The sequence below is a fragment of the Oncorhynchus tshawytscha genome, linkage group LG11 (assembly GCF_018296145.1).
Source record: "Oncorhynchus tshawytscha isolate Ot180627B linkage group LG11, Otsh_v2.0, whole genome shotgun sequence".
In the NCBI taxonomy this organism is placed as follows: Eukaryota; Metazoa; Chordata; class Actinopteri; order Salmoniformes; family Salmonidae; genus Oncorhynchus; species Oncorhynchus tshawytscha.
Window position 1 is genome coordinate 8,012,007 of NC_056439.1, and position 144,179 is coordinate 8,156,185.

Here is a 144,179-nt window from a genome sequence, read left to right on the forward strand (position 1 = left end):
AGGTCACTAAGGTCATTTACATATTCTTCAAGAAGGAATATATCTTGGACCTCCTTTTTTGATATTTTCAGTGGTATTTATTGTTAACAAACACTGCCCCGTAAAGAAAATGAGAATTTAAACAATTTCGACGTGATCTTGCAGATCACTGACTGGCTCTCGTTCAGGCAAATGAGAAATAAGTGCACTCAGGCTATCCGGAAGGCCAAAGTTAGTTACTTTAAGGAGCAGTTCTCTCTCTGTGGGTCTAACTCCAAGAAGTTCTGGAAAAAAGTTAAAGACCTGGAGAATAAACGCTCCTCCTCACAGCTGCCCATGTCCCTTAAAGTTGAGGATGTGACTGTTACTGACAAGAAGCACATGGCCGAGCTCTTTAATCACCACTTCATTAAGTCAGGATTCCTATTTGACTCAGTCATGCCTCCTTCCCCGTCTAACATTTCCTCATTTCCCACCCTTTCTAATGCGATTATCCCTGATGCTTCTCCCTCTTCTTCCCCTGCCCCACTACAAAGTTTCTCCCTGCAGGCAGTCACTGAGTCCGAGGTACTAAAGGAGCTTCTTAAACTTGACCCCCAAAAAACATCTGGGTCAGATGGTTTAGACCCTTTAAGGTTGCTGCCCCTATCATCGCTAAGACTGTCTCCAATCTTTTGAACCTGTCTCTTCTTTCTGGGGGAGGTTCCCATTGCTTGGAAGGCAGCCACAGTTTGCCCTTTATTTAAAGGGGGAGATCAAGCTGTTCCTAACTGTTTCAGGCCTATTTCTATTTTGCCCTGTTTATCAAACGTGTTGGGAAAAACTTGTCAATAATCAACTGACTGGCTTTCTTGATGTCTATAGTATTCTCTCTGGTATGCAGTCTCGTTTCCACTCAGGTTATGGATGTGTCACAGCAACCTTAAATGTCCTCAATGATGTCACCATTGCCCTTAACTCTAAGTGCTGCTATTTTTATTGACTTGGCCAAAGCTTTTGATACGATAGACCATTCCATTCTTGTGGGCTGGCTAAGGAGTATTTGCGTCTCTAAGGGGTCTTTGGCCTGGTTTGCATACTACCTCTCTCAGAGTGCAGTGTATAAAGTCAGAACATCTGCCTGTCACCAAGGGAGTACCCCAAGTCTCGATCCTAGGCCCCACGCTCTTCTCAATTTACATCAACAACATAGCTCAGGCAATAGGAAGCTCTCTCATCCATTTATATGCAGATGATACAGTATTATACTCGGCTGGCCCCTCTCCGGATTTTGTGTTAAATGCTCCACAACAAAGCTTCCTTAGTGTCCAACAAGCTTTCTCTATCCTTAACCATGTTCTGAACACCTCCAAAACAAAGATCATGTGGTTTGGTAAGAGGAATGCCCCTCTCCCCACAGGTGTGATTACTACCTCTGAGGGTTTAGAGCTCGAGGTAGTCACCTCATACAAGTACTTGGGAGTATGGCTAGACGGTACACTGTCCTTCTCTCAGTACATATCAAAGCTGCAGGCCAAAGTTAAATCTAGACTTGGTTTCCTCTATTGTAATCGCTCCTCTTTCAACACAGCTGCCAAACGAACCCTGATTCAGATGACCATCCTATCCATGCTAGTTTACGGTGACATAATTTATAGATCGGCAGGTAAGGGTGCTCTCGAGCGGCTAGATGTTCTTTACCATTCGTCCATCAGATTTTCCACCAATGCTCCTTATAGGACACATCACTGCACTCTATATTCCTCTGTAAACTGGTCATCTCTGTATACCTGTCACAAGACCCACTGGTTGATGTTTATTTATAAAACCCTCTGAGGCCTCACCTCCCCCTATCTGAGATATCTACTGCAGACCTCATCCTCCACACACAACACCTGTTCTGCCAGTCACATTGTGTTAAAGGTCCCCAAAGCACACACATCCCTGGGTCGCTTGTCTTTTCAGTTCGCTGCAGCTAGCGACTGGAACGAGCTGCAACAAACATTCAAACTGGTCCGTTTTACCTCCATCTCTTCATTCAAAGACTCAATCATGGACACTCTTACTGACAGTTGTGGCTGCTTTGCGTGATGTGTTGTTGTCTCTACCTTCTTGCCCTTTGTGCTGTTGTCTGTGCCCAATAATGTACCATGTGTTGTGTTGCCACCATGTTTTTGTCATGTTGTGTTGCTACCATGCTGTGTTGTCATGTGTTGCTGCCTTGCTATGTTGTCTTAGGTCTCTGTTTATGCAGTGTTGTCTATCTTGTCATGATGTGTGTTTTGTCATATATCTGAGAGAGGCTATTTGGTAGGCTGTCATTATAAATAAGAATTTGTTCTTAACTGACTTGTCTAGTTAATAATGAATATAACTCATTTGAAAGTAAACAAATGCACCAATCGCAGACTAGCTTTAATTTATGTATTGATGTTTTTTTTTTAAATCAAAAGGCAAAAAGCTAAGCTAGTGGGGGAAGTCTGTGAAAGTGACACCTAAGACAGTTTTTCAATTTCACCAAGACTCTTGTGGAATGGATGGGCATAGAAAGGGGTGCACATGTTTCACTAGGCTAGTGTTTCACTATAGGCTAGTGTTTCACTATAGGCTAGTGTTTCACTATAGGCTAGTGTTTCACTATAGGCTTTACTTCAAGAGTTCTAACAGTGAGCAAAGAAAATACACATTTATGGAAAACTACCTTCTAAACACAATTCATATTTTCTATGACTGATAATTGCATAATTGTCTATTACAATACATTAGTATAGCTTCTGTCTCCAGGCCATCAGACTGTTAAATAGTCACCACTAGCCGGCCTCTGTCCAATACCCCGCCCGGAACTTAGTCACTGTTACGGTACTCTACCCTGCACCTTAGAGACCGCTTCCCTATGTATAGTGACAGTCATTGAACACTGGTCACTTTAATAATGTTTACATACCATTTTTACCCACTTCATATGTACAGTATATACTGCATTCTAGTCAAGTCAAGGCTCATCCAATACAACTACTGCTGTACACACCTTTTCTATTCATATACTGTCTATGCACACACACCATCAAATACATACAGTATATATTCATTTTCCAGACTCTGACATTTCTTAATTTCTTTCTTTACATTTTGGGGATTTGTTTGTATTGTTAGGTATTACTGCACTGTTGGAGCTAGAAACATAAGCAATTCGCTGCACCTGTGATGACATCTGTAAAATATGATTACGTGACCAATACATTTGACTTAAGTAACATTTTCAGTACACCTCTGAGCATAACGGCATGGAGAAAGTTACTACACTCGGTTGGTGGTGCCCAGGGTGATGCGGAGCCTCTGGTGGAAGGCGGGCACCCTCTCCCTCTGCAGGGGCCAGTTGAGGAGGCAATGTGGGCGCAGCATTACCCCTGCGCAGGAGCAGACAGCGGGACAGTCCTGCAGGAAGACCAGCACCACTGCTGTCCTCAATCCCATGGTGCAGGGTGTGGTGGGCCATGAACCTGGGGGGGAAACGGAGAGGAGAATGGTGGAAGGTGAGGGGAGGGAAAGGAAATGGGAGGAAGGGGTTTTAAGGGAGAGGAGGGGAAAGGGGAGAAATGTGGAAAGACAGAAGAGGGCATTTGTCAGAGCGCAAGTAAACGAGGCTCTAAGTACAGAAGCAGAACAGGAATTACATTTCAGATCTCAAATCATACACATGTAATTGACACTTTTATCTAGAGAGATGTGCAATCAAATCAATCAAAAGGGTGAAACGTGATCAGTGATAGAATAAAATAATACAATAAAAGTTTTTTTTTTTTTTTTTTACTTTATGGAGTTCAGAATTAATTGCATTTTACAATTATGTCATTTTGCAGACACTTTTGAATTATTATTAACATTTTTTTAATGAATAAATTGTTGTCCTGATGCTAAGAGAATTTTAAGTAGGTAATTTCAATTGTTTTGTACACTTACTTGAAAGTTAGAATTTTGTTTAATAGAATATGGTTCAACAAAAATCTCTCTTTGCATTTGTCTCATGACATCTAGTGTTGATTTGAAGGCATTCTTGTTTTTTGGAGCGTCTGTTCCCCCCCATCTGTATGCTATTCAGCATGTTTTCAGTAAAGTTGGGTTCTGACATTAGTCTTTACTTCAAAACTTTGTGAAAAAATAATCAAACTTAAATCCTAAATCATGTGCCCTCAAGCGGGTCGCGAAAAGATAGGTTTTAAACGTGACATTCTCCCATTATTTTTTAGGGAGACTTAAGGGAAAGTTAAAAAAAAACAAAAAAGCCTGACAAAAACTAGCCAGCTCCTGGCCACATCCTTAAAACTGACTTCTAACAAATGGCACAGGAACTATGGGACCCTGAAAGTAAGCCGTTGGCATTTGGGGCACTTAAAACGTTCCTTAACTTGAGTAAAAAAAGGACAGGAATAACTAAACTTTGCTCAATTAAAGAAAGAGGAAGGAGGCTTACTTCAAGGGTTTGTGGATTAAGAAAGGGAAGAAAAAGGGATAAACTCTGTCCTTTCTCACTCGTGTTGGATTTATATTAGCTACAACCTCATCCACAGGCTAATTTCTACCGAGATACAGCTGGTAGATTAACCTTCTCCCCTGGTTCAATTGATAATGAACACTCCCACTGGGCACAAACCTCATTTTCAAATCTAGTTTTGATTAACAATTGTTTTAGTTGTCAACGTAAAATCATTAAAAACAATTTCACCATGTCATTGGTTTTAGGTTCAAAGTTGGGTGGAAAAAAAGAAAATCCAAGTAGTATTCTGTGTTGGTTTGGGTGGCAGGTAGTGGTTAGAGTGTTGGACTAATAACCAAAAGGTTGCAAGATCAAATCCCCAAGCTGTCAAGGTAAAAATCTGTCTTTCTGCCCCTGAACAAGGCAGTTAACCCACTGTTCCTAGGCCATCATTAAAAATAGTAATTTGTTCCCAATTGACTTGCCTAGTTAAATAAAGATAAAATTCATTCAATGTCGTCACAGAGTTTTGGTGTTGAAAGGATGTGGAAACAACATTGATTTAACCAGTTTTTGACCAGTGGGCTTTTAGTTACACGATCATGTTTTCAATTCATAAGCAGTCAGTAATTCATCAGTTCTGTATTATACTCTACATGATTGTGTTACATGATACTACCCCATTTATATATGCTTAGGGACACACATGGGATTTTGGGGGGGGATTTTTACAAAGTTTATTTATTAGGATCTCTTTAAGCCCACCAAGGGCTAGTCTTACAAGAGTTCTTTACGCATATTAGAAACGCTTGGAAATAGTATAGAGCATGGGTATTCAACTCTTCCCTCCCGAGATCCGGAGCCCTGATGGTTTTCTGTTTTACCTGATAATTAATTGTGCACACCTGGTGTCCCAGGTCTAAATCAGTCCCTGATATAGAAGGGAACAATGAGTTGTCTGAGGGGTATAGAGTACATCCTAAGAATGAAATGTTCCCTTGTGTGATATCATAAAGTACTTCGAAGAGGTCTGGACCTTAAAACCTTAGCAGCACAAATGATGCTTACGCAGCAGAGTTGCTAGTTCAAGCCCAGATCCAAGGCCTTCATTGGAAGCCCACCCTATTGGTTTTGGGGATTGCCCCTTTACCTGATATACTTTTTCAAGCTTCAATCATAGCTCTCCCCCCTTCATTTGCTACAAAAGTAACACCCCTTTTTTAAGGGCATCTCACTGTGAATTGGCAAGGGGGCCCGCATCCTAAAAAAGGTGACGACTGTATTAGTAGCCTGCTATTGTGGCTCGCTTCAGGGGTACTCGTAGGGGTAGCCTACCCGATTCTCCCTGAGGAGCATTACATGGTCAGTGGTTGGACATCTTTCCATAATTACACAGAACCTTTTGTCTGCTATTGCTAAAGAATGAGACCCCGAAGCAAATGTACATTTATGAGTCAATATTGGACCACCGCCTAACTAACCAAATGAATATCGGTGAATTGCTGAGTGGGTCGATCGTTTTGGTCTTACTCCTTACTCCTGACCATATATGAAAGAAATAAAGCTGAAAGCAATAATTCTCTACTATTATTCTGACATTTGACATTCTCAAAATAAAGTGGTGATCCTAACTGACCTAAGACAAGGACTTTTTTTTACCAGGATTAAATGTCAGGAATTGTGAAAAACTGAGTTTAAATGTATTTGGCTAATGTGTATGTAAACTTCCGACTTCAACTGTATATGTAGAGAGAGAGAGATTTTACATGTGTTCATTTGGGTCCATTTTACATTAGAAAAACAAATTCATTTTTTTCATGTTTCTATTATAATGCATGCAGTAGAGGGTTAAGTGTTTTTTTTGAAAGAGAGCAGAGATAGGTAATTGGGAGAGACGGTGTGGGAAGTCTAATTAGAGGAGCTGGACGCATTACTGCTAGACAACGGGCCTCTGCAGGAGGCACTTGGTAATTATAACCCTCTAGTTTACCGTCGCTATTCCTGCTTCTATCTTGATTTCTCTGCCTGGGGCCTTTCGGTTCTCTTCAATGCTGACTCTCGTTCAAATCCTTCTCTCACGGGTTAGAGTTCAACCACAGTCACCCCAAAGTGGTTCTGTGGCATATCAAAATGGTTTGCTGTATATACAGCAGTAGTTCCTAATCCCCCCCCTTATAGGGTCGGTAAGGGAATTGTGAGGGTCCCAATTTCTGTCCCCCCCATTCACCACAGAACTTTCATAATGGGGTGTAACATGCATTCTTTTACCCCAGTGCTCAGATGAGTCTGACCGGCCAATAAACACAGAGGATCTGGAGAAGCTGCGCCATCTGGAGTGTGTCATCAAAGAGTCCCTGCTCCTGTTCCCCTCCGTCACCTTCTTCGCCCGCAGGATCTGTGAAGACTGCCACATCAGTGAGTGACATGAATGACACATTCTTAACCATTTCAGTCTGTCCTTCATTTTCAAACTGATTTAAATGTACAGGATTAGGTATACACTGTCTTTAATTTATACTAATTCTTGTACATGTTCACATGTTCACATTCACAATCTGGGTCTGTAGTGATGTCTCTTGCCCTGCAATGCAGTGCCTTAGACCGTTGCGCCACTTGGGAGGCCTCAGATTGTGGCTTCTATCAATGTAATTGTCTGCATCATTTCCAAATTGCTATTTTTAAAACAAGCCATTGAAAGTTGGTTGCCATTTCAGTTTAATTAGCCAGAAAAGACAGAACAAACATTACAACATATATTATGATTAAACTCAAATATACTATTTGATTAGAAAAAAAATGGAAAAACTCTTTAATCATTGTAAATTATATCATAAATAGTAATCGTGGAGTTGTCACACGTGCAGCTAACAAAAATATATGGAAATATATGGCAAGTGGAAGGGGGAGAAAGTAATGAACTGTCCGCCGGCCCTGAATTAAAGACCAACATTCTTTAAAGAAAATTGTGATACATAAAAAGGTATGCCAGTTTAATTTAAGGACCAAAAAATTGACAGATGTGCCATATAGATTGCAAAATAGTTTGGAAGAGATTTTTGATGTACCGATTCCATGGCACATGGTTTATGAACGAATACACAAAATGCCAGAATCAAAACTTAGCGTTTAAACAAAATTCTTGAAACCAATAGATTGTTATACATTATATATGGGGGGGGGACACAACCATCCCAGCTCTGCAGATTTTGCTGCGAAGAGACAGAATCATCCGATAGTTTGTTTTGGTACTGTCCACATGAAGCTTGTTTTTGGTCACAGGTTGAGAGATGGCTGAAGAACTGCAACATTTACCTGGATGTAACTGTGCAAATATCACTGCTGGGTGATCTGAAAAGTCAGTCAATCGATTAATAATATAATAATAATCGTAGCAAAAATGTTTATCTTTAATTTACATTCTGTAGAAACTATGAGAATAGAAAGGTTGAACTTTTGGGAAACATCACAGCACAGTTGAACAAAACCGGATGGTCTTCAGAGATAGATGGTAGGGGTTGAGAGGAGCTGAAGGTTGGGACTAAAAACAAACAAAATATAACTAATGTAAAGTATACTGTGTCCATAAAATGGATATAGAATGTAGAAGCCTAAGTGTTGTTGTCCATTAGTTTACTCCAATTAGGGGAGGGGTGGTAGGGTTAGGGGGAAATAGTGAAGGAAAAACAAAGGAAAAATATAATGTCAAAATATAACTTTACACAGAACGTGGTTACCATGTTCTCAGAATATTCAATATTAATGTTCATATTCTATATTCTGAGAACATGGTAACCACGTTCTGGGTATGTTTGTTGTGATGCTGATAGAATATTCTCCTACCTATCAGAAAACTGAACACATTAATGTTCTTGAAATGTGTCTAGAACATGAATATCTTATATTCTGAGAACATGGTAACCGTGTTTTTTGTGACGTTGATAGAATATTCTCCTACCTATCAGAAAACTGAACACATTAATGTTCTTGAAATGTGTCTAGAGCATTAATACCTAACATTCTGAAAACATGGCAACCATGTTCTGTGTATGTTTGGTGTGATGTTGATGGAATATTCTCTTAACCCTCAGGAAACTGGACTGGAATATTAATATTGTAGGCTATATTCTGAGAACATGGTAACCACATTCTGGGTAAATCCTGCTTGACGTTAAAATCATTTCCTCCTACCTCTAAGGCAAAAACATTCTAGATAGGTTAGAGTTCAAGTGGTTCTTCGCGGTTCGGCAATAAAAAGGGAAAGGAAGGGTGCTCAACAACGAAAGAAATCACAAGAATGGCTTACCAAGAAAATGACAAAATTACTAATTCGAGCTAATAAGGAGTTGGAACACTCACCAAAAAAAAGGCAGTGATTCATTTTTGCTCACTATAATCCATTGTACATGTGACTGATGTTTAGGCATCAAGCTAACGTCTTCCTCAAGTTAGTCCTCTTCAAAGTTTTTATTGGTAAGCCATCCACATGCTAAATAGGTTCTCAGGAGGTTTTTGCCAACACACAAAGAATGTTCCTGTAGCTAACGGCAAAATGGACACTCAAACATCATGGAAAAATAACAGGTAACACAACAACAAAAAACGTTTTATCTCCCTAGAATTGTTAGTTGGTCTGTGCCATATTGAAGATGAACCTACGGTGTATCCAGCGCCCTTTCCATTTCAGTCATCTCGTTTTGCTATTTTTTGTTTGTTATTTGTGTTCATTTATCCACCTATACATTTTGTGGACCTAATAGCCTAGCTTGTGTTTCACTGTTGTACCTGTAGACGGGTTCAAGGTTCCCAAAGGTTCCATCGTCATGCCCTACTCCCTCCACCGTGACCCGCACCACTTCCCCCAGCCAGAGGTTTTCCCACCCGGAGCGCTTCCTGCCGGAAAACTGCGTCGGGAGACAACCTTACGCCTTCGTTCCCTTCCCCGCTGGACTCCGCGATCGCATTGGTCAGAATAGGAGACATTTAATATATTCAATTAAAGTAGCACTTAAAGTAGTACAACATTTTCGAAAATTGGTAAATCAACATCATTCCATTTGAGGGCAATTTTCAACTTGAAGCCAAAATAAAAGATTTGAAAATAAAACAAGGATTGGGTTGTACAATGTCACAGGTATTGATCAATGTTTTATCAGCTTGAAAGTGGACTGTCCACTACAGTGGGCCTGTCCAACGAAGATGCTTACAAGCTATCACTACCTTAATGATAGTGACAAACTAAAGTTTAACTTCAGACAACAACAAAAAACAAGACATAATTAAAACAAAATGGAGGATTAAAAGTGTGTATCCTCACATGCTCTTGTTACACCCGTGCCCCCAGGTCAGCACTTTGCCATGATGGAGGAGAAGGTGATCCTGGCATCCATCTTGCGCTACTTCAACGTGGAGGTTGTGTCAGAAGCGGGAAGACCTCCGTCCACTAAGGGAGCTCATCCTTCGCCCCCGAGAATGGCATCTGGATCAAACTGGAGTAGAGGAATCAGCATCAGCACTCACAGGATGCGTCCCAATGATATCTCATTTCCCCTGAAGGGCACTTCACTACTTCCTACGAATTTAAAAGCATTGGATTAATGGAGACGTGGGCTAGAGGGGAGTTTCTACCATGTTTCTTACACCAGTCATTTCCTTTTCAATCAGTGAAGGAAAGTGAACAAGTGCACACTTTGAGAGGAAGGAGAGATAATTGGGACATGGCCATAGAGATGTACTAGAGAGCTCATATCTTTGCATATCTACCTCGATGTGAAAGCAATACATTTCTTCTTCTTTGACTTTAACAAGTGTATTGGCAACAAATGTTCAGCAAAAGTTCCCAAATAATATAGGCAGAACTTCAGCCTCTTCCAGTCTAATCAGTCTCCTATGGGGGCTCTAGATCTTTCTTTGATGACAAATTGGTTATTAGTGACTAATTGGGTTACCCATAAAGCAAGGTGGTGAGCCAATCAGAAAATTGCATGTTGCCGCCTGATCTATGGTCAGTTTTGCATTGCCCCCCACCTAAATCCTAGATCTAGAAAAAGCCTTGAAATGAAGACCTCTCACAGTGACAGAGTTATAAATGTATACGCGATGAAGATTGCGATGAAACAAAAACATCTCACCGACATCAAACGACGTGTGTCCTGACATATTCGTGTCCGACAACACAAGTGTCCTTGTTAGGACTCAGTTATTGGAAGCTATTATCATTTCTCGAGAAGATGTTATGATGTTCAGTATGTTATTATCTGAGAACATATTGAAATAGTACTGATAATGGAGGCTGTGGATGTCAGGTTCATTGTTGCATGTGATGTGGTGAAAAGGGACCTACTGTTTATTCTCCACAAGGGGGTGATAGTGGTCCTCTTTTCCCTCCTGTTATTGACAGGGAGTGTGTATGTGTGCCCACGCATGTCAGTGACAGTCTCACGATGTGTGTTAGTGTGCATGTCAGTGGTTGTTTGTGTGCGAGTGTGTGTGTGCGTGTGTCCACATCAGTGGCTGTGTGGTGAGTGTATTGTCTGTATGCTACATTTGTTGGGGGTATGTTCACTCTATGAATGGGTGAGCACTCAAGGACAAGACACTGCCACCACCTGCCCTGCAATCTGCACGACCACAACGAACCACATCGTCAGAACAACAGAAGAAATAAAAAACACCCCAGAGGGCTGCCAAATCTGAATGAGAGAACTTTGATGTGGCAACCCTCCCATCTTTTTTTCAGACTCCTCCTTTGCCTCTACCTCTCTCTCCATCTTCCTCTGCCTCCCTCTCACTCTTAGCTCCCTCTCCCCTCCAGCTCCAGTCATCTCCCTTTTAAAGAGAATCTCAGATGCCGTATTCACAAACTGTCTCAGAAGTGGTGATCTAGGATCTGTTTAGTCTTTTGCTCATTATGAATACGTTTAGCTGATTCTAGAACGAACCTGATCCTAGATCAGCACTCCTACTCTGAGACACCCAGAGCTCCGATCAATGCAATCGACCTTGTGTTGCGCTCCCCCAAACAATAGCTTTCAAAGACAGGGAGCGAGCGGCAAGGGAGAACGCCTAACCACTATCTGCAAAGGCTGTTGTTAAATGCCCCAAAGAGGATGTGTCCAAAATACAAATAAGAAATAGTGCTGGATAGCAGGGAGGGAAGAGAAGGAAAGAGGAAAGTATTGATCGTTTATTTCTGAAGAGTGATAATGTTGAGGTGGGGGCAGGGGGTGTTTAGGGATGATGGGCATTCTCTTGTCCTTTCTTGTGGTTCCACATCTGTGGAGGCTGGTGGGAGGAGCTATAGGAGGACAGGCTCATTGTAATGGCTGTAATGGAATAGATGGACTGGTATCAAACAGATTAAACATATGGCCACCACGCAACCGTCCTCCTATAGCACTTCCAACCAGCCTCCACCGTTCCACATACTCCATGGGGTGTGTGTGTGGTGTGCATGTGTGTGTACGAGCATATGCATATGTTTACAAGCATACTGTATATATGAGTTCCTAAAAAAAAATGTTAAAACAGCAAAGCAAGGGAATTCTGTCGCATCGCCTCTCGGACTTCGAATCAAACAATCTCATTGGTTCGTGCTGAGACATACCTCTCAAAATACACAGGGACGGACTTATAAATAACCCTCGCTCTCAGCCACATTCTCTCTCACACACACACACACACACACACACACACACACACACACACGCACATACCACCAGTGATCGCTTCATCCCTCTGTCTCACAGAATACACCTCTCTCTCGGGCTCCGGGCTCTCCAGTCACTGTGGTAACCTACGAAAACAAGACAGTGGCAAGTCAACTACAAAAACACCAGGGAAATAGTAAAGCTCGCCTCTGGACCTCTGTACCATGCTTCAGAGCACAGTGATGCGAGAGAGAGAGAGAATAGGGAAAGAAAGAGCAGGAGGGAGAGAGTAAGTGAGGAGAATGAGAGAGGTTGAGAAATTCATCACCTCTCCATCACTCCCTTCATCACCTCTCCATTACCCTCTTCATTACTCCCTTCATCACCTCTCCATTACCCTCTTCATTACTCCCTTCATCACCTCTCCATTACCCTCTTCATTACTCCCTTCATCACCTCTCCATTACCCTCTTCATCACTCCCTTCATCACCTCTCCATGACTCCCTTCATCCCCCCTTCATTACTCCCTTCATCACCTCTCCATTATCTTCATCACTCCCTTCATCACCTCTCCATTACTCCCTTCATCCCCCTTCATTACTCCCTTCCTCACCCCTCCATTACCCCTTCCATCCATCACTATCCTCCCTTCATCACCCCTTCAACACCCCTCCATCACCCCTTCATCACCCCTCCATCACCCCTTCATCACTCCCTCCATTCCACCCTCTTCCTTACTCCCTTCATCCTTCCATTACCCTCTTCACCCCTTCATCACCCCTTCACTCCCTTCCCATCTCCATTATACTACCTTCATCACCTTCCATTACCCTCTTCCTTACTACCTTCATCACCTCTTCATTCCCTTCACCCCCCTCCATTACCCTCTTCATCCTCCCTTCTTCATCATCACCTCTCCATTACCCTCTTCCTTACCCTTCATCACCTCTCCATTACCCTCTTCCCTCCCTTTCATCCATTACCCTCTTCCTTACTCCCTTCATCATCACCTCTTCATCACTCCTTCATCACCTCTTCATTACTCCCTTCATCACACCTCCATTTCCCTCTTCATCACCCCTCTATCACTCCCTTCCTCACCCCCTCACCCTCTTCCTTACTCCCTTCATACTCCCCTTCATCACATCTCCATTACCCCTTCCTTACTACCTTCATCACCTCTCCATTACCCTCTTCCTTACTACCTACTCCCTTCATCACACCTCCATTTCCCTTCTTCATCACCCTCTCATCACTCACCCCCTTCCTCACCCCTCCATTACCCTCTTCATCACCCTCCCCCTCCATCACCCCTCCATCACCCTCCCCCTCCATCACCTCTCCCCCTCCATTACCCTCATCACCCTCTTCATCACTCCCTTCATCCCCTCCATTACACTCTTCATCCATTCCCTCTTCATTCACACCCTCCATCACCCCTTCTCCATGACCTCCATTTTTATCACCCCCTTCATCACCTCTTCTCACTCCCTTCATCACTTCATTACTCCCTTCATCACACCTCCATCTTCTCAAATTAACAGTTATGCATCACCCCCTCCATTGCATTCAGAAAGTATTCAGATTCCCTCCTCCTCCATCATTCTAAAATGGACACATCTTCTCAAATTAAAGTTGTGCACATTGCCCCCTTATTCTAAAATGGATTAAATTGTCCCCCCTCATACATTTTTTAAATATGAAATATGACATTTACATAAGTATTCAGACCCTTTACTCAGTACTTTGTTGAAGCACCTTTGGCAGTGATTACACCTTAAAAGTGTTCTTGGGTATGACGCACCAAGCCTGGCACATCTGCATTGGGGAAAGTTTCTCCCATTCTTCTCTACAGATCCTCTCAAGTTCTGTCAGGTTAGATGGCGAGTGTTTCAACACAGCTATTTTCAAGGCTCTCCAGAGATGTTAGATCGGGTTCAAGTCCGGGCTTTGACTGGGCCTCTCAAGGACATTCAGAAACATGTCCTGAAGCCCACTCCTGCGTTGTATTGCCTATGGGCTTAGGGTCATTGTCCTGTTGGAAGGGGAACCTTCACCCCTGTCTGAGGTCCCGAGCGCTCTGAAGCAGGTTTTCATCAAGGATCTCTCTGTACTTTGCTCTGTTCATCTTTGCCTCGATTCTGACTAGTCTCCGAGTCCCTGCTGCTGAAAAATGCCCCCACGTCATGATGCTGCCACCACCATGCTTCACCGCGGGGATGGTGCCAGGTTTCCTCCAGATGTCCACAGAGGAACTCTAGAGCTCTGTCAGAGTGACCATTGGGTTCTTAGTCACTTTCCTGACCGATGCCTAGCTCCCCTGATTACTCAGTTTGGCTGAGCGGCCAGTTCTAGGAAGAGTCTTGGTGGTTCCAAACTTTTTTCATTTAGGAATGATGCTGCATACATTTTTTGGTACCCTTCCCCAGATCTGTGCCTCGACACAATCCTGTCTCAGAGCTCTACAGACAATTCCTTTGACCTCATGACTTGTTTTTTTGCTCTGACATGCGCTGTCAACTGTGGGACATTATATAGACAGGTGTGTGCCTTTCCAAATCATGTCCAATCTATTTGAATTTACCACATGTGGACTCCAATCAAGTTGTAGAAACATCTCAAGGATGATCAATGAAAACAGGATGCACCTAAGGTCAATTTCGATTCTCATGGCAAAGTGTCTGAATACTTATTTAAATAAGGTACTTCAGTTTTTGCTTTTTCAATACATTTGCAAAAAATTCTAAAAAACGATTTTCACTTTGTCATTATGGGGTATTGTGTGTAGATTGCTGAGAATGAGTATTTATTTAATCAATTTTAGAATAAGGCTGAAACGTAACAAAATGTGGAAAAAGTCAAAGGGTGCGAATATTTTCTGAAGGCCCTGTACAGAGTTATCACTGAATGGAACTCTTTACCAACTCATATTTCCCAAGCAAAAAGTACATTTACATTCAAGAAAATATTTTTTTTAAATCTTTGAAACCAGATGGACCATGTGACTGGACAGATACTGAATCTGCTTATTGAATGTTACATTTTACCTTTCAGATATATAAGATGATAAATATTTGTTAAAGTTGGTAAATGTACATGTACATGTCTTTTTTGTTAGTGTTTTTGGGGCACCTATCTGCCCCCTCTGACACCTAACCCCAGAGCTATGACTCTCTTGTGCCTGTCTAGCTCCCATATCCTTCCTGTCCAGGGAGTTTCTCTCTCTCCGGTCTCTCTCTCTCTCTCCGGTCTCTCTCTCTCTCTCTCCTCTCTCTCTCCGGTCTCTCTCTCCGGTCTCTCTCTCTCTCTCCGGTCTCTCTCTCGCTCTCCAGTCTCTCTCTCTCTCCTGTCTCTCTCTCTCCGGTCTCTCTCTCTCTCTGCGGTCTCTCTCTCTCTCCGTCTCTCTCTCTCTCTGCGGTCTCTCTCTCTCTCCGGTCTCTCTCTCTATCTCTCTCTCTCTCTCTCTCTCTGCCTCCCTATTTGCACGTCTCTCTCTTTCATGTCTCCCTTCATCTCTCTCTCTCTCTCTCTCTCCGGTCTCTCTCTCTCTTTCATGTCTCCCTTCATCTCTCTCTCTCTCCCTCCATCCCACAATCCCATCTCTTCTCTTTCAAGTGAGGGTTGCCCCCCACTGAAATCCCAGTAATCCCAGTCTATGGAAGTATTGCAGCAACAACTGTTAGGTAATGCAATCTGGTGAAGCTCCAACAAATATCACCCACCCAGGTTGTACTGTACTGAGTGTCCCAGAGTAAGAGTAGGATCAGTTTTACCTTTTGGAAGATAATGAGATTAGATGGACAGGAGGGACCTGATCTTAGATCAGCAGTCCCTTCCTTTTAGAGGCCCAGGAAATAAAAGAGGGCCCAGAGGCAGTGGCGTCATGCCTGTATCTGTTCTCTGTTCTAGGAACTCAGTGAAGTCATACAGTAATCTGAGTAGACCCGACGAAATAGGCAGCCTCTCCCTTCCTCTCTCTCTCTCTCTCTCTCTCTCTCTCTCTCAATTCAATTAAATTCAGTTAAATTTAAGGGCTTTATTGGCATTGGAAACACATGTTAACATTGCCAAAGCAAGTGAAATATATCATAAACAAAAGTGAAAAATACTGTATGAAATTAACAGTGAAAATTACACTCACATAAGATCCAAAATAAAAAAGACATTTAAAATGTCAAATTATGTCTATATGCAGTGTTTGTAATGATGTGCCAATAGTTCAAGTACAAAAGGGAAAATAAACGTAAATATAGGTTATATTTACAATGTTGTTTGTTCTTCACTGGTTGCCCTTTTCTTGTGGCAACAGGTCACGCATCTTGCTGCTGTGACGGCACACTGTGATATTTCATCAAGTAGATATGCGAGTTTATCAAAATTGGATTTGTTTTTCGAATTCTTTGTGGGTATGTGTAATCTGAGGGAAATATGTGTCTTTAATATGGTCATACATTTGGCAGGAGGTTAGGAAGTGCAGCTCAGCTTCCACCTTAATGTGTGGGCATTGTGCACATAGCCCGTCTTATCTTGAGAGCCAGGTCTGCCTTCTGTACATATTCAAATATTACCTTAAGTTTGGGTCAGTCTCAGTGGTCAGGTATTCTGTCACCGTGTACTCCCTGTTTAGGGCCAAATAGGATTCTAGTTCTCTAGTTTTTTAAATAAATTCTTTCCAATGTGTCAAGTAATTATACTTTTGTTTTCTCATGATTTGCTTGGGTCTAAATGTGTCTTTGTTCTGTGTCACACACACACAGTCTGTCTCGCCCCCCTCCCTCTCTCTTGCTCTCATTCATTCAGAGGTGTGTGTAGTGTGTTTCCCTTACGTCTCTGCTCACTTCAGTGCCTTTGTATTTTATTCAAACCATAGATTTATCAGTGATTGGTAACGCAGCAGAACCATGTGTGTAACGATCCTCTTCGGGAGAAAGAGAGGAGGACCAAAATGCAGCGTGATGATTATCCATTTTTAATGGGAACAACGAACAAAAACAATGAACCAACAAAAAAAGAACAAAGACGAAACAGTCCCGTACCGTGACTAGGAACACTGGAAACAGGAACAATCACCCACACCCCACAAAACAGGCTACCTAAATATGGTTCCCAATCAGAGACAACGACTAACACCTGCCTCTGATTGAGAACCATATCAGGCCAAACACATAGAAACAGACAAACTAGACAAACAACATAGAATGCCCACTCATATCACACCCTGACCAAACAAAACATAAAAACAAACAACGCAAACTATGGTCAGAGTGTGACAATGTGTATGATTCTGTTTTTTTTGGGGGGGGTTGCTTTGTGAGATTCACTTCCACTGTGACTAGGATTCTTGTTTGGACTAAAAAATTTGGATGCATTGGTTTCCTCACTCATTCTCTATTGTCTGAAATAGTTTGGTGTTTGGGTTTGGTTGGCCAGTATCAGACCCAAAGAGGATGATAGAAAACTCAAAGATCACAACACTGTCAAAGGGTCTCAAAACTCAGAATCTCTCTCTCCCCTCCCTACATCTCTCTCTCTCTCCCCTCCCTACATCTCTCTCTCTCTCCCTCCCTACATCTCTCTCTCCCCTCCCTACATCTCTCTCTCCCCTCCCTACATCTCTCTTCTTCTTGCACTCTCTCTCTCCCTCCTTCTAGCTCTCCTCCCTCTCTGCCTTCCTCTCTCAATTCAATTCAATTCAAGGGCCTTTATTGGAATGGGAGATATATGTTTACATTGCCAAAGCAAGTGAAATGGATGAACAAAAGTGAAATAAACAAACAGTAAATATCTCCCCCCCCCTCTCTCCCTCTCTTCTTCTCTCTGTCTGTAGTGTATCATGAGATTAAGCAGTAAAACATAGGGGTAGGGTTGTAAGAGAGTCGAAGGTACCATGAATGTAATATGAAACCTTGGGTGCTGGCTTAAGGCCGGTAGCAACCACTACAGAATGTCCGATCAAAACAAGGATGAGGCGGATGTCGAACGGAAGAAGATGTCCACATTTTCACACACACACACACACACACACACACACACACACACACACACACACACACACACACACACACACACACACACACACACACACACACACACACACACACACACAAACATCACACACACACACAAACATCACACACACATCTGACCTCTCATGGTTCAGATAACTGAGGATCATGTCCAATGAGAACTGACATGAACTATGTGGTGGTTCGGATGCACGCACAATTAAACATCAGACAAACAGGGACTCAGTCCACAGAAGGATAAGTTCAGCAGGAGGGAAACCTGTGGAAGTGCTCATTAGGATGGGGAAAGCACGTTTCTGACCACACAGCGTTCTGGGGTCATTTATTATTTGTAATGTAACCTTTATTTAACTAGGCAGGTCAGTTAAGGACAAATTGTTACTTACAATGACTGTCCTACCCCAGCCAAACCCTGACGACGCTGGGACAACTGTGTCTGGATGTGTGCGTATGCGAACCCGTGCCTGACTATGTGTGTGTGTGTGTGTATCATGCAGGGGCCATGTTTTTTTGGAGTGACCTTTGCCCTCTCTTCAACTTAACTCAAGTCTATTCCTGGTTCACTAACAATTTAGTCTGGATAATGTTTTTTACTACCACACATGGACACATTACAACCTTATGACAGGTGGTAATGGGTCTAACTTCATATTGGCTTTCAGGGCAATATGTTAACATTTTTTGACAAGCTAAAAAAGCATGGTGGACATACAAAGTAGCCTCATATAGTAGCCGTGCTGGGTCAGACACAGTGTTTGCATCGCAAACAGCGCCCTGTTCCCTTTTGTGCACTTCAGGGCTCTGGTCAAAAGTAGTGCACTATATCGGGTATAGGGTGCCATTTGGGACAAAGCCCTGTCCCGTCCAAACTGAATTACTTGAGTAGTGCTCAATCAATCAATCAATCAATCAAATTGTTTCTATATAGCCCTATGAACAAGATGTCAAAATGAAGCTGCTGCTATCGTGAACAAGTGGCTTTTGCTAAATAGATTTGATCTTAATGAGACTAGCCTGTAACCTCCTACAACCACCCAGAAGTCTTACGGGTTTACATTCTGTTTTGCAACACGGATTACATCTGGCTATGGGTGGAAGATGTGAGCTTGGTGCGCTCACCGTTTTGTCGGACCAATCAGCGTCCATTGATGAACTATGGGGGTGGTTTAGTTGATGGCGAAACGCGAAGCGCCACTGTTGACAGGCACCATTGGGCTTTAGTTCAGTTGGCATTTCTTGGCTGAAGCCAAGGCAGTAAGTAGATAGCTATGTTAGCTATAATGCTTTTGCAGCCAGGTCATCAGGATGCAAGTCCGTATTCAACGTCCATCCATGTCCAAGGACGTCGGGAGATGATGTGGAAACCGGCCCCTAGGGGCAACCGTGAGTGCAGTTAACTTAAATGGGTTTTTTGTTTTGCTAGGGCGTTTTGCTAAGCATCTGCCTCTGATTCCAAAGGTTGCAAGTTCGAATCCAGCGATAGAAAGTAGTTTTTTGTGATTTTTTTTCAAGCCTATCCCAAACCTCAACCCTTACCTTAACCATGCTGAGTTAATGCCTAACTTTAAGATTTTGGGGATAACGCCTCAACTTAAACCCTAACCTTAAAAACTCTAAGCTAATGCCTAAACTTAACCTTAAACACTACAATAATATACTTCGAAAGTTGATGTTTGAGAAAGTTGGACGAACGTCTAATTCTGACGTGAGACTGTGAGACCTAGTTGGTTTATGTCTTGGTACTCGATGTGCCTTTCTCTGCAAAAGAGACAAGTGCTGGTTTTACTTCTGCAAAATGCGGCGCTGTGGCATCTGTTTTCTGACTGGTTGAATATGATCCAATTACTTTTAAAATGGGTTTTTCTGCAACACCACTCGGGCAAAACGGCTTCAATGGTATCTCTTCCAGAATGATAGTGCAGCGGTAATCAGTCTGATAATTAGGATCCTAATTTACTTGTATTAAACGATAAATATGCTGACAATAACCAAGCCTAGAGCCTAGGGTTTGGAATTAGCCCTTAACAACGTTAATCCAACACACAAACTGCTGATGTTCTGGGTTGATTATAAAGGTAATTTGAACAGATGGACCTACCTTCTACTGTGAGACAGACTATTTTGAGTCGGTGGTCTGGCTCACGGCATCTGGACTCACTCACTGAGACACACACACACACACGCACACACACACACACACACACACACACACACACACACACACACACACACACACACACACACACACACACACACACACACACACACACACACACACACACACAGAAGGATAATGGGGAGAGGGAGAGCTGGAGGGAAAGAGAGTGAATGAAAGACAGAAGGGGAGAGAGAATTAGAGAGAGAGAGAGAGAGAGAGAGAGAGAGAGAGAGAGAGAGAGAGAGAGAGAGAGAGAGAGAGAGCACATAGCCCACACAACCTTTTTAATGAACTGCCATACTCACAGCAGACATATTAGTGGGATGTCTCCACATTAAAGTTGCGTTCGCATGGCAGAGGAGGTTTGGGTGACAACCCCTCAACAGTGTGTGTGTATAAGGGGAGGTGGAAGTGTAAAGTACCTGCCATGTGCTGACATTTGTGTGTGTCTGTGTGTGTGTGCTTGTACGTGCGTGTGTGTGGGCATTTGTGCAGAATAAAGCGATCATAAATGTACTTATAGGTCGCAGGGGCGCAGTTTCCTTTGGTAAAATAAATGTAACCTAACCGCGTGTTGCCGTTTCGAGTCAGTTCCACTATATTTCCCCAGCTCAGCTACAAGCAGTCTCCTCAACCTGTCTCTATAAGTCTGCACATTCCCATATAGTGCACTACTTTTGATCAGATCCCAATGAGCCTTGAGCAGAACTAGTGCATGGGGTACCATTTGAGATGCAATTCATGTTTCTATGTCAGAGTTTGTAGTTTCATCTTGATATTCTGTGGTACTAATCATGTGGATTCTGCTTTGCAACACATACACACAGAGAGAGAGAGAGAGAGAGAGAGAGAGAGAGAGAGAGAGAGAGAGAGAGAGAGAGAGAGAGAGAGAGAGAGGAGAGAGATGCACATGACATTATATTCTCTCATCCTGACCTATATATTGTGATCTAACATATGTCTGGATTTACATCCTTACATCTGTCTAAATCTTTCTGTCTCTCCATAACAATTGTAAATATGTTATTTGAATAAATAGTACTTTCTCTATCATAGTAATTGGAATCAATTCCAATAATTGATATTAAGCATAATCATTAGGATCATTTTAATAATGCAATAGGCTAGTCAACATTCTTATATCGACATGTTATAAAAGGTGCATGCTATCTGCTTCTTTAAGTGTGAATACATCGATGTGGGAATGGATAAAATATGAACTATTCCTCAGAAATAATGATCAACGAACGCATGAATAAATGAACGAGTCGGTGGAAGCAAAGCAATAATTGCGAGGAGAGCTCGCAGCCAGGCTTCAAAACACACCCGGGAAAAAAAGGAGTGCCGCCGCGTGCCGTCCACTGTTTTTCCCTCTTTCGGGCGCTGAGAGGCAGCATTAGGCTACCACTTACCCGTCACCACCCACGACAGGCTCACTGTAATAACACAATGTTAACATGGGAAGGTTTGGAGTTGCCTCTGAATGTCACATACCAACAATGTGATGCGTACACATATAGCCATGTACGTCTAGACTCTGACACGCGAGCATAGTGACTGGAAGGATAAACAGAAGGTTGTCTACGGGAGCTATAAACCGGCAATATGGAGAGGAGGAAAGCCACGCGAGAATATCACGGCATCCCTGTATCCAAAATGTAGACTACATTTTATGGGACGGGCGGCACGTTTACTTCGCTAATTGGAAAAGTTACAAAATATACAATGATTATCAATGGGTCTTATCTGAACAGGTCGTCGCTGGACCCGTACGAGGAAGTGCTGAATCGCCCTCCGTGGGTTACTACAACTTTGGGGTGCTTCCTCATATTCACTATAGTGGTTGATATTTTGGGCAACCTTTTGGTGATATTCTCTGTCTACCGGAATAAGAAGCTAAGGAATGCAGGTGAGTAATATTGTGCATGAGGTCGGAGGAGCCAAAGTATTGTATTGTGTTTATAAACACGTTTCAAAGTGTTGGAATTGACACAACATTGTTGTTTTGATACATTTGAGTCCGAAATATGACAACAATAGACCTGCGTTTGGGTAAATCTGTGTACACTTCGCGCGCAATTGTCGAAATGAACAAGAAAAGTAGGCTTATTTGGGATTCAGAAATTGTGATAGGCGTACTACATACATCGATGAAAATCAATAAAGCGCATTGGTCTATCCCAATTCATTTAGCTTGGGTTTAAAAGCTACGGTGAAAGTAATGTCCCGTTGCCATTTGGAGGTAGCTACCCGAGCGTTATAGAGGATTCCATGTCAATGTTGGTAGCCTGATTTGATACCTTATGATGTTATACCCCAAACAATGTATGTTATATACCGGTAGGTTTTATATAGGCTAGTCAAGGATGCCTAAATCGGCATGTCATGAAAGTTAGATTATCGCCCTCGTATTATAACCGTGTATGGACGCGCAAGCTGCTCTGACCAGACCGAATAACCATGTCTAATTTAAACACGTCTCTGTTTAATCTCCGAGCGAGCAAAGACGAAATAATAACCAGAGAGTGTCAACGAATGAGGCTCTTCCTAGAATGAAAAATAGACTGCGGGGATTGATTGACACGCGCCGCCCGAAGCCACTCAAGAGAAACTACAGAATGGACAGCAGTGTATTTTAGGAAACATTTGCGCCACAGCCTCGGCATGCTTAGCTGGGGATTGCGTTTCACATCCTATCAATAGCATGTAACTAAACTTGGAAGTTGAATGAGAACGTCTTGTACTATCCGTTTTATTTTTCAATGGAACATTTGGATTTAGGTGACGGAACATGCGTCACGTGCGCACTTCGGTTTTATGAATTGGGATCGGAGTGTGGCTGCTGTGTCTCGACCAGCCCATTAACACCAGATATTATATAATGTAGCATAATGCTGTTTATGGGATAATGTTGTATGTTGTGTAGTGTGGATATCTTAAATTCGTTATAGTATTGTACTGTGGCGTGATTATTTACCGTGGTGTTTGGATGATTATATTCCAGTGATTATATTCCGAAGTACTGTACTGCTGTAACCCTGTGATAAGAACCTATGGCATTATTGTGTGAGAAAACGCAATAATATACACATCATAAAAACGAAGTACATCGTGATTTGATAAGCTACAGATAAAATGTGCGCCAGATAGAAGTTAGGCTGTTGAGAAAATATACATTTTGTCCTACATTATTACAGACTGGTGTGTTCTCCAAATACCAAATGGACATGCTTTGCGCTCCGGTGCCGCTCTGGCCATTCGATGACAGATTGGAATTCTAGACGAGCCCACATTGTAGATAGATTTGAGTGCTTTATCGTTTACTGGAATGTGTATCTAGCTAAATCACTATTTTTTTACCCCCCAAATTAGTTTTATTTTCTTTGATGTTTCATGTTATTAGTTGCGTTTGTTTGTCACAGCCTAGAAATAATGTCAAACGCAGAGGATTTGTTTTGTGAATTAAGCCAAATGGATTTGTGCCAGTCAAATTAAGGCCCTCCCCCTAATGTGATGAATATGGTTATTATAAAGACTTCCTGTAATTCCTCATCCCACCCCCCTCTCTATCTTTATTTATCCTTGTAATCACTTCCATTTGAAAAAACATACACCAAATTGCACAATCGCTGTGTCCTGGATATGAGCTTTTAATAGTTTATACAGTAAATAGAATCGAAGATACCTTCAGGTGCAGAGAAAATAGATATATATATATTTTTAAATGTGATATTACAAGTTTGATGACATTTTATGCTGCCCAGTCTGTGACAAACACAGATACTTATTTAGGGAGCACATCTTTGATCTTTGAGTAGGGGAGGTCCGATTCATTTAAATGTAAGTGCACAGAGTTCAATTGATTTATCAAGTGCAGTCTCTCTGTTCATCTCAACAGTCTGACGCGGTTCCTTCTCCTTCTTCTGAATCAATAATGGCTGCATCTCAACAGTCTAAAGTGACGCCAACTCCTTGTCTCATGTCCTTCATTTGCACTGGTTTGAAAGTCCTAATTGTAGTCCCGAATTATTAAACTGCTTCACCTGTCCAGTCCAGCCCTGCCCATTCACATCAGTGCAGATGAAGGAAAGGAGACAAGTCGAGGAAGCAACTTTAGACTATTGATATGAAGCTGTTTTTTTTCCCAGTTCAGAGTAGCTGAAGTAGCACTGCTTAAAACTAACAATATGTTAAGTATCTAAGATGTGCCAAATCAATTATCTCCAGTTTAGGTCTCCAGCTAGGCATTTGGTTTGCTAACTTGCTGGCTAAGTGGCTAACTTGCTAGATCAAGCGTCTTGGTTACAGCCGAGACAATTAATCCCGTCCTCGATTAAGATCCCCGCTGCCTTGCTTTTATATTAATTTAATTTAAAAAATTATGCTTGGAAAGAAATAGCGCCCCTTGTCTGCACTGCTGGCAATACTGTATACCCCGGTATGGTCCAGGGACGGTATGAAGGTATGAAATACCGCCCAACCCTAGTTAGAATATTTTCTTTCTATGAAACCATTTACAGTACATTGACATTAATATCCATTCAGTCTTTTGTCAGCTTTCTACACAACAATAATTGGCTTTGTATGATGTCATTAATAATGGACACAGGCTTTTTTCACGTGAGTCACGTGAAAAAAATTATTTCTCTCTCTTAACACTGTTTCCACAACAGCATTTGGCGAGTACTAACATCCCTTAAGCAGGCCAGCCACCCGGTTTCCCTGGTATCCTTAGGTTCATGCCTTTCAGGAGCGTTTGCAATTTCTCAGCCCAGTTCCCAAAGATGGTGCCTGTCCTTCTATTCAAGCCAAAGAAAAGGAGAAACCCTGCATTGGCAAATCGTATATCTCATGGCGGCCATATTGATTGACACAGAAACTTTTCTTTTGTACTTTCTAGGTCTATCTGCCCATGTGGCCTGCCCCTCTGCCAGCGAACAGAATGGCTATGCCGGCAGGATAGTGTGTGTGTGTGTGTGACTGCACATTGAACTCTGATCTGAAGCACTCTCTCTCAACCCAGCGATGTTGCATTGTTTTCCATCCTTTCAGAAGCAGAATGTTGTTTGTGTGCCAAAGTTTTGTATAGACACTACATGCACGTACACGCTTGTGTGTGTGTTTGTAGTACACCAGGCACAACAACAGTGTTTACTTGTCATGTTGTGTGTGGTTGAGGGCAAGTCATTCAATTCAATTCATCATTCAGGTTGTAACAGACAGTACATCTTGGCAACAGAGAACTTGAAGACATGACATACATGTAAAGTGCATTCGGGAATATTTTCAGATCCCTTGACTTTTTCAACATTTTGTTACATTACAGCCTAATTCTAACATGGATGAAAACAAACATGTCCTCATTAATCTACACACAATTACCCATAATGACAAAGTGAAAATAGGTTTTTATATTTTTTTGCAAATGTTTTAATAAATACAAAACAGAAATACCTTATTTAGATAAGTATTCAGATACTTTACTATTAAACTCGAAATTGAGCTCAGGTAGATACATCCTGTTGCGGTTGATCTTCCTTAAGAAGATCCTTACCTGTGGTAAATTTAATTGATTGGACATGGTTTGGAAAGGCACACACCTGTCTATATAAAGGTCACATTTGACCGTGCATGTCAGAGCAAAATCCAAGCCATGAGTTTGAAGGAATTGTCCGTAGAGCTCCGAGACAGGATTGTGTTGAGGCACAATATCTGGGGAAGGGTACCAAAACATTTTTGCAGGTCCCCATTCTTAAATGGAAGGTTTGGAACCACCAAGACTCTTCCTAGAGCTTGCCACCCGGCCAAACTGAGCAATCGGGGGAGAAGGTTCTTGGTCAGGTAGGTGACCAAGAACCCGATGGTCACTCTGACAGAGCTCCAGACTTTCTCTGTGGAGATGGGGGAACCTTCCAGAAGGATAACCATCTCTGCAGCACTCCACCAAACAGGCCTTTATGGTAGAGTGGCCAGATGGAAGCCAGTCCTCAGTGAAAGGCACATGACAGCCAGCTTGGAGTTTGCCAAAAGGCCCTTTGCCAAAAGACTCAGACCATGAGAAACAAGATTCTCTGGTCTGATGAAACCAAGATTGAACTCCTTGGCCTGAATGCCAAGCGTCACGTCTGGAGGAAACTTGGCACCATCCCTACGGTGAAGCATGGTAGTGGCAGCATCATGCTTTGGGGATGTTTTTCAGTGGCAGGGACTGTGAAACTAGTCAGGATCAAGGGAAAGATGAACGGAGCAAAGTACGGAGAGATCCTTGATGGAAAACCTGCTCCAGAGCGCTCAGGACCTCAGACTGGGGTGAATGTTCACCTTCCAACAGGACAACAACACTAAGCACACAGCCAAGACAATGCAGGAGTGGCTTCGGGACAAGTCTCTGAAAATCCATGAGTGGCCCAGCCAGAGCTCATACTTGAACCCAATACAACATCTCTGGAGAGACCTGAAAATAGATGTGAAGCACCGCTCCACATTTAAATTTTTTTAAAGTAAAGATATCTTAATAGAAAATGACTCAAGTAAAAGTGAAAGTCACCCAATAAAATGAAAGTATTTGGTTTTAATTCTACTTAAGTATCAAAAGTCAAATTCACTTCAAATTCCTTATATTATGCAAATCAGATGGCACCATTTTCTTGTTTTTGAAAAAATATACAATAAGCAAGGGGCACACTCCAACACTCAGATGTAATTGACAAAGAAAGCTTTTGTGTTTAGTGAGTCCGCCAGATTATAGGCAGTAGAGATGACCAGGGATGTTCTCTTGATAATGTGCGAATTGGACCCTTTTCTTGCTTAGCATTCAAAATGTAACGAGTACTTTTGGGTGTCAGGGAAAATGTATGGAGTAAAGAGTACATTATCTTCTTTAGAAATGTAGTGAAGTAAAAGTTGTCAAAAATATAAATAGTAAAGGACAGATACCCCCAAAAACGACTTAAGTAGTACTTTAAAGTCTTTTAACTTAAGTACTTTACACCACTGGTATTTTTACCTGTTTTTCAAAATCTGATTCTACTGCTTGCATCAGTTACCTGATGTGGAATAGAGTTCAATGTAGTCATGTCTCTATGTAGTACTGTGCACCTGTTCTGGACTTGGGGATTGTGAAGAGACCTCTGGTGACATGTCTTATGGGGTATGCATCATGGCTTTCCTGGCTGTAAATACATTAGAACTCACTCCCAGATGCCTTAGTTACCTCACAAGGGCAACAATCATAACCACATAACTTCATATAAAGTTACTTTGAAATGATTTGTGCATGCAAAAAAAATAGTATAATATCCTCAGATTGTGTTTTTCTGTCTCTGATGTGGAATGGAACGTTTTCTGTGTTTACCCTCATGAGAACACTTCCTTCACTATGGCCTGACAGAGCTTGAGAGGATCTGCAGAGAAGAATGAGAGAAACTCCCCAAACACAGGTGTGCCAAACTTGTAGCGTCATACCCAAGAAGACTCAAGGCTGAAATCTCAGCCAAAGGTGCTTCAACAAAGTACTGAGTAAACGGTCTGATTACTTATGTAAATGTGATATTTCCATTTTGTTTCAAGAAATTCGGTAATATTTCTAAAAGCCTGTTTTGCTTTGTCATGATGGGGTATTACAGTACCTGTCAAAAGTTTGGGCACACCTACTCATCCCAAATTTGTTATTTATTTTTACTATTTTCTACATTGTAGAATAATAGTGAAGACATCAAAACTATGAAATAACACATATGGAATCATGTAGTAACCCAAAAAGTGTTAAACAAATCAAAATGTATTTTATTGAGCTTCTTCAAAGTATCCACCCTTTGCCTTTAATGACAGCTTTGCACACTTTTTTTAACCCCCTTTTCCTCCCCAATTGGTAGTAGTTACAGTCTTGTCTCATCGCTGCAACTCCCGCACGGACTCGGGAGAGGTGTAGGTCGAGAGCCATGCGTCCTCCGAAACACAACCTAGCCGCAATGCTTCTTGACACAATGCACATCCAACCTGGAAGCCAGCCACACCAATGTGTTGGAGGAAACACTGTACACCTGGTGACTAGGTCAGCGTGCACTGCGCCCGGCCTGACACACGAGTCGCTAGTTTATGATGAAACAAGGATATCCTTGCCAGCCAAACCCTCCCTAACCCGGACGGTGCTGGGCCAATTGTGCGCCGCCCCATGGGCCTCCCGGTCGCGGCCGGCTGCAACAGAGCCTGGGCCCGAACCCAGAATCTCTGGTGGCACAGCTAGCACTGCGATGCAGTGCCTTAGACCACTGCGCCACCTGGGAGGCCAGCTTTGCACACTCTTGGCATTCTTTCAACCGGGTAGCCATTTACAGGGAAACAGGTCAACATACACAAGGCTGTGGGGCCAGACGGATTACCGGGACGTGTGCTCCGGGCGTGTGTTGACCAACTGGCAGGTATCTTCACTGACATTTTCAACATGTCCCTGATTGAGTCTGTAATACCAACATGTTTCAAGCAGACCACTATAGTCGCTGTGCCCAAGAACACGAAGGCAACCTGCCTAAATGACTACAGACCCGTAGCACTCATGTCCGTAGCCATGAAGTGCTTTGAAAGGCTGGTGATGGCTCACATCAACACCATTGTCCCATTGTCCCAGAAACACTAGACCCACTCCAATTCGCATAACGCCCAAACAGATCCACAGATGATGCATTCTCTATTGCATGGCACACTGCCTTTTCCCACCTGGACAGAAGGAACACCTACCTGAGAATGCTATTTATTGACTACAGCTCAGCGATCAACACCATAGTACCCTCAAAGCTTATCATTAAGCTAAGGATCCTGGGACTAAACACCTCCTTCTACAACTGGATCCTGGACTTCCTGACGGGCCGCCCCCAGGTGGTGAGGGTATGTAGCAACACATCTGCCACGCTGATCCTCAACACGGGGGCCCCTCAGGGGTGCGTGCTCAGTCCCCTCCTGTACTCCCTGTTCACCCACTACTGGATGGCCAGGCACGACTCCAACACCATCATTAAGTTTGCTGAAGACACAACAGTGGTAGGGCTGATCACCTACAACAACAAGACAGCCTATCGGGAGGAGGTCAGAGACCTGGCTGGGTGGTGCCAGAATAACAACCTATCCCTCAACGTAGCCAAGACTAAGGAGATGATTGTGGACTACAGGAAAAGGAGGACCGGGCAAGCCCCCATTCTCATCGACTGGGCTGTAGTGGAGCAGGTTGAGAGCTTTAAGTTCCTTCGTGTCCACATCACCAGCGAACTAGAATGGCCCAAACACACCAAGACAGTCGTGAAGAGGGCACGACAATGCCTATTCCCCCTCAGGAAACTAAAATTATTTGGCATGGGTCCTCAGATCCTCAAAAGGTTCTACAGCTGCAACATCGAGAGCATCCTGACTGGTTGCATCACTGCCTGGTATGGCAATTGCTCGGCCTCCGACCGCAAGGCACTACAAAGGGTAGTGCATACGGCCCAGTACATCACTGGGGCTAAGCTGCCTGCCATTCAGGACCTCTACACCAGGCAGTGTCAGAGGATTACCCTAAAAATTGTCTAAGACGCCAGCCACCCCAGTCAGAGACTGTTCTCTCTACTACCACATGGCAAGCGGTACTGGAGTGCCAAGTCTAGGACAAAAAGGCTTCTCAACAGTGTTTAACTCCAAGCCATAAGACTCCTGAACAGGTAGTCAAATGGCTACCTGGACTATGGCTGGCTACCCAGTTGAAATGGCTACCCCCCCAACCCTTCTTTTACACTGCTGCTACTCTCTGTTTATCACATATGCATAGTCACTTTAACTATACATTCATGTACATACTACCTCAATTGGCCCGACCAACCAGTGCGACCAACCATTGTGTTCCGCCACCCACCACCTGCCAAACCCTCTTTTATGCTACTCTCTGTTTACCATATATGCATAGTCACTTTAACCATTCCTACATGTAGCTACTACCTCAATCATCTCGACTATGTAGCCTCGCTACTGTTATAGCCTCGTAACTGTATATAGCCTCTCTACTGTATATAGCTTCTCTACTGTTATTTTTCACTGTCTTTTTTACTGTTGTTTTTATTTCTTTACTTACCTATTGTTCACCTAATACCTTTTTTGCACTATTGTTTAGAGCCTGTAAGTAAGCTGTTGTATTCGGCGCACGTGACCAATAAACTTTGATTTGATTTGTCCAAACTTTTGACTGGTACTGTATGTGTAGATTGACGAGGAAGAAAAAAACATTTCCTCCATTTTAGAATACGGCTGCAGCGTAACCAAATGTGAAAAAGTCAAAAGGGTCTGAATGCTTTCCAAATGTACAGTATGTCTATATCACAGAGTCCGACTATAGAGTCTGGTGTAAAAGCTATATCAGGTCTACAAGCCATCTGTGTAAATTTCAAATTCATGTCTTTTCATGTATGCACATTACAAGTTTCAATGGTGTTACGGTAAACTTCAGATTCAATCTTCAAGTCCCAATGAAGTTCCTTAGCTCAAAGCACGATTAGATTTGCTACCGGATGTCCCCAAAGTTTGTTTTCATTTCATTAATGTTATTTTGGATCCTCATAGAATCCAAACCCCACTGCCCCTCCAGAGTCTGTTGCTGTAGCTCCAAGCGTAATACATGATTTCTAAGCATATAATACGGCATTAAGTGCTTTGCGTATGTCTCCATTTACGACAAGCGTTTATGGCCCCTAAACATCCCACTGGCTTTGTTGTTAAACCTCTTTAAGGTAAATTGGCACACAGCGCAGTGGCGTCAAATTAGAGAGCTCAGTGAAAAACAAAAGACAAATCCTCATTTTGGAGGGAAATTGATATATTTTAATTGCAGTGATTCCCCCCAGGGTCCTGTTTGATTTTCATCTAGAGGGAAACCATTTTATATCCCAATTAAACTCTGGATCAAACAAGATTGAGGTTTGTACTTTTGGGACTATTCCATTGTACTAGTCACGCCTAACCAACAGCCACTCTAAAGTATAAGAAAGTATTAAAATATTTCGATTAGCAAGATTGAGGTTTGTACTTTTGGTACTATTCCATTGTGCCAGACACACCTAACCAACAGCAACTCTAAAGTATAAGAAAGTATTCAAATATTTTGATTAGTTTAGATAGTATTTTATTGTGTGTTTTCACAGAAGTGTCTATTATATACAGAAATTGCACTGCGTTCAAAGAGATTCCACAACAAAAAGAGAAACCTAATATAGTCACAACATCAGACATACAAATTCATGAATTTATTCCTATTTGACACAGGTCTGGTATTTACTAATCATCTGGATGGTCAATGGACAGCCTAGCATGTTTGAGTGACAGGAAAATACATGGGTGTTGTGAACAAAGCTTTTGTCCAACTCTGACAATCTGCTGCTCAATATCTGTCATTGGAGTGTACCAGACAGAAGGACAGTCCCATTTTGAACCTGTCTTGTGAAGTGCAATGTTCATTTTGCTGTTCATGTTCATTTGCAAAGTATTACCAGAATGTAGTGTGTTGTATTTACTTCACGAGGTTTGGAATGAGTACATTTTGGCACCGGGTCGATTTGTTAAATCCAGTTGCATTAGTCAACTTCTATTGCGTAATCGAAACAATATCAAAGTGAGCTGTCATGCTGTTCCATAAAGATGTCAACACCACCTGTTTTCGAGAGACACCCTCAATAGGCTTGGGCACTATACCGTATATACCCTATACCGCGGTATTTTGAAATACCAACGGTATGATTTTCAACAGCGTAAAAAAAAGGGAGAAATAAATGATCTCCAGCTCAGGGCTTCAGCTATGCATTTGGAAGCTAGATAAGTGGCTAGCTTGCAAGATCACGTTTCTTGGTTACAGCAGAGACAATCAATCTCCTCCTGGATCAACATCCCTGCTGCCTAAATGAGCTTTGTGCGCCCCCCCAAAAGAAATGGATTAACCCGGTATGGTACAGGAACGGTTATGAAAATCTGGATACTGTCCGACCATAGCACTCAATACCCATTAAAGGCCCTTGCTGTGTAGACTGCCTGCTTGGACAATAAATTGTGTAAAAAAATCAAAAATTGCTTTTACATTGCACAACCTTCAATGTTATGTCATAATTATGTACAATTCTGGCAAATTAATTACGGTCTTTGTTAGGAATAAATGGTCTTCACACAGTTCGCAACGAGCCAGGCGGCCCAAACTGCTGCACATACCCTGACAGAACGCAAGGGAAGTGACACAATTTCCTTAGTTAATATTGCCTGTTACCATGAATTTCTTTTAACTGAATATGTAGGTTTTAAAAAATATACTTGTGTATTGATTTTAAGAAAGGCATAGATGTTTATGGTTAGGTACATTGTTGCAACGACAGTGCTTTTTTTTGTGAATGCGCTTGTTAAATCAGCACCCGTTTGGCGAAGTAGGCTGTGATTCGATGATAAATCACTGCATTGATTATTTGCAACGCAGGACAAGCTAGTTAAACTAGTAATGTCATTAACCATATGTAGTTAACAAGTGATTATGTTAAAATTGATTGTTTTTTATAAGTTTAATGCTAGCTAACAACTTACCTTGGCTCCTTGCTGCACTCGCGTAACAGGTGGTCAGCCTCCCACGCTGTAACGCTCGTCTGAAGAAGTGGACCAAGATGCAGCGTGGGGTAGGTTAATCATATTCCTTAATGATAATGACCCGAAAAACAAGAAAGAGAGAATACAGCCTTGTAGGGCTCAACAGCAACAATACAAGGACAAGATCCCACAACATAGGTGGGGAAAAAGGCTACCTAAGTATGATTCCCAATCAGAGACAACGATAGCCTCTGATTGTGAACAACACTCGGCCAAACCCAAAGAAATACAAAACATAGAATTTCCCACCCGAGTCACACCCTGACCAAACAAACATAGAGAACAAAAGGATCTCTACGGTCAGGGCGTGACACACGCAGTCTGGAGTGCAATGTAATTGGCCATAATCGGCGTCCAAAAATGCTGATTACCGATTGTTATGAAAACTTAAAATCGGCCCTAATTAATCGGCAATGAATCGGTCGACCTCTAATATAAATCCCAACAAGCGTTCAAACAAAGCAGCAACAGTTCCGCTCTTTCTTCTGTAAGACTTGCCTGGACCCCATTTTGACTTCGCTTTTTCTGTTGGCTTTTTCTGTTGGATCAGTGCAGCTACAGGTGATTTGAATGTGGGGTGGAGTGTCACACACCAGGTGTCCACTGCTATGTGGAATTGAACAACGGCTGGCTGATATGTTTGAAATGCCCCACCACTGTGAGCGCTGCTACATCTGACATATTGTTACTCAAACACGGTGCTTCCTCGCTTTCTCCTCTGGCTGCAGGGGAGAAGCTATCATTAACTATGTCCTTGAAACCCCTGTTCCCATTTCTACAGAGACATCGTAGACACGTTGGTCGTATAGACTGTATTGTATACATGAGACATCACTCAACCTTGCAAGGTGAATACCAGTAATCTGCTTCTGCAATCTCTCTGTAGACACAGTTCCTGTCTTCTTTAGTTGCATAACTGTCTCAGTTGGATATGTCTAGCCTTGGTTGATATGCTCAAACCTTTCATCATGTCTGTCAGAGTTTCTACAAAACCAACAGCCGAGAACCAGTCTTTTACCAAAGAGTTTGCCTCGCTACACTACACAAAGCACAACTTTCCTATCAAGGGAATTGGTACCATTCTTTCAGTATAAGAACATGTTTAAAACAACACCTCAGGGCATCAAAACGATATCCAGGAAGTCACATTGCGATCAACATCTTTGTCAACTCTTACATGTGAACATTGGCCAAAAAAAGCTGCATGCTCCTGTTGACGTCCGTTGCCGCGGGGCGCTGACCACACTAGGAGTCAAGCAGTGGCGGAGGGATAGGGCACATTATCAGGACCGTTATCAGGATGGTGGGTAAACTCAGGTGACTCAGGTGAGAGTGGCCGTGGGGTTGCATGACATTGGGGTGCCTTCGCTGTGTGTATGTGTGTTGGTGGCTTCCCTGAGTGTATGTGTGTGTGTGTGTGTGTGTGTGTTGGTGGCCTCGCTGTGTGTGTGTGTGTGTGTGTGTGTCCAAGCTGCATAAATTAATAATGTGTTGGGAAGAAGTGGATTAGAGAGCAAGGCCTGGCTAAGCAACGTTCTCCTTAGTTCTCATCATAACCCACTTAACATCGGCCGTAAATCAGTCTTAACATCACCACCAGTCAACTAGGGCAATAACAAAAAAAGTGGAAGTCGTCAATACCTCTTCAAGTAGGCTTGCGTGTGTGTGTGTGTGTGTATTTTGTATTTTATTAGGATCCCCATTAGCTGTCGCGAAAGCAGCAGCTACACTTCCTGGGGTCCAACCAAAGCATGAAACATGACGTAATACAGAACATTAATAGACAAGAACAGCTGTGTGTGTTTGTACCTTTCATGAGTTACGCCAACAGTACTATTCTCTGTGACACTGTGGTCTTTTCTGGTGATCTGTAAATTGGCCAATGTGAATTCTATTGGTGTGCCGTCAGGTGCATGTGTCTGTCAAGCCACCCTGGAGCAGTGAGCAAACCTAATGAAAGGTTTGGATTGTGTGGTTTGGTTATAAGTCTGCTGTTATCCTCTATTGTGCTAACTCCCATGGGGATGGACAGAGTGGGGGGAAAGAGAGGTAGAGAGAGACTAATAGAGAGGGAGGGATACAGAGACATTTCATCTTTTGAATTTGTTAATTGAAGATGAAAATATAGCAATTTTCTGGGTCCCTCTTTTTTTGCCTATTCCATTCCCACGGCACAGATGTCAAGTCAACGTCTATTTCTTGTTTGTTCAGCATATTTGAACTGAAATGGCGTGGAAACAATGTTGATTCAAGCAGTGTGTGCCCAATGGGTTGCTATGTCTCTCTTTCTCTCTCTCTTCAATACTTTCACAAGTACCTTAAAAGCCCCTGTGCCCATCCCCCACCTCTTCCTTCCTCATCTTTATCCCCCACCTCTTCCTTCCTCATCTTTATCCCCCACCTCTTCCTTCCTCATCTTTATCCTCCACCTCTTCCTTCCTCATCTTTATCCCCACATCTTCCATCCTCATCTTTATCCCCCACCTCTTCCTTCCTCATCTTTATCCCCCACCTCTTTCTTCCTCATCTTTATCCCCCACCTCTTCCTTCCTCATCTTTACCCTCCACATCTTCCATCCTCATCTTTATCCCCCACCTCTTCCTTCCTCATCTTTATCTCTTCCTTCCTTCCTCTTCTTTATACCCCACCCCTTCCTTCCTTCCTCTTCTTTATCCCCCTCCTTCCTTCCTCTTCTTTATCCCCCACCTCTTCCTTCCTTCCTCTTCTTTATCCCCTTCCTTTTCTTTCCCCCCCACCTCTTCCTTCCTCTTCTTTATCCCCACCCCTTCCTTCCTTCATTCCTCTTCTTTTTCCCCCACCCCTTCCTTCCTCTTCTTTTCCCCCACCTCTTCCTTCCTCTTCTTTATCCCCACCCCTTCCTTCCTTCCTTCCTTCCTTCCTTCCTTCCTTTATCCCCCACCTCTTCCTTCCTCTTCTTTATCCCCCACCTCTTCCTTCCTCTTCTTTATCCCCCACCTCTTACTTCCTCTTCTTTATCCCCACCCCTTCCTTCCTTCCTCTTCTTTTCCCCACCTCTTCCTTCCTCTTCTTTTTCTCCCACCTCTTCCTTCCTCTTCTTTATCCCCCACCTCTTCCTTCCTCTTCTTTATCCCCACCCTTCCTTCCTTCCTTCCTCTTCTTTTTCCCCCACCTCTTCCTTCCTCTTCTTTTTCTCCCACCTCTTCCTTCCTCTTCTTTATCCCCACCTCTTCCTTCCTTCCTTCCTTCCTTCCCCCTTCCTTCCTTCCTTCCTTCCTTCCTTCCTTCCTTCCTTCCTTCCTTATTTCCTTCCTTCCTTCCTCTTCTTTTTCCCCCCTCTTCCTTCCTCTTCTTTTCCCCCACCTCTTCCTTCCTCTTCTTTATCCCCACCTCTTCCTTCCTCTTCTTTATCCCCCACCTCTTCCTTCCTCTTCTTTCTCCCCCACCTCTTCCTTCCTCTTCTTTTTCTCCCCCACCTCTTCCTTCCTCTTCTTTATCCCCACCTCATCCTTCCTTCCTTCCTTCCTTCCATCCTTCAATCCTTCCTCTTCTTTTCCCCCACCTCTTCCTTCCTCTTCTTTTCCCCCACCTCTTCCTTCCTCTTCTTTATCCCCACCTCTTCCTTCCTCTTCTTTATCCCCCACCTCTTCCTTCCTCTTCTTTATCCCCACCTCTTCCTCTTTCCTTCCTCTTCTTTTCCCCCACCTCTTCCTTCCTCTTCTTTTTCTCCCACCTCTTCCTTCCTTTCTTTATCCCCACCTCATCCTTCCTTCCTTCCTTCCATCCTCAATCCTTCCTCTTCTTTTCTCTTCCTTTCTTCTTTTCCCCCACCTCTTCCTTCCTCTTCTTTATCCCCACCTCTTTCTTCCTCTTCTTTTCTCCCCACCTCTTCCTTCCTCTTCTTTATCCCCTTCCTCTTCTTTTCCCCCACCTCTTCCTTCCTCTTCTTTATCCCCTTCCTCTTCTTTTCCCCACCTCTTCTTCCTCTTCTTTATCCCCACCTCTTCCTTCCTCTTCTTTATCCCCCACCTCTTCCTTCCTCTTCTTTTCCCCCACCTCTTCCTTCCTCTTCTTTTTCTCCCACCTCTTCCTTCCTCTTCTTTATCCCCCCTCTTCCTTCCTTCCTTCCTTCCTTCCTTCCTTCCTTCCTTCCTTCCTTCCTTCCTTCCTTCCTCTTCTTTTTTCCCCTACCTCTTCCTTCCTCTTCTTTATCCCCCACCTCTTCCTTCATCTTCTTTATCCCCCACCTCTTCCTTCCTCTTCTTTATCCACACCTTTTCCTTCCTTCCTTCCTTCCTTCCTTCCTTCCTTCCTTCCTTCCTTCCTCTTCTTTTTCCCCCACTTCTTCCTTCCTCTTCTTTTCTCCCACCCCTTCCTTCCTCTTCTTTATCCCCACCTCTTCCTTCCTCTTCTTTCCCCCCACCTCTTCCTTCCTTTTCTTTATCCCCTTCTTCTTTTCCCCCCACCTCTTCCTTCTTCTTCTTTTTCCCCCACCTCTTCCTTCCTCTTCTTTATCCCCACCTCTTCCTTCCTCTTCTTTATCCCCCACCTCTTCCTTCCTCTTCTTTACCTCTTCCTTCCTCTTCTTTACCTCTTCCTTCCTTCTTCTTTATCCCCTTCCTTCCTTCCTTCCTTCCTTCCTTCCTTCCTTCTTCCTTTTTCTTCCCCCCACCTCTTCCTTCCTCTTCTTTTTCTCCCACCTCTTCCTTCCTCTTCTTTATCCCCACCTCATCCTTCCTTCCTTCCTTCCTTCCTTCCTTCCTTCCTTCCTTCCTTCCTTCCTTCCTTCCTTCCTTCCTTCCTTCCTTCCTTCCTTCCTTCCTTCCTTCCTTTTCCCCCACCTCTTTCCTCTTCTTTATCCCCACCTCTTCCTTCCTCTTCTTTTCCCCCACCTCTTCCTTCCTCTTCTTTATCCCCACCTCTTCCTTCCTCTTCTTTATCCCCCACCTCTTCCTTCCTCTTCTTTATCCCCCACCTCTTCCTTCCTCTTCTTTATCCCCACCTCTTCCTTCCTTCCTTCCTCTTCTTTTCCCCCACCTCTTCCTTCCTCTTCTTTTTTCTCCCACCTCTTCCTTCCTCTTCTTTATCCCCACCTCATCCTTCCTTCCTTCCTTCCTTCCTTCCTTCCTTCCTTCCTTCCTTCCTTCCTTCCTTCCTTCCTTCCTTCCTTCCTTCCTTCCTTCAATCCTTCCTCTTCTTTTCCCCCACCTCTTCCTTCCTCTTCTTTATCCCCACCTCTTCCTTCCTCTTCTTTTCCCCCACCTCTTCCTTCCTCTTTTTATCCCCACCCCTTCCTTCCTCTTCTTTATCCCCACCTCTTCCTTCCTCTTCTTTATCCCCACCCCTTCTTTCCTCTTCTTTATCCCCACCTCTTCCTTCCTCTTCTTTTCCCCCACCTCTTCCTTCCTCTTCTTTATCCCCTTCCTCTTCTTTTCCCCCACCTCTTCCTTCCTCTTCTTTTCTCTTCCTTCCTCTTCTTTATCCCCACCCCTTCCTTCCTTCCTCTTCTTTTCCCCCACCTCTTCCTTCCTCTTCTTTATCCCCACCTCTTCCTTCCTCTTCTTTATTCTTCTTCCTTTCTTTTCCCCCACCTCTTCCTTCCTCTTCTTTATCCCCACCTCTTCCTTCCTCTTCTTTATCCACACCTTTTCCTTCCTTCCTTCCTTCCTTCCTTCCTTCCTTCCTTCCTTCCTTCCTTCCTTCCTTCCTTCCTTCCTTCCTTCCTCTTCTTTTCCCCCACCTCTTCCTTCCTCTTCTTTTTTCCCACCCCTTCCTTCCTCTTCTTTATCCCCACCTCTTCCTTCCTCTTCTTTCCCCCACCTCTTCCTTCCTTTTCTTTATCCCCTTCCTCTTCTTTTCCCCCACCTCTTCCTTCTTCTTCTTTTTCCCCCACCTCTTCCTTCCTCTTCTTTATCCCCACCTCTTCCTTCCTCTTCTTTATCCCCCACCTCTTCCTTCCTCTTCTTTATCCCCCACCTCTTCCTTCCTCTTCTTTATCCCCACCTCTTCCTTCCTTCCTTCCTTCCTTCCTTCCTTCCTCTTCTTTTCCCCCACCTCTTCCTTCCTCTTCTTTTTCTCCCACCTCTTCCTTCCTCTTCTTTATCCTTCCTTCCTTCCTTCCTTCCTTCCTTCCTTCCTTCCTTCTTCCTTCCTTCCTTCTTTTCCCCTTCCTTCCTTCTTCCTTCCTTCCTTCCTTCCTTCCTTCCTTCCTCCTTTTCCCCCCTCTTCCTCCTCTTCTTTATCCCCACCTCTTCCTTCCTCTTCTTTTCCCCCACCTCTTCCTTCCTCTTCTTTATCCCCACCTCTTCCTTCCTCTTCTTTATCCCCCACCTCTTCCTTCCTCTTCTTTTCCCCCACCTCTTCCTTCCCCTTTATCCCCACCTTCCTTCCTTCCTTCCTTCTTTTTCCCCCAACTCTTCCTTATCTTCTTTTTCTCCCACCTCTTCCTTCCTCTTCTTTATCCCCACCTCATCCTTCCTTCCTTCCTTCCTTCCTTCCTTCCTTCCTTCCTTCCTTCCTTCCTTCCTTCCTTCCTTCCTTCCTTCCTTCCTTTCCTTCCTCTTCTTTTCCCCCACCTCTTCCGTCCTCTTCTTTATCCCCACCTCTTCCTTCCTCTTCTTTTCCCCCACCTCTTCCTTCCTCTTCTTTATCCCCACCTCTTCCTTCCTCTTCTTTATCCCCCACCTCTTCCTTCCTCTTCTTTATCCCCCACCTCTTCCTTCCTCTTCTTTATCCCCACCTCTTCCTTCCTTCCTTCCTCTTCTTTTTCCCCCAACTCTTCCTTCCTCTTCTTTTTCTCCCACCTCTTCCTTCCTCTTCTTTATCCCCCCCATCCTTCCTTCCTTCCTTCCTTCCTTCCTTCCTTCTTTTCCTTCCTTCCTTCCTTCCTTCCTTCCTTCCTTCCTTCCTTCCTTCCTTCAATCCTTCCTCTTCTTTTCCCCCACCTCTTCCGTCCTCTTCTTTATCCCCACCTCTTCCTTCCTCTTCTTTTTCGCCCCCCACCTCTTCCTTCCTCTTCTTTATCCCCCCCTTCCTTCCTCTTCTTTATCCCCACCTCTTCCTTCCTCTTCTTTATCCCCACCCCTTCTTTCCTCTTCTTTATCCCCACCTCTTCCTTCCTCTTCTTTTCCCCCACCTCTTCCTTCCTCTTCTTTTCCCCACCCCTTCCTTCCTTCCTCTTCTTTTTCCCCCACCTCTTCCTTCCTCTTCTTTATCCCCACCTCTTCCTTCCTCTTCTTTATCCCCCACCTCTTCTTCCTCTTCTTTTCCCCCACCTCTTCCTTCCTCTTCTTTATCCCCCACCTCTTCCTTCCTCTTCTTTATCCCCCACCTCTTCATTCCTTCATTTTCTTTATCCTGCTTTTTCTCCCTCATTTCAGGGCTGCATTTAATCATTTACAATACTATACAGTACAAACCTCTTTCTGCTTGATGTGCACTGGGGATGACGCAAATTGGCGGGCTCAATCAAGTATAACCTAATGCTCGTCCGTGGGGAACCGTGCACAACATATGCATACAGTAGTTTATGCCGGGTTAGAGTATAAGAGATGTTGTGAACATGCACACACACACCCACGCACACACACTTAAAATTAATGTCATCGGTTCAGAGTTTGTTTTGATATTTTAACGTGCGTGTTGTGATCGCGTGTGGTGTAGGGTGACAAAATACATTTATGCACGATGGCGCACGCGCGCAGCCGGTTTGGGTTCCGTGTTACGCCTCAATTACACTTACAGCGCCATTGCGCAAAATGGTGTGCAGCATCATCATGAAAATTCAACATTCAGGTTCTTTAAAAAAAAAAAAAAAATGTATTGAAAGCAAACAATATACTTGCAGTGAAGCCGCTCAACAACTACATAACATTAGTCATCTAACAGACTCCACATCCAGAGCGACACACAGAAGTAACCAGGGTCAACAGATCTCCCACAAGGTCAAAAAAACGGGGACCTGAACCAGCGATCCATCAGCCACCAGCCCAAGCTCCCAACCGCCAGCCCTCCCAAGATCCCACCCACAGTTCCCCAAGAGCTGCCTCTCAACCATCCGAGACCCTCCCCACAGCCCCCCCCCCCCTGAGAAAATGTAATTATAATAATGAATTATAAATAATTATAATAATGACAAAAAAATCCATTCCCCCACTCCCAAGACCCCCCACCCAATGCACCAACAACCAACAAAATTAACAAAAGAGAAAAAGAGAAAGACAAAGGAAAACCAGAAATAAACTATGCAAAAACCAACAAAGACATCAAGGACAACAACAATCACAACAGCAAGGTCAACTGAATATGTTTGAGTGCATGTATGGCACTATTTACCTGTGTGTGTGTCTGTGTGTGTGTCTGTGTATGTGCACATGTGTGCATTTGAATGAGTGTGTTCTGCTACCATTTATGTCAAGCCGTCTACACATACGTTTGATAAATGCAACGCATGCGCCACACTGAACACACTGCAGCTGCCTCTGACACACACAATGCTGCGAGGCAAACACAGGGTTCCATTGGAAATGAATGTGCTTCTGGTGTGTCAAAATGCAATGACACTGTATGTGTGATCAAGGCGTTACTGGGAAGCTCTACCCTCCGGTGCGCCTGTCTGTTTCCCCAAAAGAGCTCGGGCATGATACACTTATGTTTGTGACATCGTGGTCAGGTTTTATATGCAGATTGTGAAAGGACGTTCTTTCGACATCTGTCTAGAGACCAGAAAAATGGATCTGTGAAATCTACGACCAGAAAACCAATTTACAACCAGAAAATGTCATACATCGCATAACACATTTGGCCTTCTGGTTAAACTCAGGAATCATTACTACATTAACTTTGGAACTAGTGAACAGTTGTACAGTTGAAGTCAGAAGTTTACATACACCTTAGCCAAATACATTTAAACTCAGTTTTTCACAATTCCTGACATTTAAATCCAAGTAAAAATTCCCTGTCTTAGGTCAGTTAGGATCATCATGTTATTTTAAGAATGTGAAATGTCAGAATAATAGTAGTGATGAAAGTAGTAATGATTTATTTCATCTTTTATTTCTTTCATCACATTCCCATTGGGTCAGAAGTTTACATACACTCAATTAGTATTTGGTTGCATTGCCTTTAAATTGTTTAACTTGGGTCAAACGTTTTGGGTAGCCTTCCACAAGCTTCCCACAATAAGTTTTGGCCAATTCCTCCTGACAGAGCTGGTGAAACTGAGTCAGGTTTGTAAGGCCTCCTTGATCGCACACGCTTTTTCAGTTCTGCCTACACATTTTCCATGGGATTGAGGTCAGGGCTTTGTGATGGCCACTCCAATACCTTGACTTTGTTGTCCTTAAGCCATTTTGCCACAAGTTTGGAAGTATGCTTGGGGTCATTGTCACGACTTCCGCCGAAGTCGGTCCCTCTCCTTGTTCGGGCGGCATTCGGTGGTCAACGTCACCGGCCTTCTAGCCATCGCCGATCCACTTCATTTTCCATTTGTTTCGTCTTTGTTTTACACACCTGGTTTCAATTCCCCAATTACATGTTCATTATTTACCCTCTGTTTCCCCCATGGTTTTTGTGCGTGTTTGTTTATTGTAAGTTCGGTCCGATGTTTGTGGGCCTGGTGCTACTTCATGTATTTTAATGTTTTTAGTAAAGTTCCTTGTGTTACTCATCTCTGCTGTCCTGTGCCTGACTCCTCTGCACCAGCTACACCCAGATCCTTACAGTCATTGTCCATTTGGAAGACCCATTTTTGACCAAGCTTTAACATCCTGACTGATGTCTTGAGATGTTGCTTCAATATATCCACATATATTTCCTGCCTCATGATGCCATCTATTTTGTGAAGTGCACCAGTCCCTCCTGCAGCAAAGCACCCCCCCACAACATGATTCTGCCATCCCCGTGCTTCACTCCAAACATAACGATGGTCATTATGGCCAAACAGTTCTATTTTTGTTTCATCAGCCCAGAGGACATTTCTCCAAAAAGTATGATCTTTGTCCCCATGTGCAGTTGCAAACCATAGTCTGGCTTTTTTATGGCGGTTGTGGAGCAGTAGCTTCTTCCTTGCTGAGCAGCCTTTCAGGTTATGTCAATATAGGACTCGTTTTACTGTGGATATAGATACTTTTGTACCTGTTTCCTCCAGTATCTTCACAAGGTCCTTTGCTGTTGTTCTGGGATTGATTTGCACTTTTCGCACCAAAGTACATTAATCTCTAGGAGACAGAACGCGTCTCCTTCCTGAGCGGTATGACGGCTGCGTGGTCCCATGGTGTTTATACTTGCGTACTATTGTTTGTACAGATGAACGTGGTACCTTCAGGCATTTGGAAATTGCTCCCAAGGATGAACCAGACTTGTGGAGGTCTACAATTGTTTTTCTAATGTCTTGGCTGATTTTTTTTTTTTCCATTGATGGCAAGCCAAGAGGCACTGAGTTTGAAGGTAGGCCTTGAAATACATCCACAGGTACACCTCCATTTGACTCAAATTATGTCAATTCGTCTATCAGAAGCTTCTAAAGCATGACATAATTTTCTGGAATTTTCCAGTGTTTAAAGGCACAGTCAACTTAGTGTATGTAAACTTTTGACCCACTGGAATTGTGGTACAGTGAATTATAATTGAAATAATCTGTCCGTAAACAATTGTTGGAAAATGTACTTGTGTCATGCGCAAAGTAAATGTCCTAACCGACTTGCCAAAACTATAGTTTGTTAACAAGATATTTGTGTGTGGTTGAAAAACGAGTTTTAATGACTCCAACCTAAGTGTATGTAAACTTCAGACTTTAACTGTGTCATAGATGAACGTGAACAAGAGACTCTCCACTCACCCCAGTCTTCAGAGTTATTAACTGATTCACTATGTACGTCCCAAATGGCACACTATTCTCTAGTGAACTTCTTTTGACCAGCGCCCATAGGGACTTTATAGAGAATAGGGTGCCATTTTGGGACAAACCCATAGTGGATGATAGACACATAGGCACTTTAATGTTCTTCTTTAATATCCACTGTGAACACTTGGTCCCCTTCAAGCTTTATCTGAACGCTGCCTCTGCGTTTCCTTGTTATTATTAGATTGGCAGTTACATTTATTACAATCAGAACTCACATAAGTAAGAGAGAGAGAGAGAGAGGTGGAGAGAGGTAGAAAGATGGAGAGAGTGAGGTAGAGAGAGAAGGAAAGGTAGAGCGAGAGGGAGAGAGAGAGGATGAAGAAGAGCAGCGAGGTAGGAAAAGAGAGAGAAAGAAGGAGAGAGAAACAGAGTGAGAGAGAGGGATGGAAGGAAGGAAAACAGCATGACATATATCCAGAAACCAGCAAAGGATGACACGAGGTGATGAAACATCACTGTTGTCTTTGTGTGCCAGAGGAAAAGAGCAAGAGAGGAATACAAGCCAAAATATGAAGAAAAAACCTAAAGAAAAAATCATATCTGATGTGCCTCTTTTTATTTTGGGCAACAGATTTGTTGGAAATTATAAAGTATCACGATGCTCAAAGTGTAATTACAGAGACAAACTTTTATCAAATGGGTATTTGTGCTCAGCAGGATAGAAAGAAAGCCAGTTCCACCCCAAGGCGAGATGCGTTGACTTCTTCCATGTGATTAAGACAATTAACCTATTGTTTTTTTCTTCTTGTGCTTGGATCAATTACGGTATCTGGATTTTCAGCAGGGGTTGGAACTAAAATTATTTTCCATTCTGAAAATAACCATAATAATTTTGGTTCCGTTCCTCTCTTACGTCCAGCTAAATAAAGTTCTGATCCGGTTCGAACCCCAAAAAAGAAATGGTTAATATTGTTCCTTTCTGTTCCTTTTAAACGTCTGAAATTGGATACAGCCTCGTATTTAAACCTCTGAAATCAATTTTGTACGTTTAGCTCGGCAATAAATTACTTCACCAATCAGTGCAGATAGAGCAGCTTGCTATAGAGCAGGCACGCTATTGTTTACATGCATTGGACAGACAAATGTAGGGCGTGTGATGCGGTTGACATTTTGTGGGTGGGGAGAGAGCATGAGACTGTGGAGGAGGAGGCTTGGTTTGAAGCGCTGGGCATCTTGTTATGACATGCATGATCTGAATTAGGCCCACAGAATTATACCTATGGAGGAGTGGCTTCCATGAAGGAACTTTGAATGTCTTTGAACTTCCCAAGGTTGGTTTGATGTTGGACCAGAGCTAGCTAGCTAGCTTCCACAGCTACTATACCTTAATTGAAAATTGAAAGTAAAAGTGAAAGTCACCCAGTAAAATACTACTTGAGTAAAAGTCTAAAAGTATTTGGTTTTAAATATACTTAAGTATCAAAAGTATAAGTATAAATCATTTCACATTCCTTATATTAAGCAAACCACCATTTTCTTGTTTTTAAAATGTATTTACGGATAGCCAGTAGGGATGACCAGGGATGTTCTCTTGATAAGTGTGTGATTTTTTCTGTCCTGCTAAGCGTTTGAAAATGTAACGAGTACTTTTGGGTGTCAGGTAAAATGTATGCAGTAAAAGTACACCATTTTTTAAAAGAATGTAGTGAAGTAAAAGTAAAAGTATTTTTACTTAAGTACTCTTCACCGCTGGTGCAGATCGGCACCAGAATTAAAATAAAACACATCTTACCTTTTTGTAGTTAATAAATCCAATTTGAAACGTGATGACTATACTATCCTTAATTAGCATTGAAAAAGTTAATCCATTCTTCTCTAATAAAAATCTTTCTCCCATATTTCTGAATCACACTTGTAACATCAGTAGGCTACAGTAGCCTATGCTTCGGAAGGGAGAGGGGCAGGCAGCCTACACACGCACGAACACTGGTAAAGATTTTCAGCTAGCAGGCAGACACCAGAATAAGCTTCTGAGAATATGTTCACCAGAACGTTATTAACCGGTTCTCATGCTTTTAAAATAACGGTTCTGTTCCGGAACGGTATAGATTCACTTTCTTTCTCGGTTCAGATTCTGGTCCTAGAAAAATATAGTTATTTTCCGGTTTTCTGTTTTGTTTACCCTGGAATCCTAGTATTCACCTAACACTGAAGGTGTTAAAGGGCTGGTTCTGTGAACCATGTTCACGTGACAAGTAACCTTGCCTGAGACTTGAAGACTTGCATTAGCGCTCAGAGCTAATGCCTAAGCTTTAGCTCAGCGGGATAACAGTCTTGTGGTACACAGTTGACTCGGTTTCTAGCCCAGACATCCCATTTCAACATTGCTACATGGTCATTTCTCTCCTTAAAGAAGTGAAAGTCTTATCACACTGTCAACCTCAATGCAGTGCGGATTACAAGGGCCAAAGACATGAGACGAGTATGTGTAATATCATTTAGCTCTTCTTTCCAGAAGGACTTACAATGAGCGCATACAATTGTTGTATATGTGACCCAGTGGGAATCAAACCTACGGCCCTGGCGTTGCTAGAGCCACGTTCCTATAACCTAAGGAGGTTATAGAGGACCAGCGAAACCACGTAGCTGTGAACTGCCAAGATAAGCCATTTAACGTACCTGTCCTCGTCACACGATATGCCAATATTACCCGATAGGTTTTCCATAGCCACCCCATTGTACTGACCAACCGCTAATGGCTTGTATTGTTGAGGCCTGATGATGTGGTAACACATGCATCCCAAATAGCACCTTATTCCCTACATAGTGCACACATTTTTAACCAGGGCCCATAGTAGTGCACTATGTAGGGAATAGGGTGCCATTTGGGATGTAGACATTGTGTCAACGACCGCAGTTGTACTTCACAGTACTGTATGTGTGACTATTGTGACAGGGCCGTCCCGTCCATGTACCAGAGGACATTGGTGTCAGCTTCTCCCATAGGGCGGTATACATTCCCTTGTCTGGATGGACAAGTAAGCACCCCCTCTGACTTCTCCTCCATTGTCATTGTCACATAGTGAGAAGCTTTTGACTTGTTATAAACAGCTATAGCAGCTCATGGCTCTGAGTAACAGCCTATATTTTCAGCAAATGCATCAATGAGGCCTTCATTATGAATGAATGAATTGCGCTACATATAGAGATTGTGTAGTAGTAGCAGATTGTGTTGCCAAACTTTCTAAGGTTATTTATACCTCCAGTATGTGAACTGTATGTCCCAAAACCGCAAAGACATCTCTTGTAGAATTGTATATATTGTTTTAGAATTTGCCATTGACTTGCAAGGATGGGGGATGAAACAGTAACTTTCCATTCGCTAACGCCAATATGAAAGTGGGTGCAAATTGTTTTCCTTCCAAGCTGAAATTGGGTTAGGGTTAGGGTTATTTCATAGACTTTCAAATCCGTTACACTCTCCCTCCGCCTGCCTGGCTGCTCAGCCCTTGTCCAAGCCAGCTAGTCCAGAGCCGTCCCCCGTGCACTCCGACGGCGATGAAATGGCATTTGAAAATGATGCAGTAGGAAATAAGATGATCTCGACCATAAAAAATACCCGCACGTCCAAAACTCGGCCGAGCCGTAGTTTCTCAGAGGCCTTGAGCCTGTCAGAAAACGCTTTTGGATGTGTTATGAATCCAAAGGAGTGACTGCCGTGCTAATGTGGTGGTGAAGACAGCCTGGCGTTTGTCTATAATTGATATCACCTCTGGTATTTTAGGGGAAAAGATAACATTGATAAGCATTTGGCGGTTGGAAGGTGGCTGCATGGGTGTGGTTCACTGATATTTTTCCTCTGTCAGAAATGGTGTGGCTTCCAATTTGAGTGAGCTGCGCTCTGTATCAAATGCCAAATCAGACCGTAGCAGCTTTGCTGTCGTTACCTTGTGGATTATCCCACATTTCATTCTGCTGCTCATAACAGAAGGAAATAGAGAGTGAGAGAGGAAGAAGAGAGAGAGAGAGAGAGGGGATGGAGAGAGAGAGAGAGAGGAGTGGAGCGGAGGGGAGGGAGGGAGGAAGAGAGCGACAGGAAGGGACAGAGACAGGGACAGAGACCGGAAGGGAGGCGACAGAGAGATAGGAAGGGAGAGTCAGAGAGAGAGAGAGAGAGAGAGAGAGAGAGAGAGAGAGAGAGAGAAGGAAGGAAGGAAGGATTATTTACCAAATAAACTAAAGTAAAAAAAGTAACACAATAACATAACAATAACGAGGCTATATACAGGAAGTACCAGTACCGAGTCAGTGTGTGGGGGTACAGGTTAGTTGAGGTAATTTGTACATGTAGGTAGGGGTGAAGTGACTATGCAAAGATAATTAACAGCGAGTAGCAGCAGTGTAAAAACAAATGGGGGGAGGTGGGTGGGGTCAATGTAAATAGTCCGGTGGCCATTTTATTAATTGTTCAGCAGTCTTATGGCTTGGGGGTAGAAGCTGTTAAGGAGCCTTTTGGTCCTAGGCTTGGCGCTCCGGTACTGCTTGCCATGCGGTAGCAGAGAAAACAGTCTATGACTTGGGTGACTGGAGTCTCTGACAATTTTATGCGCTTTCCTCTGACACTGCCTATTATATAGGTCCTGGATGGCAGGAAGCTTGGCCCCGGTGATGTACTGGGCCGTACGCACTACCCTCTGGAGCACCTTGCGGTCATATGCCGAGCAGTTGCCATACCAGGCGGTGATGCAACCGGTCAGGATGTTCTCGATAGTGCAGCTGTAGAACTTTCTGAGGATCTGGGGACCCATGCCAAATCTTTTCATTCCCCTGTCGTGCCCTCTTCTCGATTGTCTTGGCGTGTTTGAACCATGATAGTTTGTTGGTGATGTGGACACCAAGGAACTTGAAATGCTCGACCCACTCCACTACAGCCCCGTCAATGTTAATGGAGGCCTGTTCGGCCCGCCATTTCCTGTAGTCCACGATCAGCTCCTTTGTCTTGCTCACATTGAGGGAGAGTTTGTGGTCCTGGCACCACACTGCAAGTTCTCTGACCTCCTCCCTATAGGAAGTCTCATCATTGTCAGTGATCCTACCACTGTTGTGACATCAGCAAACTTAATGATGGTGTTGGAGTCATGTTTGGCCAGTCGTGGGTGAACAGGGAGTACAGGAGGGACTAAGCACATACCCGTGATGGGCCCCAGTGTTGAGGATCAGTGTGGTAGACCTGTTGTTGCCTACTCTTACCAGCTGGGGGCAGCCCGTCAGGAAGTGCAGGATTCAGTTGCAGAGGGAGGTGTTTAGTCCCAGGGTTCTTACCTTAGGGATGAACTTCGTGGGCACTATGGTGTTGAACGCTGAGCTGTAGTCAATGAACAGCATTCTCACATAGTGCGATTGAGATTGCGTCATCTGTGTATCTATTGGGGCGGTATGCAAATTGGAGTGGGTAAGGGTATCCGGGAGGATGCTGTTGATGTGAGCCATGACCAGCCTTTCAAAGCACTTCATGGCTACCGACTTGAGTGCTACGGGGTGGTAATGATTTAGACAGGTTACCTTCGCTTCCTTGGGCACAGGGACTATTGTGGTCTGCTTGAAACCTGTAGGTATTACAGACTCGGTCAGGGAGAGGTTCAAAATGTCAGTGAAGACACTTGCGAGTTGGTCCACGCATGCTTTGAATACACGTCCTGGGCTTTGTGAATGTTGACCTGTTTAAAAGTTTCGCTCACATCGGCTACCAAGAGCATTATCACACAGTCATCCAGAACAGCTGGTGCTATTGTGCATACTTCAGTGTTGCTTGACACGAAACGAGCATAAAAGGCATTTAGCTCATCTGGTAGGCTGACGTCACTGGGCAGCTCACGTCTGGGTTTCCCTTTGTAGTCTGTAATAGAGCCGGTGTAGTAGGATTCAATCTTAATCTTGTATTGTAGCTTTGCTTGTTTGATGGTTCGTCTGAGAGCATAGCGGCATTTCTTATAAGCGTCTGGATTAGTCTCCCGCTCCTTGAAAGCGGCAGCTCTAGCATCTAGCTTGATGCTGTTGTTGCCTGTAATCCATGGCTTCTGGTTGGGATAGGTACGTACATGGTCACTTTGGGGACAACGTCGTCAATGCACTTATTGATGAAGCCGATGACTGAAGTGGTATAGTCCTCAATGCCATTGGATGAATCCCGGAACACATTCCAGTCTGTGCTAGCAAAACAGTCCTGTAGAGTAGCATCCGCATCATCTGACCACTTCCGTATTGAGCGAGTCACAATTACTTCCGGCTTTCGTTTTTGCTTGTATGCAGGAATCAGGAGGATAGAATTATGGTCAGATTTGCCAAATGGAGGTGGGGGAGAGCTTTGTGTGTGGAGTAAAGGTGGTCTAGAGTTTTTTTTCCCTCTGGTTGCACATGTGACATGCTGGTAGAAATGAGGTAAAATTAATTTAAGTTTGCCTGCGTTAAAGTCCCCGGCCACCAGGAGCACCGCTTCTGGATGAACATTTTCTTGTTTGCTTATGACCTTATAGAGTTGGTTGAGTGCGGTCTTAGTGCCAGCATAGGTCTGTGGTGGTAAATAGATGGCTACGAATAATATAAACTCAGCAAAAAAGAAACGTCCTCTCACTGTCAACTGCGTTTATTTTCAGCAAACTTGACATATGTAAATATTTGTATGAACATAACAAGATTCAAGAACTGAGACGTAAACTGAACAAGTTCCACAGATATGTGACTAACATAAATGGAATAATGTGTCCCTGAACAAAGGGGAGGATCAAATTTAAAAGTAACAGTCAGTATCTGCTGTAGCCACCAGCTGCATTAAGTACTGCAGTGCATCTCCTCCTCATGAACTGCACCAGATTTGCAAATTCTTGCTGTGAGATGTTACCCCACTCTTCCACCAATGCACCTGCAAGTTCCCTCACATTTCTGGGGGGAATGGCCCTAGCCCTCAACCTCCGATCCAACAGGTCCCAGACATGCTCAATGGGATTGAGATCCAGGCTCTTCGCTGGCCATGGCAGAACACTGACATTCCTGTCTTGCAGGAAATCACACACAGAACGAGCAGTATGGCTGGTGGCATTGTCATGCTGGAGGGTCATGTCAGGATGAGCCTGCAGGAAGGGTACCACATGAAGGAGGAGGATGTCTTCCCTGTAACGCACAGCGTTGAGATTGCCTGCAATGACAACAAGCTCAGTCCGATGATGCTGTGACACACCGCCCCAGACCATGACGGACCCTCCACCTCCAAATCGATCCCGCTCCAGAGACAGGCCTCTGTGTAACGCTCATTCCTTCGCTGATAAACGCAAATCCGACCATCACCATGAGACAAAACCGTGACTCGTCAGTGAAGAGCACTTTTTGCCAGTCCTGTCTGGTCCAGCGGGGGTGGGTTTGTGCCCATAGGAAACGTTGTGCCTGGCGATGTCTGGTGAGGACCTGCTTTACAACAGGCCTACAAGCCCTCAGTCCAGCCTCTCTCAGCCTATTGAGGACAGTCTCAGAACTGATGGAGGGATTGTGTGTTCCTGGTGTAACTCGGGCAGTTGTTGTTTCCATCCTGTACCTGTCCCGCAGGTGTGATGTTCGGATGTACCGATCCTGTGCAGGTGTTGTTACACGTGGTCTGCCACTGCAAGGATGATCAGCTGTCCGTCCTGTCTTCCTGTAGCGCTGTCTTAGGCGTCTCACAGTACGAACATGGCAATTTATTGCCCTGGCCACATCTGCAGTCCTCATGCCTTCTTGCAGCATGCCTAAGGCACGTTCACGCAGATGAGCAGGGACCCTGGGCATCTTTCTTTTCTTATTTTTTTCAGAGTCAGTAGAAATACCTCTTTAGTGTCCTAAGTTTTCATAACTGTGACCTTAATTGCCTACCATCTGTAGGCTGTTAGTGACTTAACGACTGTTCCACAGGTGCTTGTTCATTAATTGTTTATGGTTCATTGAACATGGATGGGAAACATGTTTAACCCTTTACAATGAAGATCTATGAAGTTATTTGGATTATTACTAATTATCTTTGAAAGACAGGGACGTTTCTTTTTTTGCTGAGTTTAGATGAGAACTCTCTTGGTAGATAGTGTGGTCTACAGCTCATCATAAGGTACTCTTCCTCAGGCGAGCAATACCTCTAGACTTCTTTATTATTATACATCGCGCACAAGCTGTTATTTACAAAAAGACACACAACCCCACCCTTCGTCTTACCAGACGTGGCATCTTCTCTGTTCTGCCAGTGCATTGGTAGATTAATCGTCATCGTAGGTTATCAATTTTAATTTTCCAATGATTGCATGTCAGCAAGTAGAACGGATGGCTGTAGAAGTTTTCTTGCTCGCCTACGGATTCTCAGAAGGCAGCCCGACCTGCGCCCTCTTTTCCTCTGTCTTTTCTTCATGCAAATGATGGGGATTTGGGCCTGTTCCCGGGAAAACAGTATATCCTTCTCGTCAGACTTGTTAAAGGAAAAATAATCGCTGTTCTGATGTCCAGAAGTTATTTTCGGTCATAAGAGACGGTAGCAGCAACATTATTTCTAAAATAAGTTTTGAAAAATACGTTACAAACAACGCAAAAACTAACAAAATAGCACAGTTGGTTAGTAACATGTAAAACGTCAGCCATCCTCTTCGGCGTCGTCTTATAACTCATCTCATATCGGCACCTAATTATCGTGATAATGTTGTACCGTGAGGTTCCTGGCAATTCCCAGCCCTACTTTATAATATATTTAAGCATTACATTGTCATATGCTGTCAACAGTTTCTAATTCCCTGTCCAAACTGTCATAACAATATTAACTTATCCAGTATTGTCTGTCGGGGCAGAAGGCATGAGAATAGAGTGAAATAATTTTGACTTCTTTCTTTTTCAAAGAATCCCTGTCATTTTACATTGTTTAGTTCTCAAAGTGAGTTTAGACTTCTACCCCTGGTTATCCATACCCTAAATCTTCCTTGCTTCTCTTGCCACAAAGCCACTGATCTTTGGTTAGTTTAGCATTTTACCCACTAATGGTTAAGGTTAGGATTGGGGGATGGGAAGCTGATTCTAGATCGGTACCTGGGAAACTTCACCTTGGAGCACTTTCCTACAAAGGGATGCCTTCCTTTGGAAGAGAAGTCCCAGATGGCATCCCAAGCCACGTCCTCAGAGCATTTGCAGACCAGATGGCTGGAGTGTTTACAGACATATTCAATCTCTCAATATACCAGTTTGTTGTCCCCAATTGCTTCAAGATGTCCACCATTTTTCCTGTACCTAAGGAAGCAAACGTAATTTAACTAAATGACTAACTCCCCGTACCACTCACTTCTGTCATCATGTAGTGCTTTGAGAGTCTAGTTAAGGATCATATCACCTTCACCTTACCCGACATCCTAGAGGCACTAAAATTCGGATACCTCCCAAACAGATCCACAATTGCCACTACACTGCACACTGCCCTATCCCACCAGACTGGAGCGCAACCTTCAACACCATAGGGCCCTCCAAGCTCATCACTAAGCTCAGGGCCTGTCATGCCAAATAATGTCCCCCTGCCAAAAAGTGTCACCCTCTGCGTCACAATGGGACTCGATAAACTTTTAGCGTCCATTGCTATATCAACGGTGTGATGACCTAATGATAAGAATTTTGGAGATCACGACAAGCACAAATGACGTTCCTTTCAACAAGGCTGATTCCCTTGACAACTGTTTAGAGTTTAGTCGAGCTAATCAAATGACAACGTGACTATGAGCTGCTTTTGGGTACCTCGTTAACATTACAACATGAAATCCATGTCTTAGACTTTGCTACGTTTCGGAAATGGAACATTTAAACGTGTCATCTGCTTGACACATTCAAGTTGCTTACCTTACAGCTCACGAAAGCAGCTAATTTACACTCCATTCATATCCGTTTGATTCATACACTAGCTTGTCTGGCTGTCATGTTTTTTAATTTAACCTGCCTTTCCTTATCGACACTGAAATGACATAATTTCAGTAGTCCTCTATTGTGATTCATGTTGTTCTATTTCACATAGCTCATTAGCACCCCCGTGTGGTTGAATATATATTTATCTATTGTCGGTCCTAGTATACAACAATGAATCATGTGGAACCAATAAATACCATCAAAGGTTACCTTACAACTTACAATAATGAACACCTTGTGAAACAGAGGTCAAAACTAACCTGGCAATATTTTGGATTTTAATACAAACTTTTATATATATTTTTTGTACAATTGGGTCACTCACATGGCAATCAAAGACTAAAATACGGAATTCTGGTATGTGGAATATTGAGGAGGTGGTTGCTGTGTGGGTGTGAGGTTCTGCCTGTCAGGGGGACTTGAAGAGGGAGACTGCAAAGTCCAGGCACTGCTGCTCTCGTTGTTGTGTTTTTAGTTCATCTGTGTATCTCACATATTTTGTGCACAGTATGATAGAGCAAGAAAACTTTCTTAGCAGATAATGACAACATGACAATAACAGTAGCTGTAGATGATGTAATGAGAGTTGGAGGGTGGTTGGTAATGGAGGACATCTGGTGGATCCATGACTGGGTGTTGGATGGCAGAACCACTAGGTCCTGGAGAACAGGAGCAAAGTTAAAGGGAACAGGGTAGGAGACAGAGACGTAAACAAGCAAACACACAGGTTACACTTTACTGTGAGAAAATCTGATGGATTAGTGCAGTGTTATAAATGGGAGATATTAACACTTTTGGAAGGTATAGCCTACCTCAAGCTGGTCCTCCTACGACTCAAAGCACAGGGAATCAGACTGATCCGAACTTACTGGTTCTGGTGAATGGGATACCCCGTGGGGGGGCTCGGGGAGTCGATGGTCTTAAAGTCATTTGGAGAGGTAAATTGAAGAGGTATATTTTTATAAGCTCAGCATAACTACTGTTTCTTGCTTCCTCAAATGTCAAACAAAGCTTAATATACTTTGTCTATTGGGCTTCACCGAAGTGTAGGGCGTCAGTGCTTTCAATGGTCGACCATCAAACTGCTCCAACTGGAGAAGATTGTTGGCTTCCACCGAGGTAAACCTAGGAAGAGAAAAAATATCAGTGTTAAGGAAGCTAAAACTATCTTCAGGTTATTTTGTGTGCAAATGAAAATAGTTTTTATCTGAGATTTTTTATATTCACCTTAATAGATGGTGACCCCAGTTCACATCCGTTACACTAGGAGCAAAAGAGCAGCGAGGTTATCCAGTTCTCGCCATCCTTTCGTCCTTCTTCCAAACCAAGTAATTCGCCCAGATGTCATAGCACTTGGGCTCCTTCTTGATTCTGCTCCGATAACTCTCCCTTTGTTTCTCCTGCGCCCTGTCGAGGTTCAGTCTTACCTTGATTGATAACAGGAATTTAAAGAAATTAGATTTCATATTACAAATACATGTCTTGCATATCTGTCGGAGGGCCAGAAAATAAATGAACAGCAGACAATCATTTTTACCTGGTTAAAAACATCCACATCCTTCTCAGTCCGTGCCTGAAGGTAGTGCCTGAAGGTGGTCCTCGAAGGCATTCTGGTCTGGTTCGACAACTTCCACCACATCAGGTGGGGTCTCAGTGATCTGAAAGTACGTTATACAAACATAGCAATAGACAAACAACAACACTAAGTCAATCACAAATTTGAAAGACTACAGTATATACAATAATTGTATATAAAATTGCATTGTTTACCTCAGTCAACAGCTGCGGCTCCCGTCTGTACTCGGTGGAGGCCTGGATACTGTTGTTGTGTGCAAAGAGAATTACCTTCAGGTTGTTCTCCCACCCTTCCAGGTACCAATCAAGAGACTTTCCCATGGCAGTCTTGAAAGTCTGGTTGGTCCATTCACCAAACCTGGAGGAGGGGTTAGGAAGTGGTTTCTATTGACAATGTAAGATATTGAAATACGTCTGATTATGTACCATGGAAAAACTAAAACAAATTGTAAAAAATAAATAAAACAAACCATTGGAGACAGAATATAACTTCTGTACCTTGTTCCAGCATTCATGACCTCGGTCACTCAAGATGACCTCAGGAGAGCCGTGGGTGTTGAAGATGTCCATCATTGCCTTGGAGGTGGCCTCGCCAGTCTCGTCCTTGTTGGGTATCATACAAAATGAAATCAATTTTTGGTTCCAAGCACCCTTTTTAATGGGTTACAGAACGGAATTTAGAGTTAAGCACGTACTCTTCCTTTACTAACCTTAATGGGTATCGCCTCCACCCACTTGGTAAAGTGATCGATAGCCGTCAGACACCAGCTGTTGCCATTCCTGGATTTCGTGAAGTGTTCGATGAGGTCCACCCCTAAGATTTAGTGCAGATTTTCATATTTGTAAGGACACTGACACTCACACACACATTCTATAATATTGAACTCTGCTGTGGTCAAATAAAGCAACCATTACAAAACAACTGATCAGTGCAGAATTTGAATTGGGGCACCTACTGATCATGTGCCAAGGTGAAATAAGCTTCAACTCCGACACCACATTCTTCGCCTTCTCAAACTTCTGGCAGGCTAGACAGGGTACTGACCTTTAAGCAATAAGTGTCAAATTGAAACATTGTGGGCTCTCTGATATGACATTAATTGAAATCCTAATCATTTCAGATATAATAGAATGTGATTGATAAACAAAAGGTTATTTCACTTGCCCAGCTGTCCACCTCCTTGACAATTCCCCATTAGAAGAAGCGTAGGTTGATTTTGGCAATCATGCTCTTCACTCCGAAATGGCCAGAATGCATCTCGGTCAGTACGGCCTCTTTCTCCTTAGTAAAAATCGCCCTCCTGTATGGCTGGCCATTCTTCCCTCATAGCTACATGTGATTGCCTAACAAGTTGGAAGAGAAATACTCTAGTCTAAGTACATTTGTACTTCTGCCTTTCGTTCTCTCTTTCTCTCTCTTCATCTCTCTCTCTCGCTCTGTCTTCCACTCTCTTCCCACCTCTCTCTACCCTCTCTCACTTTTATCCTTTCTTTCTCACTTTCTTCCTCCCCCCCCTCTCTCTCTGCGTCTGTCTAGCAAAGACACCTAGTTTGGAATTACCATAATTGCTTGATCAAGTTTAACTTGTAGCTAGACACCTCAATATGACAGACATATAACTGGAGTCAATGGAATGGTATCAACCTCGTCACGTGTTTGATACCATGCCATTTACATTCCAGACATTATTATGAGCCATCCTCCCCTCAGCAGCCTCCACTGAACTATATGTTTAGCTAGCAACATGTAGATGACCAATTAGCTAGATGGAAAACGGTTGTTGAAAAAATGGTTGTACATAGTTAAATCCGTCCAGTTACCTAATAGAAGTGAACTGCTTAATGTCTGAATGTTGCGCCTCTTGTCGAGATCAGTGGTGCCTTCATAGTACTTCGCCTAGTTGTAAAGATAAAAGAAAATCTCCTCGAGGGATGCCATTGAAACGCAAGCTACATTCAAACAGAAAGCTACAATAACAGTTACAGTAGCTAGCTAGCTAACATTAGCTAAATAAAACTGTTTGGCTAGCTAGCTGGCTACCTGACTAGGCAGGCTGAGGTAAATAAGTTGCTAGCAATGTCAATCTAAAAACATCTTAAATGATTTCTTCCTATTTAACAATATTTTCTTATATGAAGACAAATCAATGGTAAAGTAAGAGTGTTCTACTAGAACTTCCACCACCCTCCTGCCTTCGTGAGCCCTACGAGGTAAAATAGAGCCAAGCATCCAGCATAGCATAGCAACGGACGCTTTGATTCATCTCGTAATCTGGTCAGAATTTTGTTCTAGCAACACCCCTTGCAATGGAAGCCAGAATTGATCGAATCCCATTGTGATGCAGGGAGGGGGGATGGGCACTTTATGGCAGGGGAACACTATTTGGCATACCAGGCCCTGAGTCTGAACCCTTCCCTGTGCAACTGGGTCTTGGACTTCCTGGCGGACCACAAATGGTGAAGGTAGGCAACAACGCCTTCGCCACGCTGATCCTCAACACGGGGGCCCCTCAGGGGTGCATGCTCAGTCCCCTCCTGTAGCCCCTGTTCAACCATGACTGTGCGGCCACTCACGTCTCCAGCTCAATCATCAAGTTTGCTGACATCACAACAGTGGTAAGCCTGATTACCAACAACATGAGACAGCCTACTGGTGAGAGCCCAACACACTGACTGCCCTCCAGGATATCTACAACACCCGGTGTCACAGGAAGGCCAAGAAGATCATCAAGGACCTCAGCCACCCGAGCCACGGCCTGTTCACCACACTACCATCTAAAAGTCAGAAACAGTACAGTTGCATCAAACTGGGACCGAGAGACTGATAAACAGCTTCTATCTCCAAGCCATCAGACTGTTAAACAGTCACCACTAGTCAGCCTTTGCCCAGTACAGTGCCCTGAACCTTATTCACTGTTAATAGCCATCTACCACCCGGTACCTCTACCCTGCACTTTAGAGACTGCAGCCCTATGTACTTTAATAATGTTTAATAAGGTTTACATACTGTTTTACCCATTTTAGATGTATATACTGTATTCTAGCCATGGCTTATCCTACTTATCCTAATATAAAAGGTGTGTACGTCCAATAAACGTAGATTTGTTTTGACATACAATCCATGTTCTGGGTCTCAGTGTTCTGAGCTCTAAGTTCCCATTGCACATGTGTGGCATGAGTTGGAGTGTTAATCTCAATGTCCTGGCTAAATTCCAAACCTGGCCCTCAGTTTCCAATGGGCTCATTCAACCTCTCTATTCCTGTCGTATTTGTAAATGAGAATGTGCTCTTAATTAAGTTAATTTCCTAGCTCCCTAGTAGCTGACCGGTTCTACTGATACTCTTTATTTCAGTCCTGGGATCAGATTCACAAAACACTTCTTACGCAAAAACTTAAGAAATAAGAAGTTCATAAGTTAGTTCGTAAGTGCAATTCCCCAACAATATCATAAAATTGAATGATTTTCTCAGGAACTTCTCAACGAAGTTTGTTGCTTGGCAACCATTTTAGCTAGCTAGCTATCTAGCTAGCAATGACAGCTAGCTAGCAATTTTGTTAGCATATTTCTTACTAAGATTACTGTTCTAAAACATGTTCTTGGGTTTAAAATAATCAATACGGAAAATTTCAGATGACGTTTGTGAGTGGATTAAACATGTTCAATTGCTTTCTTGAGCTTTTTCTCTCACTACCCTGAGTTTAAGACAAAGGGTATCTTGGAATTAAGAACATTTCCAATAACTTCATTTTCAAGAATCAAATGTATTCTTAACTTTTTGCTTAAGGAGAAACATAAGAAATAGCACAAGATAATTTCCAAGAAACTTTTTGAGGAATAGCAACTTTGCTTAACTTTATTCTTAAGTCTATAGTTAAGGAAAAAATGGCAGTTAAGAGGAAATGTCTTAAGAAGGTTTTGTGAATCTAGGCCCTGGACCTGTCTAGGCCCTGGACCTCTATACCGGAGTATGTAGTTAATTACTTGCATCAGGTGTATTAGTACTGTCCTGTCCTAGAACGCATACCCTGTGGTTCTCCCCAGGACCTTGATTGAAAAGCCTAGAATCTAGAGGCACCTTTTGACTTCACACCATGTCATGTGAAGATTCAAAGGGGGTGGAGCTCCACTAGTATAGAATGTGTGTGTATTCAGCCCAGACTCAGTTGAGCTGTATCTACAGACTGAGAATGACTAATTCATCATTTATCTGATTTAGCTCTCTCTACACACTCCCAAACTGCAACGCTCAGCTCCGTCTCCCAAGTCTCTCCTGGTGGTGTGTGTGTGTGTGTGTGTGAGGCTACGGTTTCCCTGGAACATTCTGCCCAATTCTGTTTGCTAAGTTTCTGCCTGCTGGTATGTTTCTAATCACCACCCAAGAGTTGCCCGTGTTTTCAAACGTTGAACTCTCTAAGACCTGAAGACTTGTGCTGTAGGTCCCTGAGGTAATAGCTCAGCAGGCTAAAACACTGTTGTGGCATGCAGGATCTCTCCAGTGTGAGTATCTCTGTTTCTCCACTGTGTGTGTGTGTATCTCTGTCTCCAGTGTGCGTCTGTGTGTGTGTATATCTCTTTCTCCAGTGTGTGTGTGTGTGTGTGTGTGTGTTTGTGTGCCTCTCTCCAGTGTGTGTCTAAGCACTCTTCAATGTTTCACATTGTTCACAAAAGTTCCAAGATAGCGTAGCAGTGCAGACATGGTTTGATGTTCTCCCATGTACATTTTTGTATTTTCCATCTTTTTTTGTATATATTTAAAATTTATTTTCAATATCTTTTCCATTTTAAAATTAAATATACCTTCTGGTAACCCGCCTCGCCCAATGTGATACAGATCCGCTATTTTTAGACCTTATAGCCAGAACCTCCATCAGGAGCTAGCCATTAGAAGCTAATCAGCTAATAGCTAACTAGCTATTTAGTCATTGTCAGCCACTGCTAGCGGCCTTTACCTTCTGCACAGACACTAGCCGCTTTTAGCCTGGATAATACTTGCCAGCCTGCCAGTATCGGACTGTTTTCTCCACTACAACACCAGATTCCTGCTGTAAGCCCTGGACCATTACTTCATGCCACAGAGTGCCCAGCCCCGAAGCTAGCTCTGAGCCAGGCCCACCTCCCGGCCTGCTCAGTGATCACTCGGTTACACAGCTGATGCCTCCCGGACTCTACCCCAACACGGCTAGAATCCACTACTCCACCGGATCCTTGCCTTAAGCTCTGGACCTTTGCAACGGATCATCACTGCTAGCTAGCTGCTACCGAGTGGCTATAGCGGCTAATGTCCCTGTCCCGAAGCTAGCACCAGTTAGCCGCGAGCCAGGCGCATCTCCCGGCTAGCAAACGAAATTACTAGAACTACAATACCTCTTTCGCCAACTGGCCTGGACCCTTTGTCGACACGGCACCCCGCTATAAACCACCACGACTGGTCTGCCGACGTAACTCCATCCACTGTGCCCTCAACCGGACTTCGGAGCAGACGCTTTTACTAGCCCCGGCCTGCTAACTTTAAACGCTGTGTCTCCTGCTTGCTAGCGTAGTAACAACTACCCCGGCTTCCTTGTTTCATCTATTGCTGTTCACTGGACCATATGATCACTTGGGTACATAGCTGATGCCTGCTGGAATGTTCATTGATCACGGTACTCCATTTTGTTTATTTATTTTCTAAATATTTTTTAAATATTTTTTATCTGTCGGCCCCAGCCTCAAACTCAGGCCCTGTGTTTAGTTAACTGTCTATCTCTGCCCATTCATCAGCATTTTACCTGTTGTCTTAGCTGATTAGCTATTGTTGTCTTACCCGTTGTTGTCTTAGCTAGCTCTCCCAATCAACACCTGTGATTGCTTTATGCCTCGCTTTATGTCTCTCTCAAATGTCAACATGCCTTGTATCCTGTTTTTTAGGAGAGTTATCATTGTTTTACTTTACTGCGGAGCCCCTAGTCCCATTCAACATGCCTGAGATACCTCCTTTGTCTCACCTCCCACATGCAGTGACCTCACCCAGCATTACTAGAGCGTCCAGAGATGCAACCTCTCTTATCTTCACATCAATGCCTGGGTTTACCTCCACTTTACCCGCACCCCACCATACCTCTGTCTGTACATTATGCTCTGAATCTATTCTACCACGCCCAGAAATCTGCTCCTTTTATTCTCTGTCCCCAATGAACTAGACGACCAGTTTTGATAGCCTTTAGCCGTACCCTCATCCTACTCCTCCTCTGTTCCTCGGGTGATGTAGAGTTTAACCCAGGCCCTGTGTATCCCCAGGCACTCTCATTTGTTTTCTTCTGTAACCGAAAAAGCCTTGGTTTCATGTATGTTAACATCAGAAGCCTCCTCCCTTACTCACTGTTTTAGCACACTCTACCAACCCTGATGTCCTTGCCGTGTCTGACTCTTGGCTTAGGAAGGCCACCAAAAATTCTACAACATTTTCCGTCAAGATAGAACTGTCGAAGGGGGAGAAGTTGCAATCTACTGCAGAGATAGACTTCAAAGTTCTGTCATACTTCCCAGGTCTATGGCGAAACAGTTCGAGCTTCTAATTTTAAAAATTAATCTCTCCAGAAATAAGTCTCTCACTGTTGCTGCCTGTTATAGACCCCCCTCAGCTCCCAGCTGTGCCCTGGACACCATATGTGAATTGATTGCCCCCCATCTATCTTCAGGGTTCGTTCTATTAGGTGACCTAAAGTCCTACAATCGAAGCTAGATGCCCTCAATCTCACACAAATTATCAACAAACTCACCAGGTACAAAGATAAATGGGTAAACATGGGCACCCTCATAGATATTATCCTGACCAACTTGCCCTCCAAATACACCTTTGCTGTTTTCAATCATGATTTCAGCGATCATTGCCTCATTGCCTGCATCCGCTATGGGTCCGCGGTCAAATGACCACCCCTCATCACTGTCAAACACTCCCGAAAACACTTCTGCCAGCAGGCCTTTCTAATCGACCTGGCCCGGGTATCCTGAAAGGAAATTGACCTCTTTCCGCCAGTCGAGGATGCCTGGTCGTTCTTTAAAAGTAATTTCCTCACCATCTTAAATAAGCATGCCCCTTTCAAAAAATTTCAAACTAAGAACAGATATAGCCCTTGGTTCACTCCAGACCTGACTGCCCTCGACCAGCACAAAAACATCTTGCGGCGGACTGCACTAGCATTGAATAGTCCCCGCGATATGCAACTTTTCAGGGAAGTCAGGTACCAAATCATGCAGTCAGTCAGGTATGCAAAGGCTAGCTTTTTCAAAAAGCTCCCAAAACGTATGGGACACTGTAAAGTCCATGGAGAATAAGAGCACCTCATCCCAGCTGCCCACTCCACTGAGGCTAGTTAACACTGTCACCACTGATAAATCCACGATAATCGAGAATTTCAATAAGCATTTCTCCATGGCTGGCGATGCTTTCCTCCTGGCTACCCCAACCCTGGCCAACAGCTCTGCACCCAATGCAGCTACTTGCCCAAGCCTCCCCAGCTTCTCCTTCACCCAAATCCAGATAGCAGATGTTCTGAAAGAGCTACAAAACCTGTACCCGTACAAATCAGCTGGGCTAGACAACCTGGACCCTCTCTTTCTAAAATTATCCACCGCCATTGTTGCAACCCCTATTACCAGTCTGTTCAACCTCTCTTTCGTATCATCCGATATTCCAAAAGATTGGAAAGCTGCCGCTGTCATCCCCCTCTTCAAAGGGGGTGACACTCTAGACCCAAACTGTTGCAGACCTAAATCCATCCTTTCCTGCCTTTCTAAAGTCTTCGAAAGCCAAGTGAACAAACAGATCACTGACCATTTCGAATCCCACCGTACCTTCTCCACTGTGCAATCCAGTTTCCGAGCTGGTCACGGGAGCACCTCAGCCACGCTCAAGGTACTAAATGATATCATAACCGCCATCGATAAAAGACAGTACTGTGCAGCCGTCTTCATTGACCTGGTCAAGGCTTTCGACTCTGTTAATCACTGTATTCTTGTCGGCAGACTCAACAACCTTGGTTTCTCAAATGACTGCCTCGCCTGGTTCACCAACTACTTCTCAGACAGAGTTCAGTGTGTCAAATCGGAGGGCCTGTTGTCCGGACCTCTGGCAGTCTCTATGGGGGTACCTCAGGGTTCAATTTTCGGGCCGACTCTTTTCTCTGTATATATCAACGATGTCGCTTTTGCTGTGGGTGATTCCCTGATCCACCTCTATGCAGACAACACCATTCTGTATACATCTGGCCCGTCTTTGGACACTGTGTTAACAAACCTCCTAATGAGCTTCAATGCCATACAACTCTCCTTCCGTGGCCTCCAACTGCTCTTTAATGCTGGTACAACTAAATGCATGCTTTTCAACCGTTCCCTGCCCGCACTCGCCCGCCCATCGAGCTTCACTACTCTGGACGGTTCTGACTTAGAATATGTGGCCAACTACAAATACCTAGGTGTCTGACTAGACTGTAAACTCTCCTTCCAGACTCATATTAAACATCTCCAATGCAAAATAAAATCTAGAATTGGCTTCCTATTTCGCAACAAAGGCTCCTTCACTCACGCCACCAAACATACCCTCGTAAAACTGACCATCCTACCAATCCTCGACTTCGGCGATGTCATTTATAAAATAGCCTCCAACACTCTACTCAGCAAACTGGATGCAGTCTATCACAGTGCCATCCATTTTGTCACCAAAGCCCCATATACCACCCACCACTCTATGCTCTAGTCGGCTGGCCCTCGCTACCAATTCGTCGCCAGACCCACTGGCTCCAGGTCATCTATAAGTCTATGCTAGGTAAAGCTCCGCCTTATCTCAGCTCACTGTTCACAATAACAACACCCACCCGGAGCACGTGCTCCATCAGGTATATCTCACTGGTCATCCCCAAAGCCCACACCTCCTTTGGCTGCCTTTCCTTCCAGTTCTCTGCTGCCAATGACTGGAACAAATGGCAAAAATCACTGCAGCTGGAGACTTATATTTCCCTCACTTTAAACATCAGCTATCTGAGCAGCTAACCGTTCGCTGCAGCTGTACATAGCCCATCTACAAATAGCCCATCCAACTACCTCATTCCCATATTGTTTTTTATTTACTTTTCTGCTCTTTTGCACACCAGCATTTCTACTTGCAACATCATCATCTGCACATCGATCACTCCCGTGTTAATTTGCTAAATTGTAATTACTTCGCTACTATGGCCTATTTAAATAAAGGTGACATTAAAAAAACCTCTGTGTTTGCTCCCCCCAATCCCACAGTAGGCGAGATCACACAATGCAGTATAGAAACTAAAAGTGGCATCAAAAGTGCCACACACGGTGTGCCACCAAATCGGGCAAATGTGTTTAAAAATGAATACGGTCCTGATACCGGGAGCCCGGATTCAATGGAATAGTGATGAGTGGGGCTTTCTGAAAGCCTAACCCCACGTTTAGGCCTGGACCCGGTATTTCTCTGTCTCCTGCGAGGCAGCTCTTCAGGGTGGGAGGGGTGTCTTATTAGGGTTGTGGCGATACTCGTAAGTATCGTGGCAAGGAAACAAAACATGAAGCGAATTTAATCTCTGAAGAGAAACAGTCCTAATGTTCACCTGGAGTCACATTTGTTTGTTTTGCAAGCTCCCGAGTGGCGCTGTGGTTTAAGGCACTGCGTTTCAGTGCAAGAGGTGTCACTACAGACCCAGTTTCGATTCCATTCTGCATCACAACTGTCTGTGATTGGGAGTCCCTTAGGGCGGTGCACAATGTCCTAGAGTTGAGCGGGTTAGGGTTTGGCTGGGCTAGGCCATCATTGTAAATAAGAATTAGTTCTTAACTGACACACACATACCAGAGGTCCATTTAGCGAAGAGAACTCACCTCAGACAGGCCCAGCTCCTGAGCTCCCATCAGCATCAGATATGAATTTAAAATGGAAAATTAATGTGTTCATGCAACAACAACAAAAAGTTGCATCGAACAGTATCGCATCAATTAATTCCCCTAATCATACTGAATCGTTTCAAACTAAAACATATCGTTTCTGTATTATATCTGAGCCCATGCATCTAGATGCATATTGAATCGTTCATCAAAGGAGAGATGCACATCCCTAGTGTGTGTGTGTGTAGTTGTATGACTATCTGTGTGTGTTGCTATGATTTAATCTGTTTTAGGGTGTGTTTATGTGTGCGTGTGTGAGAGAGTGAGAAAGAGAGAGATACACAGCTTATGTATTTTTGGGGCTTCTCGCCGAGCTGTCAGAGAAGTAATTACAGGAGTATCTGAGCTGTCTGGGATGGAGGGAGAGAGTGGTGGGAGGCAGGCGAACGGATGGGATCTACTCACTGTTGTGGAAAATAGGATTCATTTTCATGTTGAATTGAAGATAGTGGATCGTTTTTTAATATAGGGATTAATAAATGTGACTAAATGCTCAGAATTCCGGATAGGGTATTGGCACGTCTATGGTGAACATGTTGCATAAACATGGTCAGAGACTTGGAGGTTAGAGGAGGTCAGAGACCTGGCCTTGTGGTGCCAGGACAACAACCTCTCACTCAACATGATCAAGATCACGTGATCAAGACACGTGATCAAGGAGATGATTGTGGACTACAGAAAAAGGAGGACTGAGCACGCCCCCATTCCCATCGACCGGGCTGGGGTGGAGCAAGAGTAGGTAGCCTACACAAGCACGGCACACACACTGGAATAGATTTTCAGCTGGCAAGCAGACACTGGAATATGTTTCTGAGTGACAGCGAGGGCTTTGCATACGTGCTTTGTGCGTTTTTTGTGGGACTTGAAAAAAATGCCTGGAGCGCAAAATAACTTTATTAACTGGTTACCGTGCTTTTAAAATAACGGTTCTATTCCGGCACATTATAGATCACTTTCATTCCCGGCTCTGGTTCTGTTTCTCAAAAAATATAATTTTGAGGTTTTCGGTTCTGTTTCCTGAACCGGTTCCAACCCTTGCTAGTAGTTGCAAAATGGAGCCCAAACCCTGCATAATTGGTTTCCTATATGCAGGAAACCCACTGGGCACAGATGTAAGTTCAACGTTTTGATTTACATTTGGTTGAGTTGTCAACTAATGTGAATTCAACAAAACATTTCACCATTGTATTGGATTTAGGTGAAAAGTTGGGTGAAAAAAAATGAAATTCCCTTACATTGATGCCTTTTTCAAAAATCCTATCAGTTCTCCACGTTGATTCAAAGTCATCGTTGAATTTTTGTTGTTGAAATGACATGGAAACAATGTTGATTCAACCAGTTTATATGGGAAGGAAGAAAAAAGGAGGGGAAAACCTCTTCTCTGTATATCACGATGCTATGGGTTTTCTGTCCATTCTTCTTAATTAGTGTTCGCGTTCCACAACCTAATGGGATTTGACTGCAATATATGGTTTGTTAGCCTGTTAGCCACCTAGCGTTCCTTGAGAAAAAAAACATTGAGAATAGCCCCAGAATCACTTCCAACTAAGACCTCTACCACGCTCATGTCCTGTAATCCTTGTGTCCTTGTGTCAGTTTGTTTCCCCCCTATCTGAGTCACCTCATCAGTCCCCTACTGTGCCGTGCCCAGGCTTGCCTCTCCAAATCAAAACTCACACACCCACTCAAAACAAATTCACCTGGGTGTCTAATGGGAGGTGGAGGGAAGGTGATAATCACACTGTGTTGGCTATGGATAACACTTTGATTCCTGCTGCTAGGCCATCCCTGGCCTGTATCCTTATGCCACAAAGCTTAAAATCAAAGGGCCCCTTTCGAAAATAATGGAGTTGGCCCCTGGGGCTTGCCCAAAGCACCTGGGCAGGTGCCAACTCTCCTGTGATACTCCTGATGTGGTGACCATCATTACAGTGGACCTCTGGTGGGACACGGAAATCACTTTGATCCTCTGATATTTATTAACGGCAGAAAAAGGGTTGATGGGATTGGAACTTAGGACCGAATGGGGTTGTGTTTGTGAACCCACTCAGTATGGATCCAGAAACGGGCAGCCTTGCTATTTGACATCCTTTTCTCTAGCGCACAGTCCAGCACAGTGCAACACAGTGCCAGTGTAGGGTCCTAGTTTTGCATTCACAGTGCCCAGGAAGTGGATCAGGGACTGCAGCAGTGGTGCACTGGGGGCGTGGTTCTGTGAATATATTTTTCTCTTACTACTGTATCTGATGGTGGATCTCTGAAAAAATACAGATTGATGCCGAAGGGTTGCCGTTTTACAATCCCGTAACCAATTGTGCTGTTGTGTATGTTTTTTTGAGTTATTTGTAACTTATTTTGTACATAATGTTTCTGCCGAGAGCTTCTAGATATCAGGACAGCGATTACTCACCCCGTACTGGAGGAATACTTTTTCTTTAACGAGTCAAACGGGAAGGATTTACTTCAGATGCCCGACAAGTTCCCCATCCCGGTCATTCCGACACTCGTCGGATGTGGCAGGGCTTGTAAACTATTACAGTCTACAAAGGGAAGCACAGCCGCGAGCTGCCCAGTACACGCGAGCCTACCAGATGAGCTAAATTACTTTTATGCTCGCTTCGAGGCAAGTAACCCTGAAGCATACATGAGACCATCAGCTGTTCCGGATGACTGTGTAATCACGCTCTCTGTAGCCAATGTGAGTAAGATCTTTAAACAGGTCAACATTCACAAGGCCGCAGGGCCAGACGGATTACCCGGACGTGTACTTACCAACTGGCAAGTGTCTTCACTGACATTTTCAACCTGTTCTTGACTGAGTCTGTAATACCAATGTGTTTCAAGCAGACCACGGTAGTCCCTGTGCCCAAGAACACTAAGGTAACCTGCCTAAATGACTACCAACCCGTAGCACTCACGTCTGTAGCCATGAAGTGCTTTGAAAGGCTTGTCATGGCTCACATCAACACCATTATCCCAGAAACCCTAGACCCACTCCAATTTGTCTACCTCCCCAACAGATCCACAGATGATGCAATTTCTATTGCACCCAACTCTGCCCTTTCACACCTGGACAAAAGGAGCACCTATTTGAGAATGCTATTCATTGACTACAGCTCAGCGGTCAACACCATAGTACCCGCAAAGCTCATCACTAAGCTAAGGACCCTGGGACGAAACACCTCCCTTTGAAACTGGATCCTGGACTTCCTGACAGGCTGCCCCCAAGTGGTGAGGGTAGGTAACACATCCGCCATGCTGATCCTCAACACAGAGGCCCCTCAGGGGTGCTCGCTCAGTCCCCTCCTGTACTCCCTGTTCACTCATGACTGCATGGCCAGGCATGACTCCAACACCATCATCAAGATTGCAGATGACACAACAGTGGTAGGCCTGATAACCAATAACGATGAGACAGCCTGTAGGGAGGAGGTCAGAGACCTGGCCATGTAGTACCAGGACAACAACCTCTCCCTCAACATGATCAAGACAAAGGAGATGATTGGGGACTACAGGAAAAGGAGGACAGAGCACACCCCTATTCTCATCAACGGGGCTGCAGTGGAGCAGGTTGAGAGCTTCAAGTTCCTTGGTGTTCACATCACCAACAAACTATCATCAAACTATCATGGTCCAAAAACACTAAGACAGTCGTGAAGAGGGCACGACAAAGCCTATTCCCCCTCAGGAGACTGAAAGATTTGGCATCGGTCCTCAGTTCCTCAAAAGGTTCTACAGCTGCACAATCGAGAAAATCCTGACTGGTTGCATCATTGCCTGGTATGGCAACTGCTCGGCCTCCGACTGCAAGGCACTACAGAGTGTAGTGTGTACGGCCCAGTACATCACTGGGGCCAAGATTCCTGCCATCCAGGACCTATATACCAGGCAGTGTCAGAGGAAGGCCCTAAAGTTAGTCAAAGACTCCAGCCACCCTTGTCATAGAATGTTCTCTCTGCTTCCGCACGGCAAGCGGTATCGGAGCGCTAAGTCTAGGTCCAAGAGGCTTCTAAACAGCTTCTACCCGCAAGCCGTAAGACTCCTGACCAGCTAATCAAAGGGCTACCCAGACCTGTATTTTACGCTGCTGCTACTCTCTGTTTATTATTTATGCACAGTCACTTTAACTCTATGTACATATTACCTCAATTACCTTGACTAACCGGTGCCCCCAGACATTGACTCTGTACCGGTTCCCCTTATATAGTCTCGCTATTGTTATTTTACTGCTGCTGTTTAATCTTTTTTTTTTTCACTTAACACTTTTTTTTTCATCTTAAAACTTCTTTAAGCATTTTTGGTTAAGGGCTTGTAAGTAAGCATTTCACTGTAAGGTTTTATTCGGGGCATGTGACAAATACGATTTGATTTTGTGAGCAGCTGAGGTAAGGTGCAGTGGTGCCCTGGGCTACGACAAGCCGTGACCCACCCAACCCACACCCCCCTCAGGGCATCAAGTACAGTAGCCCTTACACAACAGGCCAGGGCCCCATGTGAAGCAAGTAGTGCTGAGCGATTAACCGAAATGGCGTTGATTTTCATTTTTTTACAACTAATTGACCGTCACCTGTTCAATGATTTCCATTTTGTTCGAGATTGATAGCTGATATTCAGCAGTCATAAAAGTATGCCTTATTTACTTTGAAGACCTGTTACAGTTTTCAACCCATATAATCTTAAGATCAAAATATTATTTAAAAAAATAATTTAACAGAAACTGAACTGACCTCAAAAAGCACTAATCGTTCAGAACTAGAAGCAAGATGAGTGTTTGGGAAAATTACGCAGCTATGTTATTGTGTAGCAGTCAGTACATCCTAACAGCTAGCTAGCCTTCTGTCTGGCTCCACGACCAACATGGCTGGTCCTGTCATCTCGCTTCATTGCCACCAGCTGTGTGGGCCATGTTGACATCCAGTGTGATCGCAGCTTCCTCAGCTTCCCGAGGAGAGACAGTGAGTGCGCCGGACAGGTACATGCACAGCGTATGATCCACAAAGCCGCGACACGCTGTGGTCTAGCGGTCCGTAAAAATTGACTAGCAGCCCGGCAAATTGAGAATGAGATCGGGAACTAGGGAGGATGAGCAACTTTGGTGGAATTTTTTTTTGTGGCGTGTTCTGTGAGTAGGTGCAATGTGGGATTCAGTTGACTCAAGTTTATCTGAGTATTGTTAAACCACAGTGCTATCACACCCTAGGATTCGTCCTGCTGTGCCGAACACTAAGATAAATGAATAGGGAATTGGAAGAACTTGACGATTGCTTTCTGATTTCCACGAATATAACAGTGAAAGTCATTTCCTGAAAAGTCTTCAAGCGCCCATAAAAGTACTTTATTTCACTTAAGAAAATGTAAATTTGCACAGAATTAAAAACTCACTCTTGTCTGAAGAGTTCTCTCTGAATACAGACAGAGAGAAGCACCCTGACCTGACAGTCTGTCTGCAAGACATCTTATGCCAAAAGCTGCACCCTTGTCTGAGAGAAAAAGAGACAGAATCCCAGATAGAAAGTCAAGTCAAGTCAAAAGCACTCTCCGAAATGTCAAGAGCTAGGTAAGGGCCTTGAAATATCTGTGGTAATGTGAATCTCTTGGGGCTGCAGTCAGGTTCTCTCTTCTCTCCTCTGGCACTAGTCCGCCCCGTGTGACAGCTCTCGGCTCCTGTGATTTATTAACTGGTGGCAATGACAGTTCACGTGCGGTAGCTTACCGCAGAATCAGCTTTCATTTATACTGTCTGGAATCGTAGGATTTGTTTTGTCTGTGTCGTCTTTTGTGGTCGTCTTGTGTATTCCGTTGTTGCTTTGTATTCTTTCATCTTTTCCTTTGTTATGTCTGCTGGTGTGAATTGGTCGAATGCCAAATGTTTACATATTGCATATAGGATAACCTATTGGGTTTTATATGTTCTACAAGGTTGTGGTGCTTTATGTATTGATTGCAATTGCAGAATCTGCCTATGCCCAGAGAGAGCGAGAGAGCGAGAGAACAAACCAGGCAGGCAAGCCCAAATCTACCAAACTATTCTGACTGGTTAAGGCAAGGGTTAAGGTTTGGTTTAAGGTGAAAACAGAAAAAAAAACCAGAGCATAGCACTAGGATTAAACCTGTGATCCTCTGAGCCACGTGCCTACTTGATTGCGTGCTCACGTTGCCTCTAGTGGATGGTATCGAAGGCGTCTCGTGACGTCCTGTGGACCTGGACAGAATATTGAAGTAGTATCTGGTGTGATCCCGCTGATACTCTACACTGCTTGCATTAACAGATTGTTTCACCGTGCTTTCTGGGGCCTGGCCATTTTCATTTCTAAGCCGTTCGTGTTGTGGTCTCCGCTCTTGAAATAGCCTTAGTAGCGAGGAGAGAACAGATTAACTCTGGAGAGGTTGGCCTCATCATTCATGCCTGTCACCAGCCCTCATTCATAAACACAATATCTGCAAATCCAATAATGTCACAAAAGTTTTTGTTTGTTTGTTTGTAGCCATCATATTCTATCTTTGTTGTGCTGGTGGCAGCGGTGGGATATTTTGGGTTAATTCCAACTAGTCCCTACTAAATACCCGCCATGCCCATCTGTGACACATATCAATTTTATTGACTTAATAAGCCAGTGTTACCACATTACTTTTGTGAAAGAAACACTTGAACTATTAACCATTTTATTGATGGCCAAGTACAGAAGGTGAACGTTAAATGCGAAGTTACAATTCATGAATGTTAGATATGCATTCACCAACATCTATGTTTTATCTGCACAAGCAATGTTCATGGCACTGTTCACACCCCTCTTGTTTGGCTGTTTTTAAGTTAATTCCCTGCAATTTTTTACACATTTGTGTCTTATGTATGTTCATGTGATATCTGAGTGACTCAAAGTTCACAACAAAATCAAAACAACAGATGACATGGGCTAGTTGATCAACTGGGTATTTCTGACAAGTTATAAATAGCTCTCTCTACAGTGACTGGACAAGGAAAACTGCTGACGCACTAGCCAATTTTGAAATTGCACCTTGTGCATTTTACTATTACAACTTTCAAGTGCACTGTAATTTGAAAGTCCAACTGAGTTCCTTTTTCATTTGTTCATCTCCCCTAGTTTGGGAACCGCTTGTAAACAATGTGTGCTGAGAGTCGGGAAGCACGTTCAGGGAGTGAGTGTTTTAATAAATAAATGAAACCAACACGCAACACAAACAACACACTGGCATGACCCAGAAACAGAAACAATAACGCCTGGGGAAGGAACCAAAGGGAGTGACATATATAGGGAAGGTAATCAGGGAGGTGATGGAGTCCAGGTGAGTCTAATGACGTGCAAGTGAGCGTAACGATGGTGACAGGTGTGGGCCATAACGAGCATCCTGGTGACCTAGAGGCCGGAGAGGGGGCACACGTGACACCGCTGCCATACATTATCATAGATGACTTTTTAACAGCTAGCTAGCCTATGCATAACACAGTACCAGGGGCAATAGAGTTAGGGCCCTTGTAACCTTCTCCGCTTACTGACACTTCGACCTTGGTGCTTCGCTGACCCTCAAGTTGCGTAGTTTACACTTTGACTCTAGGTGTTAACATTCCCACCTCATTAGCGGAGCGTAACCGTGAGGCTACAGTTGGCCGCCGCTGACGGGCTTGGACTCACTCCGACTCGCTCTACCTGCTGTCCTTAAAAAAGGGCACGCCGCTCGAGGTATTGAAGGTATCTTATCCATGCTGCTTCATTGCAAAAAATGTATCTCCACTGCCTGCCAAAGAAAAAGACCAGGGGGGATTCCCTCATGCATAAATCTTTATCAAAGTTGGTGGCAAGTGAATGAAAATGAAAACTTGGAAGAGCTGGGCTGTATTTCCCCTTAGGCTAAATTAATACTTTGAGTGGTGTGTCAATCACCGGGTCTAGCCTCCACGGTGACAAGAGCTGATAGAAGCCAGGCCTCAGGGCACTTGAAAGCCAGCCGAGCTGCCTGTACGGGCTCTGTCTCACAACCTTGTCAAGGTCTAGGCTCTGTATGAACACTCCAAGCAGCTCAAATAGTCTAAACCCCGGTCGCAGCTTTGCTTTAGCGAGTCTCACGTTGAGGGGGGTAGTGCAATCCTGGTCTTATAGGTTTTAAAGACGAATTCCTCGACCCTTTACTGTCTCCGCCCGTAAGCTCTCACCACACAGCTGGAGAAACATCTCTTTGTTTTAGCCACCAGGTCTTTTGTGAAGTCTCTTCGTCCTGCTAATCGTGACAATAGCAGGTGCACACAATCCTCTTACAGAGGTCTCCTGGATGACAGATCCAAGAGGACGAAGCTTAATTTATTGCAGGTAAAGTCTTCGACCATTAAAGAATGTCCGGTATGCTACGTGGGGTTGGGGGGCAGAAAGAGAGGGAAGGCGCCGGGCAGACCTGGGTTTTGTTTTGCTTATGTGTCTGTGCCACCAGCGTCCCGGAGAGACTGACACATTTCCCAGAGGTGTCTGGGAACTGATCTGTGTGATAGATCGTAGCTGGTAGTCAAGGAGTGATGTGTGTGGAAAGACAATACTTCAACGCTACTGCAATGTTGCTGAGTCGTTGTAGCGATGTTGTAGAAGCGTGGTACTATGCTGTCTTTATGTTTAGCTCACGTCTGACACACAAGGAACTCGTCACTAACAGGACCAGGTTTATGACACACATACAATACTGTAGGTACTGTAAAGCTGTTAACTGCCTGTTAAGATGAAGTGAGACACCACACTTGCTGTTTATTTTGTCAAATGTTTTGGTTCAAGGAAAGTCAATTAACTAAGTCGACCAGACCCAGCTGCTATTGCATTGGTGTCTATGGGAGACACACCCAATTAAGTAGGCAAGTAATTTATTTTTTCAATAGCTAACGGCCTGGGTGAACTATCTTAATTTATCCACCATCTTTGCTGCAAGCGACCGAATCGTAATGTCTGTGGTAAATTTGGGTTGACTTTGGATATCCTTATGGGGCTAGTCAGGGACCATCAGTAAATTACACATTATACATGAGGAATATGTTAAAATTCCAGTAGCTCTAAATTACAATGACTAAAAAACCTAAAAACAACTATAAATTGTAGAAATTCATATACAAATATTGAAATAATTTAAAGGTGTGCAACATGAAAATATTGTCTCTTTGACATTGTGTAATTTATTGACAGTCCCTAGCTAAGAAACAAACAAACACACACACAAACACAATGACATTCACACACTGACACATTTACACAAGCATATGCAGATTCAAAGGCATTGTTTTTCTCTCATCATAAGCACCTAGTTGTCAAAGTAGTTGCCTTGAAGCAGATTGCTGTGTAGTGAGGTATGCAACATGGTAAATGTAAATAAATGAGTCAACCCTTGCTGGCTGAAAGAACCGAAACACAATTACCTGTCCGTCCATTCAGCCACTTATTTAGTGACATTAACATTGTGTTTGTCTTGATGACTTTGATTGTGCTCATTGTGAAAGTATAGAATATTTACTAATTACCATGGTCTTTGTTTTCTCTCTCCTTATATCTATATGTTCTTGCTCTATCTTTCTCTCTGTTCTCTCTCTATGCTCTCTCTCTATGCTCTCTCTCCCTCTACCTCCCTCTCTCTCTATGCTCTCTCTCTCTATGCTCTCTCTATGCTCTCTCTCTATGCTCTCTCTCTCCCTTTCTCTCCCTCTCTCTATGATCTCTCTCTCTCTCTCTCTCTCTCTCTCTCTCTCTCTCTCTCTCTCTCTCTCTCTGTGTGTGTCTCCAGGCAACATCTTTGTGGTAAGCCTGGCTGTGGCCGACCTGGTGGTGGCCATCTACCCCTACCCTCTGGTCCTCACCTCCATCTTCCACAAAGGCTGGAACCTGGGCTATGTCCACTGCCAGATCAGCGGTTTTCTCATGGGCGTCAGCGTCATTGGCTCCATCTTCAACATCACCGGCATTGCCATCAACCGCTACTGTTATATATGTCACAGCCTTAAGTACGACAAGCTGTACAGTGACAAGAACTCAGTGTGTTACGTCCTACTCATCTGGGCATTGACCATTGTGGCCATCGTGCCAAATCTCTTTGTGGGTTCGTTGCAGTATGACCCCAGGGTGTATTCGTGTACGTTCGAGCAGTCGGCGAGTTCGGCATACACTATCGCCGTGGTCTTCTTCCACTTCATCCTACCGATCATGATCGTCACCTACTGCTACCTGAGGATCTGGATCCTGGTCATTCAAGTTAGGCGACGGGTCAAACCGGACAATAGACCAAAACTGACGCCAAACGACGTGAGGAACTTCGTGACTATGTTTGTGGTGTTTGTGCTGTTCGCCGTGTGCTGGGCACCGCTCAACTTCATCGGGCTGGCGGTGGCCATCAACCCAGAGGTGGTGGTGCCTCTCATCCCCGAGTGGCTCTTCGTGGCGAGCTACTTCATGGCCTACTTCAACAGCTGCCTTAATGCCATCGTGTACGGGGTGCTCAACCAGAACTTCCGGCGCGAGTACAAGCGCATCGTGGTGTCGGTGTGCACGGCGCGAATCTTCTTCCACGGCAGCTCCAATGACGCGGCCGAGCGGCTCAAGAGCAAGCCTTCGCCGCTCATCACCAACAACAACCAAGTCAAGGTGGAGTCGGTGTGAGAGGACCAGCTGGTCCCAGTGCCCTCCCTACCCCTCCCCCATGGCGAGAACCCTTCGATGTCTATACATCTGTAAAGTGGAAACCAGCAATATGGCGTAAGCTCGAGCTTCACCATTTCGCTCCTTGTACCTATCCAGTACACTGCAGATCTATAAACATCGGAGGGGTAAAGGAGCCCAGGGGAGGGGGTAGGGAGTGATTTGGGACTGGGTGATACTAACACATAGACACACACATGGACAGGGGGAGGGGGGATTAAGGGAACCAATGTGACATAAAAGAGTTAAATTAGTTTAAAAAATTCAAGTGAACGGAGAAAAATTACCAAATACAAAAAACCTTTTCCGGACCGTCCGTGATCTGTGCTATCTTCACCTCTATACAATCAAAGCGAAATGGGGTAAATGTATCTGTCTTTTGCAAAAATCACTTTTGTTAGTTTTTTTCGATACCTAAAAAATATATAATGTATAATTGTTTTCATGTTTACAGTGATGATAACAGTGACTCTATGTAAGACATATTATATGTTTTTATTTTATATGAAGTATATGTTATATAGATATACAAGAATATATATCAGGTTCATTTCACCAACATCGATAATCCGATGAAAGAAAATGACTAGGGTTGCAAAATTCCTGTAATTACTCAAAAGCTCCTGGGTTTTTCAGAAATTCCAGTTGGAATATTCCCAGAATCAGGAGGGAATAAACAGGAACCTTCCAACCAAGATTGATGGAAAACTGGGAACATTAGTGGAGTTCCCTGAATTTTGCAAACCTACAAATGACAAATATATCATACCATGAAAGCCAGAACATTTCTGCAATGTCTGGTCACAGACATAACCAAAAGTGTTTTACAGATTTGACCGATGTTAATGATCAATTTTGTTGGGGTGTGACACTGTTACACTCCTTCCTTTTGGAAGGAGGAAGCAATATGTTTGGATTGCTGCTTGTTTCACAATGCCCTGCGGAACTGTTTCCATCGTTCGGTGGAATAAATATGTTTTGTAAGCATGGGATTTCTTTCTGACTCACTTCTCATTCCCTTTCTGTCTCTTTCTCTCTCTATATCTCTGAGAGCTCTTTGTATGCATGGATCTGAGGAATCGTTCATATGAAAAATAAAGGATCAGATGTAGACATGGGGGCTCCTATTTCAGTACAGCACAACAGAACACGAGCGCACACACATATTGCAGTTCAGTTTGTTCAAATCCAATGTAATCTTTTTTTAAAGATAATTTCTTGGAAAGTTCTTTCGTTATATTGATACATAAGGAAATATACTTAGTAAAGACAGTTGGGTCAAACGGATTACCTTGCCATCAGCCAGTACATTTTCACCTCTCAACCGTTTCCTTGTGACATATTTGATGAAAGCCTTTGTCAGACGACGCTCGCTAAGATAAATACACTTTCAAACCCACTGAATACACTTTCATTGCCTTAGAAAACACACCAATCTCTCTCAGGCTGGGGCTGTATCGATGCGCAACGTTAATTGATGTCCCCCGACTTGGCTGATGTTCTGGCTCCACAACCCTATTTTTTTGGCCCAGAACCAGAGATCGACAGTGCTACAAATCTGCTCAGGTAATATGTGATTCGACCTGGCCCATGCAAAGGCTCAATCACTAACAGTAGCTGTAAACCAACTCAATATCTATCCTGGCTGGAATTCACATTTTGTTATGGTAAAATGGACTATATCAGTTTGGATTCCAGGTGATTTGAAACCACTATCTCTCATTGCAAAAGTAAATTTGTTTACCACTGTTAATGATATAATTTGATAGCTTTCAGGTATTCTATTTCTAACAAACAAGATTTTTCCTTCAAACATTTGAATACACTTCCTGGGCCCAGAACTCTATAACAATTAGCTGGAAATAGTGTTTGAGTTGGGATGAAATAGTTGTCTTTTCCAATTCGGTCCATTAGACTTGTTCACCAACTCACAAATGCTATAAAGCTATAAAGACCTTTGATTATTCACTTTTAAGGGTTCATAAACATTTTTCATGACATCTCCAATACCTTTAACCACATTTCCATGACTACTATTACAGCCTACATTAGAAACTAAAGCATTATTGACCCTGGGAAGCTGCTGTTACTGATCCCATGCAGGTCTACCGTCATCTGCCGTTGTGCCCTTGATCAAGGCACTTAACCTTGATGTCAACCTGTGGTCAACCCTCCATCTGGAGAGCTCCTGGGTGTGCAGGCTTGGCTTCTGATCCATCCCAGAAACACCCAAGGCTGCTTATCAAGGTCCTGTTGAGCAGCTGATGTTTAGGCTACAATTTGGTTGGACCTGGGCTTGAACGAAAGCCTGCACCCCCAGTAGCTATCCTGGAGGATAGTTGCCACCCTTGATATAAAATATTGCAGCATTACAATCAAATACTTTTGTCTTTTATGAAACGATTCCCTCATTCAATGAGTCAGAGATCAAATGGATAAGGTAGGCTACTTCAAAGCAAGGTATCCAACTAGACATGTTTTTATATCAGTCTCAAATGTTTGTGTTTGAGGGGAGATCTATGCAAAGCAAGTTATTTGTCATTTAGGCTATTCTTAGAATATTTCTTTACATTGTCGCAATTACATGGCTACTGTTTAGTAGAGGGTCATCCCAGCCAAACGGTTGCCAATTTATTTAGGCTATCTACAGTGCTGATGGAAAGGCGACAATGACATTAATGCTTAGTTAGCTATTGTTAACTAGAGAGATAGCCAATTCAAAACATGACTTGTAGTAGTTATCTAGTTAGTCTGTTACCTGCTGCTAAAATGTTGCACTCTCTCTATTGGGGCAACGGCCCATTCGCACTAACACACACCCAGCTAGCAATGAGGAATCGGCCCAGAAGCGGCCCTCTTCTGGGGGGCCTGAACTGATTCAATGGCCCGGAATTGTGTGCCAGACTCAGCCCGGAATCAAAATGAATGACTGCCCAGAATCCGTTTCCATCTACCAGAATCGTACGAGAATCCACCCAGAAGCGGCCCGATGCAAATTCAAATAAATATATTCAAAATTACCCGATTTAGTAATTTTAAATATTAAGAATATTAATTTTATACATACAAATTATACCCATCCACAAAAGAAAAATAGTGTCGGAGGAAACACCATACACCTGGCCCACCACAGGAGTCACTACAGCATGATGGGACAAGGACATCCTGACCAGCCAAACCCTCCCCTAACGACGCTGGGCCAATTGTGAGTCGGCTCATGTGTCTCGAACCAGCATCTGTAGCAATGCAGTTTGTACTGCGATGCAGTGTCTTAGACCTCTCTACCACACGGGAGACTCCATCCTCAAAGTTTTTAATGCTTATCAATTGCCTTGCACAAAGTATCAAAATACTAAAATACTACACAGGACTCTTAAACAATTTCATTTAAATATTTTTCGATCAAAGAAATAATTAGAAAATATGGAAAAAATAAATAATGAAATAAAGTCAGAAGTTTACATACACTTAGGTTGGAGTCATTAAAACTTGTTTTTCAACCAGTCAACAAATTGCTTGTTAACAAACTTTAGTTTTGGCAAGTTGGTTAGGACATTTACTTTGTGCATGAGACAAGTCATTTTTCCAACAATTGTTTACAGACAGATTATTTCAATTATAAATCACTGTACCACAACTCCAGTGGGTCAGAAGTTTACATACCCAAGTTGGTTCACAAGTCTGGTTCATCCTTGGGAGCAATTTACAAATGTCTGACAGTACCACGTTTATCTGTACAAACAACAGTGCACAAGTATAAACACCATGGGAGCATGCAGCCATTATACAGCTCAGGAATGAGGGGCAGGGTAGCCTAGTGGCTAGCGCATTGAGCTAGTAAACTAAAGGTTGCAAGTTTGCAACTGCACATGGGGACAAAGATCATACTTTTTGGAGAAATGTCCTCTGGTCTGATGAAACAAAAATAGAACTTCTTGACCATCATTATGTTGGAGGAAAAAGGAGAAGGCTTGCAAACCGAAGAACACCATAGAAAATGTGTGGCCAGAACTGAAAAAGCATGTGCGGAGGCCTACACACCTGACTTAGTTACACCAGCTCTGTCAGGAGGAATTGGCCAAAATTCACCCAACTTATTGTGGGAAGCTTGTGGTAGGCTACCTGAAACAATTTGACCCAAGTTTAACAATTTAAAGGCAATGCTACCAAATACTAACTGAGTGTATGTAAACTTCTGACCAACTGGGAATGTGATTAAATAAATAAAAGCTGAAATAAATCATTCTCTCTACTATTATTCTGAAATTTAACATTCTTAAAATAAAGTGGTGATCCTCACTAACCTAAGACCAGGATTTTTTTTTAGGATTAAATGTCAGGAATTGTGAAATACAAAGTTTAAATGTATTTGGTTAAGGTGTACCACATCCCCACATCCTAGCCATAAGTAATACTGCGGAAGGCGGCCCAGAATCGGAACACATGATGCCGTCTGAGTCTGATTCTCAGCCGAGTGCCCTGATTCTCAGCCGGAATCGGCCCTGATCCACTGTGCTAGCTGGGCACAGACACAAACTAAAGGGTCATTACGATAATGGATATGTTCATTTGTTTGGATTGATAATATTTTAAAGTGTGCCTTCATGAATTACATTAGCAAAAATTATGAAACTCATTTCCATGACTTTTCATGACCTCATTGACAACTTGGAACAGCGCATCGTGCGCATTCAGGCTGGTGCATTTTCAGTCTGCACATTCTCGAACAGCCTGCTATCACACACAGATTTACAGATAAATAAACTTGAACAAAGCGGATTCATGAAATGAATACCCACTTTCAATTGCTATTCGATGAAGATCCCGTCATCATTCCGCTTTGATCAATCTTTTTTGCATGTCAAATCCTTTTTGCATGGGCCGGGCTATAGGCTACTTTATTTTATAGTGATGAGTATTGCCTTTGTTGAAGGACGAATGTCATAGGCTCCTCGATTTTGTGTGACTCGGCTCGTTTAATTCGTTTTTTAATTTGATTTATTAGGATCCCCATTAGCAGACGCCAGACAGCTCGTCTTACTGGGGTTCCACACATAATGGAAAAACCATTACAGACAAAATACTGTACAATTTACATACATTTAAAAACATGAACATGTTGTGTGTGTGTGTGTGTGTGTGTGCGCATCTATCTGTCACTCATGCATGTCAGTGTACATGTACAGTGGCTTGTGAAAGTATTACAACCTTAAAATAGATTTTTTGGGGGGTTTGTTTCATTTGATTTACACAACATGCTTACCACTTTGAAGATGCTAAATATTTTTTTTTATTGTGAAACAAACAAGAAATAAGACAAAAAAAAACAGAAAACTTGAGCGTGCATAACTATTCACTCCCCCAAAGTCAATACTTTGTAGAGCCACCTTTTGCAGCAATTACAGCTGCAAGTATCTTGGGGTATGTCTTTATAAGCTTTGTACATCTAGCCGCTGGGATTTTTGCCCATTCGTCAAGGCAAAACTGCTCCAGCTCCTTCAAGTGGGATGGGTTCCGCTGGTGTACAGCAATCTTTAAGTCATACCACAGATTCTCAATTGGATTGAGGTCTGGGCTTTGACTAGGCCATTCCAAGACATTTAAATGTTTCCCCTTAAACCACTCAAGTGTTGCTTTATCAGTACGCTTAGCGTAATTGTCCAGCTTGAAGGTAAACCTACATCCCGGTCTCAAATCTCTGGAAGACTGAAACAGGTTTCCCTCAAAAATTTCCCTGTATTTAGCACCATCCATGATTCCTTCAATTCTATTCAGTTTCCAAGTCCCTGTCATTGAAAAACATCTCCACAGCATGATGCTCCCACCACCATGCTTCACTGTGAGGATGTTGTTCTCGGGGTGATGAGAGGTGTTGGGTTTGCGCCAGACATTTTCCTTGATGGCCAAAAAGCTCAATTTTAGTCTCATCTGACCAGAGTACCTTCTTTCATATGTTTGGGGAGTCTCCCATATGCCTTTTGGCGAACACCAAATGTGTTCGCTTCTGCAATGGCTTTTTTCTGGCCACTCTTCCGTAAAGCCCAGCTCTGTGGAGTGTATGGCTTAAAGTGGTCCTATGGACAGATACTCCAATCTCCGTGGTGGAGCTTAGCAGTTCCTTCAGGGTTATCTTTGGTCTCTTTGTTGCCTCTCTGATGAATGCCCTCCTTGCAAGGTTTGTGAGTTTTGGTGGGCGGCCCTCTCTTGGCAGGTTTGTTGTGATGCTATATTCTTACATTTTTTGATAATGGTTTTGATGGTGCTCCGTGGGATGTTCAGGGTTTAGGATTTTATTTTGTAACCCAACCCTGATCTGTACTTCTCCACAAATTTGTCCCTGACATGTTTGGAGAGCTCCTTGGTCTTTATAGTGCCGCTTGCTTGGTGGTGCCCCTTGCTTAGTGGTGTTGCAGACTCTGGGGCCTTTCAGAACAGTTGTATATATACTGAGATCATGTGACAGATCATGTGACACTTAGATTGCACACAGGTGGACTTTATTTAACTAATTATGTGACTGAAGGTAATTGGTTGCACCAGATATTATTTAGGGGCTTCATAGCAAAGGGGGAGAATACATATGCTCACACCCCTTTTCTGTTTTTTATTTTAAAAACAAGTTATTTTTTCATTTCACTTTACCAATTTGGACTATTCTGTGTATGTCCATTACATGAAATCCAAATAAAAATCTACTAAAAATGACAGGTTTTAATGCAACAAAATAGGAAAAACCCCAAGGGGGTTGAGTACTTTTGCAAGACACTGTATACACACAAGAAGTAGGTCACATAGGTGAGAGGTGTTGTGCCATGAGGAGTTGCTTTATTTGTTTTTTGAACTATATAAGATTGAAGCAAGTTCCATGCACTCATGGCTCTGTTTAATACCACAGTATATGTTTCTTTGATTTTGTTCTGAACCTGGGGAATGTGAAAAATACCCCTGGTGCATGTCTGGTGGGGTAAGTGTGTGTGTCAGAAGTGACACAGTCTTTCTTAGCCAAGACTGGCATACATAGTACGAATATTAGCCCTCTGATTACAATGAAGAGCAAGACATGCGGCTCTGTTCTGGGTCAGATGCAGCTTAACTAGGTCTTTCTTTGCAACACTTGACCATATGATCAAGATAATATAAAACTAGAGCCTGCAGGACTTGCTTTGTGGAGTGTGGTGTCAAAAAAGTAGAGGATATATTTTTTATTACAGACAGACCTCTCCCTATCTTCACAACCATTGAATCTACAGTATATGTTTTGACCATGAGAGTTTACAATGCTCTTAGTTCAGGACTAGTGTGGCAGGTAGCCTAGTGGTTGGAGCATTGGACTAGTTACTGAAAGGTTGCAAGATCAAATCCCCAAGGTAAAATATAAATACAAAATCTGTTGTTCTTTGAAAATAGATTTTTTTCTTAACTGACTTGCCTAGTTAAATAAAATATATATATTTTTTAATTACTGGCCACCTATTCCAAAACAGACTGCAACTCTTTGTTAATAAAGACTTTCAGTGACTTCATTAGCTGTGGTTGCTGATGCGTATATGGTTGAATCATCAGCATACATGGACACACATGCTTTGTTTAATGCCAGTGGCAGGTCATTGGTAAAAATAGAAAAGAGCAGAGGGCCTAGAGAGCTGGCTTGCAGTACACCACACGTTACATGTTTGACATTAGAGAAGCTTCCATTAAAGAAACCCCTCTGAGTTATATTAGATAGCTAGCTCTGGATCCAGAATATAGGAGAAGTTGACAAGCCATAACACATACGTTTTCTCAAAAACAGGTTTTGGTCAATAATATCAAAGGCTGCACTGAAATCTAACAGTAAAAAGCCCACAATTTCTTTCAACCAATCATCAGTCATTTATGTCAGTGCAGCACACGCTGAGTGCCCTTCTCTATAGGCACGCTAAAAGTATTTTGTTAATTTGTTTAGAGAGAAAAAGCATTGTATTTGGTCAAACACAATTTTTTCCAACAGTTTGCTAAGAGCCAGCAGCAGACTGATAGATCTGCTGTTAAAACCAGTAAAGGCCACTTTACCACTCTTGGGTAACAGAATGACTATGGCTTCCCTCCAGGCCTGAGGACAATTACTTTCCTCTAGACTCAGATTAAAGACATGACAGATGGGAGTGGACATAGAGTCAGCTACTATCCTCAGTAGCTTTCCATCTAAGTTGTCAATGACAGGAGGTTTGTCATTATTGATCGATAACAATAATTTTTCCACATCACCCACTCTAACTTTACAAAATTCAAAAGTACATTTTTTTTAATGCATGAGTACGATGGCACACTTTTCATTGTACTTTTCATTGCAGGAATTTCCTTCAAAGTTTGCTCACTTTGCTAATGACATAATCATTCAAATTATTAGCAACATCAAATGGTTTGGTGATGAATAAGCTATCTGATTTAATAACACAGTTACACATGGAATAAACAAAACATACAGTCAATAATACAGTAGAAAAAAAGAAAACAAGAAGTCTATATACAGTGAGTGCAATGAGGTAAGATAAGGGAATTAAGGCAATAAATTGGCCATGGTGGCGAAGTAATTACAATATAACAATTAAACACTGGAATGGTAGATGTGCAGGAGATGAATATGCAAGTAGAGATACAGGGGTGCAAAGGAGCAAGATAAATAAATAAATACAGTATGGGGATGAGGTAGATAGATGGGCTGTTTCAAGATGGGCTATGTGCAGTGATCTGTGAGCTGGTCACACCCCAACACATTATTAACAAAATATGCATTTGTGTTTAGTGAGTCCGCCAGGCCAGACGCAGTAGGGATGACAACGTGTTCTCTTGAAAGTGCATGAATTTGACAATTTTCCTGTCCTTCTAAGCATTCAAAATGTATCGAGTACTTTTGGTTGTCAGGGAAATAAATACAGTATGGAGCTGAGGTAGTTGGATTGGCTATTTACCGATGGGCTATGTACAGGTGCAGTGATCTGTTAGCTGCTCTGACAGCTGGTGCTTAAAGCTAGTGAGGGAGATATGAGTCTCCAGCTCCAGTGATTTTTGCAGTTCGTTCCAGTCATTGGCAGCAGAGAACTGGAAGGAAAGATGACCAAAGGAGAAATTGGCTTTGGGGGTGACCAGTGAGATATACCTGCTGGAGCACGTGCTACGAGTGGGTGCTGCTATGGTGACCAGTGAGCTGAGATAAGGCGGGGCTTTACCTAGCAGAGACTTGTAGATAACCTGTTGCCAGTGGGTTTGGAGACGAGTATGAAGCGAGGGCCAACCAACGAGAGTGTATAGGTCGCAGTGGTGGGTAGTGTATGGGGCTTTGGTGACAAAACGGATGTCACTGTGATAGACTGGATCCAATTTGTTGAGTAGAGTGTTGGAGGCTATTTTATAGATGACATCGTCGAAGTCGAGGATCGGTAGGATAGTCAGTTTTACGAGGGTATGTTTGGCAGCATGAGTGAAGGATTCCTTGTTGCGATATAGGAAGCTGATTTTATATTTCATTTTGGATTGGAGATGCCTAATGTGTGTCTGGAAGGAGAGTTTACAGTCTAACCAGACACCTAGGTATTTGTAGTTGTCCACGTATTCTAAGTCAGAGCCGTCCAGAGTAGTGATGCTGGACTGGCGGGCGAGTGCAGGCAGTGATCGATTAAATAGCATGCATTTAGTTTTACTTGCATTTAAGAGCAGTTGGAGGCCACGGAAGGAGAGTTGTATGGCATTGAAGCTCGTCTGGAGGTTTGTTGACACAGTGTCCAAAGAGGGGCCAGAAGTATACAGAATGGTGTTGTCTGCGTAGAGGTGGATCAGAGAATCACCAGCATCAAGAGCGACATCATTGATGTACACAGAGAAGAGAGTCGGCCCGAGAATTGAACCCTGTGGCATCCCCATAGAGACTTCCAGAGGTCTGGACAACAGGCCCTCCGATTTGACACACTGAACTCTATCAGAGAAGTAGTTGGTAAACCAGGCCAGGCAATCATTTGAGAAAAAAAGGCTGTCGAGTCTGCCAATAAAAATGTGGTGATTGACAGAGTCGAAAGGCTTGGCCAGGTCGATGAATACGGCTGCACAATAATGTCTCTTGTATTTTGTATTTTGCAATGTATTTTGTATTATCTCTTATACACTATTTCAGGGCCAGCTTTTGGCTTTCCTGGCTATAGCCAGCGGTTCTTCCTTTAAAAGTTGTGTCGTACTGCCACACAGCTTGCGGGCTGCCTCAGATTTCTATGGTACATTATTTAATTGTCAGCCAATGTTGCCATTAATGCTAGTTAGTGCTAGTTTGACCACCAGAGGGCGTCTTTGATAAGCATTTGACTGTTTTTAATATTGGCCGTACTAGAGAATTTAAAGCCTTTTTTTGTCAATTTTAAGAAAAACTAAATTAAAGCTTAATTAATTTGATTAATACTATGGTGTTTCTATTCCAAAAATTAATGAAAAACGAAACCCTCAGGGTTTCCGTTAGGAAAATATGACGCTGTACAAAGTGACTGTTCGGGAGTAGGCTGCTAAGTGACTGCGAGTGAAGAGCAAAATAATCCTAACATTTCCATACCCTAATTGTAGGCTAACCAATACCCAAACGGAGATTCAGTGAAAATAAAAATCTCATTGATTTATCAAGAACAGTCCCCATGCTTGTCTCAGAGCAGCGTGAAACGGTGCTGAAATAGTTGACCACGCACACATCACTGACAAACTGAAATGGTCCAACCACACAGACAGCGTGGTGAAGAAGGCGCAGCAGTGCCTCTTCAACCTCAGGAGGCTGAAGAAATTCAGCTTGTCACCAAAACACTCAAACTTTTACAGATGCACAATCGAGAGCATCCTGTCGGGCTGCATGGTACGGCAACTGCTCCGCCCACAACCGTAAGGCTTTCCAGAGGGTAGTGCGTTCTGCACAATGCATCACCGGGGCCAAACTACCTGCCCTCCAGGACACCTACACCACCCGATGTCACAGGAAGGCCAAAAAGATCATCAAGGACAACAACCACCCGAGCCACTGCCTGTTCACCGCGCTATCATTCAGAAGGCGAGGTCAGTACAGGTGCATCAACGCAGGGACCGAGAGACTGAAAAACAGCTTCTATCTCAAGGCCATCAGACTGTTAAACAGCCATCACTAACATTGAGTGGCTGCTGCCAACACACTGACTCAACTCCAGCCACTTTAATAATGGATGTATCACTAGCCACTTTAAACAATGCCACTTCATATAATGTTTACATATGTATATACTGTACTCTATACCATCCACTGCATCTTGCCTATTCCGTTCTATACCATCACATCACATATGTTTTTTTATGTACATATTCTTATGCATACAAGTGTAAAGGAATTGGGTAAAAAGGTAATTGTTGTGAAATTGTTAGGTTAGATTACTCGTTGGATATTACTGCATTGTCGGAACTAGAAGCACAAGCATTTCGCTACACTCGCGTTAACATCTGCTAACCATGTGTATGTGACAAATACAATTTGATTTGATCGCCAATTGTCCCCACTTTGATTATGCTGTAACAACATACTGTAGCACCATGACCAGGATCTCTATTAATTTAAATTAGCAGATTAGGGCTTTCAGGAGGAGCGGAAAATTGTGTGTCAATTCATAAACCATGTGCTATGGAATCGGTACATCGAAAATCTCGTCCCAACTATTTTGCAATCTATATGGCACAGCTGTCAATTTTTTGGTTCCTTAATGAAACTGGTATATAAAGTCAGGAAAAAAAGAAACATCCTCTCACTGTCATCTGTGCTTATTTTCAGCAAACTTAACATGTGTAAATATTTGTGTGAACATAACAAGATTCAACAACTGAGACATAAACTGAACAAGTTCCACAGACATGTGACTAACATAAATTAAATAATGTGTCCCGTAACAAAGGGGGTATCAAAATCAAAAGTAACAGTCAGTATCTGGTGTGGCCACCAGCTGCATTAAGTACTGCAGTGCATCTTCTCCTCATGGACAGCACCAGATTTGCCAGTTCTTGCTGTGAGATGTTATCCCACTCTTCCACCAAAGCACCTGCAAGTTCCCAGACATTTCTGGGGGGAATGGCCCTAGCCCTCACCCTCTGATCCAACAGGTCCCAGACGGGCTCAATGGGATTAAGATCTGGGCTCTTCGCTGGCCATGGCAGTACACTGACATTCCTGTCTTGCAGGAAATCACGCACAGAACGAGCAGTGTGGCTGGTGGCATTGTCATGCTGGAGGGTCATGTCAGGATGAGCCTGCAGGAAGGGTACCACATGAGGGAGGAGGATGGCTTCCCTATAACGCACAGCATTGAGATTGCCTGCAATGACAAGCTCAGTCCGATGATGCTGTGACACACTGCCTCAGACCATGACGGATCCTCCACCTCTAAATCGATCCTGCTCCAGAGTACAGGCATCGGTGTAACGCTCATTCCTTCGATGATAAACGTGAATCCGACCATCAGACAAAAACGTGACTTGTCAGTGAAGAGCACTTACAACAGGCCTACATTCCCTCAGTCTAGCCTCTCTCAGCCTATTGTGGACAGTCTGAGCACTGATGGAGGGATTGTGCATTCCTGGTGTAACTCGGGCAGTTGTTGTTGCCATCCTGTACCTGTCCTGCAGGTGTGATGTTCGGATGTACCGATCCTGTGCAGGTGCTGTTACATGTGGTCTGCCACTGCGAGGCTGATAAGCTGTCTGTCCTGTCTCCCTGTAGCGCTGTCTTAGGCGTCTCACAGTACGGACATTTCAATTTATTGCCCTGGCCACATCTGCAGTCCTCATGCCTCTTTGCAGCTTGCCTAAGGTACGTTCATTCAGATGAGCAGGGACCCTGGACATCTTTCTGTTGGTGTTTTTCAGAGTCAGTAGAAAGGCCTCTTTAGTGTCCTAAGTTTTCACAACTGTGACCTTAATTGCCCACCATCTGTAAGCTGTTAGTGTCTTAACCACCGTTCCACAGGTGCATGTTCATTAATTGTTAATTGTTTAAGCATGGGAGACAGTGTTTAAACCCTTTACAACGAAGATCTGTGAAGTTATTTGGATTTTTACGAATTATCTTTGAAAGACAGGGTCCTGAAAAAGGGAAGTTTCTTTTTATTTATCACAATTTTCTTTAACCAATTTTGGTCTTTAACCTGTTAAGCTTCCCCCTACTTTTTCTGAAATTCTGTTAAAAATCGCGCAACATTTTGGCGTCCTGCTACTCAGGCCACAATATAGTATATGCATATGATTAGTATGTGTGGATAGAAAACACTCAGACGTTTCCAAAACTGTTTAAATCACGGCTGTGACTATAACAGAACGTCTGTTTCATCGAAAAGCGCAGGAAAATCTGATCACTGGAGATGGAAAAAAGTATCCATGCGCCACTCCCATGAATTGTTAAAGGTGAACCGTAATATATTTGGCCAAGCTTGCAGTACCTACAGCTACCACAGGATCTATAGAGTCTCCTCATTTGAATCTGAATTGATTCTTGGTAGATCCGCCCAAAGGGAACCGATTCTCTCCGACCACCGACCCGAGGCATTGTCTGCCTTTTTCTCCGGACATTTTTTCCACACGGCAGGCATGAATTTCATCGCCTCCTGATGATTTTTATAGCTTATTAATTAGTTTACCTAAAGTTGCATTAGAAAGGTATTTGAAGTGTTTTGTAAAAGTTTATCGTCGAATTTTTAACTTTTAAAAAATGACGTTACGTTATGAAACGCTCTTTTTCCGTTTTCCACACAGTCTTCATAGATCGATATCTAGGCTATATATGGACCGATTTAATCCAAAAAAAAAAAGACCCAGTATTGATTATGGGACATCAAGGTTGCAAAGAAAGAAGATGGTCAAAGGTAATTAATGTTTTATATTTTATTGTGCGGTTTTTGACTATGCTAATTCTTTTGTTTACAGGGTCTTTTGGGGTGTTGCATGCTATCAGATAAAAGAAAAGCATTTTAAAAATCTGAAACGGTGGCTAGATTCAATGACTTTTATTTTAATACCAAACATGTGTATTTTAATGAACGTTTGCGTTTTAACTAATACCATTAGCATATAGCGTCGCGCATGTGCAAGAGCTCTAGGTTCTGCGTCTCAAGTAAGCTCAAGAGGTTTTAATGCATGGCCGACAGACAAGTTCCTTACCTTTTCTCCCTTCCACTTGATAAAGGTTCCAATTGATCAAGTAATTTCTAATTTCTGCCCTCCGAATTCATATTCATTATATAAATAGGTCCTTTTAATTTTGTCTGACTTGAAATTCCAAATTAAATTATATGATCAAAAAATATTCAATTTTAACAGGTTAAACAACCTTTAAAAAAATAATAATAATTTGAACAACCTGCACAGGATCGGTAGGTGTAGGCAAAACCATAAGCAAATTGGTAAACTGTGAAATGACTAAAGATTTAATTAGGGTTATTTTTCCACAAACAGACAGCTATTTTCCTTTCCATATTAGCAAGATCTTAAATATTTTGGCTAACTTTCTATTAAAATGTATTGGAGTGAGATCATTTCTTTCTTTCGGGATATGTATACCGAGTATGTCCACATCACTGTCAGTCCATTTTATTGGTAAACTACACAGTAATGTAAAAGTTATATTTTTTTGAGATCCAATATGTAATATAGTAAGAACAAATAAATCAAGCTTGTATCACGCATCTGATTATTTATCATGAATAGGATTTATTTGATTTATTTTCTTTACATTCTTCATTGTAACCACAATGTCACAAATAATTGAACACAACGTGAGCTAATTAACGTGGACAAAACAGTCAAAACATTTCTTTATTAAAGAGGATCAGAAAGAAGGTTGGTACTTATTTATTTTGATCGAAAGCAAATTGAATGAGTGAGTCACTCAGCTTTATGCAGACAAATCCTCGCTGGACTATTTCATTACATTTCTTCTTCACGTCATCAAAGAAGGACTCTGGGTTTCAGAAACTCACTTTATATAGAGGGGCTATCACTTTTTCACACTGTGGTAAATAAAGCCAGTTTGTTACTTAGAATGATTTATTTCAGTTTTAAGAGTGAGAGAAACCAAAAGCCCACCGTGCCTATTTTTCGAACATCGTCAGTCCACATGTCAAGTGTACTTCCCCCATTGTATTTACCCAAGTTCTCTCTTAACTCCAACACCACCGACAGTTTTTCGGCGTTGTTGCCTGACGCAGGACTCTCGTGCAAGAGAAGAGAGACTCTCAGACTGAAAACACCTCCCTTAACTCAAGAAAAGATAGTCAATTTGTGCCACAGACTACCGAAAGATCAGAGTTCTAACTCCCCCTTGTGATAGTGTGGTGCAATAACAGAATGCCGCAATCGACCAACAACGGTCGCGGCATGAGCTCAACACTTCTAGGAAGAACCACTGTGATCACTGCATCCAATGGGTACAGATACAGCCTTAGAACAAAGTTCTACAGTATTAGTTCAAGTGTGATCAATACATGTGGATGATCTTGTTCCTGTAGAGTTTGAAAACACCCTGGTAGGTTGATTGATAACCTGAATCAGATTACAGGCACTGGTTACAGCGTGAAGCTTCCTCCTGAGGGGACAGCTTGATGGAAAATCTGTTAATATTCAGTTTTCCCATGAAAGTAGACCTCTCTGTTCACATCACATACACTATCAAGCATTTCACACATATGACTTAGTTACTGACTGTTAGCACTTGGTGGCCTATAGCAACACCAAGTTCCAGGTGAACCTGCAACCACAACATTTCAATAACACTTGACATAAGATATTCTCTATGCCTTACGGGGATATGGCTCTGAATATATACAGCAACAACTCTCCAATAACCTTTCCTGTCTCTTCTATATATTTATGTTATATCCTTGTATTGCTACTGATGTATCATCAAATGAATGCTCTAAGTGAGTCTCAGAAATGGCTAATATATGAATGGTATCTGATGTTAGCAAGTTATTGATTTCACAAACCTTATTTCTAAGGCTACATACAATTGAAGTCGGAAGTCTACATGCACCTTAGCCAAATACATTTAAACACAGTTTTTCACAATTCCTGACATTTAATCCAAGTAAACATGTCCTGTTTTATGTCAGTTAGGATCAGCACTTTATTTTAAGAATGTGAAATGTCAGAATAATAGTACAGAGAATGATTTATTTCAGATTTGATTTCTTTCATCACATTCCCAGTGGGTCAGAAGTTCACATATACTCAATTAGTATTTGGTAGCATTGCCTATAAATTGTTTAACTTGGGTCAATCGTTTCGGGTAGCCTTCCACCTGCTTCCCACAGTACGTTGAGTGAATTTTGGCCCATTCCTCCTGACAGAGCTGTTATAACTGAGTCAGGTTTGTAGGCCTTCTTTCTCGCACACGCTTTTTCAGTTCTGCCACACACATTTTCTATAGGATTGAGGTCAGGGCTTTGTGATGGTCACTCCAATACCTTGACTTTGTTGTCCATAAGCCATTTTGCCACAACTTTGGAAGTACGCTTGGGGTCATTGTCCATTTGGAAGACCCATTTGTGACCAAGCTTTAACTTCATGACTGATGTCTTGAGATGTTGCTTCAATATATCCACATAATTTTCCTACCTCATGATGCCATCTATTTTGTGAAGTGCACCAGTCCCTCCTGCAGCAAAGCACCCCCACAACACGATGCTGCCACCCTGGTGCTTCACGGTTGGGATGTTGTTCTTCGGCTTGCAAGACTCCCCCTTTTTCCTCCAAACATAACGATGGTCATTATGGCCAAACCGTTACATTTTGTTTAATCAGACCAGAGGACATTTCTCCAAAAAGTAGGATATTTGTCCACATGTGCAGTTGTGAACCGTAGTCTGGCTTTTTACGGTAGTTTTGGAGTAGTGGCTTCTTCCTTGCTGTGTGGCCTTTCAGGTTAAGTCAATATAGGACTCATTTTAATGTGGATATAGTTACTTCTGTACCTGTTTCCTACAGCATCTTCACAAGGTCCTTTGCTGTTGTTCTGGGATTGATTTGCACTTTTCCCACCAAAGTATGTTCATCTCTTGGAGACAGAACGCTTCTCCTTCCTGAGCGGTATGACGGCTGCGTGGTCCCATGGTGTTTATACTTGCGTACTATTATTTGTACAGATGAACGTGGTACATTAGGGCATTTGGAAATTGCTCCCAAGGATGAACCAGACTTGTGGAGGTCTACAATTTTTTTCCTGAGGTCTTGGCTGATTTCTTTTGATTTTCCCATGATGTCCAGCAAAGAGGCACTGAGTTTGAAGGTAGGCCTTGAAATACATCCACAGGTACACCTCCAATTGACACAAAAAAATGTAATATAGCCTATCAGAAGCTTCTAAAGCCATGACATTATTTTCTGGAATTTTCCAAGCTGTTTAAAGGCACAGTCAACTTAGTGTATGTAAACTTCTGACCCACTAGATTTGTGATACAGTGAATTATAAGTTAAATAATCTGTCTGTAAACAATTGTCGGAAAAATTACTTGTGTCATACACAAAGTAGATGTCCTAACAGACTTGCCAAAACTATAGTTTGTTAACAAGAAATTTCTTCTGCAGATATGTCCAGGCATCCAGCCTTCATTGCGTCCAGGAGGGACATTTGATCATGTGGATGGTGGTCATAAACCTTCCACCTCCACAAGGAAAATAATTCCTCTATGGGGTTGAGGAATGGAGAGTAAGGTGGGAGGAAAAGTGGCACCATCCTGGGATGGGCTGAAAACCACTCTGTGGCTGCACGGGAGTGGTGAAATGCCACATTGTCCCATACAATTACAAACGTTGGTCGATTTCGCTTCACTGCAACCCTTCCCTCACCTGGCAAACTCCTTCCATAGAGGTCATCCAGGAATGAAATGAGACGCTTGTGTTGTGTGGCCCAATTAGCCGTTTGTGTAACAGCAATCCATTAGAGGATATTGCTGCACACATTGTGATGTTGGCACCCCTCTGGCCCCTGACATCCACTGTGGCTCTTTTCCCAATCACATTCCTTCCTCCTCCGCCGTGTTTTGGCCAAGTTGAAACTAACCTCATCCACATATATGAATATATCAGGTGTTTGCCTGGCTTCAATCTCCATGACTCTCTAAGGCAACATAAGAGTTAGGCTATTACGGTAGTTTACATTATACCTAAAAACATGCCATTGTGTGCCCTCTGCCCTGTTTGGTTTTGTTCAAAACCAGTTCTGTATGTTATAGTCATCTTAACTGGACATATTGGTTCCTAAATTGCTTGACTCGTTCAGAGTTCCTCTCAAAGGGGACAGTGTACAACTGCTTCATCCTGACTTCATGTTGTTTCAGGACTCTAGAAAGAGTTGTTATGCTTATATTGTGAATATTTCCAAATGGAATGTTAACTGCAAAACACTGTCCAGAATCTCTGTGAGTTTTATGCCATTGTTGCTGATGATCATATCAACAATTGCAGTTTCCTGCACAGCAGTGAAAATCCTCCCTTTACCACCCGTGGGAGGTAACTGTTGGGTCCTAAGCAGAAACACAAAAACAATTACACACAAGTGGGTTTGGAGGCTTTGCTCAATTTACTTCTGTAATGTGCAGTTCAGTCAGATGCCCTTACAGAATGCACATCTTTCCTGTTGTTTTGCCGGAAATGTGTAGCAGTGGATGATACTGTTGAGCGTTGCAGATTTGGCTGTACTCTCAGACCAGCCTCTCTCATTGATAGACCATGATTTATTGCACGATCAATTATAGTAGCCCTAAATTCATCTGAGACTACAGCCCTTGATCTTCCTCTGTCTTCTTCCACCACGCGTACGTACTCCACTTCCTCTCCCAGTCACTCTTCTATCCTTCTATCTGTCAGCCGCTTCTCTATCTCTGTCTGGGTCCATGTTCACATCACAGTACAGCATTATTCCTAAGATGTCCCCTTTACAGTTTTTCTCAGTCGCTTTGGTGCATTTTTCACATCATCCCTAACATGTGCAAAATAACAAGTGCATTTCTCAGAACAATTTGTACAAACTGCAATATACAATATATATGTTTCTAAAGCTAGTCAGTCACTAAAAATCCTTAGTACATCTTTCAAAAGTAAATATTCATTGCCAATGATCATGTCGTCAAAATGTTTAGGCATGTTGTCAATGTGACTGTGTACTTTGACAGTATTACCTGATGTAAACTTAGGCTACAGTTTGGATGACAGTTACTGTATGGAAAATGCACAAGGCTGTACTTCTATGGCATATATCAATTTCAACAGTATTATTTACATATTACTGTATGTGGGTTATTGATTGAAAGAGACTGGACAAGCCAAGGGGCACAAAGGAAAAAAAATGAAATTAGAAAGAAACACAGGAAACCACCCCTAAGGCACAACTTTGCCCGCAGCACTGTTGTGCTGTCTCTACACATCCAGACGTTCCTGTCTGTCGGCCCACATATTCTCATCCACATCACACCGGATATTTTCCCTTCCAATGCAATCTGGAAAGAATCTTTTGGAATGCCTTATCCATCCTCTGCAGGCGTCTACTGTGATGTCCTCACATGCTGCATCCATTGCAGCCAGCAGGGTCATCTGTGTGTGTGGCTGACGATCGTACACCTTCCACCTCCAAGCTGACAATAACTCCTCAATTGGGTTAAGGAATGGTGAATAAGGTGGGAGGAATTCTATGAGCATCCTCGGGTGGGTCACAAACCATTGCCTTATGATGTTTGATCGATGGAAACTCACATTATCACAAATGACCACATACATTGGCAAATCCTCTCTAAACAGACCCCTCTCATCATTAGGGATGAGAGCCCTGTAGAGAGTCTCTAAAAAGTTGAATAGATGCTGGGTGTTGTATGGCCCTATAAGGGGGATATGGGTTAGGACACCATGCTCCGAAATAGCAGCACACATGGTGATATTTCCTCCCCGTTGGCCAGGCAAATCCACAGTAGCTCTGTGACCGATGATATTCCGACCCCGCCTTCTACATTTGGTCAGGTTGAAGCCAGCCTCATCCACGTATACAAAGTTGTGAGATGGTTCACTTGATTCCAACTCCATTATACGCTATATCCCAGAACACACAGTTGAATTTGTTTTGGTAAGGAAGAGTGACATAAAATGTACATATATTGCATGTTCCTTCCACAGCAATGGAAATGTGTGCAGTTTATGCTTACTGTACTATGTATCACTATAAAATGACTACTGTAATATGAAGCATTGTAGGAAGTATACAGTGTACTGCTTATATACAGTAACAGTGCACTGTACATTGGTGGACATACCTGTTCTCTCTTCGAAACGTTTGAACTATTGAGGACACGGTTGATCTCCCAATATTCGGCTGCACCCTTCAACCCGTCTCAGCCATTGTCAGGCCATGATTGACAACATGATTGACAGCCCTTATGTCATCAGATATGCACCTATGTCCTCTTCTGCCTCTTCCTCTGTTTTGCCTTCCACCACGCATCCTTGCTCCTCTTCTTCCTCCTCTTGGCTGTTGACCCTGTTCGTTTCCTGGTCCATCCATTATTGGAAAATTGCAACTCTGTGTTGTGGTCTGTCTATATATGCTTGCCAATTGATTCTTCATGAGATGCACCTTTGAGCAATTTAGACAACTGGTTGATTGTTGGTTGAACTAACACTTTACATTCCTTCATGAGTGAGGGTCAATTTCACCTGCACAATTCATCAATTCACGTTTTTGTACAAAAGGTCTAATAGAAATGTGTAAAACTATGTCTGACAGTTTATGACAAATAGTTCAACAATTGTGCATGTAATGGCCTATGCAAGGAACTTATGCCTAGATGTTTTGAGGGGTAAGACTATTCAACAGAGAACCATCTACTATATTTTGATCAACATGACATGAGCAATTGATAATGTGGAAAAAAGCTGACACTTGTAAATTATCAATTTCAATTTGTTCAAAGGAATAAGAAATTGCTTTAATGATGTGCACAAGTGACTAGATGATTTGGAATTTGTAGAAGTAGTCAAGAATTGCACTTTTGATCTAAAGAAATGCACCAAAGCGACTGAGAAAAACTGTAATATAGATGGTAATGCAATTGAAAGACTAACACCTGGGTAGGTGTTCAGCTACAATGGGAATCAGCTGTGGTTGGTCTAATTGTTTTGATAGTATTGAATTTTTTAGATTTGGAATATGCTGTATTACTGTAGAAATGTAGCAATTTGCTGTCTTATTCAATTTTGTGTTATGTTAGGTTTTGAACTTAAGTTTAAAAGTTTTGAAACGAGTATGTAAACGTGCAAATTGGACTGTAGGTACATAGGGTTTTGGTGGTAGTGTCTGAGTGAGAAAATAATTGATCAAATTTGAAAATTGTCGTAATTGAATGCATTTTGTGCTAAAGCAATACAAAATGATCCACAGTTTCGCCCGCATAGACTGCTGTTGTGCTCACTGTGTGAAGAGTTTTGAAAAAGTGACCTAAGTTTTGAGAAATGGGTCCTAGCGATTGTAAAAAAAAAACTGTAAAGGTAGGCGTTATGTTCCAATACAACTGCCTATAATTTTGACTCGCTTCTTGGGACTGGTTGGAAAACCTAGTCACTTCAACCAATGTCACTCCAAGGCTCTCCTTTATGGTATTGTGCAGCGAGGTAAGTTGGAACCGTTAATGGCCAAATAGTTATTCCCAGTGTCATGGCAATTATAATGCTGTGACAAAACAACAACATATCCAGAGAAAACATTCAGAAATGGACAAATTAACCTAGAGTCGTTGTCCGCGCCCCCACAAAAATCTTATTAGGTTAATGAAAAATCTCTTAGTTTAAGCTTGAGATATCTGGTGCATTGGATGCATCTCATTCCACCAACGTCACACTTCCACATTTTAGCAGGCACTCTTTTCCAGAGCGACATACAGTAAGTAGTGAGTGCATACATTTTCACACTAGTACCCTTTGGGAATCAAACCCACAACCCTGGCGTTGCAACGCCATGCTCGACTAATGTTCTACCATGTTCTACCAGCTGAGCCACACAGGACCATCTGTGGTGAATGGCCACAGCGCTAGAGTGGTGTTTATCAGACCATAAGACATACAGAAAGTCGGTCTTCTCACAAAATGGTTTGTAGCGTCTGAATGGTTTGGCCCCTCTATGGAATGATGAGACTCTCGCGAAGATGATGGTGTTCTCAGTTTTACTCTACGACCCCCGCAAGCGTCGTGGGACTTGTCTGAATTCGGTACAGCTGATCTGCCAACTTCTGTCTGTAGTGTCCGAACAGTTTGGGTTACACACTGATAACCCCTCTGTGGAGTGGTGAGACTCTCACGGACACTTACATGTCAGTTGTTTTGCTTTAGTACGGCCACAGGCCTCACAAGACTCGTCTGAAGGTCACCCGGTACCAGTTGGAAAAAAATGATGGAAGTGCAGTGTCATGACGTTGGCCTGGGGGTAGGTTTATGACAGTCATAAATACCTCTTCTCCCCCTTTTCCTCTCTCTACCCTACTGATGTGACATTTGGTGACATCCCCAGGTTAACATAGATATTCTGGGAACATCAGAAGGTAGGGGGAAATTAACTATATACTGGTAATCTGACCAATTGAACATATGCAGTGAATATGATGTCAGTTCGGTTGTCATCTGAGACATTCTCATCAATGATTGGATGACATAAATTCTACAGTGGAAAGTATGCACATTATAGTTATTGGATTCACATGGAATTGTTGTTCAAATTAAATGTTTGAATATAAAATAATTGGTGAAGAGATGAAATGTAATTTTAGCTTCCAAATGAGAGATTTGGGTTTTCATACGGTTAGGACTCTGCTCAATCAGTGGCCTGCCCCTGTGAAGAGACATGGGTAATAAAACTTTTCAAACACACCCTTCTCGCTCCACTATATAAAGCCTTGACGAAAATGTAACCTCCTGTTCCAAGTACGTGAGGTCTGCGGCCTCTGCGTTAAAATTACTAACATGTCAACTACAGAACTAAGCCAACCTCGGCGTGAGCTTTGGTTGCGAATGGTATGAACTTTGAACTCTTATTCACCACAGAAGTGATACCTCCTAGTTGTTGAGTTAGCAACAGCAGCTGCAAACGTGGGCTAGGAAAGAACAGACAGAGTATCCCGTCTACCACAAAATGACGTTACTACAACGTATTCAATTTACCACCAGAGACATTCTTCAAAGGACAAAGGACTCGGTTGGGCAACACGCCCTTCCATCTACCACCAACCTACCTTAGCGCAGCTCAGAGTAAATATTTATTGCATTTTCCTTTTCCAAATGGGCGGTCATTTAGAATGCATAAGATACTGTATTTACGATAGAGACACCACTTCTCCCTTTGTTCTTCAGTCTTCCCGCTCTTTCACTCAAACCCAATCCCCCTTTTCTTTGTGTAACCAGCTGTCATATCTGTTCCGCCTGCTAGGGACGTTTTCCTTTATGAATTTGTAAACAATGTATGATTCATTCTGTGTATATGTAATTCTGTGTGATTAGTTTGGTATTTAGTACATAAATAATTAAACCCAATTCTGTATTGCTGATTCAACTTGTTAGCCAGAGTTTGTGAAGATGAGACTGAATTATTAGTGACTGCTATTGATTTAAAATATTACTAGGTCTTTAAGAGTTTATTCGGAAGAATAAAGCTCTATAAATATTATTTCGTGGTGCCCCGACTTAGTTATTTACATTTACATGATTAGCTCAATCAGGTAATATTAATTACAGAGAAAGGATTTTATAGAATAGCATGTCATATCACTTAATCCGGCATTGCCAAACACACGACAACAGTATAGTATGGAGACTGTTTAGTGCCAAAAATAAGGGGTTCAATACATGTATATTTTTTAGATATATACTTCCTGATCTTTCTTATATCTCTCAGATATAGGACATACACTTCAGAACAAATTCCTTTAGATTTTATTTTTTGGGGGGAGGGCTATCTGTTGTTCCGTGTAGTGAATCTGTTTGTCACATATGCTCTCTCTCTGGCGGTCTAGGTCGCCATTCTCCCGCGCCTCAGCTGGATCGACAGGTTCCAGCGCCTCAGCAGAGGTGACCGGTCCCTAACTGTTTCTGTTTCAGTTTCATGTCTGTGCGTTGTTCGTGTTTCTTGTTTTGTATTATGTTTCGTTCATTTATTAAGTTATTCACTCCCTGAACTTGCTTCCTGTCTCCCAGAGCACACGTTACACTGTTATTCAACAAGCAGTAAGGCTGAATGAAATGTTTGATCAAATCATTTTGTAGTATACAGTGGGGCAAAAAAGTATTTAGTCAGCCACCAATTGTGCAAGTTCTCCCACGTAAAAAGATGAGAGAGGCCTGTAATTTTCATCATAGGTACACTTCAACTATGACAAACAAAATGAGAAAAAAATCCAGAAAATCACATAGTAGGATTTTTAATGAATTTATTTGCAAATTATGGTGGAAAATAAGTTTTTGGTCAATTACAAAAGTTTCTCAACACTTTGTTATATACCCTTTGTTGGCAATGACAGAGGTCAAACGTTTTCTGTAAGTCTTCACAAGGTTTTCACACACTGTTGCTGGTATTTTGGCCCATTCCTCCATGCAGATCTCCTCTAGAGCAGTGATGTTTTGGGGCTGTTGCTGGGCAACACAGACTTTCAACTCCCTCCAAAGATTTTCTATGGGGTTGAGATCTGGAGACTGGCTAGGCCACTCCAGGACCTTGAAATGCTTCTTACGAAGCCACTCCTTTGTTTCCCGGGCGGTGTGTTTGGGATCATTGTCATGCTGAAAGACCCAGCCACGTTTCATCTTCAATGCCCTTGCCGATGGAAGGAGGGTTTTCACTCAAAATCTCACGATACATGGCCCCATTCATTCTTTCCTTTACACGGATCAGTCGTCCTGGTCCCTTTGCAGAAAAACAGCCCCAAAGCATGATATTTCCACCCCATGCTTCACAGTAGGTATGGTGTTCTTTGGATGCAACTCAGCATTCTTTATCCTCCAAACACGACGAGTTGAGTTTTTACCAAAAAGTTATATTTTGGTTTCATCTGACCATATGACATTCTCCCAATCTTCTTCTGGATCATCCAAATGCTCTCTAGCAAACTTCAGACGGGCCTGGACATGTACTGGCTTAAGCAGGGGGACACGTCTGGCACTGCAGGATTTGAGTCCCTGGCGGCGTAGTGTGTTACTGATGGTAGGCTTTGTTACTTTGGTCCCAGCTCCCTGCAGGTCATTCACTAGGTCCCCCCGTGTGGTTCTGGGATTTTTGCTCACCGTTCTTGTGATCATTTTGACTCCACGGGGTGAAATCTTGCGTGGAGCCCCAGATCGAGGGAGATCAGTGGTCTTGTATGTCTTCCATTTCCTAATAATTGCTCCCACAGTTGATTTCTTCAAACCAAGCTGCTTACCTATTGCAGATTCAGTCTTCCCAGCCTGGTGCAGGTCTACAATTTTGTTTCTGGTGTCCTTTGACAGCTCTTTGGTCTTGGCCATAGTGGAGTTTGGAGTGTGACTGTTTGAGGTTGTGGACAGGTGTCTTTTATACTAATAACAAGTTCAAACAGGTGCCATTTAATACAGGTAACGAGTGGAGGACAGAGGAGCCTCTTAAAGAAGAAGTTACAGGTCTGTGAGAGCCAGAAATCTTGCTTGTTTGTAGGTGACCAAATACTTATTTTCCACCATAATTTGCAAATAAATTCATAAAAAATCCTACAATGTGATTTTCTGGATTTTTTTTTTCTCATTTTGTCTGTCATAGTTGAAGTGTACCTATGATGAAAATTACAGGCCTCTCTCATCTTTTTAAGTGGGAGAACTTGCACAATTGGTGGCTGACTAAATACTTTTTTGCCCCACTGTATTTATTTGGTACTTCAAGGGGTCTTAAAATTCTACATCAAATAGCAAAATTATCCTTGTCATGACCGTATTAAAACAATTCCATATTTCTTAGTACAGTGACTTGACTATCGACTTGTCGATCTACAAGGCATTTCTAGTCGATCCCAAACATTTATGTAAAACAACAACGATAAAGCCTTATGTTCCTATTTTTTTATTTGTTTCGGCCTGTTGGTGGTAGGTCCAATTCAGCTGCCCTGCGCACCAGGTAAACTGTTGCCATTTCATGTGTCTGAAGGTACAAACTCTGCCTTCCCGGTGGGCCTGGAGAGGAAATCAAGTGCACTGTGTAACCTCTGGCCAATCAGATTGCTCAGATGACCGAGTCTGCAGTAACATAGCAGGCATAAAAGAAAGCTACGGCAAAATTGATACTGTGAGATTTCAAAAAACATTTAAAACCATGACTAGATAGAGACTGTCAACAAATACAGCAAAGAGCTGCTGTTTTTATGAGTGAGATCATGTTTAGGTTTTTACTCAGCACTGTCAACACGTTTTACTCAACACTTTTATAAGCCATAAAATGCACATTCTTCCCATTTCCACTCAGCGCTACAACAAGCAGTGCAGCAGTGATGAATGAGTAGGAAAGTGGATCTATAGGCTTTGGTCAGTGCATGCAGAGCTGAGTGCTTGAATCCATTGTCTGTGTAAAGGCCTAAACCTGCAGTCTAAATCAGCCTCTTTTGCATTATCCATTCTGGTAATATTTTTTGCAGCTTTCCAGCTTTGGCTATTTTCGTCGGGCAGACTTGTGCGTCACAAGCCCCGGAACAGTAATGTGATTTTCGAGATGATCCAAATCAATATATGTGTATTAATAAAGGTGTTTGCATTCAAAAGCCTCTCACAGCCACCTCCTCCCCCACTCTCTGCTCTCGCATCTCTCCAGCCCTCCTTTCTTGTTTTCATAATAGCATCCCAGTAGGGGGAAGGAATCAACTGACACAATTCGTCATTCATACCAATATCAATGATACCGGATACGTTTTTCATAGACATCTTCCCCCCTCCTGACGATATCTGTGCGACAGTGAGAGAGGAATGAGGGCCTAAAAGAGCCATGCAAGTGGCTGTGAATGGGGTTTGAAAAGCGATCTGTCTGCCTTGTCCTTGCCTACAATTTCCATGACAGTGCCTGGGTTATGTTCATTAATGCACTCAATGGGTAACATTTGACGAAATTTTGTAATGAAAGTGAATGTTTGCAATTGGACAAGTACAGGTGGTCCCTGCATGTTTCAGAACTTTTTATTTTGCCTAGTGCCCAATGAACACAGCCCAGGCTTTGGCCATGTCTGACACACACCTGACCATTCCACAAGTAAAGACTACTGTCAGGTATGAAGGTAAGACCCAGAAGCAGACAACGTCGAATTAACAATGGTTTAATTATCCAACAGGGGCAGGCAATAGACAGGTCAAGGCAGGCAGGGGTTAGTAAACCAGAGGTGGGGCAACGGTACCGGAGGCAGGCAAGCTCAGAGACAGGGGCAGGCAGAGTGGTCAGGCAGGCGGGCTCAGAGTCAGGACAGGCAAGGGTCAAAACCAGAAGGGCGAGAAAAAGAGAGACTGGAAAAGGCAGGAGCGTAGACACAAAAACGCTGGTTGACTTGAACAAACAAGACGAACTGGCAACAGACAAACAGAGAACACCGGTATAAATACACAGGGGATAATGGGGAAGATGGGCGACACCCGTAGGGGGGTGGAGACAATCACCAAGACAGGTGAAACAAATCAGGGTGTGACACTACTATGTCATGGCCGACTTAGATCTTTGGAAAATGTATGTCTACCAACCACCGTTAAAGTTTTGGAACTTTCTTTCCACATAGAGACAGAAGAATGAATCCTGACTGTGGATCAAAACGAGTTCAAAAACATTTACCACCCAATCTTTCATAACTAATACAGCCGGTTTGATAATTAACTAGTTACACCAACTCAAGTGATTAAACAGTGTTTAATTAAACAGGTCTTCTTTAAAAAGTGCTGCAAGAAGTGGCACGGAATGGCAATGAGCTTTGGGTTACATCAAATGAATGATGAGTCATTTTTCATCCCGCCGTGAACGCCAATCTGGCGGCCATTTTGACCTTCATCATAGCAGGAGTTGAAGGAACATGAAGCACAAAAACACACATGCGTAATAAGGGGCTCCTGCTATCGCTATTCACCCACCATCATTACCTTCGAGAGCTTAGGATCAAACGTCCCCCCGCCCCTTTCATCCACGCCGCTGTAGATAAGAAATCATTATTAGTATTACTGCCATCGTTAAGCAGTGGCTCCTTATCTAAGCCGGTTTATATCAAAAATGATTTTGAATGTTTTATGTATTCACCTAGGGTGATGTGAAAGGAGAAGGGAGGAAGGAATAAGGTGATTTGAGACCTGGGGAATTTGACTCTGGAGGCATTTCTCACCACTCCGTCTGGGCCGACCATTAAAAAAAATGAGGAGAGGAGGAGATGTCGCTATCAAACATTCAGACATGTAACAGGAGAACATAGACTTCATGAATCACTTGATATAAAACACGAGTGAGGACGAATCATCTGGAAACACTCCAGATATGGGAAGAGAGTGATTTGACGTGTCTGGTGACGAACTTCATCCTCTGGAGATCCATAGAGTTTGTAACACACACTACCGTGAACGCATAACGCGATTATCTAGTCCTTAAAAAAGGAAATTAAGGAAATTAGGAAAATAATGTGTGTGGACACCCCTTAACATCTGTGGATTTGGCCGTTTCAGCCACACACCCGTTGCTGAAAGGTGTGTAAAATCGAGCACACAGCCGTGCAATCTCCAGAGACAAACATTGGCAGTCGAATGGCCTTACTGAGGAGCTCAGTAACTTTCCAACAAGTCAGTTTGTCAATTTTTGTTGCCCTGCTAGAGCTGCCCCCGTCAACTGTAAGTGCTGTTCTTGTGAACTGGAAACGTCTAGGAGCAACAATGGCTCAGCCGCGAAGTGGTAGGCCGCACAAGCTCACAGAATGGGACAGCCGAGTGCTGAAGCGCGTAGTGCATAAAATTCCTCGGTTGCAACACTCACTACTGAGTTCCAGATTGCCTCTGGAAGCAATGTCAGCACAATAACTGTTTGCCGGGAGCTTGATGAAATGGGTCTCCATGGCCGAGGAGCCGCACACAAGCCTAAGATCACTATGCGCAATGCCAAGCGTCGGCTGGAGTGGTGTAAAGCTCGCCACCATTGGACTCTGGAGTGGTGGAAATGCCTTTTCTGGAGTGATGAATCACGCTTCACCATCTGGCAGTCTGAAGGACGAATCTGGGTTTGGTGGATGCCAGGAGAAAGCTACCTGTCCCAATGCTTAGTGTCAACTATAAAGCTTGGTGGAGGAGGAATAATGGTATGGGGCTGTTTTTCATGGTTCGGGCTAGGCCTCTTAGTTCCAGTGAAGGGAAATGTTAAGGCTACAGCATGTAATGACATTTTAGACAATTCTGTGCTTCCAACTTTGCAGCAACAGTTTGTGGAAGTCCCTTAACTGTTTCAGCATGACAATTCACCCGTGCACAAAGCAAGGTTCATGCAGAAATCATTTGTTGAGATCGGTGCGGAAGAACTTGACTTGCCTGCTCTCAACTCTCATCGGACACCTTTGGGATGAATTGGAATGCAGACTGATCTTAGATCAGTAGCCAGGCCTAATCGCCCAACATCAGTGCCCAACCTCACTAATGCTCTTGTGGCTGAATGGAAGCAAATACCCACATCAATGTTCCAACAACTAGTGGAAAGCCTTCCCAGAAGAGGGACCAACTCCATATTACTGCCCGTGATTTTGGAATGAGATGTTTGGCGAGCAGGGGTCCCAATACTTTTAGTCATGTAGCGTAGGTACTTAGCAAAGACTATATTAAAATCAAATCAAATCCAATTTTATTCGTCACATACACACATTTAGCAGATGTTAATTCAGGTGTAGCGAAATGCTTGTGTTCCTACCTCCAACAGTGCAGTAGTATCTAAAAACAATTCACAAAAATACACACATATCTAAAAGTAGAAAAATAGAATTAAGAGATATATAAATATTCGATCGAGCAATGGCAGTGTCACGACTCCTACCGAAGGAGGCTCCCCTTCCCGTTCGGGTGGCGCTCGGCGTTCGTCGTCACCGGCCTACTAGCTGCCACTGATTATTTCCTCCCCCTCCTTGTCTGTTTACTGGTTACACCTGTTCTGTAAGTGAAATAATCTGTCTGTAAACAATTGTTGGAAAAATGACTTGTGTCATGCACAAAGTAGATGTCCTAACTGACTTGCCAAAACTATAGTTTGTTAACAACAAAAATTGTGGAGTGGTGGAAAAACGAGTTTTAATGACTCCAACCTAAGTGTATGTAAACTTCCGACTTCAACTGTGCATTTGAGATGAGTAAAGTAGTATGTGAACATTATTTAAACATTATTAAAGTGACTACTGTTGCATTATTAAAGTGGCCAGTGATTCTAAGTCTATGTATATAGTGCAGCAGCTTCTAAGGTGGAGGGTTGTTTAACCGGGTGGTAGCCGGTTAGTGATGGCTGTTTAACAGTCTGATGGTCTTAAGATATAAGATGTTTTTCAGTCTCTCTGTCCCAGTTTTGATGCACCAGTAATGACCTCACCTTCTGGATGATAGCGGGGTGAACAGGCTGTGGCTTGGGTGGTCCTTGATGATATTTTTGGCCGTCCTGTGACATTGGTTGTTGTAGGTGTCCTGGAGGGCAGGTGTTTTGCCCCCGGTGATGCGTTGAGCAGACCACACCGCCCTCTGGAGAGCCCTGTGGTTACGGGTGGTGCAGTTGCCGTACCAGGCGGTGATACAGCCCGACGGAATGCTCTCAATTTTACATCTGTAAAAGTTTGAGGGTTTTTGGGGCCAAGCCAAATTCTTCAGCCTTCTGTGTGGGTGGACCATTTCAGTTTTTCCGTGATGTGTACACCGAGGAACTTCTGCACTGCTGTCCCGTCGATGTGGATAGGGGGGTGCTCCCTCTGCTGTTTCCGGAAGTCCACGATCAGGTCCTTTTGTTTTGTTGACGTTGAGTGAGAGGTTATTTTCCTGGCACCACTCTCCCAGGGCCCTCACCTCCTCCCTGTGGGCTGTCTTGTCACTAGCACACTATAATGTGCTGATATATGCCTATTAAGCAGTAGCCCTTTAAGGTTGCAGGTATGGGTGTGGTTGGAGGTGTGACCAACCCAAAAGTGCCATCTTGAATTAGTAGTTATGGGAAAACGAGGCTTTCTAAAGCCTTTGGGGCTTTCACCAAATTGTGCCAAAAAAAACTGTTAATTACTCTGAGCTTTTAACACAATGCATGTTAGTGACATCTGCAGGTCAGTGACAAACAGCAGCATTTGATGTTCAGATACACTTTTTTCCATCATTTGTCAAATCTCTGTGGCGCAGAGGTTAGTCATGGGTTTTTAACCCCTCAGGTAGAATACAAGGTTTGCATCTTACACCCTAGGTTAGTTCTCTTCTTTGCCTCCAAGTTCACAATTTTTTTTAAACATTATTTAGTATGCAGCAAAAGCTTATAATATAGCCTACTAAATTAAAAAAATGATTAGAACAACAATGTGCAGATGTGTCGTTTCAAAACAATACAAAAAAAGTGTGCCTTTGCCTGGATTCAACCTTACTCTTTATCGTCTCCGAGTGTGTCATATTTTCCAACCTACCTTCTGAGCTACCGTTGCAACACACATTTCTAAAAATGTACTTGTTGTCAACTAACATGAATTCATGCACACTGCTTTGGTTGAAACTGGACATTGAATGGTTCAAAGTCATCGGTTTCCATTGAACCTTTTGGATTGATGTTGGATCATTGACTTGGTATTACGTATGTCTTTTTGGGGGGGTTTATTTCCTTGGATTTGAACTTTGACTTCCCTTCAGGACTCAACCTTAGGTTCTGGTAGGACTAACGTTTTATTAGTTTTATTATTAAATCATTAGTTGTGTGACTTATGTTGAATCCCTATGGTTTTTCCTATCAATAAACTATTAATGCACTCACCAATTTCCCCAACTTCTTACAAGTTCGTGTTTCATCCAAGTTTGTTACAAGTTTCATCCCACGCATACTTTTCAAGCTTCCCTAATTCCGGGGGAAAAATCTCTCTAGGAACTCATCACCATTAAATCATTTTTTTATTTCATTTTGGGTTTCTTTGTTCCCACTAGTCCAGTTTCCCTATACCACTACTGGCCATACTACATATAACGGTAATCAGCAGTAAGGAGGAAAAAAGCAAGTGGGTCTGAAATAACTACAGTGGGGAGAACAAGTATTCGATACACTGCCGATTTTGCAGGTTTTCCTACTTACAAAGCATGTAGAGGCCTGTAATTGTTAATGACAGACCTTTTTACTTAAAACAATTACTTAAAAATCATACAATGTGATTTTCTGGATTTTTGTTTTAGATTACGTCTCTCACAGTTGAAGAGTACCTATGATAAAAAATGACAGACCTCAACATGCTTTGTAAGTAGGAAAACCTGCAAAATCACCAGTGTTTCAAATACTTGTTCTCCCCACTATATAACCAGTTGTATTGTTTCTGCACTTTTCATCCACTTGAATATTGTGAGAAGTGGTCCTTACCCTTCATCACTACCTTGGTAGATTAGTACTCAATCATTTGTGCCCCGATGCTTTTCCAGCTAGCACATACCATTCTGAGAACCATATGTGCCCTTCGAGCTTCAAGAAACATATGGTTTTGAACCGGGAAATACTCTCACACATGGAAGTAATTAGAAAGCATCGTAAAGCAACGGACGAGTTGAAAATATCGAAAGCATCCAGAACGCGGAACGCACTGCAGCCTCGTGCGGCACCCTCAACGCAGCGTTGCGGACTGCTCCATTGACAATGCATGACGACCGCCGGAAAGCAAAGAGTTTGATGCATCTGGTGGACATGAGGTGTTGGCCAGGGCTGTGAACGTGCCGTGTACAATCTTCTAGGCATCTACCTTTAACCAGTCCTTTACATGGTTTAGACTGAAGTGCAGTCATATTTCATTGAGCACGTGGGGATATTTTTTAGAACCTCTGTCAGGAGATAAGAAAGAGTGTGCTTGCACACGAGCGGTTAATTAGGTCACGACCAATGTCAAGCCTGCATTGGAGCTGCACGGTGTGTGTGTGTTTGTGCGTGCATGTGTGTGTGAGAGCATGTGTGCATATGCGCGAGCGTGTGTGCATCAATGCATGAGAGTGGGCGTGTGCCGGTGTGTGTGTGTGTGTGTGTGTATCCGCATGTTTTGCATCCAACTGAATTTGGCCCACACTTATTCCCACACATTGCATTTTGATACCACACGTTTTACTGGCAGATTTGTAGATGTGGTTTTAATGAATAGAAAAGCTGTAATCCACCCAAAACGTGACTGACTGCTAAGTGAGCAAGCAGTGAAATATGTGACAGATCAGTGAGAATTGTGAAGAATAAAGGTGGCTTTTTCTTCTTGGTCATTTCCAATGACCGACTAGACTGTAAAGCATTTTTTTTGCTTTGTTTTTCATAGTTTTCTGCACGGAGCTGCCAGTCTGCATGGAGCAGCCAGAGCTGTCAGTCTGCATGGAGCTGCCAGAGCTGTCAGTCTTCATGGAACAGCCAGAGCTGTCAGTCTGCATGGAGCAGCCGGAGCTGCCAGTCTGCAAGGAGCTAACAGTCTGCAAGGAGCTGCCAGTCTGCAAGGAGCTGCCAGAGCTGCCAGTCTGCAAGAAGCTGCAAGAGCTGTCAGCCTACATGGAGCAGCCAGAGCCGCCAGTCAGCGTGGAGCAGCCAGAGCCGCCAGTCAGCATGGAGCAGCCAGATCTTTCAGTCTGCCAGGATCCGCCAGTCGGCCAGACTCTTCCAGATCCGCCAGTCAGCCAGACTCTTCCAGATCCGCCAGTCAGCCAGACTCTTCCAGATCCGCCAGTCAGCCAGACTCTTCCAGATCCGCCAGTCAGCCAGACTCTTCCAGATCTGCCAGTCAACCAGACTCTTCCAGATCTGCCAGTCAACCAGACTCTTCCAGATCTGCCAGTCAGCCAGACTCTTCCAGATCTGCCAGTCAACCAGACTCTTCCAGATCTGCCAGTCAACCAGACTCTTCCAGATCTGCCAGTCAACCAGACTCTTCCAGATCTGCCAGTCAACCAGACTCTTCCAGATCTGCCAGTCAACCAGACTCTTCCAGATCTGCCAGTCAACCAGACTCTTCCAGATCCGCCAGTCAGCCGGGATCTGCCAGTCGGTCAGGATCCGCCAGTCGGCCAGGATCCGCCAGACGGCCAGGATCCGCCAGATCCGCCAGTCGGCCAGGATCTGCCAGTCAGCCAGGATCTGCCAGTCAGCCAGGATCTGCTGAAACCACCAGCCAGCCAGGATCTGGTAGATCTACCTACCTGCCTGAGCTTCCTCTCACTCCCGAGCTTCCTCTCACTCCCGAGCTTCCTCTCACTCCCGAGCTTTCTCTCACTCCCGAGCTTCCCCTCACTCCCGAGCTTCCCCTCAGTCCCGAGCTGTCCTTCAGTCCCGGTCTGCTCCTCAGTCCAGTGGGTTTCTGGGTGAGGACTACTAGGCCATGGTCAGCGGCGAGGGTGGACTATCCAGGGACGCGAGGAGAAGGGACTAAGACATTGACTGAGTGGGTTCCACGTCCCGCGCCGGAGCCGCCACCATGGACAGACGCCCACCCGGACCCTCCCTATTGTTTTGAGGTGCGTTCGGGAGTCCGCACCTTAGGGGGGTTCTGTCACGCCGTGGTCTAAGTATTTTGTGTTTTTCTTCATGTATTGGGTCAGGCCAGGGTGTGGCATGGGGTTTTTTTTGTGGTGTGTTTTGTCTTGGGGTTTTGGTGTGTATGTATTGGGATTGTAGATAGTGGGGTTATCTAGCAAAGTCTATGGCTGTCTGGAGTGGTTCTCAATCAGAGGCAGGTGTTTATCGTTGTCTCTGATTGGGAACCATATTTAGGCAGCCATATTCTTTGAGTTTGTCGTGGGTGATTGTCCTTATTGTCTTTGTTCCTGTCGCTGTGTTAGTTGACACAAGTATAGGCTGTTTCGGTTTTCGTTATGTTTATTGTTTTGTAGTGTTTTGTGTGTATTCGTGTTACGTTTGTTTGATTAAACATGGATCGCAATCTACACGCTGCATTTTGGTCCGACTCTCCTTCACACCTAGAAAACCGTAACAGAATCACCCACCACCAACGGACCAAGCAGCGTGTCAACAGGCAGGAGCAGCCCAAAGAGGAGATGCGCTATAAGGATTTCTGGACATGGGAGGAAATCCTAAACGGAGAAGGACCCTGGGCTCAGCCTGGAGAATATCGCCGCCCCAAAGAAGAACTGGAGGCGGCGAAAGCGGAGAGGCGCCGGTATGAGGAGGCAGCACGGCGACTCGGAAGGAAGCCTGAGAGTTAGCCCCAAAAATTTCTTGGGGGGGATCAGGGAGAGTGTGGCAGAGTCAGGAGTCAGACCTGAGCCAACTCTCCCTGTTTATCGTGAGGAGCCAAGGAGGAGACCAGAACCAGAGCCGGTGTTGGAGGTGAGCGAAACAGAGACTGTGAAGGAGTTAATGGGGAAATTGGAGGAGAGAGAAATGAGGGAGTTGCTGTGTTGGTGCTTTTTGCATGGAATTCGCCCGACGGAACGTGTGGGGGATTTGATGGCACCTGGGTTAGCGCTCCATACTCGTCCTGATGTGCGTGTTAGTCGGCTGGTGAAGTTGGTGCCAGCCTCACGCACCAGGCCTCCTGTGCACATCCCTAGCCTTGCACGTCCTGTGCCAGCACTGCTCTCAAGATCTCCAGTACGCCATCACGGTCTAGCCCATCCTGTGCCACCTCCACACTCCAGCCCTCCGGTAGCAGCTCCCTGCACCAGGCTTCCTGTGCGTGTTCTCGGTTCAGTACCACCAGTACCAGCACCACGCATCAGGCCTACAGTGCGCCTCGCCTCTCCAGCGCTGCCGGAGCCTTTCTCCTCTCCTGGACTGCCGGAGTCTCCCGTCTGTTCAGCGCTGCCGGAGGCTTTCTCCTCTACAGCGCTGCTGGAGTCTCCCGCCTGTTCAGCGCAGCCAGAGCCTTTCTCCTCTACAGCGCTGCTGGAGTCTCCCGCCTGTTCAGCGCAGCCAGAGCCTCTCTCCTCTCCTGCGCTGCCGGAGTCTCCCGCCTGTTCAGCGCAGCCAGATCTGCCAGCCTGCATAGAGCAGCCAGAGCTGCCATCCTGCATGGAGAAGCCAGAGCTGCCAGCCGGCATGGAGCAGCCAGAGCTGTCAGTCTGCATAGAGCAGCCAGAGATGTCAGTCTGCATAGAGCAGCCAGAGCTGTCAGTCTGCATGGAGCAGCCAGAGCTGTCAGTCTGCATGGAGCAGCCAGAGCTGCCAGCCTGCATGGAGCAGCCAGAGCTGCCAGCCTGCATGGAGCAGCCAGAGCTGTCAGTCTGCAAGGAGCTGCCAGTCTTCACGGAGCTGTCAGTCTGCACGGAGCTGTCAGTCTGCACGGAGCTGTCAGTCTGCACGGAGCTGCCAGTCTGCAAGGAGCTGTCAGTCTGCAAGGAGCTGCCAGTCTGTAAGGAGCTGCCAGTCTGCACGGAGCTGCCAGTCTGCATGGAGCAGCCAGAGCTGTCAGTCTGCATGGAGCTGCCAGAGCTGTCAGTCTTCATGGAACAGCCAGAGCTGTCAGTCTGCATGGAGCAGCCGGAGCTGCCAGTCTGCAAGGAGCTAACAGTCTGCAAGGAGCTGCCAGTCTGCAAGGAGCTGCCAGAGCTGCCAGTCTGCAAGAAGCCGCCAGAGCTGTCAGCCTACATGGAGCAGCCAGAGCCGCCAGTCAGTGTGGAGCAGCCAGAGCCACCAGTCAGCATGGAGCAGCCAGATCTTTCAGTCTGCCAGGATCCGCCAGTCGGCCAGACTCTTCCAGATCCGCCAGTCAGCCAGACACTTCCAGATCCGCCAGTCAGCCAGACTCTTCCAGATCCGCCAGACTCTTCCAGATCCGCCAGTCAGCCAGACTCTTCCAGATCTGCCAGTCAACCAGACTCTTCCAGATCTGCCAGTCAACCAGACTCTTCCAGATCTGCCAGTCAACCAGACTCTTCCAGATCTGCCAGTCAACCAGACTCTTCCAGATCTGCCAGTCAACCAGACTCTTCCAGATCTGCCAGTCAACCAGACTCTTCCAGATCCGCCAGTCAACCAGACTCTTCCAGATCCGCCAGTCAGCCGGGATCTGCCAGAACTGCCAGTCGGCCAGGATCCGCCAGTCGGCCAGGATCCGCCAGTCGGCCAGGATCCGCCAGATCCGCCAGTCGGCCAGGATCTGCCAGTCAACCAGGATCTGCTGAAACCACCAGCCAGCCAGGATCTGGTAGATCTACCTACCTGCCTGAGCTTCCTCTCACTCCCGAGCTTCCTCTCACTCCCGAGCTTCCTCTCACTCCCGAGCTTCCTCTCACTCCCGAGCTTCCTCTCACTCCCGAGCTTCCTCTCACTCCCGAGCTTCCTCTCACTCCCGAGCTTCCTCTCACTCCCGAGCTTTCTCTCACTCCCAAGCTTTCTCTCACTCCCGAGCTCTCTCACTCCCGAGCTTTCTCTCACTCCCGAGCTTCCCCTCAGTCCCGAGCTGTCCTTCAGTCCCGATCTGCTCCTCAGTCCAGTGGGTTTCTGGGTGAGGACTACTAGGCCATGGTCGGCGGCGAGGGTGGACTATCCAGGGACGCGAGGAGAGGGGACTAAGACATTGACTGAGTGGGTTCCACGTCCCGCGCCGGAGCCGCCACCATGGACAGACGCCCACCCGGACCCTCCCTATTGTTTTGAGGTGCGTTCGGGAGTCCGCACCTTAGGGGGGGGGGTTCTGTCACGCCCTGGTCTAAGTATTTTGTGTTTTTCTTCATGTATTGGGTCAGGCCAGGGTGTGGCATGGGGTTTTTGTATTGTGGTGTGTTTTGTCTTGGGGTTTTGGTGTGTATTTATTGGGATTGTAGATAGTGGGGTTATCTAGCAAAGTCTATGGCTGTCTGGAGTGGTTCTCAATCAGAGGCAGGTGTTTATCGTTGTCTCTGATTGGGAACCATATTTAGGCAGCCATATTCTTTGAGTTTGTCGTGGGTGATTGTCCTTATTGTCTTTGTTCCTGTCGCTGTGTTAGTTGACACAAGTATAGGCTGTTTCGGTTTTCGTTACGTTTATTGTTTTGTAGTGTTTTGTGTGTATTCATGTTACGTTTGTTTGATTAAACATTAATCGCAATCTACATGCTGCATTTTGGTCCGACTCTCCTTCACACCTAGAAAACCGTAACAGCAATTCAGTTCAGTTCAGCTCACTAGTTTGAAAAGGCTACTAGTTAATTAACACAAATGTCACATAACTGTCGCACCACCACCTCTTCAATATAGACTCAATGTCTCCCTCCCAAAGCAGACCCAACATAACTTATTTTTCCCTTCAAAAGTGTCATTGAGACGCATATCTAGTCGTCTGTGGCGGACCTTTCGCTAAATAGCCGTGGACTTCGCATTGACCTCTCAAAGTGTAACAGACCAAAGATCCCACTAAAGGTGTTTGAGTCCCAAATAGCACCCTATTCCCTACTTTGTCCATTACTTTTGACCAGAGCCCTATGGCCCTTGGTTCAAAATTAGTGCACTAGGGAATGGGGCACCATTTAGGACACAGCCAGGGTTTCCAAAATGGCTAAAGCACTATATTAAGAGATGAGGCTGCTAGTGCCGGTTTATTTATTAGAGCTTTTCATTATAAAGTGGCATATTCAGACTGCCCAATAATCTATTCCGGCGACATCACGGATGATGTCATCTGAATGCGGAATTAGCGTGTGTAGTGGCGTCCTCTTTGTGAGCTTTCTACATTTAATGACTGCCATAAAAAGCAGACTGCACCACAAGGCCGGGACAAAATGAAAATGATGGGTGGAAACACACAAGGAATGACGGAGGGAGCCAGAGGGATGCCCCTAGCCGGAGCAAGGTCCTAGGTGGCCATTCCGGCCTCTGAGTTTTTCGTATGTATGTGTGCGTGTGTTTTTTTGACCCTAACAAGGCTGGAGGAGCATGTGGCTCACTGGGTAGGCAGTAATAATGTTATAGACAGAGTGCTTAGATGACAGTGTGGTCTGTCACACACACACACACACACTCGCTGCAACAAGCTCTCAAAGCTATGTCCTAATATCACGTTGAAGGTCTATGGACTGAAATGGTTTGTGGGAGGTCTGTTCAATAGATTATGAAGAATAGAAGAGTATCGTTGTGCTGGAGTTTCTTCTATGCAGCTAAGTAGGCTATATAAGGCATGGAAAGAAACCTATTTTACAGGGATAAAATATGCCTCAAAAGATAAAGATATTTGAAATCAAAAGCAACAAACCCTTTAATTACGTCAAAATTTCCCATAACGCCTCCTTGTGAATTTCTGCCCCTGTAAAAAAGCAATACGAATAACAACACTTACGAGAATTTCAAGACTCATTCCCACAAAATCCCCCAATCCTTCAAAAGAATTGCAATTAAATTGAATCCCTGAATGTAAACTCTCTTCTCTTCTGACAACAATCCTCTGACACCTCCAGACTTTGCTGATGGGCAGACGATGATTTGAGGACTTAAGCCATGTGTATATTTTCACATTCCCTGATTCCGCTAAAAGTCCAATATTCCTTTGGGATTAATGCCAAAATCGGGGTAAGGGATCGGAAGGCTTAGGGAGGGATAGAGGAGGGATAGAGGAGCTCATTTTCTCTTTCATATGACAGATGGTGGTTGGAGCCATGGATATAGGCGCCTCAGAACTCAAGGTGCTTCAAATGTCTATTTCCTATTAATCACTGGCCATTGCGACGTATTAGGAACAATGATAAATTTAAGTTGTCAGTGTGTGTGCCAATAGGCTGGTCCTTTCATTAGACATAATGAAGAGGAGAGACAGTCTCTTCTTAGTGTGTGTGTGTGTGTGTGTGTGTGTGTGTATTAGAGGTCGACCGATTAATCGGAATGTCCGATTAATTAGGGCCGATTTCAAGTTTTCATAACAATCAGTATTTTTGGACGATTTTTTTTATTTATAATTATAATTTTTTTACACCTTTATTTAATCTTTATTTAACTAGGCAAGTCAGTTAAGAACACATTCTTATTTTCAATGACGGCCTAGGAACGTTGGGTTAACTGCCTTGTTCAGGGGCAGAATGACATATTTTTACCTTGTCAGCTCAGGGATTCAATCTTGCAAAATATGCAGGGTATATGCAACAGTTTGGGCCGCCTGGCTCATTGTGAACTAATTTGCCAGAATTTTACGTAATTATGACATGACATTGAAGGTTGTGCAATGTAACAGGAATATTTATATATATTTATATAATTATATATATCATTCAAACAGCAGTTTCGTACATTTTGCCAGCAGCTCTGCTGTTTATGACTTCAAGTCTATCAACTCCCGAGATTATGCTGGTGTAACCGATGTGAAATGGCTAGCTAGTTAGCGGGGTGAGCTCTAATAGTGTTTCAAATGTGGTTGTTCCCCTTGCTCTGCATGGGTAACGCTGCTTCGAGGGTGGCTGTTGTCGTTGTGTTCCTGGTTCGAGCCCAGGTAGGAGCGAGGAGCAGTACGGAAGCTATACTGTTACACTGGCAATAGTAAAGTGCCTATAAGACCATCCAATAGTCAAAGGTATATGAAATACAAATGGTATAGAGAGAAATAGTCCTATAATTCCTATAATAACTACAACCTAAAACTTCTTACCTGGGAATATTGAAGACTCATGTTAAAAGGAACAACCAGCTTTCATATGATCTCATGTTCTGAGCAAGGAACTTAAACGTTAGCTTTCTTACATGGCACATATTGCACTTTTACTTTCTTCACCAAAACTTTGTTTTTGCATTATTTGAGGCTAAATTGATTTTATTGATGTATTAATCGGTATTGGCTTCTTTGTCCTCCAATAATCGGTATCGGCGATGAAAAATCATAATCGGTCAACCTCTAGTGTGTATGCGTGTGTATGCGTGTGTGTGTGTGTGTGTGTGTGTGGGGGAGGGGGGGGGGTATGTGTACAGAATTGTACTGTACATCTGCACACAAACATTCTTTTATTGGTGCACACACACACACACACACAAAACCCACACACTACTACCCATGCGTTTATTCCTGTAGTTGTTGACACACCCCCAGCCTCTGCTCCGGCCCCATGTCATTGAAGACAAGCATCGATTATGTAAAGTTTTGTCCCCTTAACAGCAGTGGGCATATAGGTCCCTGGGGCTGTCATTACAGATACAGACAGACACAGAGGTCAGAAGGCAGTGTAACCGCTGCAGGCGACCAGATCAGACCATAGCTACAGTAGCCTGTGTGTGTGTGTGTTTGTGTGTGTGTGGGTATGTGGGTCTGTTATGGTGACCGTATTACCGCCACGCCAGCGATCACGAGTCATGACTACAGTCAAATGCCACGTGACCTATTTGTCACGGTAGCTAGGCTTCTCCAAGCTCTGATGCTGCTGATGGTCATTAGTAGTCTACCAAACTTGCTATCTGCCTGGTACTTAGCACTCTGTTGTCACTCAAATCACTCTGGCATCAATGCAAATGTGATTGAAAATCTAATCATACACTTCATAAGAATCCATGAGCTCATGTTGCACAACATTTCTATAGGCTATGCAAATATGTAAGAAAAGTTTTTCAATGGCCTCTATTAAAAAGAGGAGGATCCCATCAGCTTTCTAAAGGCTAGGCCTACTATATTTATTTCTCAACTTTCCTAATATTAAGCACATTGCGTCTCTTTACAACAAGAGTATAACCTACTTGGCTGGCATGAAAATGAGCCGTGGGAAAGGCATCCTCCATTCACTATTTAAGTGCATAGATGACATGTATTTGTTTCCCCCTGCCCCTGTTTCGAGATGAGTGCATGATAATGGTCCATTCTAAATCTAAACAAAAATCACACACATATTATTTACATATGTAAAGACGAGATTAAATCAAGAATAGTCTGACGGGTGCCAATAGTAGCCTATCAAATGTGAATGTTATCACTTGTGAACGATGCCACGCTCGTGTGCAATAAGGCAAGAAATAGCGCATGCCTTTTTTTCTCTCTCTCTACTGTTTCAATTCATAGTCGCACACCTCGTGTAGCATAGCCCATAGGCCTATGTTTTGATAAGGTTTGCAGCACAACTAAAGTGGCCAAATAACTTCTTCAAATGAAGCACATTAATCTGCCAAGGGCTAAATTGAAGTCCTTTCTATTTCTGAAGCAGATCGCGCTGCAAGCCTTTCCCATCTCCTCATTGGTTTATAGAAGCAGGTACCCACATGCCATCTGCTCATTGGTTATACCCACGTGGGTGAGTGAAAGACGAACTGTTTTGCTGGTCGTCGTGGTAATACTATGAAAGTTTAGATGCCAATCACCATATAAGTTCAAAGCTGAAAAAGCCTGGAAGGAGGGGAGATGACTAGAAACAATTTGGTTGACCGTTTTATGTGTGGATTAATTGTTGGAGTAGAGGACCTTGTGCATTTCAGGTAAAATAACAACTCAATGTTTATATCCCAGGAAAAATGAGCTAGCAACAGCAAGCTAGCTAAATAGGACAAATTAGCTAGCTAACAAGTGCAAGCTAACTAGCTAAATTGCCATAAATGTTTAATGCTTTTCAATCTGTCTCCAAATTAATGTAATTGGTTCAGAGTTTGTTTTGATATTTTAACCTGCGTGTCGTGATCGCGTTTGGTGTAGGGGGACAAAATAAATTTATGCACGATGGAGCACACGCGCAGCCAGTTTGTGTTCCATGTAATAAGAGTTGATATACCTTTTGTATAACATTTGTATCACAACTAAAGTTTCATAAATAACTCCAAATTACGCATATAGGAGGACCTGTTTATAAATCCCTTTTTACATCAGCAGATGTCACAAAGTGTTTGTACAGAAACCCAGCCTAAAACCCCAAACAATTCAGATTTAAAAGCACGATGGCAAGGAAAAACTCCCTAGAAAGGCTGGAACCTAGGAAGAAACCTAGAGAGGAACCAGGCTCTGAGGAGTTCCAGTCCTCTTCTGGCTGTGCCGGGGGGAGATTTTTAAGAGTACATGGCCATTAAAGGCCAGATAGTTCTTCAAGATGTTCAAATGTTCATAGATGACCAGCAGGGTCAGATAATAACCACAGTGGTTGTAGAGGGTGGAACAGGTCAGTACCTCAGACTGAAATGTCAGTTGGTTGTTAAAGAGAGAGAGGGGGGGGGTCACATCTCTGCTAGCGTCATGACATACACATAACTAGACAGAGCGTTTTTCTAATTGATCAATTTGCACATTGATTCCAACTCTTCCATTGACTTAAGTGGTGGTGTGTGTGGTTGCCATACCGGAACATGTTTACCCTAAACAAGGGTGAGAGGACAGATGCCGATAGGGAGGTTAGAGAAGTTAAGACTTAAACCAAAACAGACAAACTTGTCAATTCGACTAAACCAACATTCATTCAAAAATTCAAAAATGGAACATTCAAACATTCAATCGCCGCCATTACTCATGTTATGTTTTGGCTAGTGTTAGCACTACTTAAATGTTCTGTCTGTAATATGAGCACGTTCGGAGTAAAATAATATCCTTGTAGTTAAGATTTCGGCTGCTAAAAAGAGGGGGGTTGGTTTAATTAGACATTCACGATTCTCTCCTGCCATCTGAGTAAGCTTTCTCCCATACTTGCGATGTTATGATAGCTAGCTCTAAGACTTAAGTTGGCCGTGCTGTTTTGGTGGCATTACCAACGGATTAAAGACGAGGAATAGCAAAGCAGGCCTGTTTGTCTTCACAGGCGTTCACATGTCCCCACGCTAATCCCAGGAAGCAAGGGAGCCGTTGACCCCAAAATGTAGCCATCTACGGGCGAGATGAGTGGCAGTTTCTCCTTGAGACAGGCGATTTACCATTGATGGGCGACTACTGCTCGTGTAGCTCAGCTGTATAGTGCACTCTATGGATCCACACATGGAAAATCCCTGTGACTGGCCCTGTGGATTCAATCTTGTAGTGTTATTAGGAGACAGAGAGCAAGAGAGAGAGAGAGAGAGCAACAAAGAGAAAGCGAGAGAGAAACACAAATATATAAATACAATGCACATTGCTGAGATCCATGAGAAATAGAGATTGGACAACCACACATAGTAGGACTTGTTTATCTGACAGATTCCAATGCATTTCTCATCCCAGTGCTTTCTGTGGAGGTGACAGACCGAACATGTTTGTTCAATGCATGAGAGGCATCACATGAATTCGTATCAGGGCAATCAAGCAGATAACCTACTGTATGTTTTCCATTTTATTTAAATAGATGGAGGCAGAGAGAACAAGGGAGGAGAGATAGCAAGATAGCGTGTGTGTGTGTGTGTGTGTTTGTTTACTGTATGTGTTCTACAGATAGATAGAATGTGCGCGTGTGTGCGTGTGCATGCTTGTGTGTTAGTTACGGTGTGTGTCTCTGTCTGTGTCAGAGAGCGAGAGCGAGAGCACCAGAGGCTGGAGCTAAGAATAAAATGTTTGACGCCCTGTTGGTTTACATGCTGCTTGCATGACATATTCTCTGCTGGATGAAATGACATTTATGTGATGTCAGCGCGTATTAACCATCCCCCAAAACACAACTAACTTGGCGACACTCGCACAGGTTTGTGGGAAGTCGAAGAGTATCCTAGATCTGTCCTACCCCACCAGACCTAAGTAGCACGTCTAGCAGAGTATAGGGCCCGAGCCGTGATAGAGAACATGTCAGGAAGGCAGGAACCTTCATGGGGACTCCTTGTATCTCTGGGGCAAGTTTGGGGATCAAAACCACATACTATAGCAACCTTAATCCATCACCAATAGCAACATTATCAAGAGGTGTAATACTTTTGGCGTAACAGCTAAGGTGCTGCATTGACCAATCACTGGACTTGGGTTTGTTTCTTGGTCGGGGCTACGCCTCAAATACACTGCAGTACATTACAATCAATCAACAATCTTCACATTATCCACAAGGAGTTCTAACATAAACATAAATCTCTAGCGGTTCCCCTGTTGGTCGGCATGCTAATTTGAAAGGATTCCTGGACCCAGAGTAAAGCCTCGCCATGGCACAGAGGGACTTCTTCCAAAGCCTTTTAGCACAGAAAGGGACATTTCTATTTTTTTTAAACTTCATGTTCATTTTTTAAAAATTTATTTTAATTTTACCTTTATTTAACCAGGCAAGTCAGTTAAGAACACATTCATCATCTCCAGCACCACCCCAACATCAACACATGTGAAAATGGTAGAAAAAAAATGAAGCTAAGTGTTTCCAATGACATCTTCAACCATTAGCAGACAATTAGGAGGCAATGCCTACTCATAATTGGCTTAAAATCACAAAATGCACACCGATGATGTCATTGGAAACACTCATCTTCCTCTATCTTTCTTTTACTACAAAACCGAGAAACACAACATTTTCACATTATGTTGATGTTGGAGTGGTGCTGGAGATGATGAAAATGAAGTTAAAAATGGTTTAAATTTCCCTTTAATACCCCTCCTCGTTCTGCAAAAACGAGAGCTGTTTTTAGAAGACAGAAACTATGCCGGGAGACCTAGTTGTGTAATCAGGTAGCTTCGGTGGAGCCAAAAATAGACGAGGCGTCAGCTCTTGTCAATTGTTAATGCCCAGGATGGTGATTAGTTTTGAGAAGCCCACGCACAACAAGTTCAGTGACAGAGGGCTAGCGGTAAAAACACGAGGAAATACAGGCAGACTGGGGCAGCTCAAATGAGATTGGGTCCTGGTCTCACCTTCCCAAGGGTCCATTATGTATGTTTATGTTTGTGTATCCTGTGTGCTGTGTGTTGGTGGGAGGGGTGAGATAACTAACTTTTTGTTTAATGTCACATGTGTCACGGGTGTAGGCTTTACGTGGAAATGCTTACTTAAGAGTACTTCCCAATGATGTAGAGTACATTTTGTGAAAATAAAAGATAATTATTACTTGTAACTCAAGAGGAATAACATACATGAGAATGGAGTTATATACAGAGATTACCAGTACCAGATCAATGTGCAGGGATACAAAAACAAACTGAAATATCACATTTACGTAAGTATTCAGACTCTTTACTCAGTACTGAGAATTGGTCCGAAGCCACTCCTGCATTGTCTTGGCTGTGTGGTTAGGGTTGTTGTCCTGTTGGAAGATGAACCTTCACCTCAGTCTGAGGTCCTGAGCGCTCTGGAGCAGGTTTTCATCAAGGATCTCTCTGTACTTTGCTCCGTTCATCTTTCCCTCAATCCGGACTAGTCTCCTAGTCCCTGCAGTTGAAACACAACCCCACAGCATGATGCCACCACCATGCTTCACCATAGGGATGGAGCCAGGTTTCCTCCAGATGTGACACTTGGCATTCAGGCCAAAGTGTTACATCTTTGTTTCATCAGTCCAGAGAATCTTGTTTCTCATTGTCTGAGTCCTTTAGGTGCCTTTTGGCAAACTCCAAGGGGGCTGTCATGTGCCTTTTACTGAGGAGTGACTTTGGTCTTGCCACTCTACCATAAAGGCCTGATTGGTAGAGAGCTGCAGAGATGGTTGTCCTTCTGGGAGGTTCTCCCATCTCCACAGAGGATCTCTGGAGCTCTTTCAGAGTCGCCATCGGGTTCTTGGTCACCTCTTTTACCAAGGCCCTTCTCCCCGATTGCTCAGTTTGGCCGGGCGGCCAGCTCTAGGAACAGTCTTGGTGGTTCCAAACTTCCTTCGACCTCATGGCTTGGTTTTTGCTCTGACATACACTGTCAACTGTGGGACCTTATATAGACAGGTGTGTTCCTTTCCAAATCATGTCAGATCAATTGAATTTACCACATGTAGACTCCAAACAAGTTGTAGAAACATTTCAAGGATGATCAATGGAAACAGGATGCACCTGAGCAAAATATTGAGACTCATAGCAAAGGGTCTGAATACTTCCACTACTGGTCAAAGGTTTTAGAACACCTACTCATTCAAGGGTTTTTCTTTATTTTACTGTTTTCTACATTGTAGAATAATAGTGAAGACATCAAAACTATGAAATAACACATATGGAATCATGTAGTAACCAAAAAAGTGTTAAACAAATCACAATATATTTTATATTTGAGATTAGCCACCCTTTGCCTTGATGACATCTTTGCACACTCTTGGCATTCTCTCATCCAGATTCAAGAGCTAGTCACCTGGAATGCATTTCAATTAACAGGTGTGCCTTGTTAAAAGTTAATTTGTGGAATGTCTTTCCTTAATGCGTTTGAGCCAATCAGTCGTGTTGTGACAAGGTAGGGGTGGTATACAGAAGATAGCCCTATTTGGTAAAAGACCAAGTCCATATTATGGCAAGAACAGCTCAAATAAGCAACGACAGGCCATCATTACTTTAAGACATGAAGGTCAGTCAATATGGAACATTTCACTAACGTATTTGATTTGATAAAAAATATTTAAAAATCCAGAGAAAATTGGAATCCCTCGCAAGTTCTTCTGAAACTTAAAAGGGTCTCGTATATGGCCACACATTCACAAGGTCATATTGGAGTTGGCCATAGTCATTACTAGAAACAAAAGTTACCAGAGACAGTTGGACACCCTCACAAGGTCTTCTGAAATTTAAAGGGTCTCATATATGGCCACAGATCCACAAGGTCTTATTGGAGTATGTCTTAAGTCAATACAAAAGTGAACAAATAAGTTATAAACCCTCAAAAGCAGTCTATGTGAAACGTAGAGGGTTTCCTGCCCCTTAAGTACCTCCATCCTTATCCTTCCACAATGTGCCTTCACCCTGCCCGGGGTCCTTGCCCTCCTCCAACGAACCAGGAAGTAAGTAACCTCCCTCTGGCAACCTTTGTTCCAGCAGAGGTGGATCAGTAAACGTTTCTTGCATGATGACTAACCTTCCCTGAGACCTTAAGACTTGTATAAGTTCCCAATGCTAATGCCTGTTTGTTTTTTTTAGCTCAGTGGGATAATGGGGGGATAAGTCGTTCAGGCGACCCGGGTTCAATACCAAGTCGGTTACGTCCAACAGTGTACTTACTATGAGGCACTGGCCTATGTGCTGTACTGTCTATAGAGCTAGAACACCTAACTTCAAGCACTGACCCGAGATCAACTAAAGCCACTACTGTTGTACATGTGTGCTGTACTGTCTATAGAGCTAGAATTCCTAACTTCAAGCACTGACCTCAGCTAAAGCCACTACTATCGTGCTTACTATGAGGCACTGGCCTATGTGCTGTGCTGTCTATAGAGCTAGTTCACCAAACTTCAAGCACTGACCCAATATCAGCTAAAGCCACTACTATTGCCTATATGTCCATCAGTATTAGCCGAGGAAAACTTTAATCTACAGCTATTCACACATATTACACATGAATGATTGGGATAATACCATTTCACTAATACCAGAACACAATGCCGATGTCAATCCACTTCATACCAATAGTGACATACTATTGACCTGGGTTCAAATACTATTCGAAATCATCTCAAATACTTTAGCTTGATTGAGCTTGCCAGTTTCAATGGGACCATTGAATGCACCGAGCTGTCTGTTTAAACTACTAGCACACAGTTCAGACACCAATGCATACCCCACAAGACATGCCACCAGAGGTCTCTTCACAGTACCCAAGTCCAGAGCAGACTATCCCTAACCCTATATCTGTAGTATTTGAACCCAGTTCTGCAGCCAACTACGACTCTCAGAAACCATAAACTCACAAAAATCACTTGGAACGTGTGCTGCACCACAATTGACACAGATTCATTTGGCGGTAGTAATCAGCATAGCAAAGCAAGTTGACCCTTGATTATCTAATTACGCTGGAGCAGTGTGCAAATAGATTACCCCGACTTCTGTTGCCACCGTCCTTTGTTTGCGCCATCGGTTAGTGCAGACATCGGCAGAATAGATGGAAGGAGAAGGAAAGCAGGAGAAAATTGGAGGAAAAGTGAAAGGGAGAGGAGAGGAGAGGAGAGGAGGAGAGAGGAGAGAGTGAAAGAGATAGGTTCAGGGAGAGAGTGAGAAAGAGAACAAGACAGAGAATGAATGAATCGGGAAGTAAACAGCAATTTTGGAGCAGGAGCGGAGTTGTAGCAGGTGGAGGGATTTTATAAAATAATGCATTCTCGATAAATAGCGGAGGGCCGGAGTACCTAATCTCATGAATAATTCATGAGGGAGATATTAAAAACATGCTCACTCATATCGGGCACCGAGGAGTGGGGAGCTGTGCACAGTGCCAAGGTATTGTTAGCTCCTATTGTTTCGGCAGGCACGCAAAGCGTCAGCACTCTCAACAGAACGGCTGGGCTGATAGCAAGATAGAAAATAGGAAATGCCAAAGACAACAGAGGAGCTTCACTGCCCAAGTATCAGTTATTTCATTTAAACTTCCCTGCCAGCGTTGCCGTGCTTAGCATCAGGAGGCTTAGAGGAGTGACATTTCCCTCCCTTCTTCGCTGTTCGATGCCGATGGTGTGGTTTGTGCTATTTGTATTTTTTAGTTTTTCGAGAGAGAGAGAGAAAATGTTGACATGACCCAAACATGTACAGCTAGCTAGGTGTGATTGGGGTCACTCCGTCACTCCCACAATTCTTTCATTTCCCCTGCCTAACATCCCTGCCTCCTCAGAGAGATTTGCCATTGGAAATCCATCTCCATTTTATTGTTCTCCAATTGACTCTGTGTTTCATTTTTTGGTACATCAAACCGGCTCCAGGGAGATTGGGAGAGGCCGTTAGGCAGGGTGTTTGGTCTAGGCCAACATGTAGAATGTATGTTGTCTTTGAAAGAATGAGAGATTTCTTGAATTAATTCCGATTTAGCAAACCTGCTTGCGTTTTAACAAAATGTATGCTATTCTACAAATCACGTATCAAGTGTAGCTGATGATTTATGCATATGTAAATTGGAGGGTGCTCATTGATCGTGTCCCCGCTTATAATTATCTGGGCATTTGGACTGACAAAAAGCTATCTTTACATTTATTTTTTATTTTTTTGTGGGGGGATGAGTTAGTTAATAAATGAATAATAATAAATGAATTCAATATCAGAAAACAAATCGTTCAGGCGAAATCATATCGTTCAGATCCCTTGGGTGGATCTGCTTTGATTTTTTTTGCATCTCCAATGCATTTTAAAACTGTAGGAAACGATGCCTCTAAGGGCATTTCAGATGGTTGTCAGAGGACCTTTTCACGGAAGTATGTTCATGTGTATATGGATGAGTCATTTAATGTGTCTATTGTATTTGGACGTGAACTGCGGTGCTACACATCTGGAAACTAACCTTGGTCTCAGCAAAGACGAAGAAGAAGCTATTACAATGAACCCTCCCTCTGATATCTCCGCCTACCAGCGTACTCTGATTGAAATTGATATTTTACATTTCTGGCTGGTTTTGACTTGTACATTTTGCAGCAGTCATAGTGGTTGCAGCTATACCATAGTATTTAGAAAAGAGGTGTTTCAGGGTGTTTGTACAATGCAGGATATACCAGATTGCGAAGTAAATGCCTCCCTGTAATTTTTTCACCTTCCAAATCAGCCCCGCTTGATGTGAAATGAAACGGGGCTGAGCGATGACGTCGTCACGATTAGAGTGTGAAAATTGGCCCCAGCTGTCACTCATCTCATCGTTGAGGCAACCATCAAAGCACCCAGACATAGTAAAGCCAAGGGCACAGCAGAGCGATAAGACAGACAGAGAAAGACAGAAAGAGATGGAGGGAAGCGAGAGAGTGAGGGGAAACCAAAATTCATATGGCAAAGAGAACAAATGGGAAAAAATTAAGAAAGGGGGGAGTGAGAGAGAGCAAAGGAGAAGGAGGGGGTGAAAGGGATTGCGATAAAAAGAAATGAGAATAAAGAGGGTGAGCGATTGAATGAGAAAAATGGGATTAGAGAGAGAGAGAGAGAGAGAGAGAGAGAAATAAATCAGATGACAGAGAGAATGTGAAAGAAGTTAGTGTACGGAGGATGTGGGAGATAAAACAGAGTCAACTAAAGACATCTAGGCAATAAGAGAAAGATTATGTGACAGATATGAGAGAGAGAGAGAGGAAATTACAATATGCAGAACCTTGTGGGTTTGGGTGGAACTCGCACAATCAAGCATGGGGCTCATAATCTGATCCCCAAACGCCGCCCAAATCCAGTCATCACTATTCATCCACGCACTTGCCAAATACAGACCATGGAACACTCACAGGAATCTTTAGCCATCCGGATCATTTAGATTCACTTCAGCCCATTCTGTAGCCCAAAAACACCTGTCATTGGAAGACCCTGAAGGACAGAGAGGATGACAGAAAATGACTGTCTAGTTGCCTCAAAAATGCTAAGATCCTTTGACATCCATTCTCTCTCCATTTCCGATGTGAGTCATTCGATTCAGGTAGGGTAGTCGACGCATTAAAGAACGAGTGTGTAAGTGGTAAGATGGGGTATAATAATGCGCATTACCTACATTTTACATTACCTACATTTTACCTTGGCCCATACACTCTAAGCTGTGTTTTGATAATTCAGCGGTTTGAGAGAGGCCTTACAAACTGGTCAATCTACCATAGTTATGCATGGATGTAGTGGTAAGTACAATTATGGTAAAAGCTAAATGGAGCTGGAAGAGCTGTGAGTAGCATAAATGCTAACAACCCATGATTATATGTATTTACACTCCATTACATCGCTATACGAATGAATTAGAGTGACTGCCAGAGAATCTACATTGAAGCTACGACTTTAAATGTGTCTAAGACTGTATAAGCATGCTGTGCTTAAGCCTAGGCGTCATTCCGATCTCAGGCAAGGTCTCTCACCGAACCACCTCTGTCACATTAGGACCAGTCCAGCTGATGTCATCCAAGTGGGGTCATTGATAAAACTACACTCTCCTCCGGTATTTGGACGGTGAAGCAAAAAAAACTTTAATTTGGCTCAATACTATTGGATCTGAGGTCCACATTTTATTTGAGTCGCCGACTGTACAGAATGTCACCTTTTATTTGAGGATAGTCTTGATGCATATCTGTTTTACTGTTTAGCAATTCAATAAAAAGATTCGTAGAGGAAACATGCTTCATTGTCTCCGTGCGTTCAGCCCCTATACCGTGGTTCTCCCATCCTCCTCAACTCCTCACACGCCTCCACTGGTGTACATACAGTCACTGGTATATTTGTTTGCAATGTTTGTCTGCTTTTTACCTTTGAAATGACTCCTACAGTAAATCCTTACGAAAAACGCAACTTATTCAATCCCCCCTCTTAATTTGAAAATGCACAAGGCTCTAAGTATTTAAGTACCAACACCATACCATTCCAACCTGAGATTGACAGCTTCTAAATTACATCTGGTAGCGGCAGGCGGTGGCAAATCCCGCTTCAGGAGTCTTGTCTAATAGCTCTGAAAGAGACACACAATAGGAATGTGTAAAAATCCCCTCCGTAATCTGTGTCTGCTTGGATAGGGCTTGGGGGCTCAAGCAGGTACGAATCAGGTATATGTCGGCATAATGAAAAGGGCTTTATGTTGCCTGAAAACGCTTCACACCTCTCAAAAGAAAATAAGGGATTAACCCTGTCCTGGGTTTCCCCTGTAACCACACCATCCATTGGCTGGCTACCTCATTTGTCTCTTTATAACTTTTCAGCAAGAATTTGAAATGCAAAACTGAGGAAAAACGTTGTGCTTGACAATACCGTCTAGGCGCAGGCGGTGCACCTTGTGATGTGTGACGGCAGCCATTGCAATCGAAGTACAGGCAGGTGAGGCATGTATAGATAGAGAGACAGGAGTGAAATAAGGGGAGAGGACGATTTGAAAGGAGAGTGTTGTTTTTTATTCTCTTTCTCACTCAGGCCTTTAATCATCATTTTCTGTTGTGTGAAGGAACAGTTTATCTTGCTCTCTTTTACTCTTTACCTGTCACTCACGACTACATCAATCTGTCTCTCTCACCCACACACACCAGTGGCGACCGTCGTTCAGGGCAAGTGGGGCAGAGCCCCACCTGTTCAAAGCCCCACCTGTTCAGAGCCCCACCTGTTTAGAGCCCCACCTGTTTAGAGCCCCACCTGTTTAGAGTCCCACCTGTTTAGAGCCCCACCTGTTTAGAGCCCCACCTGTTTAGAGCCCCACCTGTTTAGAGCCCCACCTGTTTAGAGCCCCACCTGTTTAGAGACCCACCTGTTTAGAGACCCACCTGTTTAGAGACCCACCTGTTTAGAGACCCACCTGTTTAGAGACCCACCTGTTTAGAGACCCCCTGTTTAGAGCCCCACCTGTTTAGAGCCCCACCTGTTTAGAGCCCCACCTGTTTAGAGCCCCACCTGTTTAGAGCCCCACCTGTTTAGAGCCCCACCTGTTTAGAGCCCCACCTGTTTAGAGCCCCACCTGTTTAGAGACCCACCTGTTTAGAGACCCACCTGTTTAGAGACCCACCTGTTTAGAGACCCACCTGTTTAGAGACCCACCTGTTTAGAGCCCCACCTGTTTAGAGCCCCACCTGTTTAGAGACCCACCTGTTTAGAGACCCACCTGTTTAGAGTCCAACCTGTTTAGAGTCCCACCTGTTTAGAGTCCCACCTGTTTAGAGCCCCACCTGTTCAGATCCCAACCTGTTTAGAGCCCCACCTGTTTAGAGCCCCACCTGTTTAGAGCCCGAACCGGTTTAGTTACATTACATTTTTTTTAAATGCCTGTTTTGTGTTCTATTATGGCATTAATACATGTCACATATCAGTGTGCAAACAATGTACAAATAATAATAATTTCTTGAGTAATAATTTCTTGAGTAATTCGTAATTCACAAATTGAATCATAAAATTCCTATATTGAACTTGCATTTCATGATTTGAAACTGAATTGATATTGCATTCAGTTTTAAAATACAATTACAATAAAATTCAATATTCAAATTCAGTTTCTAAATTCAGATTCAAAACGGCTAGCAACAACATCTTGTTACTTTTCCAGCCAGGAAAGTAGAAGAAAAATTATAAATTGAACTCTCTTCCAGCCAATCGCAAAGTAAAACAGGTTACCACCTGACCTCATAAATGGCTGTTGCATTGACTGTCTTTGCTGGCAGACGATACAAGAGACAATAGTGATCACTGAGCAGTCATATTAACTAACTGTTCTAAGAAAGGCGTGTTCTTTAATTTTACACCTGATCAAGCATAATGTGGCACAATGCCACTGTACCACCACTGACAATGGTAAGTTTGAACTGTCTGTCATAGTCACAGCACTAATTAGTGGAATGCAGGACAAGGGTTAAGGTTAGCTAGCTAGCTAGAATAGGTAAAACATTTAAAATAAAAGCATTGCGATCGCATTGTTAACTTGGCTGCTTGTTAATTGAAATGTAAACACTTTGGATAACTAAAACTAAGAGAAACTAACACACTGGTTGATGTTTAATAGAATTTTCCCCGCGCAACCAAAACGACACCAAACAGGCTTCTTATGAAGGCAGCTAGCTATCTATGCTAGCAACAGTTGGCCTGGTTAGCAAGATCTAGATGTTGAGATTCGTTAGCATGCGGCAACGGTTTACCCCCAGTCTCATATAGTAATATACAGTACATGACCAAAAGTATGTGGACACCTGTCAGTCGACCATCTCATTTCAAAATCATAGGCATTAATATGGAGTTTATCCCCCTTTGCTGTTGTAACAACCTCCACTCTTCTAGGATGGCTTTCCACTAGATGTTGGAATATTGCTGCAGGAACTTTCTTCCATTCAGCCACAAGAGCAATAGTGAGGTCGGGCACTTATGTTGGGCTATTAGGACTGGCTCGCAGTAAGGCGTTCCACACTCATCCCAAAGGTGTTTGATGGGGTTGAGGTCAGGGCTCTGTGCAGGCCAGTCAAGTTCATCCACACCGATTTCCACAAACCATTTATGTATGGACCTCGCTTTGGGATGGATTGTATGGACCGTTGGGATGGATTGGAATGCTGACTGTGAGCCATGGCCTAAACGGCCAAAATCAGTGCCTGACCTCACTAATGCTCTTGTGGCTGAATGGAAGCAAGTCCCCACAGCAATGTTCAAACATCTAGTGAAAAGCCTTCACTGAGGAGTAGGAATGGGGGGGACCAACTCCATATTAATGGCAATGATTTTGGAATTAGATGTTCTAGTCTTTACATCTGGCCAAATGATGTAGATGTTAGAGGGTGTCAAAAATGTCACTACTTTTCTGTCTGGCTTCTTTCATTGTCTGCTAAACAAACTCCAGGAAGCAGGGCACAGCCTGGTTGCAAACAAACAGTGTACATATGCTACTGTATGAGAGTGGGGGGTAAACCATGGCCACATGTTAATGCATTTCAACATCTGGTTCTGGCTAACCATGCCACTGTATAGGGTAAACTGTTGCTAGCGTTGTTTTGGTTGCTCTGATGAAATAAAACTAAACACCAACAAATGTGTCACAGTTTCTCTTAGTTTTATACTGAACACAAATATAAACTCAACATATAAAGTGTTGGTCCAATGTTTCATGAGCTGAAATAAAAACATCCCAGCTTATTTCTCTCAAATTTTTGCACATGTTTGTTTACAGCCATGTTAGTGAAGATTTCTCCTTTTCCAAGACAATCCATCCAAATGACAGGTGTGGCACATCAAGAAACTGATTAAATGGAATGATCGTTACACAGGTACACCTTGTGCTGGGGACAATAAACGGCCACTCTTATCACACAACACAATGCCACATATGTCTCAGGTTTTGGGGGAGCACAAAATTGTCATGCTGACTTCACTAATGTTCACCAGAGCTGTTGCCATTGATTTGAATGTTGTTTTCTCTACCTTAAGCCACCTCCAATGTCGTTTTAGAGAATTTGGCATCGTGTGGGCGAACGATTTACTGAGGTCAACGTTGTGAACAGAGTGCCCCATGGTGGGGGTTGGGTTTTGGTATGGGCAGCCATAAGCTACCAACAACAAACACCATTTTATTTTATCTATGGTAATTTGAGTTACTGTGACGAGATCCTGAGGCCCATTGTCGTGCCATTCACCTGCCGCCATCACCTTTCAGCATGATAATGCACAGCCCCATGCCGCAAGAATCTATAGTATACACAATTTCTGGAAGCTGAAAATGTCCCATTTCTTCCATGGTCTGCATACTCACCAGACATGTCACCCATTGAGCATGTTTGGGATGCTCATGATTGACCTGTGTTCCAGTTCCTGCCAGTATCCATCAACGTTGCACAGCTATTGAAGAGGAGTTGGACAACATACCACAGGCCACAATCAATAGCCTGATCAACTCTATGTGAAGGAGATGTTTTTGTGATGCATGAGACAAATGGTGGTCAAATTTCTGATCCACTCCCCTACTTTTTTTTAAGGTATCTGTGACCAACCAAGACAATATCTGTATCCCCAGTAATGTGACAACCAATTAATTATATTGAAACTTTATTTTAAAACTGAATGCAATATTATATTCAGTGTCAAATCATGAAATACAAGTTCAATTTTGGAATTTAATGATTACATTTGTGAATGACAAGTTTTTGAATTAAAATTGTTTACGTACACTACAGGAACAGGACCATGCATATTTATTGATGACATTTTTTCAGTACCCATTGGATGCAGTGATCACAATATTGTGGCTATATCAAGGAAAGCCAAAGTTCTAAAAGCTGGGACTTAAAATAGTGTGTATGAGATCATGCAAACAATTTTGCTGTGACTCTTATGTGGATGATGTAAAAAAAAAAAAATGGGGTCTGATGTGATTAATAAGGATCATCCAGATGCTGAACTTCATAACGTTATTGATAAACATGCAACTGTTAAGAAACTGACTGTTAGAACTGTTAAGGCTCCATGGATTGATGAGGAATTGAAAAACTGCATGGCTGAAACAGATGGGGCAAAAGGGAGTGGCTAATAAGTCTGACTGAACATCTGACTGGCTGACTTACTGCACATTGAGAAATGACGTGACTCGTCTCAGCGTAAAGAAGAAGAAACTGTATTATGAAGCCAAGATCAATTAAATAAAGAATGATGGAATCGTTAGAGAACTTTCATGAAATAATGGGCAGTAAAACACAATCAACTCCATCTTTTATCAAATCCGATGGCTTATTCATCACAAAATTCTTATTTTATTGATTGCTTCATTGGCAAAGTGTGGAAACTTAGGCAGGAACTGCCACCAATGAACAGTGAGCCATCGCAGTCATGCATGAAAAAAACAAATAATGAAAGAAAAGCATTGAAAGTTTGAATTTTGTCAAGTTCATGTGGGAGAGGTGTCTGGTTAGACTGTAAACTCTCCTTCCAGACCCATATCAAACATCTCCAATCCAAAGTTAAATCTAGAATTGGCTTCCTATTTCGCAACAAAGCATCCTTCACTCATGCTGCCAAACATACCCTTGTAAAACTGACCATCCTACCAATCCTCGACTTTGGCGATGTCATTTACAAAATAGCCTCCAATACCCTACTCAACAAATTGGATGCAGTCTATCACAGTGCAATCCGTTTTGGCACCAAAGCCCCATATACTACCCACCATTGCGACCTGTACGCTCTCGTTGGCTGGCCCTCGCTTCATACTCGTCGCCAAACCCACTGGCTCCATGTCATCTACAAGACCCTGCTAGGTAAAATCCCCCCTTATCTCAGCTCGCTGGTCACCATATCATCTCCCACCTGTAGCACATGCTCCAGCAGGTATATCTCTCTAGTCACCCCCAAAACCAATTCTTTCTTTGGCCGCCTCTCCTTCCAGTTCTCTGCTGCCAATGACTGGAACGAACTACAAAAATCTCTGAAACTGGAAACACTTATCTCCCTCACTAGCTTTAAGCACCAACTGTTCAGCACCACTGCTCACAGATTACTGCACCTGTACATAGCCCACCTATAATTTAGCCCAAACAACTACCTCTTTCCCAACTGTATTTAATTTATTTATTTATTTTGCTCCTTTGCACCCCATTATTTTTATTTCTACTTTGCACATTCTTCCATTGCAAAACTACCATTCCAGTGTTTTACTTGCTATATTGTATTTACTTTGCCACCATGGCCTTTTTTGCCTTTACCTCCCTTCTCACCTCATTTGCTCACATTGTATATAGACTTGTTTATACTGTATTATTGACTGTATGTTTGTTTTACTCCATGTGTAACTCTGTGTCGTTGTATCTGTCGAACTGCTTTGCTTTATCTTGGCCAGGTCGCAATTGTAAATGAGAACTTGCCTACCTGGTTAAATAATACATTTTTAAAAAGTATTATCGATCAATAATGACAAACGTCCTGGCATTGACAACTTAGATGGAAAGCTACTGAGGACGGTAGCTGACTCTATAGCCACTCCTATCTGTCAAATCTTTAATCTGAGCCTGGATGAAAGTCTTTGTCCTCAGGCCTGGAGGGAAGCCAAAGTCATTTCACTACTCAAGAGTGGGCAAAGTGGCCTTTGCTGGTTCTAACAGCAGGCCTGTCAGCTTGCTGTCAGCTCTTAAGAAACTGTTGAGGGAAAAAATGGTTTGACCAAATACAATGCTATTTATCTGTAAACAAATGAACAACAGACTTTCAGCATGCTTATACAGGACACTCACCATGTGCTGCACTAACACAATTGATGATGATTTGATGAAAGAATTCTGAGTGCTAGTATCAATACTATGCATGCCAGTCTCTCATAGTATCAATACTATGCATGCCAGTCTCTCATAGTATCAATACTATGCATGCCAGTCTCTCATAGTATCAATACTATGCATGCCAGTCTCTCATAGTATCAATACTATGCATGCCAGTCTCTCATAGTATCAATACTATGCATGCCAGTCTCTCATAGTATCAATACTATGCATGCCAGTCTCTCATAGTATCAATACTATGCATTCCAGTCTCTCATAGTATCAATACTATGCATTCCAGTCTCTCATAGTATCTCTCATAGTATCAATGATTTCATGGAACACCCTTCCATCTCACATCGCGGCAAGTGAACAGAAAACGTAGTTTAAACAAAACAAATAAATCAACACCTCATGGTGCAACGCCTCTCCCCCATGTGACCTGGTTGTTTTGCATGTACTCACATGTATGTGTAAATGATAGAGGCACACACACGCTCACACACTACATGTTCATATTTTTTTTAAATGTATGTAAATTCTAAAGTATTTTGGCTGTAATGGGATCCTATTCAAATCTAATCAGAAACACCAGGCTTAGGGGCCAAGCCCCGGTCAGATGGAGGAGTGAGAGAGAAAGAGAGGGAGAGGAAGAGGGAGAGAGAGGGAGGGAGGGAGAAATTGGCAAAAGGAGCCAAAACAGAGAGAGAGAAACAGGGAGAGGGAGATTATAGTTCAGAGGGAGAAGACGAGAGAGAGAGAGAGAGAGAGAGAGAGAGAGAGACAGAATGTGAGAGAGATTTCCAGCTCATTATCCAAAAGAGCAAAGCCGGGGGGGGGACTAGGGGCTAACTGGGTGTGTGTGTGCAATAGCTTCTCAATTAATTTGGCAACGCTCTGCCCTTAGAATATCCAGGTCAGCATGGCCTTGAACAGTGAGGCAAGGCAGTAAGGTTGAAGCTTGCTGTACTTTACTGTTCTGTCCTGTGCTGTACTTTACTGTTCTGTCCTGTGCTGTACTTTACTGTGCTGTGCTGTACTTTCCTGTTCTGTCCTGTGCTGTACTTTACTGTTCTGTCCTGTACTTTACTGTTCTGTCCTGTGCTGTACTTTACTGTTCTGTCCTGTGCTGTACTTTACTGTTCTGTCCTGTGCTGTACTTTACTGTTCTGTCCTGTGCTGTACTTTACTGTTCTGTCCTGTGCTGTACTTTACTGTTCTGTCCTGTGCTGTACTTTACTGTTCTGTCCTGTGCTGTACTTTACTGTTCTGTCCTGTGCTGTACTTTACTGTTCTGTCCTGTGCTGTACTTTACTGTTCTGTCCTGTGCTGTACTTTACTGTTCTGTCCTGTGCTGTACTTTACTGTTCTGTCCTGTGCTGTACTTTACTGTTCTGTCCTGTGCTGTACTTTCCAAACACGTGAAACACCTATGATTGGTTCAGATTTAGTCAGACCAGGATCAGGTTTTAACCACTTAATCATTCATAAATAAACTTGATATTAATAAAAACACACATTTTGTGCTCTAATGTAACCAACAGAACGTAATGGTGAATCTAAGTGCAGGCAGTAGTGCTCGAGGTTCAGGGGTGTGTCAGAAATAGATTCACTATCATGAAAGGGCTGGTATTTTATGAATAAAGAAGTTGTGGGTGTGTTGAGGCTTGGCACCTCACTGGCCAATCAGAATGTGCGATTTCTTCTCGTAATGTATTTATCCTTGCCTTGGAATCAATTCCAATTCCAATGTTAGTCCGTTATAGTTTGTTAATAGCTTACAGAAATGAAATAACAAAAATGTAGACCTATCTTTACTAAATACGTTAATAACTCGAACCCATTTGCAGCCCACATCGCTCTAAGTAATTGCATGGCTTCAAAGCACTCACACTGATATAGAGGCTAGGCCTACTGTACATTGCATTATGCCTGAGCATGGACATGTCAAACATTGTCAATAAGTAAGAGTAAATGAATTATTGACAAGACCTAAAAAGAGAATGAGTGATTCAAATTCTAATCAAGACAACAACTTATTTCAAAATAGGCTATGTCACACTTACAGGCACCGTCATTTCTCCCCGTGGTCATGTAATATTGAAATTACACAGACAATGGAGCGTTTTATGCACATCCAAACTTTTTCACAGTGCCCGGACAGAGATCTAATGTAGACAGAAAGAGAGGATGTCCACTCACCGTTGCACTGCTCTCAAACAGGCCTGTGTTTTATGATCATCATCAAAACCATCTTAAAGATCAGATCGCGTTCACGCATCCCCAGGAGATGCATTGCAAACACACCACGGACGTTGTCACCATAAAACCAGGAATGTGAATCATTCTAATAAGGAGCCAAACCCTTTAGCCACTGATTTAACTACTTTGCGATTGCATTGGGCAGACCAGAAAAAGGCTTCAATGAGCTTGGTTTTTAATTGAATAAAAAACGAAACTGGATTTAAAAAATATGTGTTTTTAAATAGGAATCAAACAGGCACCAAATGCACATTGGGCTGCTCTTGTTCCATACGCATATGGGCATTGTGCATCACAGCTGGATAGGCTGTGTTAAAATTCATGCCACAACCAACTGCATTACCTCTATAACCAGCTTTTGGTTGGTCTTAAATATCCCTTTCAGCTCTGCCTGAAATTAGCACTTTGGATCATGTTTTTAAGGGCAGACCTCAAATATTTCCACCCCGCCCATCTGAGCCCAAGCGACCTGATAAAAGACAGGGACATTGCCGAACCTGGCAAAGAGGGCTGGAAAATGCCAGTGCACCAGTTTGACACTGGCACGGCCTTAACGCCAGCCGAAAATAGAGCCCTTGGTGTGTCATCACAGTGTTCTGTGACTTGGTCAGACACATTCAGGTGGAACAAACTTAAACATGCACCTTTTTTCGACACTGAATTGAATGAAATTAAGAAAACAGAATGTTGTCAACAACAACAAAAAAATCGAGGATCTGTAATCTGATTGCAATATTTTTTCTGCTAGATTACAATAACAGTTTTTATGTAACCAGTTACTGCCTAATCCTGCAAATGTAATTCTGTTAAAATACCCAAATCATTATCTTTTTTTTGTCTGGGTTTCCTGAGGAATCGCTCTATTCTGACAATAGCCAACAGACCTTTACAAGACCAGTGTGTCTGCAGTGTTGTTAAGATCGAGACCGCTAGCAGTGTAGGTGGAATCGGACACTCCAGACCCACGATGCGTCAACTACATGTGTCAGGCCTCAAAAGCCTAACGGTGTAGAAACGGATTGTTGTGACTACCAGTTTTCCAATAGTTGCCGAACAACTCAGGAGAGAGGCAACGGGTGAAAGCTGATGAGGTCAAGCGTTGATGCGTGATCCGCAGACACACATACATTTACTCACACACACTCTCTATCTCTTTCTCTCTCTCTCAAATACACACCGGTTTGCTTTCCCTCGTCCTGTGTTGTGAGGGAGGGAAAATTTGCTTCAAAATGTCACAGACACACAATCCGAGGAATTCTCACCACTGATTGTTCATAGACGTTCCAACACAGCCAGTTTTGATTCCCCCCCTTTTTTCTCTGAAGAAAACCACACCACTATTTATGAGGTTGTCCAAGACCTCCAGCCTTATAAGGTAAGTGTAAAATATTCAATTTGACTCTTGAGGTCCTTCCATTCCAGATAAAGTTGGAGAGCATTTATTTTGTTAAAGAATTTGGATGGAATTGAAACTGGTAAGACTTGGAATAAATACATCATCCTTGGTAATATATTCTTTAAAATAGGGAGAGTTCTCCATCTCGGAATCGCTATGTTCTGATACCACACCTGTTATCACACCAATCTAAGGCAGAATTAATAATATTGGTTAGAGGATGTGAAAATAACGTAAGGCTCGCCCGGTGGTTGGTGCACAAGGTTGCTGGTTCAAATATGACCCCAATCTTATCCAACCACTTCTTATTGCCCAAACTTAACCCAACCTATAACTCTGACTTTGTTAGGAATGACTTGCCTAAACCTAACCATTAACATGTCTTGCCTGGTATATCCACGCATATCATTGGTTGGTCTACTCTGCAGACTAAAAGCCCCAGTGGCCTTCCTCTTAATAACCTGAGCTACAAATTCATTAAACCATATTAACGGAAAACACAGTCCCAAAAAGACGAATCGCTGGAAGCTAACAACTTGGCCAATTTTATAGCTGACTGTTCAAATCAAATGTTATTGGCCACATACACATATTTAGAAGATTTTATTGCTACTGTAACACAATTCTTGTGTTCCTGACTCCCACAGTGCAGTAGTATCTAACAATTCACAACAATACACAAATTAAAGGAAAATAATGGAATTAAGCAATATATCAATATTAGGACGAGCAATGTCGGAGTGGCACTGACTAAAACACATTAGAATAGAATACAGTATGTACATACGAAAAAGTAAAGCAGTATGAAAACATTATTCAAGTGACTAGTGTTCCATTAGTAAAGTATCAAATGGTTCCATGTCTATGTACATAGGGCAGCAGCCTCTAAGTTGCAGGGTTGAGTAACAGGGTGGTAGCCTGCTAGTGAATACTATTTAACAGTCTGATGGTCTAAGTAGCTTTTTTTCAGTCTCTCGGTCCCAGCTTTGATGCACCTGTACTAACCTCACCTTCTGGATGGTACCGGGGTGAACAGGCAGTGGTTCGGGGGGTTAATGTCCTTGATGATCTTTTTGGCCTTCCTGTGACATCGGGTGCTGTTGGTGTCTTGGAGGGCAGGCAGTGTGCCTGATGTGTGGGGCAGACCGCACAACCTTCTGGAGAGCCCTGTGGTTGCAGGTGGTGCAGTTGACGTACCAGGCCGTGATACAGTACAGCTCGACAGGATGCTCTCAATTGTGCATCCTGTTCGAGTTTCTGCCTACAGGAAGGGAGGAGCAAAATTAAGTCGTTATCTGATTTGCCTGAAGGGAGGGCGGGGCAGGGCCTTGTAGGCATTGCGGAAGGGAGGGTAGCTGTCCCGGGATTCTTCCTGGGAAGGAGAGGAGGACCACAATGCGGCGTGGTTTGTGTTCATCTTGATATTTAATGACGAAAACACTGAACACTGAAACACACTATACAAAACAATAAACAAATAACGACCGTGAAGCTAAATGAGAAATGTGATGACACAAGCAATCAACATAGACAATCACCCACAAACAAACAGTGAAACCCAGGCTACCTAAGTATGATTCTCAATCAGAGACAACTAATGACACCTGCCTCTGATTGAGAACCATACTAGGCCAAAACATACAAATCCCCAAATCATAAAAAAACAAACAGACTGCCCACCCCAACTCACGCCCTGACCATACTAAATAAATACAAAGCAAAATAAATAAAGGTCAGAACGTGACAATAGCGGTGATCGAGCATTTTAACAGTGCTATTACTACAGTCAATGTGTTGATAGTACTTCCAAATTTTCAAATTTGCTTCATTAAAATCTCCAGCTACAATAAATGCGCCCTCAGGATATGTGGTTTCCAGTTTGCACAATGTCCAGTGTAGCTCTTTGTGAGCCGTTGTGATATTGGCTTGAGGGGGAATATACACGGTTGTGACTATAACCGAAGAGAATTCTCTTGGGAGGTAATCCTGTCAGCATTTGATTGTGAGGTGTTATAGGTTGGGTGAACCAAAGGACTTGAGTTTCTTTACGTTATCACAATCACACCATGAGTAGTTAATCATGAAACATACACCTCCGCCTTTCTTCTTCTTGGAGAGTTCTTTATTCCTGTCTGCGTGATGTACTGACAACCCAGCTGGCTATATGGAAGGGGACTGTGTACCCGGATAGAGTCATGATTCTGTGAAACAGAGTATGTTACAGTCCCTGATGGCTCTCTGGAAGGAGATCCTCGCCCCGAGCTCGTCCACTTAATTGTCCAGAGACTGAACATTAGTGAGTTTTATACTCGGAAGTGGTGGATGATGTGCATGACTCTTGAGTCAGACTAGAAGTTAATTTGAATACCTCTTTTCCGACGGCAGAGTCTTGGAGCAGCCTCTGGGATGTTCAATTGCCCTGGGGGATACAAATGAAGGATACAATTTGGGAAAAGGTCGTAATGCTGGTAATGCTGGTGAGTTAACACCACTCTGATATCCAAAAGTTTTTTTCCGGCTGTATGTAATAACACAAAAAAACGTTCTGGGCTTTTATTATGTACACCAGTTTATTATGTACACCACCCCATTCATGAAATTGGATCGCTCCTGTAGACAGTGATCACTTGGCCATGGCTTGGTATATAAAGCAGGCAGACAGGCATCTAGGAATTAGTTACTGTTCAATCGAATGTTAGAATGGTCCAAATGAGTGACCCAAGCAACTTTGAGCGTGGTATGATCGTCGATGCCAGGCGCGTCGGATCCAGTATCTCAGAAACGGCCGCCCTCCCGGGCTTTTCACACAACAGTGTCTAGGTCTTGTTAATAAGAGAGGTCGAAGGAGAATGGCAGGAATCGTGCACGCTAACAGGTGGGCCACAAACAGACAAATAACAGCGCAGCACGACGGTGGAGTGCAGAACGGAATCTCGGGTATGGACAACTCATCGATCCTAGTCACCAATGGGCTATTGCAGCAGGCGGCCACACCGGTTTCCTCTCCTATCAGCTAAAAACAACAAGAAGCGGCTCCAGTGGGCACGTGATCACCAACACTGGACAATTGAGGAGTGGAAGATCATTGCCTGGAACAGTTCAGTTTACATGAGTGGCCTGCACAGTCCACAGACCTCAACCCAATAGAGCAGATTTTTGGGATAAGATGGAACGGGCTGTTCGCAGCATGAATGTACCTCTGTCCAATCTGCAGCAACTGCGTGAAGCTATTGCGTTAGCATGGACTGACATCCCTGTGAAATGTTTTCCCGACCCCTCGCAGAATGCCCTGAAGAATTCAGGCTGTTCTGGAGGCAACGGGTGGTCCAAGCCTGTACTAGATGGGTGTATCTAATAGACTGTATACTATTTTAAGTGTGATCACATTTCCTAAAAACAACATTTGAACAGCCTATAGGTATTTATAAGGTGTCATAAGCTCAAATAAATGCTTCTGGCATGTTTTTTATTTCCCTTCAAGGTAAATATTGGAAAGCCGTTATCTTATACCGACCTAAGTACTCTATAGGTACTCAAATGTTTGCAGTTGGTCAAACATGATCTTTTTTTCAGATACATTTACATAAACTTTCATAGAGCACTTCAGCTTCCTCTCCCGCTAGCCAGGAACCATTATTGATGTAATCTTGTTCCCCAGACACATCCTCCTTCCTCGAGTGGTCTGGTCGCCCCCCAACCTTTACACATGGCCTTCGCTAAACCCAATAGAAAGATAAGAAAAAGTCCTGATCCAATAGAAAAAGCCCTCACCCATAGCCATTTGCTTCCTCTCTCGTCAATCATCTCTCTCCGAACTCCCCCCCCCGAACCTCTGAAAACAGCCTCAAGCACACCGAATCTTAATGATAAGGAGGAGTGTTTCTGTCTGTAAGAAAGCCCTTATGTGGGGAAAACTCATTCTGGTTGGCTGGGTCTGGCTGCCTAGTGGGTGGGCCTGTACCCTCCAAGGTCCACCCATGGCTGCACTCCTGCCCAGTCATGTGAAATCCATAGATTAGGACATAATTAATTTCTTTCAATTGACTGATTTCCTTATATGAACTGTAACTCAGTAAAATCTTTGAAATTGTTGCATGTTGCGTTTATATTTTTTGTTCAGGATAAATGCAAATGGAGGGCAAGATCAATGTATGCATGTCAGAACTAATTTCACTCCTACTAGGAGTAGTACTGTTGACCGAGTAGCACTGTTGACCGAGAAGTACTGTTGACCAATCACAGAGGAAGGAGCCAGAAAAAAAAACTGCCGAAGACCAAAACAAATACAAACTTGAAAAAATGTTGCGGGGACTGTTTCGAAGAATTACGGTAGACTTAAGTCTTACTGCTTCAGTATTCAAGGCCATGCAAACCTGGCTAAGTTCATTCTAGGACATCAACATCAAGGAAGGCAGATTAATGATATTCCAAGGGCCTGAATGCTAAATTAATTGAGAAGCTATTGCACACACACACACACACACACACACTCCATCTTCAGAACTTTAAATGATCTTTTGGATAACGAGCTGGAAATCTCTCTCTTTCTCTCCCTCTCTATCTCTGGCCTACAGTCTCAATCGCTCTCACTCTGTTTCTCTCTCTGTTTCAGTCTCCTTTTGTAACTTTCTCTCTCTTCCTCTCTCCCTTCTCCGTCTGACCCAGGGTTGTCCCCTAAGCCTGGTGTCCCAAAACTATAGTTCTCCCAAGGCTTAACTATGGTTATTAATGCTTTATAGCAGCTGGGTGTGTTAGTTGTCCACACACAACTAACAGATAATACATTATATATACACATAGTCACCTTTCCAGTGACATTATGTTGACCCTCACATACACAAACAAAAAGAAGACTATGATGCACTATTCATCAGGTGTCAAATAATGCGGGTCGGTCTTTCTTCACAATGTGGAATATGGGCCATTATAACTGGAAGAGGCTGGGTTCCATTTTGACCTGACCTTTATGAAATATGTTGAAATTGTAATAATGATGGCATGCACATCAAAGGAATGGAAGCCAAGCAGTTTATTGCGTTCCCACCAGTGTTCCAAGCCACAGCAAAGCATTGATACAGGAGATTATGCACGGTGTTGACATTATCTTCTTTTCGCAAAGTTATATATATATATATATTTATTTTTATCTCGTTCACTTTCACTCTCTCTCTCTCTTTCTCACTCTCATTTTCCCTATCAATACCTGAGCAAAATTTGGTGCTGAATACATTAACTGTAAACTTATTCATAATTATGTTTTCAATTTGCTTTCGTCGTGATATACATTTGAATCTAGTCTATTTTAACTCGTGGCGGGGAGAAGGTTGGTGCAGCATAAGGGAGTTGTGGAAAATTGGATTTTGGGCCTGGTGTATCGTGGAGCAGAGTTGGGGACTTGGAGTCAGTGACTCAGAAAGAACATCGATTCACATGCTGGGGGCTGTGCTAGTGGTAGTGCTGCCACCCTCGGATCACATGACTCAGACTAGCACTCATTGAGAGGCACCAAAGTCCACCAGGACATCCTGGGGGCTATCTTTATTTCGACACCTCGTCACTAAAGAGAGATTGAGATGACCAAAAAACTAAACAAATTACACACATAACCTCACCAAAATATTTTTTTTTAAACTCTTTTAGAAATGGGTGAAAATGTTACAAACGCCCTGTGCCGGAGGCTCGTCTTGAAGTTCCTTCAAGAAAAAAAGAGCTGTTCCACTTCAAGGGCTGGATAGAAAGAGTATAGTTTCTTCCCTTACCGGCCAGGCCTCAAATATAATTGTTTTATTATGAATGCCATATCCCTAATCGTTTGCATTTGATTTGATTCATTTTGAAAAGGACTAAGTGACAGTTTTTATTTTACTAGGCAAGTCAGTTAAGAACAAATTCTTATTTTCAATGACGGCCTAGGAA

The 144,179-nt window shown here is 43.3% G+C and overlaps 1 protein-coding gene across 1 annotated transcript; it reads left to right on the forward strand.

Annotated features, from left to right (window-relative positions):
* Positions 1 to 21,643: 21,643 nt before the first annotated feature.
* Positions 21,644 to 76,849, forward strand: LOC112261389 (melatonin receptor type 1A-A). The gene is made up of 2 exons (XM_024436672.2): positions 21,644 to 22,172; positions 74,946 to 76,849. The coding sequence occupies exons 1-2, from the start codon at positions 21,989 to 21,991 to the stop codon at positions 75,812 to 75,814; spliced, it is 1,053 nt and encodes a 350-aa protein (XP_024292440.1). The 5' UTR covers positions 21,644 to 21,988; the 3' UTR covers positions 75,815 to 76,849.
* The last annotated feature ends 67,330 nt before the right edge of the window (positions 76,850 to 144,179 follow it).

Bases quoted from the DNA above. Each gene is read 5' to 3' on its own strand.
- LOC112261389 (XM_024436672.2), top strand. From the start codon at position 21,989: ATGATTATCAATGGGTCTTATCTGAACAGGTCGTCGCTGGACCCGTAC. The intron at 22,173-74,945 runs GTGAGTAATATT...GTGTGTCTCCAG, and splicing joins TAAGAAGCTAAGGAATGCAG to GCAACATCTTTGTGGTAAGC.